Below are 120,776 nucleotides of genomic sequence, written 5' to 3' on the forward strand. Positions count from 1 at the left end.
ACAGTCTCTCAAAATTAGAGATGGGAGTATCTTCCTTATGTTCTCAGTGGAAAATAAGCATCAGTACTCTCACTAATTGTCTGTGGTCTTGCAACAGGCTCCATACATACTGGAGTGCTGTGGCAGGAGTGATAGAGCAGTTATTGGGGGCCAGATTTAAGAGGGACCCTATCTCTGTTCTCCTGGGCCTACCCAACATTATCTTCTTTGGACAAACATAAGAAAATAAATGTTATAATATTGTCACTTCTTGTGCAAGGAAATATATTCTAAAGTGTTGGACTTTTGAAACCTCTGCAGGGTCTGTCAGGTTGGCATAGGCTTATTATTGGAACATATTCCTCTGAACTTTCTTCCAAATATGGTACACCAGTAAACTGAAAGTTTTTAAAGGTTTTGGCAGCTCTTTCTGGACTATTTGGATGTAGATTTATCTACCATTTTAATCAGGGTTTTGTGTAGCTGTGATGGTCTGATCCAGTGCACGTGATGTCCTTGAAGAATTTTGAATAAAATTGTGTGTTAAATTAAGTGCTCTCAGAGGTTGGGAGTTAATGTTTTACTGTGCTGAGACATTCTATTTATTTATTTATTTATTTAATACCTTTACTGATTTGCCTATTTTGCACATGAGTATAGTTGTGTTTTGTTTGTATTTGTTTCTCTCTTTCGCTATTATATTCATATAGAGTAATGTTACTTTCCTCTTGTTGGTTTGTTAGTGTTGTAATTTTGCTGTAATTTTGTAATTTTATAAAAATTCTTCCTTTCAATCAAAACATCTATGTAAAACAATATTACAGTAGTATGAAAAATGCGAGAATTAATGAAAAGGATGGAACAAACACTTGGGATGACAATGATCTACTTGGAAATTGCATGATTTACGAATAGAAAATCAGTTTTTATGAAGCTGTGGATTTTGTTTTGAAAATGTTATGAATGAAATTGATAAAACAGAGCAGATGGAAACAATATCCTAATATTTCTTGGAGACTTTTGTCAAAATCCACCAGTGGAGATAGTTTTAGTAAAATAAAAGCATATTGAACAGGAGGCAATATATTGTGGTGCATTCAGAATTGCTTGACAGACAGAGTAGGAATAAACAGGGCTTTCTCACATTGTCAGGCTGTGACTAGTAGGGGACACAATGATTAATAATTAGACCCCATCAATTCACAACATTGATCAGTTATTTCAAGGGGAGTATCAAGCATAATATTTCAAAAGTTGTGATCGATGCAACGCAATGTGAGAATTTTTGTTGGAGAAAATTAGTAAGGCAGGATTAGGAGGATTGGGACAGGATTATTGAATTGACAAAAAAGCACAGAAGATGGAATATAACATGATTAATTGTGAAGTTATCCCTTTGGTGGCGAAAGACATGAACAGATTAGTTTTAATTGGTAAGAATTTGGTATGCCGAGAGGTATAAAGGGATGTAGTCTGTGTTAATAAGTCACTGAAGTCTAACTTGCAAACTCAGCAGAATGCTTGATTGATTAATAGAATGTTAGCCCTTGTTGCAACAGTTGTTGAGTACAAAAGTACAACATAATATTGCCATAGATAGAGACAGTCTTGTGTCCTGCTTGGTGGGGTTGATAAAGCATGGCGCTGGAAAAAGCACAACAGGTCAGGTAGTATCTAGGAGCAGCGTCAATGTTTCGGACATAACCCTTCTTAGGCACGTGGAGGGTGAAGTGGGCTGAGAAATAAATCGATGAGTGGGACTGGTTGTGGGATGGCAATAGGTGGGCAAAGTTAGGAGGTGACGATGGTCAGTGGGAAGTGTGGAGCAGGCAGAAGGGTAGATAGATGGACAGGTAAATCAGGTCAAAAGGGTGGAGCTGAGTTGCAGGGAAGGCTGTAGGATGGGGTGGGGGAGAGGAGATGTATAAACTGGTGAATTCAATGTTGAGACTGTGTGGTTGTAGGCTCCTGAGATAGAAGATAAGGTGTTCCTCCTCCAGTTGTAGGTGGCCTTGTGTAGGCGCTGGAGAAGGCTCAGAGTGGACATGTCATCGGGAGAGTGGGAGGGGGAGTTGAAGTGGATGGCCACAGGAAGGTGGGGTTGGTTGGTGGGTATGGACGAGAAATTTCCCTGGACTGTTCTATGATTTTGAGCTCAGTATACGCAATGTTGGAAGAAACCACATCAAGAGCAACATTGCAACAAACTAAATTCAAGGATATACAACTAAATCTCTGCCAGATTCGGAATTGACATTCAGGGCCTTGATTGGAGGTGGGGGGATGGGTTGGTGAGTGGTATGGGCACAGGTTTTGCATACTTTCAGTGGTAAGGAATAGTTCCAAGGTGAGAGAGTGGCTTGGTTTGGATTGTAGGCCTGACAAGGGAGTTGTGGAGGGAATGGTCCCTACGGAATACAAATAGGAATGGGGAGGGAAATACATTGTTGCTGGTGGGATTTGACAGTAGGTGCAAAACTGGCGGAGTATGATACACTGGATTGTGAAATGTGAGAACCAGGTATCAGTGCTGAGTTGGTCAGTGGAGATGGACAGGTGCAGGAAATGAAGGTAGGGGTCAGAGATGGTCCAGGAGAATTTGAGATCAGAGTGGAAAGTGAATGAACTGCTCAAGACCCTAGTGAGAGAAGAGAGACAGTCTTGTATCCTGTTTGGTGGAGTTGGTGCTGGAAAAAGCACAACAGGTCAGGCAGCATCTGAGAAACAAAAGAGTCAACATTGATATTGTCATTGATGTTGAGGAGGAAAAGGTGCGGGATGGTACCAGTGTAGCTATGGATGAGGAACTGTTCTATTACCCTACAAAGAGGCAGTCAAAGCTGAGACCTATGCAGGTTTCCATAGCCACCCCTCTGGTTTGTAGGAAGTGGGAGGATTGAAAGACAAAGTTGTTAAAGATGAGGACCAATTCTGCCAATCGAAAGAGAGTGTCATTGGATGGCTGGGTCAGCAGGAGAGCTTTTGGGCTTTTCTTGTGGGAAATGCCGGTGTCGATGGACAGGATACCCACTGTGAAGATGAGGTTTGGGGTCAGAAAATCGGAAGTCAAGGAGGAGGTGGATGGTGTGGATGATGAGTGGAATGTATGTGGTGAGATCCAAAGCAAAGTCCAGCAGGGATTTACTTGTATATCCTCAAACCTCATTTACTGCAACTACTACTCTCAAAGTAGTCTGCTCTACACCAGAGAGACCGAGCACAAACTCATGGAACAGTTTGTCTCTGGTCCTTCCTGTGGCCATCCACTTCAATTCCCCCTCCCACTCTCCTGATGACACGTCCATTTTGGGCCTCCTCCAAAACCGACACAATGCCACCCAAGCACTGGAGGACAATCACCTCACCTTTGGCCCCTGGATCCAAGAACCACATGGCCTCAACAATGAAATCACCCGTTTCCAAATCGCCCCTTCCCTACCCCATCCCAGATCCAACACTCCGAGTCGACCTGACTTACCTGTCCATTTTCCCTGTCAACTATACACTCAATACGTCTTGCCGACGTATCACCATCACCTCCAATCTTCCCCCACCAATTGCTATCCCACCTCCCTTTCCCCAGCCTCACCACCACTATTTATTTCTCTGCCTACTTCCCTCTCCGCAGTCCTGATGCTGCCTGACGTGCTTCCTGACCTGCTCTGTTTTTTTCCAGCACCACATTTTATCAACTCTGACTCTCCAGCATCTGCAGTCCTCACTTTCTCCTTGTTCCTGGATGGTGGAATTGTCTTTTGAAGAGAGATGAGAAAATTGGGTTTGTATTCTGCAGGATTTTGAATATTGTGAAATAATTCCATTTAAATGTGACAGGGTATATGCAGGAAAGTTGTTTCTTGGATAGATATCTACAAAATATAAATGGAGATGGCCCTTTTCCTGGAGATGAATAGAATTAAATTTCACTTAGATTTAAATATGATTAATAAAAATAAATTGATAATTTTCAGATTATCATTTATGTATGGGAAAATGGGGATTGGGTGTGTGAGAAGCATTGTAGTGTTCAATTAGCCCATGATAGCACTAAGTGCCTGAACACACGTAATGTGTTGAGTGACTTACTTCTGTTCCTTTTTCCCAATTTCCTCCAGAAACTTTCAGTGAACATTTATGAAATTCCATGTTTGTTTTGGTTTTGTAAACTACTTACAGCACCCATGTGGACTTTTTCAATTTGAAACAAAGCTTTAACAGATTCAGAAGAAATGTAACTTGCAGCTTATGTCACTTGCATGTGGTAGTTCCTTCTGGAATGGCTGCCTGCTTTCCAGGCCTCAGTTTTGATCCTCTTGGTCACTGCTGGGAAGGCAGTTGTCATAGGCTCCTGGCTGTAAAACGGCAAATTGATCGACAGTGTGGTCAAACAGCAAGGGATTCTGGGCACATTGGCCAAGTAAAATTCTGAAGTCACAAACATGGACAATGGACGCAGTGCAAATGCAGCAGTCAGGTGCTAATAATGTTAGCATAATATAAAAGGCAACAGTTACTCTGAACAGAATATCCCCAGCAATTTATCCACCAAACAAAGGAGGGCCCAGACAGAGAGGCACCGGGTCCTGCTGCACAACGAAACAAACAGCAGCAAGTCATCCAAATGATTAACAATGTTTCAAACTGTTAAATGAGTGTCACTGATTCGCTAGACATGGAGAATGTTTCAGAAAGCTATCCAAAAACGTATCAAAACAGAGCTTACCTGCAAACCAAGCTCTTGACACCTTCTGGAGACCTTTTGAGGAGACCAGCAAAGGCAAGAGGCCGAGACCATCTGACCATCCAGAGAGAGAGAGAGAGAGAAACAGAGAGAGAGAGAACAGCATTACAGACCCAACGACAAAGCCAGAGAGCAAGCAATTGTGTCAATCCACAAGAGACTTGTAAGCTTAAGGGGTCAAATAGACTTGTAATATTGTAAGCTTAAGGGGTCAAATAGGATTGGAATTAGAATGTTACTATTAAAGTTTATTCTAACTTGTTGCCTAATAAAGTTGGGATTGTTTATATTAGTACCAGCTTGTGTTCATAGTGATTTAGGAGAAAGTGAGGACTGCAGATGCTGGAGATCAGAGCTGAAAATGTGTTGCTGGAAAAGCGCAGCAGGTCAGGCAGCATCCAAGGAGCAGGAGAATCGATGTTTCGGGCATGGAGCCCTTCTTCGTGATTTGACCACTTCAGTGTTTTGGCCACCTCGGCAAGTTCATTCATCACATTCAGGTTGAAGTTGCCTCACTACTTTTAAGGAGGAATAACACAATACTGCAAACTCCCCAGGATTCCCAATTCCTATTCCTACAGCTTGCGACTTGACTCCCCAAGTGAGGATGATGTGACCTGACTCCTTCCTCTTTCCAGAGTCTGCTTCAATGAACATCGGTGATTACAACTTGGCTGGAGCTCGAAGTGATTGCATGGCTAAGTAGTGAACTTCAAAGGCGTGGACTTTGTTCTGGTTTGTGGAGGCATCTGGTATTCCAGGGTTGTTTATATGGCTGTTGGACTTGTACGGCGTGGAGCTCGAGGGCACTCCTTTCATTGACTGTCCAAACAGATGACATTGCTGAGTGGGTATGTGAGAAGTGATTTTGGTTTGAACTTTAAGATGTGCCTGAACCACAGAAAAGACAAAGCTTGTGTTTCCTTTAGAAACCACAGAAAAGACAAAGCTTGTGTTTCCTTTAGAACATTTTATATACTCAAAAGTAGATGTGCAAAGCTTGTGTTTCCTTTAGAACATTTTAACATTTTATATATTTAAAAGTAGAATAGTGTCTAACAATTCAAGCTGCAAAGTAAGAACAAACAGGCCCTTGATTGATGAACACAGACAGGGAAGAATGAGACCTTGGCTGATAAGACTGAGGATAGCGAAACGACTCGAGAAGACATCAGTTACAAATTAATGCAGAAAACATCTGCTGATAAGACCCTAGACAGACAAAGAAGAATAGGTCTTTGACTAATGAGACTACGGGGTGAGAAAAACAACAACTCTAGAGACTCTGAAGACATTTGTTGCGGACTTTGAGATAAGGGTGAAAATTGGAGTATCGTGACAGTTTAGGAATGTGAACCTCGTGGCTCTTTGGAGCTATAGAGGGGAGGAGCTTATACTGTATTTAAACGAGAACTTTGTAAGCCTCTGCGCGCCTTTTCTTTAAGGGTGCCCGACTCTGCAGACTTGACTTGTTAATAAAACTTTGTTTTCCTGAATTTGTCTAGAGCGATTATTGAGAAGCGATTTTCGTTTCTAACAACTTGGGGGCTCGTCATCCGGGATCAACACTCCGGCCGCAAGGGGAGTTGAGGAAGGATATCGGAGAAGGTGCACCCTGCTGAGTTCAGCAGTCCCTGATTCCTTGCTTGTCGCCCCGCGCGGCTTGAGCGAGTGATATCCGGGAGGCTCAGGAAAACAAAGGAGGGGTGTACCCGAGGCAGTGGGGACGGTTAACGATCGAGTAATTTCGGTGCACCGAACCCAGGTAAGACAAAACTTGCGGGGACCGTGTTTCCGGAGGACTGGGTACCTACGGGGTGCCTGTGGATTTTTTTTTTTCTACAGAGACGTGGGACTCAGGAATCTGGAGACCGGGGCTCGCCTGTGAGGGATTTTGCAGAGACCGTGTTTGAGGAGGAACGTGTACCTACGGGGTGCCTGTGATTTGTGTCACAGAGACGTAGGACACAGGAATCCAAAGACCGGGGGTGCCTGCAAAGGAACCTGGGCGATCACGGGACTGAAGGTCCGGGAATTGGCTACATTGTGATAGATTATCACGGGAAAAATACGAAGTCCTCGGAAATGGGAAATAAGGGATCTAAGGTGATTAAGGGAAAGGTAGGCTTAAACAGGGACAATGACACATACCCCGGGGTACCTGACGATAGTCCGTTAGGGAGAATGCTAAATAATTGGGATCAGGCTGGAAGAAAGGGAAAATCTAAAAGGAAGATGGTAAAATACTGTCAAAAGTGGTCCCAGAAACCTATTCAGGGCGACTCAGTGTGGTGGCCTAGATTCGGTACTGACGAAGACTGGGTCCGGCAAGCCCTCATTTTATATGTCAATTCAAAACCTGATGTTAATCTGGAAGAAAGTGATTATGCCCCTTGTTGGCTGCCGGTTACGATATCTTGTCAAATGCAGGTAACTAATAAAGACTCGAAAGGGCAGAAAGAATGGGACCCTTTAGATCACTTACCGCCGCCCTACGTGACCCCGTCTGCCCCACAGAATGTTCCTTCGGGTGACGACGATTCAGGGGAAGGGGAAGAAGATGGGGAGGAATCACAAACTACCTCAGGGGTACAGACCAGATCTCAAGCTGAAAAGGGTCACAGACAAAACCCTGTCTCGATTGCAAGAATGAATCCACTCCGGGAAGTGCCCATGGGGGGCGAGGAAGGAAGGACGGGATATGTGAACGTTCCCTTGACGAGTACTGAAGTACGGAATTTCAGGAGGGAGATGAAGGGTCTACTAGAGGACCCCATGGGACTTGCTGAACAATTGGATCAGTTCCTGGGTCCGAATACTTACACGTGGGAAGAGATGTGTTCCATCATGAAAACATTGTTCTCTAGCCAGGAGCGTCAGATGATACGACAAGCTGCGCTCTTGGTCTGGGAGAGAGAGGGGGGAGAAGGAGGGGAGCAGAAGTTTCCCCTCACCGACCCCGAGTGGGATAAGAACACGGAGGGAGGACGGCGCAACATGAGAGACATGCGGGAATATTGGATAAAAGGAATAAGACACGCAGCCCCAAAGGGGCACAATTTTACCAAGGCCTTTGGTAATCATCAAAATCCGGAGGAAACCCCTACGGACTTCCTAGACAGGATTAGGAAGAATGTGCAGCAGTTTGCTGGGGTGGACCCTGAGACGGACGTGGGGCAACAACTCATACGGGTAGAGTTTGTATCAAAGGCCTGGCCGGACATACGAAAGAAGTTAGAGAAAATGGATGATTGGGATAGTAAATCTTTAAGTGAATTACTACGAGAGGCGCAAAAGGTGTTTGTGAGAAGGGACGATGAGAAGCAAAGGAAGGCGACAAAGATAATGATGCAAACGGTGCAACAAATGACAGCTGGAAGAAAGGAAAAGGGAGAGCCGTGGCAGAAACAGGAAAGGGGAGAATCGTGGCAAGAGCAGAGGAAAAGAGAACCATGGCCGGAACAAAGGAAGAGTGGAGGAACACGAGACCGCGACAGGGAAACGAAGAGGACACTCAGATGTTACTATTGTAATGAAGAGGGACATTTTAAACGAGAGTGCTCCCGCTACAAGCGGGAGGTGAGGTCGTACGCCCTGATGGAGGAAGATTAGGGAGGTCAGGGGTTCCTACCCTTGGGGCAAAAGGACTATCGACAGGAACCCCTGGTAAACTTGAAAGTAGGGCCCCAAGGATCGGAGATCACATTTATGGTGGACTCGGGAGCCGAAAGATCAAGTATAATCCAAATACCCCCCGGCACCCGAGCAGGAGGAAAAGTTATGGGGGTATCTGGAATTGGAGGACAGAAATTACAAGTCCCAGTGGTAGAGGACGTGGAAATTGGATATGAAAACAGAACTACTAAACGAGACCTCCTTCTACTGCCATCGGCGGGATTTAATTTGTTAGGAAGAGACTTGCAGGTCAAACTAGGGATCGGAACGGTACCAAGTAACGAGGAAATGGTGGTAAGGTTGTTCGCCCTCACCGAAGATGATGATCAACAAATAGACCCGGAAGTTTGGTACCGAGAGGCGAACAGAGGGGGTCTAAACATCAAACCTCTCCAAATCACCATGTTACCAGGAAGAGGCCCGGTAAGAAGGAAACAATACCCGATTGCTATGGAAGGACGGGAGGGGTTACAACCTGTGATAGAAAGATTAATCACAGATGGACTACTGGAGGAATGCATGTCCCCTTTCAATACTCCAATACTCCCTGTGAGGAAGCCGGACGGGACATATAGGTTGGTGCAAGACCTGCGGGGGTTGAATGAAGTAGTTCAGGCTAGATACCCGGTGGTACCTAATCCCTACACGTTAAGGAGTAAAATTCCCCCCCGAACATGAATGGTTCAGCGTAATAGATCTGAAGGATGCTTTTTGGAGTTGCCCCCTTGACGAAGAAAGTCGGAACCTTTTTGCCTTTGAATGGGAGAATCCCTTCACAGGACGAAAGCGACAGTTAAGATGGACGGTCTTGCCGCAGGGATTCACGGAGTCACCCAATTTGTTTGGACAAATACTGGAGCAGATCTTAGAAGGATTTCAGTGTAACGCGGAGAATCAATTGCTCCAATATGTCGATGATCTCTTACTCTCAGGACCAAGAGACGAGGAGGTACGAGCAGACACCGTTGCCCTGTTGAACTTCCTGGGGAAACAGGGTCTACGCGTCTCCAGGACAAAACTCCAGTTTGTGGAGCGAGAAGTAAGATATCTGGGCCATCAAGTCAGTAAGGGGCACCGCCGTATCACGCCAGAACGAATATCAGGAATTACGGGTATGCCAATACCCAGGACGAAGAAGGAAGTCAGACAATTCCTGGGACTAGTAGGGTATTGCCGGATATGGATTGAAAGTTACACCACTTTAGTAAAATTTTTGTACGACAAACTGGGACAAGAAGGACAAAAGGTGGACTGGTCAGATGAGGAGGAGCAGCGATTTAATATTATTAAAAATAAACTGATTCGAGCTCCGGTATTGGCTTTACCCACCCTGAAGGAACCGTTCCAGTTATATGTTAATAGCACCGGCGGAATTGCCCAGGGTGTGCTCACTCAGCTGCGGGCAGGGAAACGACAGCCGGTTGCATTTTTGTCAAAAATGTTAGACCCTGTGTCACGTGGATGGCCGACCTGTATACAGGCAGTGGCAGCTACGGCAATGTTAGTAGAAGAGGCCCGAAAACTTACCTTTGGAGGAAGGATCACAGTATACTCCCCACATTCGGTTAGTGCCATACTGGCTCAGAAGGCTCACCGCTGGTTAACAGACTCTCGCATCCTAAAGTATGAGACGATTTTGATGACCGGGAACGATCTCAATTTTGCAAAAGATCTCAGTTGCAACCCAGCCCAGTTTCTGTACGGACGTCCTGCAGACGGGGAACAGGAGCATGATTGTGTGGAATTTGTGGACTTGCAGACCAAAAGCCGAGAGGACCTGCAAGAAGCCCCGCTGGGTGAGGGACAGGAACTGTATATCGACGGGTCCTCCCGGTGCATCAGTGGAGTACGATACAGTGGCTATGCTGTTATAGATGGTGCAACGAAACGGACGATTGAGTCTGGACGACTGCCCGGGAAGTGGTCAGCCCAATCCTGTGAGTTGTACGCCCTCCAGAGGGCCCTGAAGCTGTTGGAAGGGAAAGTGGGGACCATATATACTGACTCAAAGTATGCATACGGAGTCGTTCATACTTTCGGGAAAATCTGGAAAGAGCGAGGATTGATAACTTCCCGGGGAAAGGAATTAGCTCACGAACAAATGATCAGCCTAACGTTGGAAGCCCTGGCGTTACCTACGGAACTTGCAGTAGTCCATGTACCCGGTCACCAGAAGGGGTCGACACCGGAAGCGGTGGGAAACCGGCTGGCAGACGAGGAAGCCAAGCGGGCAGCGGTCGAAAAATCCATCCAATTGTTAACGTTAATACCGTTGAGGGAGGGCCTCGCTAAACAACCCGTCTTCACCCAGGGGGAGGTTGATAAAATGGATCAATTGGGTGCCCGGCTAGATACTAACGGGAAGTGGACGGTTCCTGATGGGAGACAAGTACTGAACAAACAGATCACCCGGGGTATTCTGCACCGATTACACCATCAGACCCACTGGGGGGTGCAAGCCATGTGTGACACAATCCTGAGAGACTATGTATTAGCCCAACAAGAGGTAGTCGGATGTCCCACTTGCCGGCGTATTAATCAGAAAACCATGCGTTCTATGCCAGCTGGTGGTCAGCCCCTAGCGATTAGGCCATTTCAGAGGATCCAAGTTGACTTTACAGAATTACCCCCAGTACAGAGATGGAAATATCTGCTAGTAATAGTAGACCATTTCACTCACTGGGTAGAGGCTTTCCCAACTGCCAAAGACGATGCACCAACCGTGGCCCGACTGTTGTTAGAGAACATAATCCCGAGATATGGCATAATGGAATCTATTGACTCCGATTGCGGGACGCATTTTATTTCTAAGCTACACCATTTGATCTGTAATGCCCTGGGCATCCAATGGAAATTCCACACACCCTGGCATCCTCAGAGTTCGGGTCGAGTTGAGAGAATGAATGGCACGCTCAAGACCCAATTGACTAAGCTGATGTTAGAAACTAAGTTACCTTGGCCAAAGTGCCTGCCCATTGCCCTAATGAGGATACGTACGGCACCTCGCCGAGATGTCGGGGTTTCCCCCTATGAAATGCTCTTCGGATTACCGTATTGGAGTAAGGTTGATGGATGTCCCACTCTACAAGGGGGGGATGTATTTATCCGAACCTATTTACTGGCCTTATCCCGTTCTTTTGCAGAACTCCGAAGGAAAGGTCTCCTGGCTCAGACTCCGCCGCTCGACTTCCTCCTGCATAAGGTAGAGCCCGGAGATTGGATACTTGTTAAGACCTGGAAGGCCGAAAAGCTCCAGCCGCGGTGGGAAGGACCGTTCCTGGTTCTGTTAACAACTGAGGCAGCTGTTCGAACGAAAGAAAAAGGGTGGGTCCACGCATCAAGGATAAAGGGGCCTGTTCCGCCTGAAGAAGAAAGCACCTGGACATGCGAGCAAGGGGACAAGCCGTTGTCGGTAAAACTGAAAAGACAGTAATAATGAACTCTACTTGGACTGTATTGGTGGGGATATTGATCAGTTTACTCCTGTATGTGGGGGGTGTGTGCGGGAAATTTAACCTGACAAACTGTTGTCTAGAAATTGACGATAATGGTAAAGCGGTTCTGAAAATTTCCGATGAAATCCGGAGATTGGCCCATGTGCCAGTACAATCTTGGCGTCCTCTTAGTGGCATCGGATGGTGGGATGGTCTCCTAGGTGGTAGCTGGTGGCGCACGGCGTTGCTGGTGGTTGGGGGAGGCATGATTCTTCTTCTCGTATTACCCTGCCTAACTCCCTGTATTCAGTTTTTAATTCAGAAAAATATTTCCCGACTCCAGGCAGTGGTGGTTCCACAACATGGGACGCGGGAACTTAAAGTGATGTTACTGCGAAAGACCTAGGATTTCCCGGGCCCTTGAAAAGGGGGGTTTATCTTGGTCAGGCACATCTTAAAGAAAGAAAAGGGTGGAATTGTGAGAAGTGATTTTGGTTTGAACTTTAAGATGTGCCTGAACCACAGAAAAGACAAAGCTTGTGTTTCCTTTAGAAACCACAGAAAAGACAAAGCTTGTGTTTCCTTTAGAACATTTTATATACTCAAAAGTAGATGTGCAAAGCTTGTGTTTCCTTTAGAACATTTTAACATTTTATATATTTAAAAGTAGAATAGTGTCTAACAATTCAAGCTGCAAAGTAAGAACAAACAGGCCCTTGATTGATGAACACAGACAGGGAAGAATGAGACCTTGGCTGATAAGACTGAGGATAGCGAAACGACTCGAGAAGACATCAGTTACAAATTAATGCAGAAAACATCTGCTGATAAGACCCTAGACAGACAAAGAAGAATAGGTCTTTGACTAATGAGACTACGGGGTGAGAAAAACAACAACTCTAGAGACTCTGAAGACATTTGTTGCGGACTTTGAGATAAGGGTGAAAATTGGAGTATCGTGACAGTTTAGGAATGTGAACCTCGTGGCTCTTTGGAGCTATAGAGGGGAGGAGCTTATACTGTATTTAAACGAGAACTTTGTAAGCCTCTGCGCGCCTTTTCTTTAAGGGTGCCCGACTCTGCAGACTTGACTTGTTAATAAAACTTTGTTTTCCTGAATTTGTCTAGAGCGATTATTGAGAAGCGATTTTCGTTTCTAACAGGTAGGTTCTGAAATCCCACGTGTGGCCATGCACATGAGCAGCTTACAGGGTATTCATTCCTCTATATTCCAATGATCACAGGCTCAATCACTCAACCCCTCTTTCAAGACAGTCCTTCCAAACATGGTAACAGCAAAATGAAGCTTCTCTGTACTGTCTTCAATGCCAGTAAATCTTATCTTAGATAAGGAGCCCACAACTATTCATGTAACCCAGCTGTGGTCTGGCTAGTGCATTATAATCCTTTAACAGAACTGACCTAATTTTATTTTCCATGATCTTTGAAATAAATACCAACATCTCATTTGGCTTCTCTAACACCCACTGAAATCGATGCAAGTTTTCTGTTATACATGAATGAGGACGCCTAAATCCCACTGTTCAGTAGATCTAAGGGGAGGGGATCCAGCAGAGGTTTACAAGCATGATTCAGGGATGAATGTCCTGCCATATGCGGACTCTGGGTCCTTACGCATTAATGTATAGAATGACGTGAGGGGGTCTGATTGAAACGTACATAATTCTGTGATGCCTAGATAGAGCTAACATCGAAACGATGTTTCCACCAGGAGGAGAGACTCAGACATGAGGGGTCATCCCTTCACTCAGCCTCTGAGTGAAGGGATGACCCCTCAGAACTCAGATGAGGAGGTATGCATTCAGCCAAAGGGTGGTTAATCCGTGGAACTCATTGCCACAGAATGTTGTGGAGACAAAGTCATTGAGTAATTTTAAGATAGTGATTGACAGGTTCCTGATGAGTAGGGACATCAAGTGTTATGGGGAAGGCAGGAGAGTGGAGAAGAAAGGAGAATGAATGCAGGAGTTTTTCTGGATGCGGTTAGCCTGGATTTCTGATGTGATAATCACATTACAAGTTACTGCCACCATTTTGTTGAATGCAATAGCAGTTTGCCTACGCAATGGCTGTATTGAAACTTGAATCTGAAATGAAAATAGTAGTCTTATATGCATTTTGTTGCTCATTTTGGATTGTATGACATTATTGATGTGTGAATAATCTTTTATTCCTGTACTGTCCCAATTCTTTACTTTGCTTTTTTCCCAACCTTGATTTGGCAAAACACCTTGGCCTTTATTTGCAGCTATCCTCGTTTGTTGCTGCTGAATGTTGAAATTTACCAAACTGGGAATCATCAACATGAGTTACAGCTGACCACTCTGAACAAACTCACTTCAGCATTTGGGCTACATAGTCATTTCTTGACTTTCTCTATGACTATTTAGCCAGTTAATTTCTGTTCTATTAACTAAAATAATGCACAGGTTTAACTATTGTTTTTAATCATAAGAAAGTATTTAAGTATTCAAACTATTGAATTTAGACACTGGGATGGCAGGAAGCAATTGTACAAAACATTGGTGAGGTCACTTTTGGAGGACTGTGTATGGTTTTAGTCACCCTGCTTTTGGAAGGATATGACTACAGTGGAGAAGGTTTAGAAAAGGTTCACAAGTAAGTTGCCGAGACTGCAGGTTTTGAATTATTAGCAGAGGCTGGATAGACTGGGACTTCTTTCACTGGAGCATTGGAGGTTGAGTTTCATAATATCACAAGGAGCACAGTTAAGGTGAATACCAAAAGTGTCATCCTGTGGATATGGGAGTTTAAAACTAGAAGCATATCTTTTAAGGTGAGAGGAGAAAGGTTTAAAAGGAGACTTTTCACACAGGAGGTGGTGCATATGTGCCAGTGGACTGCCAGAGTAAGTGACAGATGCAAGTACAGTTAGAACATTTAGAAGATATTTAACAGGTGCATGAAGAGAACATGTTTACATGTCCAGGGACCAAACACAGGCAAATGGGACTAGGTTAGTTTGGGAAACTTAGTTGGCATGGATGAGTTGAACCAAAGGGGCTGTTTCTGTGTTCTTCGACTTGATGATTTGCTGCCTCAATGACTCTATCATTCTTTTGATTCTTGTCATCTTTTGTTCTTAAACATAGATTCTTGTTCAGTTTTGCTGCAGCATTTTTGATTGAAAACTCTGTGCCAAGCAGACCAGTGATCAGGACACACTTCCCCAACCTTAAGTAAAATATAACATAGAAATTTGAAAAGGCTGCATGTACAGTGTACTTTATCATGCTGTCAATAAAATTACATATCATATTTGTAAGTTAGGTGTTATTCTCACTGAAGTGGACAGTGATAGGAAAGAACATTAAACCAGAAATAAATGATTTTTTAGCTCCACCAATATTCTCATGGGGAGAAATATTATGTGTGGATGCCCTGATCAATACAATGAGTTGCACATCATATCCAATACAGATAGTCAAATCAGTCTCACACCACATAAATGTTGGAAAGGCTAACGTCCTGTTTACTGTTTTAAAAGCATCATATGAGTTTCCTTCTATTCAATTTTATGACATAATATTGACCTTAGTGTGACAATATTTACATGTTAACAATAAATAATAATTTATATATTTATAACTATAAATAACAATATTCGTGGTATTCCTGATGAAGGGCTTTTGCCGGAAACGTCAATTTTACTGCTCCTCGGATGCTGTCTGAACTGCTGTGCTTTTCCAGCACCACTCCAATTGAGACTCTGGGGTTTCCAGCATCTGCAATCATTATTTTTCCCTAACAATATTCATAGACCTGTGCAAATCTAGTCGACTTTGTCAGTATTACTTTACCATGTAAGGACATTGCTTCCGCATGATGAGATTTCCAGTGAAGTGAAATTGACAGGTTTATCACAATTGTAGACATTAACACGAAAATGATGGAAACACTCACTGGGCCAGGCAGCACTTGCTCATTACCTGAGTCCAAACTGAAGAGAGCCAAATATCACAGCAGCAGCTGGTTTTCCTCCTCCCATTCCATCCTACCGAAGGTAATTCAGAGTTTCCCTGCTGAAAACCATAACAATCAAGAATCTCCATCACTATGAAGAAGGTGAGAATTTGGGAAGTTTGAATGTTCAAATGTATTGCCTACTGGGCCGTCCTCATTGCCCTTGAGAAGTTGGTGAGCTCTCTTCTTGAAACGCAGCAATGCATGTGCTGTAGGTAGACTCACAATACCCTGAGGGAGCGAATTCTTGGGTTTCCACTCAGCAACAGTGACAAGTTTCCAAGTCAGTTTGGTGAGTGATTTGGAGCTAATTTTCAGGTGGTGGTGTTCCCATGTATTTGCTGCTTTGCCATTTTAAATAGAAACAGTCGTGGGTTTGTAAGGTGCTATCCAAGGCTTTTTGGTGAATTTCTGCAGTTCAGCTTGTCAATAGTACACACTGCTGTTACTGAGCATTGGTTGTGGAGGCAGCAGGGTATTTGTTGATGTAGGCCAGTCAGGTGGCCTGCTTTGTTCTGAATAGTGTCAAGCTACTAGGGTATTGTTGGAGCTGCACCCACCCAGGCAAGTGGGGTGGATTCCATCACATTCCTAGCTTGTGCCTTGCAGATGAGTGACAAGCTTTTGGGAGTCAGGAGATGCATGACTTCACACAGTATTCTGAGACTCTGACCTGATCTGAAAGACACTCCATTTATATGGTGAGGCCATTTGCACATTTGGTTAATGGTAATCCCTGGGCTGTTGTCAGCAGGGAATTCAATAAAGGCATTGTATGTCAATGGGCAGTGGCTGGATTGACTCTCATTGGAGAAGGTCATGACTCGGCATTTGTGTGGCACAAATTTGAATTCACACCTGTCAGCCCTAGCTTCAATATTGGTCAAAGTCTTGCTGCATTTGTACATGTGATGTTTCAGAATATGCAGAGTCATGAATAGTGTTGAAGATTGCATAGTTATCCAGCAGACAAACATCTGACTTTATTACTGAGGGAAGATCACTATGAAGCAACTGAAGACATTCATGTTCACGTTCATCATCCGTGCCAGGTAACCAGTGGAACGTTTGTCTCCCTCCACACCTGATTGCCACAGACTCCAGGGTTCCTTGATACCACACTTGATGAAATGTCATGATTTGGACACCCTGATGAAGGAGCGGTGCTCCGAAAGCTAGTGTTTCCAATTAAACCTGTTGGACTATAACCTGGTGTTGTGTGTTTTATTAACTTTTATTGATGAAATGTGGCTGTGATATCAAGGACCTTCACACTCACCTCACCATGCCAGAATAAGACGAACTTCTGGTAACTTAGAGAACGTGGCATCTGTTGCAATTTCCCTTCCAATCCCTCATCACTCAGCCCCCATTAGTTCCTCAATCACACTCGGGAGAAATGATTTAGTGTCCCCCTGGAAAGACTCCCCTGAGCCCAGTCTGAGAACCACTGAGTGATTCATCTCCAACATGGTCATGTAGCGTCATCTCCCGCCTGTGGAGCAACATTACAGGCAGGAAGTTCCCCGGGTTCCTGCAGCTCACAGCTCACTCTACCCAGTCAGTCCCTCTCTACAATTGAGCTTCTCTTTGTTTCTTTTCTCCCCCTCCTTCTTTCCCCCAGTCCTACACAGCTCCTTGCTGATCTTTCAGTTCCCAGTTCCGATACAGGATTTACTCCTGGAATCTTCACCTGGATTCTCTCTCCACCTGTGACTGAGATCCCCCCCCCCCCCCCCATCAGTTTAAATTTGGCAGGAGGCAGGGGGCCGGAGTGAAATTATGGGATGGATCTGTCAGTGCCCTTGAAACCCGCAGATTGTCAGCGGGGCGGAATTTTTCCCGCCGTCAATCCCTCCCGGACAGAAGAAGGGAAAGACCCTCTCAGTGAAAGTGTGGGTGAAAGTGTGGAGATGGGACATGGTGTCCGCATTGTAAAATGACACCTGTCCACCCTCATAGTCCAGGAAAACCCCGATCTTCCGGGGATTCACACTCGGGGAGAGGGGAGTCAGTGAGGGGGAGGTGGCGGCGAAAAAACCTCTTCCGCGAATCAGCCACACAGTGTCTCCCTGATCCCAGGACTCATTCGCAGGGATCAAATCTCTCCGGGGAGTCAGGGAGCCGCTGCTCTGTGTCTCCAAGTCTCACACTGGTCCGGTCCTCAGACAAGATGAGCCGGGGATGCGCTGTGCTCGGATCCAGAGTCAGAGAGGCTGGAGCTGGGGGAGAGATCAAATAACACCGTCAGAGAGAGGGAGGGAGAGAGAGGCCAGGAAGAGTGAGGGGCGCAGGGAGTGTGGGGCTGAGTGATGAAGAGAGTGAGATGAGTGTGGAGGCGAGATAAGGTGAGCCTGAAAAGGGGGAGTTTGGAGGAGGGGAGGGTCAGGGAAAGGGGAGTGAATGGGAAGAGTGCAGTGAGTGATGAGAGTGGAGGAATGAGTAGGAAGGATGTGTAATGCGGATGGATGGGGAGGGAGGAAAGGTGAGAGAGAGAGAGAAAGGAAAGGAGATTGAAAGGTGGTATGAGAGAGAGGGCTGTGGAGAATGAAGGCGAGCCCGGCGGTGGGAGAAATGGGAGGGTTGAGCCCAAATAAATCTATTCACTCGCCTTCCCAGAGCGCAATTCGACCGCTCCCGCTCAGTTCCTCACTCTCCCCGCTCCCGCTGCTGCTGCTGCTAAATCAATCTGCCTCCCGGTTGGAATACAGACACACTCTAACCTCACACCTTTCAGGCATTGTCTGAGCTGAGATGCCTCTTTTTAAAATAAAACTTAAAGTTATATCGGAACTGTGACTTGAATCAAGTTCTCGGATTTGCATATTAATCGGCCGAAACCTGCAACCCATTTTAAGTGATTAAAGAGTTAACAGCAATCTCGGTTTGTTCAGTACATCGCAACATTTGTGTGACATTTTCTTCTTTTACAAAAAATTGTGTGTCCTGTGATCCTGCCCCACTAGCTCCCTGACGAAGGAGCAGCGAAAGCTTGTCCTTCCAGATAAACCTGTTGGACGATACCCTGGTGTTGTGTGACTGTTACCTTGGTAATTCTTCGTGTCGTGAAAGACGATACTTAAACGTAAGAGACTTACAGACCGGATCCCCGGAACTGCCTCCGTATCTGTCATCTCATTATCTCGATATCTAATACTTTGTGTTTGAGGGTGAGCGGGTGCAATCATTCACACAACCCAACTCAGTGATCTGGATCTTACACCGGGTTGCTCCAGACCGGGTTTGTAAAGGGCTTGTAATAGTGAGTTCAGTCTGCAGCAAAATTTAGGGATAACTCGCTCCCCGCCCATCTTCACCCCGCCCCCTCTCTGTCTCTCTCTCTCTGCCCCTCCCGAAGGGACAACACTCTGTGGGTCTTCACCCTCCCGTCCAGGGTTCAAGTTCAAATCCCCTGCTTAAGTTGTGTTTCTTCTTCAATATATGCATGTTTGAATATATGGAGGATCAAGTTTAAAATAACCATTATTTGTACTGAAATTCATCGGGAAATCGATCACCTGAACGTGTTTACCTGCGCAGGAACCTGGGAGCGGTTTAAATCAGGAAGCGCTAAGGTTGACCATGACTTCCAGGCGGAAACTTCTCAGACTGACCGAGGAGACAGTTTGTCCCATTTGCCTGGATTTCTTCACCGATCCGGTTACACTGGATTGTGGACACAACTTCTGCCGCTCCTGTATCACCCAGAGTTGGGAAAAGAAGGAGATAAACTCCTGCCCGGAATGTAGAGAGGTGTTTCCGGAAAGAAACCTCAGGGTAAATCGGGCCTTAGCGAATCTGGCCAAGGAGGCTCGAAAATTAAAGCTGGATCCGAAAGAGAAGGAAAGTAAACCTCACTGTGAGGTACATCAGGAAGATCTGAAACTGTTTTGTGAAACTGACAAGAAATTGATCTGTCTGATTTGTCGAGATTCCCGGGAACACAGAACTCACAACTTCCTGCCGATAAATGAGGCTGTTGAAATCCACAAGGTAAAAGAGAGAATACTTTATAATCTGCGCGTTTCATCACATATCGAACACCTGACCTAACACATCTAACTCTGCAATTTCTCTCCCCATTCTAGAATAAGCTGAAATCTTCTTTAGATTCTCTCACAGAGAAGAAATCGGTGGTTCTCCAAGCTGAACTGACCCAGAAGCGGAAGATTTCCGAAGTGAGGGTGAGCTCTCCCTGTGCTGATTTTCTGGGATCTGGGTTAGTTTTGTTCCCTTTATCGCGGGACATTAATGAGGTTTCACATTTCATTTGGTAGGAGCAGGCGAGCAGTTTGCAGACCCACATCACATCCGAGTTCACGAAAATGCACCAGATTCTCACTGAGAAAGAGCAGCGTTTACTCAGAGATCTCAGGGAAGAAGAGGAGAGGATTGTCGAACCAATGGAGAAAAACCTTCGAGAGATTCAGGAGAATTTAAATTCTATTGAGGAGGAACTCTCAAAGTTGCAGAGTCAGATGGAGCAGAATGACGAGCTGATGTTTCTGAAGGTGAGGGATTATATTCCAGGTAAGGTAATGGAACTTTCACCCAGTTACAAAAAAGTATTAATTGTTTTATTAATAAAGAAATTTACAAGAAAATATAGAATTCAATCAATTTGTGACTGGACTATTGCGATGCTGTCACTGAATTAAATTCTTCTACATTGTCTGTGGAATAGGTGGTGATCTTGACAGTTGCTTAGTTATTATCTCCATGCTCCGTGTTCCCCAAGTTTAATTATCTCTTGGAATTTCCACTGTAATCCTGTTGCAGCTCCATGTGGAGAGTGTACGGGTGTGTTTGGTACAGTGGGAGTGTGAGAGTCACTGTGTCCGTGAGCGGGACTGATGATTAGTTCCAATTTATTTTACCCTCTCCTCAATCTTCCTTCCAAAATGTATCACGTTACACTTCCGTGTTGTGACTGCACATTTCAGCAGCCTGTCTGTCTCCTCCTGAAATCTGTTACTGCCATCCTCACTGTTTGTGATTCATTTCTTTCAGGAGGAAGCTTGTCGCAAGAGAAGGTAGGACATGCTCTTTACTGAAACTGCACAATTTGCTCAACAAGTTAGTGACAGGTTATTATGGGGTTATTTCCTGGTTATTGTGACCGCTTTAAAGAGTCATTTATTGGGCGGCAATAACTCCAGTTATGGTTCACACACAAGCGTTTTTCCAAAAAAAGTTTGTTATAGATTTTATTGGATTTTATAAAACTGTTCTGCAGTATTGTAAACAATGACAAGATGCCTGTAAATGATGCGACCTGGTTCTCAGGCTGGAAGTGATCACTGTCCTGATTTGGGCTGTTTGTGTCACCCTGACCTTCCTTCTGACCGTGAGAGAGACCGTCGGCTCACGTTTCTAGTGAATGGCCATTCCTGTCCCTGCATGGCTCCTGACCAACCCCAGACGGTCAGAAGGGAGAGTTTAAAATACATTTTGTTCTCGCCTTTAAAGAGTACAAACTTGCTGTTTAACATTTTGACTGCAATACTTTTCTGTGTTTAAAGAGCACCTCGAACGTCTCGAGCTGTTTCACAGCAGCTTTCGGAAGTGAATAAAATCAAAATGACACCGATATATGAATCCAGATGATTAGTGCAGGATTTAGTGCATCTTAAAGGAGGAAAGAGGAATAGAGAAATGGAGAGGCTCTGGAGGCAATTCCAGAGCTGAGGGTCTTGGCAGTTGAAGGTCCAACCTCCAATGGGGGGAGAGACAAATCAGAGATGGTCAAGAGGCTGAAAGTAAAGGAGCAGGATTCTCAGAGGGTTGTGAGACCCATATATTGCACGGTTAGACAGGAGGCATTTAGTTGTTTTAGTTTTTTTGTGTCTGTTCCACAAGCTCTGTTTATAATACAGCAAGGGGATAGGGGAAATGTATACCATCTCCTGAGGTGTATGATGTCCCAGTAACAAATCTGTTATCGGGACACGGGCCTTTCTCTGGACCTGGGTGTTTTCCAAATGTTTTCCTTTCATTATCAAATTCTTGTTTGTTCAGTTACAAAAATAAGATGAATATTTCACTTTCTAGCCCATTCACTCAAACGTGAACAGTGCTGAAAGCTTGAATATTTAAATTATTCCATAAATATTCTAACGAAGCACCATTTCTAATGTCACCTGTTTAATGTTTACAGGATTAGTGATGAGGTGAACTCACTCTCAGCTGCTGATGGCTCTCTGTCTCTCGGACAGTTCACTGGCCCTTTACAGTACACAGTCTGGAGAGAAATGATACACACCATTCACCCAGGTAAACATGTATATTCATTTTCCTGATGATAAATCCAGTTGTGGAGGGGTTCCAAGGCATCTTCAAATCGATAGTTATAGAGTCAAAGAGATGTAGAGCACAGAAACAGACCCTTTGGTCCAGCTCGTCCACGTAGACCAGGTTATGCTAACATAATCCTATCCCATTTTCCAGCAATTGGCCCATATCCCTCTAAACCCTTCCCATTCAAATACCCTTCTAGAAGCCTTTTAAATGATGTAATTATACAATTATCCACCACTTCCTCAGTCAGCTCATTCCACACACGCACTACCCTCTGCGTGAAAAAGTTGCCTCTTGGGTCCCTTTTATGTCTTTTCCCTCTCACCCTAAACCTATGTCATCTAGTTCTGGACTCCTCATACTGGCAGAAAGACCTTGTATATTTATCCTATCCATGCACTTCACGATTTTATAAACCTCCATAAATTCACTCCTCAGCCTCCAATGCTCCAGGGAAAATAACCCCAGACTATTTAGCCTCTCCCTGCAGCTCAAGCCCTCCATCCCTGACAACATCCTTGTAAATCTTTTCTGAACCCTTTCATGTTTTACAGCATCCTTCCGATAGGAAGGAGACCAGAATTGCACACAATATTCCAAAAGTGACCTAAACAATGTCCTGTACAGCTATAATATGACCTCTGAACTCCTAAACTCAGTACTCTGACCAATAAAGGAAAGTGAACCAAATGCTTTCTTCAGTATCCTATCTACCTGCGAGTCGACTTTCAAGGAACTTTAAACCTGCATTCCAAGGTCTCTTTGTTCAGCAACACTCCCGAGGACCTTACCATTAAGAGTAAAAGTGCTGCACTAATTTGCTTTTCCTAAATGCAACACCTCACATTTCTCTAACTTAAACTTCATCTGCCACTCCTCAGCCATTGGCCTGTCTGATCAAGATCATGTTGTAATCTGAGGTAACCTTTTTCACTGTCTACTACACTCCAATTTTGGTGTCATCTGCAAACTTACTAACTCTACCTCCAATGTTCACATCCAAATCATTTATATAAATGATGAAAAGTAGTGGACCAAGCACAGATACTTGTGGCAAACCACTGGGCACCGGTCTCCAGTCTGAAAAACAATCCTCTACTGCCATCCTCTGTCCTCTACCTTCGAGCCAGTTCTATAACAAATGGGTTGTTCTCCTTGTATTCGATGAGATCTAACTTTGCTAATCAGTCTCCATGGTGAACCTTGTCGCACGCCTCAGTGAAGTCCATATAGATCACGTCCACCACTCTGCCTTCATTAATCCTCTTTGTTACTTCTTCAATAAACTCAATCAAGTTCGTGAGACATGATTTGCCATGCACAAAGCCATGCTGACTATCCCTGCTCTTAATTCCAAGAGACTCTCCCTGGAAACATTATACTTTCTGTGGTTCATTTAGATCAGTGTCTGGAGCCATCAGCTCTGTGTATCAGACTAGTGAAGGGTTCTAACCAGAGGAATAGAGCATGGAACCAGGAATTCTAAAGCAGACTGGTCTGGCTCCATCTGGAGTGACATTGGAGGAACAGTTTTTATCACAATATCAGGAAGACATGTAGACATTAAACAGCCAGTGTTAACGGGAACATGTCTACTGGGGATTGCATGAGAAACAAAAACAGAAGTTGCTTGAAAAGCAGAGATGTTGGCCAGAGAACAGGGCAGTGTGTTAAAGTGGCAGAACTTAGATGTTCTGGAAAGTGGTCACCCAGTGTATGCTTCGTTTGCTCAGTGTAGAGGAGACCACATTGCGAGCAGTGAATGAACTAGACTAGACTGTGTGAAGTGCAGGTAAAGTGCTGCTTCACCTGGGTGGTGTGTTGGGCCCTTGAATACCGAGGAGAGAGCAGGTAAATTGGCAGGTTTTGTACCTTTGGTGGGGAATGGGCTAAGGACTGTGCTGCAGGTAACTAAGAAATAAGCAAAGGATGATTACCTCATTGGGATTGTTGTACAAGCCCTCAAACAGACAGTGGGAAATTGGGAAGCAACATGGAGGGAGACATCCGATAGCTGTAAGATTAATATTGTTGTAATGGTAAGGGATTTTAACTGTCCAAACACAGAATGGAAATGCAAATGTGTTAAGGAATTGGATGGAGAGGAATCTTAGTGTGTCCAAGAAAATTTTCTTATTCAATATGTGGATGCACTTGTTTTCCCTGCAGGTCTGGAGGCTGAGGAGTGACCTTATAGAAGTTTATAAAATCATGAGAAGCATGGATGGGGTAAATAGACAAGGTGGAGGTGGGGGAGTCCAGAACTTGAGGGCATAGATTTAGGGTGAGAGGGGAAAGATTTGTAAGGGAAGTAAGGGGTAATCTTTCCACTACTGCGTGTGTGGAATTAAGTGCCAGAGGAAGTGGTGGAGGTTGATACAATTCCAACATTTAAAAGCCATTTACATGGGTATATTTGAATTAAAGCTTTAGAGCGATATGGGCCAAGTGCTGACAAATAGGACTAGATTCGTTTCGGCTATCCGGTCGGCATGAACGAGTTTGACTGAAGACTCTGTTTCTGTGCTGTACATCTCTGTGAATCTATAACTCTTTAAAGAAAGAGCAAAACATGACTTTGTCTTGGGAAGTAGGGCAGGGCTAATGAATGAGCTGTCAGCGGTGGGACACTTTGGGGCAAGTGATAATAATTCCATTAGTTTGAAAACAGTTATGGAAAATGATGGACCATAACTAAAATTGAAGGTTCTAAATTGTAGTAAAGATCCAGAATTTGATGGTATGAAGCAGAAACTTTCAAACATTGATTGCGGCAAACTGTTCACAGATAGAGGGAGATAATGGGATGTCAGAGACAGTATGTTCCAATGAGTGAGAAATGCAAAATTGGCAGGACTAGAGAAATTGAGGCTCTGGTCAAGAAAAATAGGGAGGTGTTTGCCAGCTATTGACAGCTGGAATGGAGTGAATCCCGTGAGGTGTATAAGAGCAATAGTTGTATAATTAGAAGGAAATCAGGAGGGAAAAAACAGGGGTTGAGATAGTTTTGGTGAATAGCATTCAGTGAATCCAAAGAGATTGTACCAACACTAAGGGCAAAATAATAACTCGGGAGAGAATAGGGCCCCTTACAGAACAAAGAGGATGTGTATGTATGGAACTACAGGAGATGGGTGAGATGCTAAATGAATATGTCACGTCAGTGGTTTGCTGTGTAGAAAGACCTGGAAGTTAAGGAAATAAATAGTGATGTCATGAAGAGTCCATATTACAGTAGTGGAGGTGCGGATAAGCGCCTGGAACCTGATCAGATTTATAGAGTCATAGAGATATGCAGCACAGAAAAAGACCATTTGGTCCAACTTGTCCATGCCGCCCAGGTATCCTAACTTAATGTAGTCCCATTTGCCAGCAGGTGGCCCACATACCCTTGAAATGCTATTCATATACCCATCAAGTTGCCTTTTAAATGCTGTAATTGTACCAGTCTCCACCACTTCCTCTGGCAGCTTATTCTGTACACGCACCTCCATCTGCACGAAAAAAATTGCCTGTCAAGTCCCTTTTATACCTTTGAACTTTGTAGGAAGCTCAAGATGAGATTTCAGGGCCCATTGCTGAGATATTTGCATCATCAATCAGCAAGGGTGAGATGAGGCAAGACTGGAGGATTCTTAATGTTGTGCCATTATTTAAGAAATGCGGTAAGGTAAAGCTAGGTGATTGATGACCTTGATGTCATTGGTGGGTAAGTTGTTGCAGGGGATTCTGAGGGCGTGTTACCATGTATTCGGAAAGGCAATGATAGCCTTCATGGCTTTGAGATTGGGAAAACATGACTCACTGATATGACTGAGATTTTTGAAGAGGTCACAAAGAAGATTGTCCTCGCGCTCTGTCTCTCCCCTCACTCTCATTCTCCCTTCCCCTTCCATCCCACAATGCCCATTCCTGTCAGTTCCCATTACTGTCATTCTCACCCTCAGCTTTATGCTCACTTCTGCCTCATTCTCCCTTCTTCCCCATCCTCCAACCTTACCTCTCCCCTCCACCTGGCTCTGCTACTCCATTGATGTTCCCTCTATATCAGTTCCCAGCTCTAAATCCCCATTACTCCAAATCTCACTGGTTAATAATCTCATGTTCTCCCCTACCACTCTACATCGCCCTCCCTCCTCATATTTATTCTCACTTTCCCTTCTGGATATCAATAATACAAGGCACTTCACATCAACACAATTAACAAGAAAATAAAATAAAGAATTGTGGATACTGTAAATATGAAACCAAATCAGAATCTATGATAAAAACTCAGCAGCTCTGGTCGCACCAATGGAGAGAAAGCAGAGTTAGGTTTTCTGATCCAGTGGCTCTCCTACAGAAGTGGATGATAACTGGAAAAAGGAAGTAGATTTGCTGAAAGCAGGGTGTCCAGGTGGAAGTGTGGGGGAAAGAGTTTGTCAAGAAATAAAAATAACATCAGTGGAGGCAGAGCCCAGAAGAGAGAATGACTGTTATGCCGACAAAGGGATGGATAATGGTGAGCCAGAGAGACAGAAAAGCTGATAGTGGGGACTATAAGGAGGTGAAATAGGGTTGGCTGCACTGAAAGTAGCTCATGTCATGACAGGGCCTGGGGTGTCTGCATTGGTAAAGGACATGGAAGAAGGTGTTCAGGCCCTAACATTATTGATCTCAATACTGACTCCTGAATGCTGTAGTCTCCCCATGTAGGAAATGAAATCTCAGAGAAGTGCAAAAGCAAAATGTTAATAATATCAGGGAATTCAGCTTCCCCATGATGAACTGGGACAGGCAGATTGTGATGGGCTTAGACAGCACAGAATTCTTAAAATGTCTCCCCTTGATCTTCTTAAGGCAGTGTATAGAAAATCCAATAGGAGACAGGGCAGGGCTGGAACAGCTGAGATTCACCAAGATGTTGCCTGGGCTGGAGCGTTTCACCTCTGAAGATAGACTCGATCAGCTGGGGATGTTTTCATTGAAGCAGAGAAGGCTGATGGGAGAACCTGATAAAGGGGTAGTAAGTTATGAGGATTACAGTTTGAGTAGACAGGAGGGTACATTTCCCCTCAATGGAATGGGCAATAACAAGTACATAGATTTAAGAGAAGGAGCTGGGGTTTTCAAGGGGAATTATGATAATATTTTTCCCCCAGATGGCAGTCGGCATCAGGAACTCACTGCCTGAAAGGAAACAGAAATCTTTGCAGAATTTAGAAAGTTATTCAGGTGGAGTTATAGAGTCATAAAGGATGGAAACAGACTGTTCCATCCAATGAGTCCACACTGATCAGATATCCCAAACAGACCTTGCCCCATTTGCCAGCATTTAGCCGATATCCCTCCAAACCCTTTCCTATTCATATCTCCATCGAGATGCCTTTTAAATGTTGTAATTACACCCACCTCCACCACTCCCTCTGGCAGCATATTTCATACACACATCACGCTCAGCGTGAAAAATCTACCCCTTGAGTTCTATTTAAACCTTTTCCATCTCACTTTAAACTAATTCCTTCTAGCTGTCGAGTCACCTACCCTGAGGAAAATACGTTGGCTATTCACCCTATCCATGCCTCTTGTCATATTATGAACTTCTATAAGGTCACTGCACAGCCTCCAACAGTCCAGGGAAAAATGTCCCAGCCTATTCAGCTACTCCCTATCACTTTTTTCAAGACATCAATATTTATTTCCCCAAGTTCCCTCGCTGCTGGAAAATGGAATATACATTGAGAGGCTCTTGATGACCGGCACGGTGGGCAGCACGGTGGCACAGTGGTTAGCACTGCTGCCTCACAGCGCCAGAGACCCGGGTTCAATACCCGCCTCAGGCGACTGACTGTGTGGAGTTTGCACGTTCTCCCCGTGTCTGTGTGGGTTTCCTCCAGGTGCTCCGGTTTCCTCCCACAGTCCAAAGATGTGCAGGTCAGGTGAGTTGGCCATGCTAAATTGCCCGTAGTGTTAGGTAAAGGGTAAATGTAGGGGTAAGGGTGGGTTGCGCTTCGGCGGGTCAGTGTGGACTTGTTGGGCCGAAGGGCCTGTAATGTAATCTAATCTAATCAAGGTCACAATGTGCTGAAGGACCTCATTTGATGCTGTATTACTTGCGAGCTAATGGAGATTGGTCAGCTCAGTTGGCTGGACAGCTGCTGTGTGATACAGGTAACAGTAACAGTGCAAGTTCAATTCCTACACTGTGAAGATCCTGTCTTTGTCCCTTCAATGCAGGATGGTGCCACTGACAATAAACTCAGCACCAACCTTTCACTCTCTCTCAGATCAGAGAGCACCCTCTGGGACGATGACAGCTTCATTTGATTTTTATTCTTATTACTCAAGAAGCGGTCTCTCTGGTTCTCCCTATAACTATGAGATATTTTTTTTACTGGAATGTTCAGCTTCTCTCGTCATAAAGGTTAACCTCCCATTAACCCTCTTAATCACTCATTGTTCCTGTAGACGAACGTTTTCTGACTCAAGCGCTCTAACACCCAGATCATTCCGTAAATTGTAATTCTGCAGGTTTTCTCTGTTTAAATGATGCTGATTTTAAAAATTCTTCCTTGTGAAGACTCCTGTCCCCCTCACATCACTCAGGCCTCACTCTTGCCTTCCCCACATCATCTCCTCTCCCACTTCAACCACACTCACTCCCTCCAGCAAAGCAACGCCTTTTAATAATGCCCCACCTCTTAAACTTGTCCTTCATTTACCCCTCTTTGTCACACTCCCCTCCACCACTCCATCCTACACCCCACTTCCTCCATGCTCCAATGTCAATCGCACTCCCCTTACCCCTCTCCCTCCTCACATTTTACACTCACCCTGCACCGACATCAAACACATCACTCCCCTGGTCCTCTTACCCTCATATCCACTCGTCCTCACTCTCCCCTCTCACTCCCACTTCCCCTCATTTTCTCTTCCAGCCTATTCTCCAATTACTCTCCCACCTCACTCCAACTCCCGAACACTCACGTCCTGACTCTTCACTCTCCTGTTATGGATCAGGCCAGAATCCCTCAAAACATTTCAAGAAGGTAGCCCAGACCATAACATTTCCAATTGTTTTCTACAGATGTATAGTGGATATTCCAGGAGGGATGTAGATGGCCCAACCACACACTTTTAAACAAAGCAGTATTTATTTACACATGAACTAAAGAAAACCAAATTTAGAATAATATAATTATTTAAAAAAAAAACTAGTCGACTCTCTCGCAACTGAATGACGCTGTTCCAAATATTTGCAACATCCTTTTGGCAAAAAGAGGAAACATCAAACTCAGGTTCTCCCAGGAGAGATGTCAGACAGAGAGAAGATCAGCATGGAGTTGTTTCTTTGACTAGCAGCCTCAAAAAAAAACTGCTTGCCAAATCCAGAATAAACCCAAACCAGAGTGAAGCTGAGCTGGGAGAAGTGGCCATTCCCCTTTCATTGTACAAGTGTTTTTTTTTACTTGAAAGCCTTTTAAAGCCTGAAACATTATCTGCTAACTATAATCAAATTGACCCTAAAACCCATAGAAACCAGACACATGGGAACCGATGCATTTATGGCCTCTCTGACAAAAAACCTTTAACCTTGTTAAAGGTGCAGCATCGTCACACCCCTCACTCACCCCAACACTCTCTGCCTGTCTCCACACATTTCCCTTTCACTCTCTCCTCCCCTCTCCCTGGTTCTCCTCCTCTGAGTCATCCTCCTCATTTTCATCCCCCTTCCCCATTTCCCCCTCGGCTGCCAATTTCCCTGTCTTTTTCACTTATACTCTTTGTCCCCTCCTCCAGATTCATGAACTTGCACACAGCCTGTCACTCTCTCCTCAGGTTCCTTGTCCCTATCCATCACTGCATTATATCTCCAGACAGGCCCCATTCTCCTCACCCTCCCTCCCCATCACTCTTCCATGGATCTCAGTCTCCACTCCCTACCTCTAAGCAACACTCCCTCCTGATCTCCCACCCCACTCTCTCCTGCTCTCACTGTCTCCCTTCTGCTCACTACCCACTCCCATTTCTGACACACCTATCCACACACACACACCCCCCCCACTTCCTCTCTGCCCTCCTGCTAATTCCTCATTCACTCTTCCCTCTTATTCTCTGTCCCCTCTAGCTCAGCTTCCCATCCCGGTCACTCTCCCCTCGACCTCATTCTCCTCTTGGTTTGTACCTGCCATTAACTATCCCTTAGCCCGACAGACCATGGTCTCACTGCATTCTCCACCTTCCATCCCACTCACCTTCACATTCCCCATATGCATTTCTCATATCAACCTCACTCTGATCTCACCCTCTACCTCACACTGCCCCTCACCCTTATCTCACATTCGCCCTACCCCTCCACTGCATTCCATCATAATCACTTCACCAATTCCCACACCCCTGACTCTCCCCTCCCTTTTAACCTTGCTTCCTCACACTCCCCTTCCCCTTCAGTCTCACCTCCACCTCTCTGCCCCTCTACCTCATCCTCATATTCACTCACCTCCACAACATTCCACAGACACCAACTTCTGAGACCTGACTCTCTCCTTCCTTTTAAACCTCCAACCTACATTCCCCTCATCTTTACTCTCCTCCCCCCCTCACAGACTCCACCTCATCCTTCAATTCACTCACCTCCAGAATCCCCACAAGACCTTATTTTGTTCCCCTCCAGCTTCCACATACGGACTAATTCCTCGTACTCTTAACATTCCCTCCCTCTTCTATACCCTGCCAGTCCCTGCCACTCACTCTCCTCTCCCACTCTCTCATTCCTCTCATGGTCAAAAGGAACCTGCATTTCTCCCCTCCAGCTCAGCCATCTCTTCCTTCTCATTCTCACCTCCCTTTCTCTCTTCCCCTCACTCATTGCATCTCCATCCCTCAACCTTCCCACTCACTCTCTCAATCTCCAAATCTCAAACGTCCACTTATTTTGAAGACCTCGTGTCTGCACACTCTCATTCTATCCTGTCACTCACTTTCCCTGACCCCATCCCAAACACCTTTCCCCTCACAAAACCAGTACACTCTCTCCCACATCCTTACTCAGCATCCACTCATTGCCTCCTCCATCACTTACCGCATCTCTTTACTATCCCATTTCATGCCCTAAGGTTAAAAACCTTCCCTCATTTTCTCCCATTCTCTGTGATGCTCCCCTCCTCCTTCCTTAAACCCTCGCTTACAAATGCAATCCCACTCTACCCTCCCCCAGTCTTCCCACTCCCTTGCTGCCCATCACTCCTGCCTCCCCTCACTATCCCTATTCGCACCGACTCACATTACCTCACTCTCCCCTTCCTCTTGCATTCACTCACCTTCTTCCTACTGACCCCACCTTCTTCCTACTGACCCCTCCTGCTCCAATCCCCCTTTCACCTCACCCTCATGCTTCCTTCGTTTTGTTATTGTACTCCTCCCTGTGCTCACTTCCCCATTACTTTGCCCTCCTCTCACTCTCCCTTCCTTGTTCCTACTCACTCGCTCTCCTACTCGCTCTCCTACTCACTCTCCCTCCTAATTTGTGACTTCTTTCTGGACCTAGCCATCTCCCCTTCCAGTCCATGCCCCATCCCTCTCTCTTAGTTTCTCCTCTCCCTCACACTGACTTCCCACACCCTGTCCATACCTTTCACTCTCACTAACCCCTTCACTCTCCCCCACCTCTTCTGTACCCTTCACTCTCCCCTCCCCCGCCTGGCCCCCACCATCTTACACTCCCCTTTGCTCTCCCACACCCTCTTGCTCTCCCCTCACTCTCGGTCTCATTCCCCAACCCCTGGAACTGCTTCTCCCTCCACGTCTGCCACACACTCTGCCTCTCGCTCCCCCCCACACCCTCTGCTTCAGTTTATCCTCCCCAGCTCCCTCCTGCCACTACCATCACACTTCATATCCACACAATTCCCCCTTCTTCTCCCAAATCCTCCTGACTCTCCAGATGATGCTGCATCCTCCAACCTGCTCGCTCCCTCCCCAGCTCTCATTTGACACTTTCTCATTGCTCTCACCTGAGCACTCAACCCTCCCATTACTCATCCCCTTCTGAGATCCCCCTCATTCTCCACACCTCTCTTTCTCGTACCACCCCTGCACTCTCATTTATCTCCCACCTCTCCATACTCTATCCCACATCTCCTCCCCCTCCCCCTCTCTTTCACCTTCCCCCCTCCCCCTCTCTTTAACCTTCCCCTCCCTCCTGCGATAAGGTTAGGGTTAGGGTTCTGTTCTTCATTTCCCCACTCACTCCCCTCAAGTGAGCCCTCTCATCTCCCCTCCCTCATTCCTTCCTCCCTAGCCCTCTGCCTGAACCATCCTTCCTCCTCATTCCTTCACTCTCCACACTCACTGAACTCTCCTTCACTCACTCCTCTTTCCCTGACGCTCCCCACCGTCAAACTCCCCTTTTCAGACTCACCTTATCTCGCCTCCACACCCATCCCTTCTGTCACTCAACCACTCACTACCTGCTCCCCTTACCCTCCTTCGCCTCTCTCTCCCTCCCTCTCTCTGACGGAGTTATTTGATCTCTCCCCCAGCTCCAGCATCTCTGACTCTGGATCCGAACACAGCGCATCCCCGGCTCATCCTGTCTGAGGACCGGACCAGTGTGAGACTCGGAGACACAGAGCGGACGCTCCCTGACTCCCCGGAGAGATTTGATTCCTGGCTGTGTGTCCTGGGATCAGAGGGATTCACATCAGGGAGACATTACTGGGAGGTGGAGGTGGGGGAGAAGACCTGGTGTTGTCTGGGAGTGGCCCGAGAGTCTGTGGAGAGGAAAGGGAGGATCAGACTGAGCCCCGAGATTGGATTCTGGATTGTGGGACTGTTTCCCGGTTGTGGTTATTTAGCCGCCACCTCCCCCTCTGAGACCCCCTTCTCCCGGAGTGTGAATCCCTGGAAGATCGGGGTTTTCCTGGACTATGAGACTGGACAGGTGTCATTTTACAATGTGGACACCATGTCCCATCTCCACACTTTCACCCACACTTTCACTGAGAGGGTCTTTCCCATCTTCTGTCCAGGAGGGAATATTGATGGGAAAAACTCCGCCCCGCTGACAATCCGCAGGATTAAACGGCACTGAAATCCCATAATTTCACCCCGTCCCCATGTCTCCTGCCAGCTGTAAACTGATGGGGTCGGTCTCAGTCTGGTGGAAAGAAGGATGGGGAGAGAAGAAATAAATAGAAGCTCAATTGTAGAGAGGGACTGACTGGGTAGAATGAGCTGTGAGCTGCAGGAACCCGGGGACCTTCCTGCCTGTAATGTTGCTCCACAGGCGGGAGGTGGCGCTACATTACGGTGTTGGCAATGAATCAGTCAGTGGTTCTCAGACTGGGCTCAGTGGGAGTCTTTCCGGGGGACACCAAATCGTTTCACTGCAGGGTCAGTGGTGTCTTTCCAGGGGGACTGGGCTCAATCCCAATAAAATGTCAGAATGATCTTCTTTGGATTTCCACCATGTGTCAGTAATGTGTATCCCACACGTGATTTAATAATATTGAGAACTGTCTTGTTGTGCTCAGGTCTGTAAATATTGCCCAGAATGTTACTGCTCTTTCAAAAAATTTGGAAAATTTGAAAACTTCACATTTAATGGGTGAACCGATCGTTTATGTCAAGATCAGATCATATTTAACCATGTTTGAAACCATTCAGTTGGTGCAAACTGCAATGCAGGTGGAGCCACAGTTTTCACTTATTTCTGAGTTATTGCTCTCTCATCATTATCTCCTGTGAAATAATCCTTAAGTCACCCCAACGAAAATGTTTGTTTGATAAAAGTCATTACTCTAGCACTCTGTGCATGGAACCTATTCAGATTTCTCAATGTTTATGTTTATGTAATTCGAACTAAGATTGGAGTACAGGATCAAATTTGAAAATAGCTACTTCAACCAAATCAACATCTGCGACTCACTAGAGTGAAAGCAAGGTTTCTTTAAAAACTACTTCATCAATAAATCCAAGAGAGTAAACCTGTTGTCATTTTATTTGTAAATTTCTCCAGAATATGTATCCTTCTACCTCGCATTCCAACTTCATCTGGAATGTTTTAAAATTTACTGTTTCGAGTCAATGGAGTGTTAGTTGCCCGGAAATGATCCCAAGTTTACTCTAGACATTCAGTTGTTGCTCCTTTCGGTGGGGCCTTTGTGTCAGAGATTGTTAGAGTCCTACAGCATAGACTGGCTCAAACTGGTCCATGCCAAACAAAAGGTCTATCCACACTTATCACATTTTCTGCACTTGGCCTGTAACCTTCTAAACCTTTCCGATTCATGTATTTCTCCAAATTTCTTTGAAATGTTGTTAATATACACATCTGAACCATTTCCACTGGCAGCTTATTCTGCATACAATCCACCCTCTGTGTAAAAACATTGTCCCTTTTATTCTTTCCCCTCTAACTGGAAACTGATGTCCTCTCTTCCTTGATTCTGCTACTCTGGGTAAAAGACTGAGTGCATTCACCTTGTCATTGCCTCTCATGATCTTATTCACTTCTGTAAGTATCCCCCCCCCTCAGTCTCCACTGCCCTAAAAAGTCCTCGTTTGTCCAACCTTTCCCTATAACTCAGACCCTTGAGTCCAGACAACATCCTTGTAAACTTCTTTTGCACACGTTCCCGTTTAATGCTTCCTACAGCAAGGTGACCAAAACTGAACCCAATAATCCAAGCGCAGCTTCACCATGTCCTGTACAACTGCAACATAACTTCCCAACGTCTATACTCAGTGCCCTGACTGATGAAGGCCAGTGTGCCAAATGCCTTCTTCATTGTCCTGTCTACTTGTGACTTTCAGAGAACCATGTACCTGAAGTCCCTCTGTTCCACTACACTCGTTAAGGCCCTAACATTCATCATGAAACACCTACCTTGATTTGACTTTCCAAAATGCAGGACATCAAACTTATCTATATTAAACTCTATTTGCCATTTCTTGGCCCATTTCCCCAGCTGATCAAGGTTCTGCTGCAATTTCTGACAACCTTCCTCACAGTCAACAATACCGCCGATTTTAGTGTTCCCTGAAAATTGTCATGTGGTGGGCAGTGGGAGTGTACACATGTTTCGGACAGTGAAGCTGTAAAGGCACATGGATAGAGTATTCAGCTGGTCCAAGTCCAGTCCCTTTCCCCCCCTGCCCTGCAATATTGTTTTTACAGTCAAACATCCATGTAATTTTGTAGTAACGTCAGTGGTTAAGTTTCTTAACATAAAGTGTAAATGTAAAGCCTCAGCAGTGGTGAGATTAATCTCAGTGGGAAATTTTAAGGATAATGTTCAACACAGTTAAGCAATTCTGGATAATTGAGGAAAGCCAGTGTGGGCTTATTCAAAGTAAGTGATGTTTAACTGAATTGATTGAGCTTCTGACTGAAGACACAATTAGGATTTAGAGGGAATTTGATCCTGGAATTGAAAAGGCTTTTGCGAAATTGTCAAATAAAAGATTTAGAAGTATAATTGAAGCCCGTGGAATGAAATGTAAGTGATAACACGAGGTTGAATTTGACTGGGTGGCAGTGAATGAGGATTTTTGAGATGAGGTTAATTTTACAGTAATGTTCTATGTCGGTCTGTTCCAGGAACATTGGTGTGGCAGCATCAAGTAGAGAAAACAGTTTCTCCATCACTTTGTGTTTTATTTCTGATATCCAGCATTTGTAATTCTTTATTTCTTGAACACTAGGTGTGCTACAAACTTCAGTTTTCACTGCCAGGGTGAAATTGCTGGTGAGAATCAGCAATCTGGCAGTGTGAGTGGAGAGAAAGAAGAGACAACATTTTAGGTCCAGTGACACTAATTCAGTTTTTCGAACAATTTTTATTTTTGTAGGATACCTTGTGATTGGCAGTGAAACACAAATTCTTCCAGATCATTTCAAAGGGTTGATGACTTTGGTTTCAAGTAGGCTGAGGGGATTCCATGTTATCTTCTCGAATTCCCTTCACATTGCAGGGCTGTGCCTCTGTGGTGAGAAAAGGACTGTGAAGCCTCTCTAACCCATCGCATGAATCAACACTTTTCTACACCCTCCCACTGGACAGACACAAGCAAGTCTGAACAAGAGTCATGCTGGATTTGAAACATTTCTCGCATCTCAGCTGCTGCCCGACCTGCTGGGTTTCTCCAGCATTCTCAGTGTTTGTGTGGAATTTGATGCGGCAGAGGGCTGTTAAGGCTGGCTCATTCAGCATATACAAGGCTTAGATGGACAGATTTTTCGTGAGGAAGCGAATCAAAGATTATGGAGTTAAGGCCAGAAAGTCAATTTGAGAATGATCAGATTAGCTATGATCTTATTCTCTGGCAAAGCAGAGGAGAGGTCACATCTGACACACTTCATTGAGATGTTTGTGGAAGTGACAAAGAAGTTTGATGAGTGCAATGGAAATGTGTTTTTCTGACTGGAGATCTGTGACCAGTGATGTTGTGCAGTGACCTGTGCTGAGATCCTGTACATTTATAATTTGGAAGAGAATGTCGGTGGTCTGAGCTTGCAGTGTGTGACATGATCGTGAAAACTCAGACTGACACTTGAGTGCAATACTGAGGGAGTGCTGCAGTATTGGGACTGCACTCTGATCAATGACACTTTGATCCAAACCTCATGTAGGGATGAATATAAATAAGATCTCATGGCCAATATTTATCTCTCATTCAACATTAAAATGATTTGATGACCTGTTCACATTGCTGTGTATGGGAGCTGCTCTGTACAGACTGACTGCCTTGTGTTTCACCTTCCATCATTGAATACAATTCTGAAATACTTCATGGACTGTAAGAAGCTTTGAGATGTCATTACAAGCGCTTTGCAAATACTAGTCTATTTATTTGAGATATTCAATAGGGTATTCAGAAGCTTGACACGGTCAGTATACCATGTTATCACTTGTGATGGTGATTGGGAGTTATAAATATAAGACAGTCACTAATATATCCAGATGACAGCTTTCCCTCTGCTGACCATAAGCTGCAGCAGCAGAATGAGGTCATGCACCGATCGAGTTTCCTCCAGCATTTGATTGTGGCTGATATATTTCTCAGTCCCTATTCTCCTGCCTTCTCCCTGTAACCCTGGTCCCTTTACTAATCAAGAACCTATCCATCTCTGTCTTAAACACTCTCAATGATTGGGCACCACATCATTCTGCAACAATGAGTTTGACAGATTAAACACCCTCTGGCTGAAGAAATTCCTCCTCATCTCAGTTATAGAGTCAAAGAATCATAGAGACGTTCAGCATAGTAACAGACCCTATGATCTAACTCGTCCATGTCAACTAGGTATCCGAAATTTATCTAGCCCCATTTGCCAGCATTTGGTCTGTTACCCTCTCAACCCTTTCTATTCATTGACCAATCCAAATGCCTTTTAACTTTTTAATTTTACCAGCCTCCACCACTTCCTCGGGCAGTTGATAACATTTTTTTCTGAAAACATTGCCTCTGAAGTCCTTTTTTTTAATAGATATTTTTATTGAAAGAGGTAGTTTTTTTGTAAAATTATAGAAGTACAACCACAATAAGCCCACAAAAAAACACTACTCTCTATCTAAAACAAAAAAAAACAAGAAACAACAGACACAAATCAGTGAATGTAATAAATAAATAAAACAGCTCAGCACAAGAAATATCAGTTCCCAACCTCTGAGAGCATTGAATATTAGGCATGAATTTATTTGAAATTTTTCCTTCAAGGGCATCAAGTTCACTAAATCAGATCATCGTGGCAACACAAAAGCATGAGTTAAGATGGCAGATAAATCTATATTCCAATCATCCAAAATGGGCCGCCATATCTTATACAAATGTTCAGTTTCTCGGTGTACTATATTTGTAAGAAATTCAAAATGAATATGTTTCTAATTAACCTACGCCAAACCAACAGACCTGGGGGGTTTACAGAGATCCAACAAAAAGTGAGAATATTAAGAAGTTTTTTTTCCCATGAGCGTCTGAAGAAGATAAATTAGGGAGGGCCAGGAGAAGAGAAATAGGGTCCCTCTTCACTTTGATCCCCAAGAACCTCTCTATTACTCATGCCACAACCCTCCAGTATCTGCCTGAGGCAGGACCACAGACAATGTGTGAGAGTACCGATACTTATTTTACACATTGAATGCTTCTTCCACTCCCTCTGCCTCTGGGTTACTTTTTCCATCAAGACACCTGACCACCCTCCGAAGACCCCTTCTCCTGCCTGCAACACACCCCATCCACCTGGACACCCCGTGCTGGTCTGTTACCTACCCGTGATCTCTTAATTTCAAACTGCCACTGAGACATTGACCGCCTCAACCTGTCCACTCCCAATACCCACTCCAACCTCTCACCCACGAAACGCGCAGCTGTCCACTCCCTACGCTTCAACCCCAACATCACCATCAAACCTGCAGGCAAGGAGGGCGCAGTGGTAGTTTGGCATGCTGACCTTTACACCGCTGAAGCCAGGTGCCAACTTGAAGACACCTCCTCTTACCGCCCCCTCGACCATGACTCTCCTCCCATCACCAAACCATCATCTCCGAGATCGTACACAACCTCATCACCTCAGGGGATCTCCCACCCACAGCTTCGAACCTCAGTTCAGGAAACCAACACTGCCTGGTTCTAACTCCTACCTTAAGTTCACAAACCTGACTACCCTGACCAACTCATCATCTCAGCCTGCTCCTGCCGTACCAAGCTCATCTCTATGTACCTTGATACTGTCCTATTCCCCCCAGTCGAGGAACTCCCCACATGCATTCGGGAGACCACCCACTCCCTCCATCTCCTCCAAGACTTTTGTTTCCCTGGCTCCCAATGCCTCATTTTCACCATGGACATTCAGTCACTACATGCATCCATCCATCATGACCAGGGCCTCCAAGGCCTCTGTTTCTTCCTCTCCTGGCATCCCCACCATTACCCCTCCACTGACACTCTCATTCATTTGGCTAAACTGGTCCTTACCCTCAATAATTTCTCCTCTGAATCCTCCCCTTCCTCCAGCCGAAAGGGATATCCCACATGGGCCCCAACTATGCCTGTCTCTTTATCAGTTATGTGGAACAGTCCATCTTCCACAGCTACACCGGCACCATTCCCCACCTTTTCCTCCATGACTTTGTGGACTGTATCAGCGTTATCTCGTATTCCTATGAGGAGGTTGAACAGTTTGTGAATTTCACCAAGATATTCCATCCTGACCTCAAATTCACCTGGACCATCTCAGACACCTCCACCTCCTTCCTGGACATCTCCATTTCCATCAACGGTGACGACGCAACACAGACATTTTCCACAAACCCACAGCTATCTGGACTACACCTCCTCTCACCCTGCCTCCTGTAAGAATGCTATCCCTTATTCCCAATTTCTCCACCTCTACTGCATATGATCCCAGAAGGACCAGTTCCACCACAGAACACACTAGATGGCCTCCTTCTTCAAAAACCGTAGTTTCCCCTCCCACGTCGTTGATGATTCCCTCCAGCGCATCACATCAACTTCTCGCACCTCCTCCCTTGAAGCCCACCCCTCCAAATACAACAAGGACAGACCCACCCTGGTCCTCAACTTCCACCCCACCAACCTCCAGATACATCGCATCATCCTCCGTCTTTTCCACCACCTACAAACAGACCCCACCACCAGACTTACATTTCCTTCTCCACCCCAAATGCATTCCAGAGAGACCATTCCCTCCGTGACTCTCTTCTCAGGTCCACGCCCACCACCAGCCCACGCTCCCCTCCTGGAACCCTCCCTTCCCGGCACCCTCCCCTGCTACTGCAGGAATTACAAAACCTGTGCCCACAACTCCCCCCCCCCCCGCCTCCGTCAAAGGCCCCAGAGCGACTTTCCACACTATCAGAGTTTTACCTGCACTCCTACACATGTCATTTACTGTATCTGTTGCTCCCGTTGTGGTCTCCTCTACACTGGGGAGACAGGACGCCTATTTGCAGAATGCTTCTGAGAACACTTCTGGGACACTCGCACCAACCAACCCCACTGCCCCATGGCCAAACACTTCAACTCCACCTCCGCCAAGAACATGCAGGTCTTGGGCCTCCTCCATAGCCACAACTTAACCACCTGACGCCTGGAGGAAGAAGGCCTCATCTTCCACCTTGGCACCCTCCAACCCCACGGCATCAATGTGCATTTCACCAGTTTCTTCATTTCCCCTTCTCCCACCTTCTCCCAGACCCAGCCATCCAACTCAGCACCACCCTCATGACCTGTCCTACCTGTCGATTTTGCTTCCCATCTATCTGCTCCACCTTTCTCTCTCACCTATCACTATTACTCCACCTTCATCTATCTATCGCACTCTCAGCTATCTTTCTGGCAGCCCCACCCCCCTCCCGTTTATCTCTCAACCCCCTTGGCTCACAAGCCTCATTCCTGATGAAGAGCTTTTGCATGAAACGTCGATTCCCCTGCTCCTTAGCTGCTGCCTAACCTGGTGTGCATTTCCAGCACCACACTCTCGACTGTGAAAGGGCAATGTCCACCCTCTCCTTTCTGAGATTTGAAAGCACCTTTTTTCTCTGAACTGGCAAATGGCTCCCTCTAATATTTTAGGTACACCATTTGAGGAGCCAGTTGGCTACGATTCCCTGTAACAACATTCGAACTCCAAAAAGGAAAAGTTCTATTGACCAATTGCTGAGCATAAACAAAAAAAATTAATGAAGCCTAAAAAAATACATAAACTAAAACTACTACAACAAAATACTTGTTACTACATACACAAAAAACCCAACAACTAAACCTAATATCAGACAACTAGTGAGGGGATCTATCCCTGCCCACAAGAGGGACTTAAATATCCCAAAAACACATTCATAACTCCTTCCAGCTTGAACTGCATCCCAGACTCAGGCCAAGAAAGGAAAGAAAAAAAAGCAACATGAACAAGGAAATTGAAAGTAGGCACTACACCCATCCCCATATACATTAACACCCATTGATATCAGAACAAAAAGTCGACAACACTTTCTTTAAGAAAAGGAGACAGAGAAAAGGAAAAAGAAAGACACTATTGTCCACATCCTTGAAGTCATTCAGTCTATTTTAAAGCATCCAAAAAGTTTTTTCACTTTTTATGCAGTGTCAATTGAGTGCACAGACCCATCAGAAGTGAAATGAAGCATCGCTGGATATCTCAAGGAATACAGGAAACCAAGGTCTTCTGTTGGCTTCATCAAAGGACTTCCTTTTATGAATCACAGCTGCAGAAAAGTTCTGGAAGAACATTATCCCAGAACCTTTGTGAATTAATGCCTGTGAATCCTTCCCCTTCATTCGAGAGAGTTCCATAACTTTAACTTTGTCTCTGCAACCGTGGAACCGCACCAGGACCACATGAGGGTGCTGGTCTGAACTGGGCCTATGCACTGCGACCCAATGGGCCCACTTAGCTTTCACCCGGCCTGATGCAACCTCCAAGCCAAGAAACCGCAGCAGCCAGCTGTCAAAGGAGCTCACTGGCTGATGGCCTTCCCCTCCCTTCAACACTCCCACGCTACGGAGATTGTTCCACCTCCCTCTGTTCTCTCTCACATCCTGAAGTTAATCCCTCTTGTTTTAGGACATATTCCCAGTTATCAAATTTCTCCTGGATGTCATGGAGTTGCAGCTCTGTGTCTCCAAGTCTCACGCCGATCTGGTCCTTAGACAGAATGAGCCAGGGATTTGCTGCAATCGGATCCAGAGTCAGAGAGGCTGGAGTTGGGGAGAGATCAAATAACACCATCAGAGAGAGGGACAGAGTAGGGTGGAAAAGGTCTGTGGGCAGCAAAAACTCGGAAAGTGAGGGAGAGTGGGAGCAGGTGAGTAATGGATAGAAGATGGGAATGGAGGGGAGAATGAGACGATTGGAAGGAGGGGAGTTGAAAGGTGAATGGTTGAAGAGTGAGTGAGAGAGAAGGTAGTGAGTGAGGACAGTGAAGGATGAAAGGACAGGTGGAAAAGGGGAGAGACTTAGGAGGGGGAGGCAAGAATGAAGGAATGAGATGAATGACCTCATTTCGAGGGAAGTTTTTGGGGAAGGGACGGGTGATGTGACAGCAGATGGAGGGGAAAGTGATGTGGTAAGAGGCAGAGGTGGCACAGTGGTTAGCACTGCTGCCTCACAGCGCCAGAGACCCGGGTTCAATTCCCACCTCAGGCAACTGACTGTGTGGAGTTTGCACGTTCTCCCCGTGTCTGCGTGTGTTTCCTCCGGGTACTCCGGTTTACTCCCACAGTCCAAAGCTGTGCAGGTCAGGTGAATTGGCCATGCTAAATTGCCCATAGTGTTAGGTAAGGGGTAAATGTAGGGGTATGGGTGGGTTGCGCTTTGGCGGGTCGGTGTGGACTTGTTGGGCTAAAGGGCCTGTTTCCACTATGTAATGTAAGAGAAGTGAGGGTTGGTGAAGGGGTCAGTGTGGGTGCAGCAGGGGATGAGAAGAGTGCAATGTGGAAGGGGGAAGTGACAGAGAGAGAGAGAGACAGAGTGAAGAAAGTGTGGGTGTGCTGCGTATGAAGGACCAGTTGAAGAGAACAAGAGGAGAATGAGGTAGAGAGGAAGGACTGTCACTGGGAGAGGATAATTGTGGGAAGAGTCAAGGTTAGATGGGAGAGGCCACAAGGGGCCACAAGGGGTGTGTAGGAATGGGAGTATGGTTAGGGTAGAGGGGTGAGTGTGTGCGGTCAGTGGATGGGGATATAGAGAATGGATGGGAAGGGAATTGGGAGGGCAATGGTGAAGTGAGTAGGGTAATGAATGAATGTGGGTTAAGAGAATGTAAGAAAGCAATCGGTGTGGCCAGAGGACAAGAAGAGGGTGAGCAAGAGGAGAGAAGATGGCAGAGGGGCAATGCTGAGTGAGGTGAAGGAGGGAGAGTGAGGAAGTGGTGGGAGACTGCAAGGGAGCAGAGTGAGGGGAGGGGAGGGTGATGGAAGGTAGTAGGGTTGAGGAGACTGAGTGTGTGGAAGATGGAGGGATAGAGGATGGGGAAGTATCTTCATGAGGTGGGCACAGGGAAGTGATGTTGAAGGAGTGGGAGTAGGGGAGCAGGGTGTGGGGAGTGGGGAGAGAAGATAGCGAGGAGAGGCTGGGAGACAGGAGAACGTGGGGATGGGAGAGTGGATGGTAAGTAGGGGGTTGGCTGGAAATTATTGTAAGGGCAGGAAATCAGCATTGGGGAGAAGAATGCCAGGGAGAGAAGGGCAAGGCCAGAGGAGAAGGGCAGATGGAGAAGGGGAGGGGGGAAGTTGCCCAGTGTCATGTCGACTCCAACAACTTGTAAGATAGGGGTCAAACAGTCCCATCACCTTGAAATCCACCTCAGCTTCTGTAGCAATGAGAACAGAGAGTGAATCAGATCCATCTGTCTTCGCAAAAGTCATTACTTTTGTATCATTCATAATAATAAAAACAGTAAGGGAGGGCGACAGAAAGAGTCTGAGAGAGAGAAAAACAGAGGGACAGAGAGAGAGACAGCCAGGTGATAGTGAAGTTAGAAAGTGATTGATAGTTCTCTCAGTACAACTCTGTGATAGTGGAGTACTCTCAGAGTACAAGCTCTCCACTCAGGCAGAACTCCCTCAGTAGAGATTCTGACACTGCACTCTCCCATTCTGACAGTGTGGCATTCCCTCAGTTCTCACCTTCTGGCAATATGGCACTCCCTCAGTGCTGACCTGTTGACAGCAAAGCACTTCCTTCGTCCAGAGCATCGACAGTACAGCACAGTCTCTGTACTAGCCCTTCAGAAGTGTAGTACTATCTAAGTGCTGAGCCTCCAAATAGTGCCCTGTTCCTTGCATCCTGTCCCTCTGGCAGTCTAGCATTCAACAGCTAGCCACGTTTGCTGACTCAAATCTCTGGTCCAGGAACTGCCTGGATGCGTTCAGCTCCAATAGCATTTGCGAAGCTTGAAATTATCGAGGACAAATTAGCCAACTGGATTATCACCCCCTCCATCACATTGAACTTTCACTGCCTCCACTAGCAATGCACAGTAGTCAGAATGTGTATCTTCTGCAAAGTGCAATGCAGGAACTTAACAAAGCAACTTTGGAAACTCTTTCCAAACTTTGAAACTAAAGAAACTCAGCAGGACAAGGGCAGCAGACAGGTGGGAAAACCACTACCTGCAAGTTGCCCTCCAAGCATCTGGATTTGGAAATATATCACTGTTCATTCAGTCTTCTCAGATCAAAATCCTGACAACTCCTTCCCTAATATTGCTATGGTGTCTGACATCCTGGCAGAAGGCAGCTCAATACCATCTTTTCTGGACAATTAAGAATAGCCAAGAAAACCTGCATTCATCAATGAATAAAAAAAACCTTGCTCCTCTAAGTCGGTGTGTAATGAACGACTAATTCCACCAGAGAAATGGCGAAATTGAAACAAGTTTTATTTTTGTGCAATTTCTTTCTCACCCATGGAAGTACAAATAGGAAATGGAAGCTGGAGAAGCATTCCAGAATTTCAGAAAGCCAGTGTCAGCAGATTCAGAACATGATGAGTTGCAATCACCTGAAATGGTATCCGAAGCTTAAATCACACACAAACTACAAATGAAATAATCGAAGCAAACATTCTGGCCTCAGTAAATGGAATATTCATGAATGTGTGTCCAGACATATTGACCATGTATCAATTTCTAGGAACTTACATTGTAGAATTTCCAAAAAAAGGGATAGATTCCTTATTCTACTTAAGTAACATTTTCCAAATTTGTATAAACTTACAGCAGATATTTTTTCAAGGAGTAAGAAAATTTCAAAGGATGGATCAGTAACTATGGTTAACTCAAAATGTTAGAGGTGATGTCAAACGTAAAAAGAGCATGTAATTGTGTGAAGACAGATGTCAGGTCAGAAGATTGGTCAAAACATTTTTAAAAACCAAAATATGACAAAAGGTTAAAGGGGATTGGTAAAATTACTCTGTGGGAGAAAGCTAACCAGAAATATTTTTAAAAACAGCAGGTAAGAAGTTTTATAAATATTTAGAACAGAAAAGTTAAAGTGAATGTTGGTTCTTTCGAAAGCGAGGATGAAGAATGAATAATGGAAAATAAGGAAATAACAAACAAATACAATGGATTTTTCCATTTGCCTTCACAACCTGAGATATATGTAACATTCCAGAAACAGGGAATGGAAGAAAGGGAGGAACTCAGGACACTCATGATCACTTGAGGGGCAGAGCGATGGGGAGAGAGAGAGAGAGAGAGAGAGAGAGAGAAAGAAAGAGAGAGAGAGAAGGGAGAAAAGACTGAGGCGAAGAGTAAGGGTGGGACAGAGAGATTGGGATAGATGAGTGGGTCACTTATTTCCTTTCAGGAAGGTAAACTGCCACCCTTACCTGGTCTGACTTACATATGACTCAGAACCACAGCAAGGTGGTTGAATTTTAACTGTCCTCTATAATAGTCCCACAAATCACTCAGTTCAAGGGCAATTAGGGACGGGCAATATATTTTTGCTGTGTCAATGATGCCTACAGCCCATGAAAGAATAGGAAAAAGTAAGAAGGAACCAGTCAGCACCATCAGTGATCGTTCCAATGTTGGGCCAAGTAAAAGATGAACCTGACATTGTGAGAAGCATGGACCTGACATATTGAACTGTGGGACCCAAGGTTGGTGTTTTACCCAAGTGGTAAACAGCGAAACACTCAGAACCATAGAGCGAGCTGGATTCATGAAGACAGGAGAATAAATGTCTGCAAGGCCTGCACAAATAAGTAAACATGTAGGACAAGGCAACCGATGGAAGAAATTCTGTTCTGGCTGCATTCTACTAATCAGTGGATTCCCCACAACTTCAGACTTTGGAGTCCTGGCGATTCACAACATAATCAAAGGAGGGAAACAGAGGATTTTTAATGAATTCTTCCATTGTGATTACTAATTCTGTGAAGGTGCATTTCTTGCACACCATTACTGTTATCTCAGAGCACAATATTTCAGCAAGGGCAGGCCTGTAAATGAACATGTACTTCGAGAATCCCCTCCCTACTTCCTGTGATGGAAACATAAGTCTCAGTGAACGCTCGGGACTTGACACAACAGAACCACCAACACCCAAGACAATGTTTGGAGAAAGTGAGGACCGCAGATGCTGGAGACCAGAGTCAAAACATATGGTGCTGGAAAATCACAACTGGTGAGGCAGCATCCGAGGAACAAGAGAGTCAATATTTGGAGCGTAATCACTTCATCTGAAATAAAAGGTGGGGGCGGGGGTGGTGGTGGGGGGGAAGGGGGATGAGAGATAAATAGGAGGGGGTAGGACTAGGGAGAAGGTAGCTGGGAATGATATAGATAGATAAAGGTGGAGTTCAATGGTGATAGATTGGATTGAAGAGTGGAGTGGACAGGTGCGAAGGAAGTCGGACAGGTAGGTCAGTTCAAGAGGGCTGTGCCAAGTTGGAGGGGTGGATCTGAGATAAGGTGGGAGGGAGGGGAGATGACAAAACTGGTGAAATTGACATTGATCCCAAGAGGTTGGAGGGTCCCAAGGCGGAAGATGAGGTGTTCTTCCTTCAGGGGTCTGGTGGCTAGAATTTGGCCAAGGAAGAGGTCCAGGGCTTGCATGTCATTGGCCGAGTAGGAGGGGGAGTTGAAGTGTTTGGTTACAGGGCAGTGGGGTTGCTCTCAATGTGATCTCCTCTGCACTGGGGAGCTAGGATGCCAACTTGTGGAATGTTTCAGAGTACATCCCTGCGACACGAACAATCTATCCAACACTACAGGGGCTAGGGTAGATTGTTGTGTGTGTTCCAGAGATGTTCTCTGAAATATTCCACAAGTTGGCATCCTGTCTCCCCAGTGTAGAGGAGACCACATTGACAACAACTCTTGAATCCACTTTTCAATTGTCTCTGTAGTGAGAAAAAACCATGAAACCTCTCTGACCCACCTCACAAATCAGTAATTCTATACTGTCTCACTAGACACACACAGACAGCTCCAAAGATGTTTCATATCAAACACAAAATACAAATTTGTTTCTTCTCCCCAGCTCCTGTCAGAACTGCAGAGTTTCTCCAGAATTCACTATGTTTATGTGGATTGTATTACTACAGAGGATCTGATGAGGCTGGGTCATTCAGTACATTCAAGGGTCAATGGATAGATTTTTAACACGGAGGCAAGTCAAAGACTATAGGATTGAGACCAGAAGTTGGAATTGAGGATGATCAGATCAGCCGTAATCTCATGACAGTAACCTGAAGAAGGATTACACCCAAAACATCAACTTCTTAGACTAGATTACTTACAGTGTGGAAACAGGCCCTTCGGCCCAACAAGTCCACACCAACCCGCTGAAGCGCACCCACCCAGACCCATTCCCCTACACCTAACACTACGGGCAATTTAGCATGGCCAATTCACCTAACCTGCACATTTTTCGACTGTGGGAGGAAACCGGAGAACCCAGAGGAAACCCACACAGACACGGGGAGAATGTGCAAACTTCACACAGTCAGTTGCCTGAGTCGGGAATTGAACCCGGTCTCTAGTGCTGTGAGGCAGCAGTGCTAACCACTGGGCCACCGTGCCACCCACATACCTCCTTATGTTGCCTAGCTTGCTGTGTTCTTCTTGGGTCCTGCCTGATTATTTTGGATTCCAGCATCTGCAGGCTTTTTTTTCTTGAACCAACTATGATCTCATTAAATGCAGAGCAGATTCGATGGGCTGAATGGCCAACTTCTGCTCTTGCTATGTTCTCATCTGATACCATCCTTCAAGCATGCAGTCATAAACAGCAGATGATCTTCTCATTATCTCACCATTATTTGAGAGAGCTTGCTATGTGTAAATTGGCTGCAGTGATTATAATACAACACTGACAACACTTCAAAAGGACGTAAATGGCAGCAAAGTGCTTTGACTCATCAAGTTGCCTATTAAGGTGCTTTTTCAATGCAAGTCTTTCATTTCCTTCCTCTTAAATCTCTGTCTTTATCCTCCTGTAAAGCATTACTTCAATCTTTCTCTTTCCCAAGTTCTGATCAAGGTCCTGTGGGGATTGGTATCAAATGTTTGTTTAATATTTGCTCCTGCAAGGCAATAATCTTAAAGATGCTATAGAAATGCAATTTGTAACCATGTAACCAGGTGCCAGACATCAATTTACACAATTTTTCCAACAGTGCATTATGAGGAAGTGTGGAAAGATTTTGAAGTTCGGTCTTTTCAAGGATAAAGTGATGGAGCTCGGTGACATGATTTAATATTTAAAATAGTTGACATGGGAGGAAACGATCATTTAAATAATAGGGCTTCACATTCACTACATTGTAACATTCTTGCCTCAGTTTTGAAAAGTCACTTCATTGGCTATGAAGAACTTTGGGGCATCCTGACAACAAAAAAGGTATCGTATGAATGCAAGTTTTTCTCTCTCTACTGAATGGAGAGTGTCAGCCTGGATTTTGCTCTCAAATCTCTGGAATGAGGGAGTACTGGCTGAGCTTTTGAGGTGCCATGTTTAGCTGAACACACTGTGCAAGGAATCCATGGGATGTGGAGTTTGAGGGAGGAATATTGAACTCACTGCTCAAAGTAGTGCTAGAGTTAGAAACTGCTCTCTCCATTTAAAAAAAATTGAGATCTGCTCATGAAGTCCTGGAACCGACACAACTGCCGTTCAGGAGTTGGAAAACATGCATAAACCAATTCTGTGTCTTTCTATAAGCTTGTACCCTGACCCTATATGACAGAGGAGCTGAATGACGCCATTCAACCGATCTGGACTCCTTCACCATTCGATATGTATGATATGTTTCTCAACCTAATTCTCCTCCACTTCCCGCATGCCCCGCCCTTGAACCCCATCCCGCTATTCGCAACAAGGACAGACCCCCTGGTCATCACCTTCCATTCCACCAACCTCCAGAGATGATACATCATCCTCCATCATTTCCACCAACTACAAACAGACCCCACCACCAGGAATATATTTCCCTCCCCACCCCATCTGCATTCTGCAGAGATCATTCCATCTGCGACACCCTTCTAAGTCCCCGGACCACACCAATCGACCCACACTCCCAGCACCCTTCCTTGCAATTGCAAGAAGTGAAATGCCTGTGCCCCCACCTCCCCTCTCACCACTATCCAAGACCCCAAATAATCCTTCCACATCCAAAAGAGATTTACCTGTACTTCCACACACACCATCTGCTGTGACCATTGCTCTCAGTGTGGTCTCCTCTAACTTGGGGAGACAGAATGCCAACATGTGAAACGGTTCAGAAAATATCTGTGGGACACACGCACTAAACAACCACACCACTCTATGGCCGAACACTTTAACTCACCCTCCCACTCCACCAAGGACATGCAGGTCCTGGGCCTCCTCCACTGTCAAACTCTAGCCATCAGACGCCTGGAAGAGGAACACCTCATTTTCTGCCTTGGGAACATCCAACCACATGGGATCAATGTAGATTTCACCAATTTCTTCATTTTCCCTCTCACCACCTTTTCCCAGATCTAACTTTCCAACTGAGAACCGCCCTCTTGAACTGTCCTACCTGTCCACCTTCCTTCACAACTCTCTGCTGCACCTTCCTTTCCAACCTGTCACCATCACTCCCAAACTCCATCTGCCTATCACATTCCTATCTAGATTTCCACCAGCCCCACCCATCTCCCATTTATTTCTCAGCCTCCTTGGGCCATCCCCTCATTTCCTGATGAAGGGCTTGTGCTAAAACGTTGAGTCTTTTGGTTCTCGGATGCTGCCTGACCGGCTGTGCTTTTCTAGTACCACACTTTTTGACTTTGATTGCCAGTGTCGGCAGTCCTCACTTTCTCCTATAGCCTTTGCCTAAACTCTCCATCATACATCTCTCGCAGACACCATTTCCCCCTCATTCACCCTCTATACCTTCTGAGCATTTGTCTCAACCTCACTATTGTCTCTCTACTCCACAACTGCTTTTCCTCCTAATGCTATCAATTTGCATCCTCCTGTCCTCTTCCACCTCTTCTGTCCACCTGTATCTCTTTTGTCTGACTCTGATTGTCCTATTCATCACACTCACCAGTTCCCCAAACATTGTGGGTTCTTTCCATCCATGCCCATCAGCCCAGCATCTCTCCATGTCACCTGTTATCTTTATGACCACTTACATGCTATCTCATCTTACCATAACGTTTGTGGCTCCCCCAGCCCTGCATGATTACTTTTCCCTCCTTCTACACTGTTTTCAGTGATTTCCAAGATTCCAGACAATAAAACACTGATTCCTTGTGGAGAAAGGCCGAGATATCTCCTCCACAGTGTATAAGCCCTGTTGTGACAGAAACTTTCACATACCACATAAAACTTGAAGAAGTATTTTCAAATATAATTGTTTGATACCACAAATATGAATAGCTATGTTATTTTAATTACTCGAACTCCAGCTTCTCTGACACTGGATCCGAACACAGCGAATCCTTGGTTCATTCTGTCTGAGGGCCGGAGACAAATGCAATGGCTACCTAACAACCTGGAGAGATTTGTGAACCGGCCCTTTGTCCTGGGATCAGACAGATTCATATCAGGAAGACATTACTGGCAGGTGGATGTAGGAAACAAGACTGAGTGCATTCTAGGAATGGTCTGGGAGTCTGTGCAGAGGAAAAAGAAAAAAGAAATTAGTCTGAAACCTTGACACCGGCTATTGGATTATACGGCTTGTCACTGGAAAAGGTTATTTGACCAACACTACTGTCTTCTCGACCCCTCTCATCCCAAATGTTAAACACTGGTATATTGGCATTTTGCTGGACTATTACAATTACACATGTCCCATTCCAAACTTCCACCCACAATTTCAATCCAGCATCTAAGAAAGGTGGAAAGAACTCAGCACTACTGACAATCTGTGATATTCAAGATCATTCACTGGTCCTGCATGAAATTTCACACCATCTTCGTCTCTCCTGTCAGCTATAGGCTGATGGAGATTTGTCTTCGTTAGTATGAAATAAATACTTCATCTGTTTTGTAACAAAGAAACACCGATTGACAACACACTGATCAAAGCTAATGGGAGTGTAAAGCATGAACTGCGATAGAATAAAAAACAATAAAAAAACATTGGTTGATGTAAATCAGACTGAAAAATTGAAGTTGCTGGAAAAGCTCAGCAGGTCTGGCAGCATTTGTGAAGATAAATGAAAATTAATGTTTCAGGAAAGATGTTGCCAGACCTGCTGAGTTTATCCAGCAACTTCTGTGTTTGTTGATGAAACGTTATGGGTTGTATGCAAGACCAGCTCTGAGAGGGACCTCATAAAGTTGCAGATGGTAGGAGCATAGGCACTTGTATATCATTAGTCTAATGCTTGGGCTGCTTGTTGCTATACTCTCTCCACCTGGAGCTTACATGAAACCTGTTAAATAAAATCAAAAAACAAGCTCAGGTTTGCAACTGATTGCAGACTATGAAATGTAATTGATTTTGATAAGTTGAATGACAAAATAACAGATTGACTTGGGAAAGGAATCTAAAGAGTTAAAACTTGGAAAAATTCAATTCACTGCACAGTAAGAGACAGGGGAAGATGTGGACATCAAGGCATAGGCCTCAATTTGTTGCCCATTGTGACAATATTTGGGAAGATGGAAGAAAGTACTGCTTTGACCTAGTGGGATGCTTGGCATATCAGGATATGCACAGTGTTGGCTACAAGATTTTGATGCAGTCACATTAAGGAAATGCCAATATAGTTCAAAATCAGGATGTTACTTGGTTTTGAGGGTAACTTGTAGGTTCCTTTATATCTGCTGACCATACATTTCTAGGTGCCAGAGGTCATGGATTTGGAAGATGCTATCAATTAAGATTTGCAAGGAGAACCTGCATGTATATAATGCTTTCCATGTAGTTCAGTTCATTCCATACATAGAAATCATAGAGTCATACAGAACAGAAACAGACCCTTTAATCCAATTCATCCATGCCGACCATACATCCCAGTCCAACTTAGTCCCATCTGCCAACATTTGGCTTTCAAAACACCTCCTATTCATCCAGCCATTTGGGTACTTTTAAATGTTGTAATTATACCTGCCTCCAGAATGTCCCCAGGCAGTTCATTTCAAACATGCATTGCCCTTTGTGTGTTATCCCTCAGGCCATTTTATAATCTTTCCCCTCTCACATTAAACCTCTGCTTTCTAATTTTGGCCTCCCTCACATGAGGAAGAAGTAATTGGTTAATGACTCTAACCATGCCCCTCAAGACTTTATAAACCTCTAGTTCTTCAGCTCCAGACTGAGAAACAAATCACTGATTCAAGGGGTTACGAGCATTTATGAATAATCCTCCCTACCGACCTCGGTGAGTTTCCTTTCTCACCAGAGATCAGAGGTTTCATACGAATCACCTCAGAATGAAAGGTCTTGTTTATCAACAGCATGGCTTTGGGCAGGGGAGGTCTTCCGCATAAACTTGATTTCGTTTTTGAGAAGGTGACAAAGATGATTGATGAGGGAAAAGTGTTTGATGTAATCTACATCGAAGATTTCTCCAAAGCCTTTGACAAGGTCCCTCATGGGAGACTGGTACAAACCATGGAGTCACAAGATATCAAGGGTAAACTGCCAAGATCAATACAGAATTAGCTTAGTCACAGGAGACAGACATTAGCAGCGGAAGAATGCTTTTCAGAATGGAAGGCTGTGACAAGTGTTTCCAAAGGAATCAGACCTGGGATCTCTGCTGTTTTTGGCCTACATAAATGATTTGGGGGAAATTGTGGTGAGTATAATTAGTAAGTCTGCAGATGTAACAAAGATTGGTGTAGATGCAGATAGTGATGAGGATTGTTGGAAGTTACGGCAGAATATAAATGAGTTGGAGGAATGGGCAGAAAAATGGCAGATGTAGTTTAATCTGGATAAATGTGAGGTGATACATTTTGGAAGGTCATGCACAGATAGAAACTATAGTGACAGAACCTTAGGAGGATTGATATGCAGAGGGATTTGGGTGCGTATGTCCACAGATCACTGAAGGTCGCAGCATATGTAGATAAGATAATACAAAAGGCATATGGCCTGCTTGCCTTCATTGGAAGGGCCATTGAATGTAAGGAGAGAAATGCTATCCTGCAGCTTTATAGAACTTTAATTCGGCCACACTTGGAATAATGCAGTTCTGTTCACCACATTACCAGGATGTTGCCTCGTATGAGAGATTTTAGCTAAGAAGAAAGGTTGGAGAGACTGCATTTGAGTTCGCTGAAATGCAAGACGTTGAAGTTTCAAAGATTGTGAATGGCATGGATAGAGTGGAAAGTATGAGGCGAATTTCCCAAGGTGGAGGTGTCAAATACTAGGGGGCACGGGTTCAAGGTGTGGGGGTGAATGGGGGTGCATCTAAAGAAATGTGTGAGGCACGTTTTTTTCACACAAAGAATGGTGAGTGCCTGCATCGCGCTGCCAGAGGAGGAGGTGGAAGCAGACACAACAGTCGCGTTCAAGAAACACCTGGATGAATACATGAATAGGAAGGTAGTGGAGCGATATGAATCCGGCAAGTAAAGACAGTTTTAGCATGGAAAGGCCAGAATTATCGGCGGAGGCTTGGAGTACCGAGCGACCTGTTCCTGTGCTTTATTGCTCTTTGTTCTATTACACACAACGTCTGCCCCTACCCTCCGAGCTTATGGACCATCGGGAGAAAGTGAGCACTGCAGATGTTGGAGATCAGGGTCGAACAGTGTGGTGCTGGAAAGCGCAGCCGATCAGCAGCATCCGAGGAGCAGGAGAATCGACGTTTCGGGCACAAGTCCTTCATCAGGAAAGGATGCTCCTGGATGCTGGCTCAGCGGATTTGCTTTCCCAGCACCATATTCTTCGACTGTACATGAACCATCCCCCTTTCTCTGCCAAGGTCGTGACTGTTCCCTGATGGGACGCTTCCCAGCAGGGAGGGTAAAAAAAAACACGGAAGCTACTCATTCTGCAGGCTTTGCGGCCTTCACACAGAGATTCCGCAACCACACCCTCCAAGCATCGTTTCCCAAAGGTCACGGGCGAGGGCAGTTCCGCGCAAGCGCAGTGTATCTTATAGCGCAGGCGATAGATGGGGTTCCATAGCCTGAAGTATCATGGGTAGCCTAATCGCCATGGGAATCCCTATAATAGCTGTGGTCATATTTTTATTGTGACATCGTAGAGAGAGGTGTTTTGAAATTGGTGGACAAGTGGAGTCTCACACGTAGCAACCATAGTGAAGTCTTACACATAACGGCAGTTATAGTCGGAAAAATTCCTTCAATCAAATGTTAGGTCAGTGATGCTCAAGAAGGTGGGATGCTTTCGGAAATCTTTTCTGTGAGGAACTGCCAAGATCGTAAATGTTCCAGGGTATGCATTTTACTGATGCTGATACATGAGGAAAGAGCAGGGAATATTTGAGACGCATGCCACAGCCCCTTTTTAATTCATGACAGCATGTAGTTACTAACAGCATGGCCTTTTGTTATTGTCATTCTTAATTTCTCTGAGAAGATTCCGCTAAACTCATTTCAGGTCTATTTGCTGCATTCTGTTTGGATTGTGGTATTTCCAATTTATTTGTACACCACCACAGGCAGTTAGGACTCAGCCACTTTGTTGTGACTCTGGAGAAACCTGGAGGCCAGATTAGAATTGCAGGTCTCCCTTCTGAAAGGAAAGACATCTTTTTTACTTTATTTACTTTTCAACTGTGGAGCAAAATTGGAAAAACATTTCTTTGAATTAAGGGAACTGCAGAAAGAAATTGACTACCGTTTACAAAGAAATGACTTTTGCTGAATTTGCCTGGAATTTACAAAGCAAGAGTATTGAATGGGTGCCTAATAAATGGTGTTAATGTGTGTGAATATCGAAACCAGACAATTTCTATCTGCTTGTTTGTTTTCTTTAAAATTCTTCGAAGTGATAATGGTTTGATAATGGCTAGCTTTTCCATTGACCAGGAGGAGTTGATTGAAGACAGAGCAAATGAAAAAGAGTGTTTAGATTATGGTGACCAGTTTTTCCATGTAATCAAGAAGGGAGAATCTAACTTCTGCAGGGAAAGAATCTAGAGACAGCTCTGTCTCTCTCATCTGCACCTGAAATGTACCAGTAAATCCAGCTTTTAAAAATGTATTTCGGAAGGATGTATCGCTGACTGGTCAGCATGTTACCCTTGAAGGGACTATTTAGCGATTGGCACATCTGAATGGCTTGCCTTGCTATTTCAGAGGGTGATTGAGAGTTATATGAAAATGCCTAACTGCCTGTGGTGGTGTACACCAGGTGAGGATGGCAGTTTGCTTGTTGGAAGGAGATTAGTGAATCAGATGGGATTTCCTGGAAATTGATTCATGATCGTCGATCAATACTTAATTCAATCTTTTATCTTCTTAAAAAAAAAACAAAGTCCACTGGATTTGAATGCCGGTCCACAGAACAGTAGCTAAATTTCTAGATTAATTGTCTCATGATTATTCCACTAGGCCATTACTCCACATACCTTCCATTAACCATTCTCATCAACTCATCTCCACAAAAGTACTTTTTGCATATCCCGCCTGAAGGAACATAAAGAAAACCTCCCAGAGTAGTGTAAAGATCTATTCTAAATCAGTGACTGATTATTAAATAATTGGGCAAACTGTTGTGTGACATTTTCAAAAGAAGTGTTTAAGTAAATGATAACGTGAATATAAATAATTATCTTATTTTAATTACCCCAGTTCTAGCTTGTCTGATTCTGGATCAGAATACAGTGAATTCTTGGCTCATCCTGCCTGAGGACCAGACCAGCGTGAGAGTCGGAGACAAACTGCAACAGCTATCTGACATCCCAGAGAGATTTGACAACTGGCCCTTTGTTCTGGGATCAGACGTATTCATATCAGGGAGATATTACTGGCAGGTGGATGTTGGAAACAAGACTGAGTGGATTCTGGGAGTCTGTGGTTAGGAACAGGGAAATTAGTCTGAACCTTAACACCACCTATTGTATGATGCAGCTTATCCTTCAAGAAGGTCATTTAGCCAACACCACCGTCTTCTCAACTCCTCTCACCCCAAAGGTTAAACCCCAAAATATTGGCATTTCCTGGACCATGAGAGTGGACAGCTGTCATTTTACAATGTGGACATTTTACAATGTTCAATCTCTACACTTTCAATGAGAGGATCTTTCCCTTCTTCAATCTGGCATCTAAGGAAGTTGGAAAAAATTCAGCACCACTGATTATCTGTGAGATTAACATCAGTCACGGGTCCTGCATGTAATTTCACACTACCGTCATGTCTCCTGCCAGCTGTAAACTGTTAACATGAAATGAATATTTATTCTGTGGTAGAGAAACATTGATTGAAAACACAATGAACAACGTTGTTGGGAGAGTAAAGCACGAACTGTGATCAAATAAAAATCAAAACAATTATGGATGCTGTAAATCAGTCTCAAAAATTGTAGTTGCTGGAAAATCTCAGCAGGTCTGGCAGCATATGTGAAGATAAATCAAAATTAATGCTTCACGAAAGATTCTGCCCGACCTGCTGAGTTTTGTTTTCAGCAAATTCTGTGTTTGTGAAACATGTTGAGTTCTGTGCAAAGCCAGCTCTCAGAGGGCCCGCAAAAGGTTGCAAGTAATGGGAGCATATGTAATTGAGTGTCAATGGTCTAATGCTTCAGCTGCTTGTTTTTATACCTTCTCCACCTGCAGCATACGTGAAACCTGATCGATAAAATCAAGGCACAAACCCAAAGTTGCAACTTATTTCAGACTAGGAGAGGTAATTGATTTTGATAAGCCAACAGATAAAATAACAGATGAACGTGAGGAAGGAATGTACATAGTTACAACTTGGACAAATTCACATCAATGCACAGGGGAAGAGATGGACATAATGGGCTTGGCCTGCATTTGTTGTTTATTCTCACAACCTTTGCGAAGATGGAAGAAAGTAACTTTTTGAGTGGTGCAATCCTTGGCATGTAGCGATATGCACAGATTTTCATGCATCCATATTGAGGAAATGCCAAAATAGTTCAAAATCAGGATGTTACCTGATTTTGAGGGTAACTTGTAGGTTCCTTTACATCTGCTGCCCAAACATTTCTCGTTGGAAGAGGTCATGGATTTGGAAGGTGCTATCAATTAAGATTCGCAAGGAGAACCTACAGTAATATAATGCTTTCCATGTAGATCAGATCATTCTGCACATGGAAATCATATAGGTATACAGTGCAGAAACAGACCCTTTAATCCAATTCATCCATACCAACCATACATCACATTCTGACCTAATCCCACCTGTCAACGTTTAGTCCTCAAAACACTACCTATTCATCCAGCCATTTGGTCACTTTTAAATGTTGTAATTATACCTGCCTCCAGAACTACCCTAGGCAGTTCGTTTCAAACATGCATTGCCCTTTGTGTGTTATCCCTCAGGCCATCTTATAATCTTTCCCCTCTCACCATAAACCTCTGCTTTTGAATTTTGGCCTGCCCCACATGAGGAAGAAGCGATTGGTTAATGACACTATCCATGCCCCTCATGACTTTATAAACCCCTAATTCTCCAGGTCCAGACTGAGAACCAAATCGTTGATTCAAGGGGACATGGACATGTATGAATAATCCTCCAGGCCATCCTCTCCGGGTTCCCAACCTCACCAGAGATCTGGGGCTTCACTGGATTTCCCCAGAGTGAAATGTCTTGTTTATAGGCAGCATGGTTTTGTGCAGGGGAGGTCTTGCCTCAGTAACCTGATTGCATTTTTTGTGCAGGTGACAAAGATGATTTATGAGGGAAAAGTGGTTGATGTTATGGACATCACAGACTTCTGCAAAGCCTTTGACAAGGGCCCCCCATGACGCACTGGTGCGAAAGGTGAAGTCACATGATATCAGAGGTGAACTGCCAAGGTCGATACAGAATTGGTTTAGTCACAGGAGACAAAGGGTAGCAGTGGAAGGATGCTGTTCAGAATGGAATGTTGTGACACGTGTTCCACAGGGATTAGCACTGTGACCTCTGCTGTTTGTAGCTTACACAAATGATTTGCTGGAAAAAGTGGCTAGTATAATTAATAAGTTTGCTGATGTAAAAAAAGATTGGGGCAGCTGCAGATAGTGAGGAGATTTTCAGAAGATAGAGCAGAATATAGATCAGATGGAGTCATGGGCAGAAAAAAATGCAGATGTAGTTTAATCTGGACAAATGTGAGGTGATGCATTTTTGAAGAAAAATACAGGTAGAAACTTTGGTGACAGAACCTTAGGAGGATTGATATGCAGAGGGATTTAGGTGTGTAGGTCCACAAATCACAGAAGGTAGAAAAAAGGCTTATGTCATGCTTGGCTTCATTGGAAGGGGCATTAAGTGTAAGGATAGAAACGTTATGCTGCAGTTCCATAGAACGTTAGTTACTCCACCCTTGGAATATTGCAGTTCTGGGTCTCACTACCAGAAGGATATCAATGCTTTGGTCAAGATACAGGAAAGGGTATTTCCCAGGATGTTTGCTGGTATGAGAGCTATTAATGAAGAAGGAAGGTTGGATAGACTGTGTTTGAGTTCACTGAAATGCAAGAGGTTGAAGTGTGACATGAGAGAATTTAAGATTGTGAATGGCATGGATAGAGTGAAAAGTATGAGGCATTTTTCCCAGGGTGTAGGGGGCAATTATTAGGGGACACAGGTTCAAGGTGCTGGTGGGATGGGGTGGAGGATGTAAAAGAGATGTGTGAGGCAGGTTTTTCACACAAAGTTGAGTGAGTCCCTGCAAGGCGCTGCCAGAAGAGATGGTGGAAGCAGACACAAAAGCAGAATTCAAGAAACACCTGAACAAATACTTGAATAGGAAGGGAATAGAGGGATATGGATCCTGCAAGTGAAGACAGTTTGGAAGGGCCAAATGTATCTGTGCAGGTTTGGAGGGCCTGTTCTTGTGCTGTATTGTTCTTTGTTCTATTACACTCAACGTCCACCCCACCTCGGCCCCCAGCTCGGGTAAATGAATAATCTCCCTTTCTCTGCCCCATGATGGTGGCTGTTCCTTGATGGCACACGTCCTGGAAGGGAGGGTTTTAAAAAAAGACTGCAAATGTAAGCTACTCCTTTTGCAGGCTTTGTGGCCTCCACACTGAGTTTCAGAAACCACCAACTCCAGCTATCACTTAAATCCTGCAAATCCAACCAAGAGAGGGCCTGGGAGAAGGCAGCTCCACGCAAGTGTACGTTATCTTACAGCGCAGGAGATAGAGGGTCCACAGAACATTAGCTGAATTTCTGGATTAATACTCTAGCAATTATACCTCTGGGCCATTATGCCTCATTCCTTATATTAGACATTCTCATCTTCCCATTTCCACAAACTTTTTTTTAAATTTCCCGACTGAAGGAACAAAAAGAAAACCTTCCAGAGCAGGGTAAGGACCTATTCTAAATCAATGACTGAAGATTGAATAATTCAGCAAACTGTTGTATTTTCAGCCAATAACTGTGAAAGGATCAAGAGGAACTGGAAGACATAGAAATAAAATAGCCAATCGAAGCCAATCTTGACACTATTAAACAGTATCATCACTGTTTTCATTCCTAAAATCCATATCTTTAACTATATCTATCTGTGTACTTTTCTGCAAACTTAAGGAGAGACAGAGTCATAAGGTTTTATGTAAAGGGAATTCATCTGTAATATTTTATTTTTCTTTTTGTTAAAATGTACAAGCCTGCAAGTATGTCTGGAAAAAAAAAAGAATTGTGGTTGCTGGAAATCAGAAACAAAAGCAGGAATTGCTGGGAAAAACTCAGCAGGTCTGGCAGCATCTGTGGAGAGAAATCAATCTTAATACTTATGGCCAGCTGACTTTTCTTCGAATGTGAATGTTTCGGAGGAACTGTCACTGGACTTGAAACATTAACAGTGTGTCCGCAGTGTGTTTTAACAATTTACACAGCAACAACCTGACAACTAGGTAATTGTCATGATAACGGAGGCATACATGTTGTCAGAATCAAGAACACTGGTCATCAGCACCTCATCAAGGGCAACCTGGAACAGACAGTAACTGATTGCCAGACAGTGATACCTATGTACCATGTCCCATGAATGATTTTTTAAAAAAAGAGGGGAATGAGAACATGGTCATACTAATCTGAATTGTGTCAGTGCTTTGCTTTCATCAATGTAAAAGTGTAGATATGGCTTTTATTTAACATGTCATCCAATATATTTTCGGTGTTGCACGAAGTTATCATCCAAAACCCACACAACAGGCCTTGTCAACACATAGTCTGCTCTTACCCAACCCATTCTTAGCTTTTAACAGTCCCCATTATTCATCATCATTTTTGAATTTGTTCTCACATTGAGGAATCATTGAAATTACTATTCAATGATATCAACAAGTTTCATACCACCATCAGACTTACCATGGACTACTCTTTAGAATCAGTTTCATTCTTGGACACATGCAGATCCATCCAGGATGAGCACCTCAGTACCTCACTTTACTGCAAGCCTATGGATAACCTCATGAAGCTGCATTTCTCTAGTTTTCAACCTAAACAAGTTAAAGGAGCCATCCTACAGACATGCTCAGCATATAATAGGATTTGTTCAGTTGATGAAGCATGTAATGTAAAGATGCTAAAGGCTGCCTTCTTAAGAATGGGATACAATGCCCAACTCATTGATCACCAGTTCCATCAAAGCACAGTGAAAAACAGCAATGGCCTCCTCAGAAGACATACACAGGACACAGCCAATTAGTAATTTCTGTCATCTAGTACTTCTCTGGAGCAGAAGAATTACGTCATATTCCTTGCAGCCTTCAAAATGTCAACAACCATACTGCCAAGTTCATCCCAACTCACTTTCAAACAACCACCAAACCTTAAACAGACCATTGTTCAAAGCAAACTACATAGGACAGCATCAACAACAGCACCACACAACCCTGCCATGGTAACCTTTGCAAGACATGCCATATCATTGACATGAATACTACTATAACACATGGGAACACCACTGACCATGTACATGGGAGATATTCATGTGACTCGGCCAACATTGTCTACCTCATACTCTGCAGCAAAGGATGCCCTGAGGCATGCTATGTTTGCGAGATCATGCAGACACTATGACAATGAATGGATGGACGCCACACAATAATCGCCAGACAGGAATGTTCCTTCCTAATCGGGAAACACTTCAGTGGTCAAGGATGGTCCGCCACCAATCTTCAGTTAAGCATCCTCCAAGGTGGCCTTCAAGATACATAACAATGCAGAATTGCCAAACAGAAACTAACAGTCAAGTTCTCTACCCATGAAGACAGCTTCAACCATGATCTTGGGTTTATGTTGCACTACATGTAACCTCACCTTACTGTTCTTCACTTGTAAAATCTTCCTTACTGTCCTCTTTGACACCATCACCTCGATAACTTATTATGGTCCTTCTCCCTTAATTACTTTGCAGGTTAATTACTTGTTACTTTGATTGGACCCTCAGCATGTGACTCTTAAACCTATCATATTATTCCAGCCATTTGGTTTGTTGCCAGCACCACCTTATTATTAACTTTTTTGCAATTGTGTGTCAACTATTTATGCCATCTTTTGAGCTCTCTGCTTATAAATTCCATGTTTGTGTGCCTTTCGTCACTTCATCTGATGAAAGAGTAGTGGTCCAAAAGCTTGTGATTTTAAATAAAACTGTTGGGCAATAACCGAGCATCGTGTGCCGAGAGATCCAAGTGGCTCGGGAGAATAAGGAGTTGAAGGAACATAGACCATAGAACATTACATCGCAGTACAGGCTTTTCAGCCGTCGATGTTGTGCCAACCTGTGGAACCAATCTGAAGCCTATCTATCCCATACTATATCATTTCATCCATATTTTATCCAATGACCATTTGAATGCTTTGAAAGTTAGTGAGTCTACTACTGTTGCAGGCAGTGCATTCCACATCCCTACTACTCTCTGAGTAAAGAAACTACCTCTGTCATCTGTCCTACATCTGTGACCCCTCAGTTTAAAGCTATGTCCCCTCATGCTAGCCATCGCTATCCAAGGAAAAAGGCTCTCACTCTCCACCCTACCCACCCCTCTGATTATCTTATATGTCTCAATTCAGTCACCTCTCAACCTTCTTCTCTCCAAGAAAAACAGCCTCAAATCCCTCAGCCTTTCCTCATAAGACTTTTCCTCCATACCAGGCAGCATCCCAGTAAATCTCCTCTGAACTTTTTCTGATGCTTCCACAGCCTTCCGATGATGCAGTGACCAGAAATGTAGGCAATACTCCAAGTGCGGCCACACCAGACTTTTGTGCAGCTGCAGCATCACCTCATGGCTCCAAACCTCAATCCAGTTAGCCCAGTATTCTTTATTTTTGTTGGTCCTTCCAAAGTGAATCACTTCACACTTTTCTGTAAAAATATTCACTTGCCACCTCTCAGCCCATTTCTGCAGCTTATCCATATCCTCTGCAACCTGCAACATCCTTCAGCTTATCCACAACTCCACTGACCTGAGTGTCATCTGCAAATTTCCTAACTCATCCTTCTATGCCCTCATCCAGTTCATTTATAAAAATGACAAACAGCAATGGCCCCAAAATAGATCATTGTGGTAAATCACTAATAATTGAACTCCAGGATGGACATTTCCCATAAATCAAGACCCTCTGTCTTCTTTCAGCCAGCCAATTTCTGATTCAAACTGCTAAATCACCCTCAATCCCTTATCTCCACATTTTGTGCAATAGCCTACCATGGGGAACTTTATTAAACACCTTACTGAAATCTATACACACCACATCAAACACTTTGGCCACCATCTCAAAAACTCAATAAGGTTTGGGAGACAGGACCTACCCTTCACAAAACTGTGTTGACTATCCCCAATCAACTTATTCCTCTCTACATTATCATGAATCTTACCTCTTATAACCTTTTCTAACACTTTATTCACAACCGAAGTAAGGCTCACTGGTCTATAATTACCAGAGTTGTCTCTTCTCCCCTGCTTGAACAAGGCAACAATATTTGCTATCCTCCAGTCCTCTCGCACTAGAAAATGATGACATAAAGATCAAAGCTAAAGCCTGTGCAATCTCCTCCCTGGCTTCCCAGATAATCCGAGGTTAAATTCCTTGCGACCCAGGGGATATCCCTATTTTCACACTTTCCAGAATTTCTAACACTCCTCATTATGAACCTCAATCCAATCTAGACTGATAGCCTGTATCTCAGTATTCTCCTTGGCAGGATTGTCATTTTCTAATGTGAATACTGATGAAAAATATTCATTTAGCACTTCCCCTATCTCCTCAGACTCCACGCACAACTTCCTACTACTATCCTTGATTGTCACTGAAAATGTGTTGCTGGAAAAGCGCAGCAGGCCAGGCAGCATCCAGGGAACAGGAGAATCGACGTTTCGGGCATAAGCCCTTCTTCAGGAATTCCTGAAGAAGGGCTTATGCCCGAAACGTCGATTCGCCTGTTCCCTGGATGCTGCCTGGCCTGCTGCGCTTTTCCAGCAACACTTTTTCAGCTCTGATCTCCAGCATCTGCAGACCTCAATTTATCCTTGATTGTCCCCAATCTTTCTCTAGTCATTTTTTTATTCCTGATGTACCGATAGAAAGCTTCAGGGTTTTCCTTTATCCTGTCTGTCAATGACTTCTCATGTCCCCTCCTGGCTCTTTTTAATTCTCTCTTTAGCTCTTTCCCGGTTAACTTGAAACTCAAGCACCCTAACTCAGCCTTCAAGTCTCATCATCTGAGGAAATAAATAAGAACATGGTATGGGAGAAACTAATGGTACTGAAAGTTAATAAGAAACTGATTGTCTACTTCATCGTGCATTCAACCACATCCTAACATAAGCCTTTTTCTTCCTCATGACAAGAGATTCAACTTCTTTAGTAAACAGTGGCTCCCACACTTGACCACTTCCTCCATGCCTGATAGGTACAGACTTATCAAGGACATGCAGTAGCTATTTTTTGAATAAGCTCCACATTTCAATTGTTCCCATCTCCTGCAGTTTCCATCACCATCTTATGCTTCCTATATCTTGCTGAATCACATCATAATTGCCTTTCCCCCAGTAATAACTCTTGCCCTGTGCTATATACCTATCCCTTTCCATCACTAATGTAAACATAACCAAATTGTGGTTACTATCAACAAAGTACTCAGCATCTCCAAATCTAACACCTGGCCAGGTTCAGTAGCAAATCTAATGTGACTTCATCCCTTGTTGGCTTGTCTATACACTGTGTCAGGAAACCATCTGTACACATTGGGCAAAAACTGACCCATCTCATGTACTGAACTACAGAATTTCCAGTCAATATTTGGAAGGTTAAAGTCCCCCATAACAACTATCCTATTACTCTCGCTACTATGCAGAATTATCGTTGCTATCCTTTCCTCTACATCTCTGGAACTATTTGGAGGTCTATAGAAAACCACCAACAGGATGATCTCTCTTTTCCTGCTTCTAACTTCAGTCCATACGACCTCAGTAGACGAGTCCTCATCAAACGTCCTTTCTGCCACTGTAATACTGGCCTTGACTAACAAGACCACACTTCCCCCTCTATTACCATCTTCGCTATTCTTACTGAAACATGAAAATCCCAGAACCTGAAACAACCATTCCTGTCCCTGCTCTATCCATGTGTTTGAAATGGTCACAACGTCGAATACCCCTCCCCTTAAGGATCCTGAAAACATGATCCAAGACATCATGAACCCTGGCACCTGGGAGACAACACATCAACCGTAAGTCTCTCTTGTTCCAACAGAACCTCCTAATCTCTCCCCCTAACTATGGAGTCCCTCAGGAGTAACGCTCTGCTCATTCTCCCCCTTTCCTTCTGAGCAACAGGGACAGACTCTGTGCCAGAGACCTGTACCCCATGGCTCACCCCTGGTAAGTTGTCCCTCCAACAATATCAAAATGGTATACTTGTTATTGAGGGGAAAGGCCACAGGGGTTCCCTGCACTGCTGACCAGTTCCCTTTCCATATACTGACTGTAACCCATTTGTCTTTTTCTTGCACCTGAGGAAATAAATAAGAACATGGTATGGGAGAAACTAATGGTACTGAAAGTTAATAAGAAACTGATTGTCTACTCCATCGTGCATTCAACCAGATCAAATGTAATCCATGCACTAGCAATTATTTTCCAATATTCTATCAGTTCTGGAATGGTACCCTTGAACTGGAAGGCTGCAAATTTGTCACAACTATTTAAAAAGGGAACATACAAAAAATTCTTAATTAAAGATCTGTTAAACATATTCTGGGGCTCCAATATGGTGGCAATCTGAGGGGTCTGCTTTGCTGAGTTCTGCACCTCAGTTCGTGCAAAGTAGCACTCTCACCTCCCCACTTAAATAATTTCTTTGATAATTCAGTCTTTAAAGAGCTTTTCAACTTATAGAACTTGTATAAATTATTTTATGAAGTCTGCTTTATTAAAGAAACATGTCAGAAGGTAAAGGCTTCAGCATGTCCCAACACACAGGACACTCACCTGAGAAGTCGGACATGTCTGCACCTGCAGCTCCCTCTACCAGCCCACCGGAGTTGTTCATTCACCAGGCCCTGGCTACGGAGTTTGTGAAGCTGTGAGAGATGATCAAGTTGTCGATTAAAGAGAGGTTCCGCACCAGACTGGACCCAGTCATGGCCATGCTCCACAAATATGAGGAGCAGCTGTAGGGCCCAGGATGCAGAACAGAGACAGTTGAAAGGGGGACCACAGCTTCAGAAACCAAGACTGATTCTTTAAAGGAAAGAATCTGAGTACTGGAGAGGCAGGAGCTTCCAGGAGTAAGTCGATGACCTCAAGAACAAAGGTAGGCAGAACAATGTTCACGTTGTGGAGCTGCTGCGGAGAGTAGATGACCAGCCGGCGAGCTTCTTCAAAAGCTGGCTGCCTCAATTTCTAGGTCTGGAGGCTACGTTGGACGAGGTTAAACTTGAAAGGGCCCATTGAGTCGCAATGCGCAGGCCCGGCTTGGACCAATGCCCTCGCATGGTCCTCGTGCAACTCCACAGCTATAAGGACAAAGGTAAAGTTATGGAGGTATCCAGAACCAAGGGAAAAAGTCCACAGGCCTTAACTTACCAAGGTTTCAGAAATTCTCTTCAGCTGTAATTCATAAAAGGGAGACTTGATGAAGCCAACAGAGACCTTGGTATCCAATATTCTCTAAGGTACCCAGTGGTATTTCATGTTATGTATGATGGGTCTATGCATTTGTTTGACTCTTCAGAAAAATGAAAACATTTTTTGGACTCTTTATAATAGGCCAGATAACCTAAAGGATGTGGGCCATAGTGTTTCTTTTTCCTTGTCCTCTCTCCCTTTATTTAAGAAGATGCTGCTGATTTTTTTTTCCTGATATTAACGAGTGAATATGTAAATTCAGGAATGGGTTTAGTGTTGACTTTTAGTTTCCTTGTTAAGATTTTTGAAACTCTTTTTCCATCTCTTTTTTTTGGCCTGAGTCTGTGATGCTGTTCAAGCTGGAAGCAAGTATGAAGGGGTTTTTGGGATATGTCAGTGCCCCCTGTGGGCAGGTGGTAGACCCCCTTGTTTAATGTTTTGTGTTAGGATTAGTCTGTTGGTTTTTAGTGCAAGTGGTTATTACGATGTCAGATGTAATAGTTTCAGCTTATGTACTTTTTAGGTTTTGTGAATCTTTTTTTGTCTATGCTCAGCAGTTGACAAGTTGAATTCTTCCTTTTTGGAGATTAACTGATGTTTTTGAGCGTCATGGCTAATTGGGTCCTCAAGTGGATTGTTAAAGGGATCCATTCGCCATTTAAAAGGAAAGAGGTGCTTTCTAGTCTTAGAAAGGAGCGGAGGATAGTGCCCTTTTGCAGGCGACTCATCTCAATCATAAAAAACATTTGAAATTGCAACAGAATGGGTTTGATCAGGGGTACTTCTCTCCCTTCAATACTAGGAGCAGGGAAGAGACCATACTCATGGGGAAGAATCTTCCATTTAAGTTGCTGGAACAGATTAAAGATGAGTATGGGCAGATTATCATTCTTCAGTACATGGAGCAGAGTATGGTATTTTGAAGGTTTATTGGCCCCCAGCACAACATCTTAAATGTTTGTTACATGCACTCTCCGAATTGATGGCTCATGTATCATGGCAGATTGTTATTAGAGGAGACTTTAATTGCCTCATGAATCCCACGGTGGATAGTATGCCTAAATGACAAGAAACACATGTTTCACAATCTAAACAACGAGTGGATTTAAGTGCGGCGTTGGGATTGATGGATGTCTGGAGGCATCTCCACCTCATTCTTTTCTAATCCACAAGAGTGTCATACAAGGATTGATCTTTTCCAAATCCCTACATTATCCCTGGATTCAGTAACATCCTATATAATTGGAAATATTACTATTTCGTATCATGCTGCAGTATATTTAGAGATTAAAGTTTTAAGGACAATGTTGTGGGCTCTCAGCACTGATGTATGGATCCCTTTATTCTGAGGCACAGTAAGTTAATTGAAAATTTCCTGAATGAATTTAAGGTATTCTTATCCATTAATTCGGATTTGGCCAGTAACCCGTCTATTCTTTGGGAGACAGCTAAGTTTACTGCCAGGAGGATAATCATGTTTTATTCTGCCAGTCAGAAGCAACAGAAGGGGAAGCAACAACGCCTACTCAAGATGTGGTGAAAGACTGCTGAAAGAGCGCATTCTGATAAGCCATCAGTGGTTAAGTTGCAGCGGGTTATGGCTCTGAGGTCCACCTTGAATTCCGTGCTTGCACAGACAGCAAAGACTGTTTGAAAATGGTGACAAACCGGGCGGGAATCTAGCATATCTTGCCAGGAGAAAGAATAGCCCCCAATCCATTACCTCAATGAGGAATGGGACTGGGATGGTCACTTGCGACTCTAAAAAGATCAATGCAGCATTTCAGAAATTCTATTTTGAACTAAAACAGTCTGAGTATGTGAGGGTGGATGGGCTAAGATGAAATCTTTCTTTAAGAACTTGGATCTTCCAGGTGTAACTTCTGAACAGGCGTCTTTCCTTGATGCTCCTTTAAAAATACAAGACATACAAGGAGGCTGTGAAATCGATGCAGAGTGGGAAAGCGCCTGGCCCTGATGGTTTTAAAGAATTTATAAGTATACTGTCGGGACGAATGTTCGACATGTATAATTATGCATATAGCCACAAGCATCATCCCTGGGTGAGACTAACATCTCTCTCATTCATAAGGAAGGGGAGATTCCAGAGGAATGTGCCCCTTGTAGGCCCATCACACTTCTGAATTCTGATCTTAAAGTTCTGTCTGAGGGTCTTGCGTTAAGATTGCAAAATGTGCTGCCTTCATTGTTAAGGATGACCAGACTGCTTCTATAAAAGGCCATAGATCCTCTAATAATGTCAGGAGGTTGCTGAACATGATTCAGGTTTGTCAGCAGCAGTCAGGTCAGGGATAAGTGGTCTCCTGAGATGCAGAGAAGGCACTTGGTCAGGTCACGTGGCCATATCTTTTTTTATAACCTTCAGCGATCTGGTTAAGGGGAGATTTTTATTAGATGGTGAAGGTCCTTTATTCTGATCCTCTGGAGGCAGTTCTCACAAATGGTGTGAGATCTAGTCATTTTAATATCTGTAGGGGCAGTAGGCAAGGTTGTCCCCTCTCGCCATTACTTTTCACATTGGTGATTAAGCAGCTGGCAGAGATGGTCCGTAGGGATCCTAAACTCGCCGCTCCAAAAGTAGGATCCAAATCGCATAAGATCTCATTATGTACAGATGATGTTCTTGTTTTTCTGTCGAATCCAGTGGTCTCTGTATCCCATCTCATAGAATATGTCAACTCATTTGGTTCCTTTGCAGGTTATAAGATTAATTTGTCTAAATTGGAGGCTATGCCTCCCCCATTTTGCTATATCCTATACAAATGCTTCCCTTCATATTTCCGAGGCAAACATTTCAAAGACTTAATGGATGGTTAAGCTCCTTCATTTGGTGCTGCAGGTGACCGCTTATCAAGCTGTCTGAATTACAGTTGCCTCATGGGTTGGGGGGAGTGGATTTCCCGGACATTAAAAGATAACAATTAAGTTCCCTTCTTTTATTGTAACCCAGCGTCAATATGGCTAGACATTGAGGCCTCCCAGACAAAATACCCTCTTATTAGCATGCTGTTCTGAGGCAAAATGAACACAATAATGGAATGTTGCAGTAACCCAAGAATTACCAATACTATTAAGGCATGGAGGGCGATGTGGCAGAGGGATGTGGCCAAACGTCCTTTCTTACCCCTATAGCTCATATTCTGGGTTTTCAGTCGGGGCTAATGGACATTGTATTTCAGCTTTGGGCAGCTGGGGGAACCTTCTGTTTGGGTAATTTAATTGAAGGTGAATTAATGATGTCTTTACACCAAATAATCCATAAATATGTTCGAACTAGTAAAGACCATTTTTGCTTTTTTTGGGTCAAGGATTTTATTCAAAAAGCGATCATGCTTTTGACCGAGTCTAACAGATCTGTTACGGAGAAGAGAATACTTCGTGCTAAAAGTATTCTCTCTGTTAGTATTCTTTATCATATGTTAGGGGGTGATCTTTCAGAAGATGTTGAGTGGCTTTGTGGGTTCCTGGAGAGAGAACCATGGATTGAGATCTCTGGAGGCATGGGGGGACATTTGCGAGAATGCAAGGAAGCTTTCTATCTGAATAGGGTCCATGCCAAGCAGCTGAAGATTTTGTATAGAGTCCATCTGGCCCCAGACCATCTCTCAAAATTTAAGGTGGGAGTATCTTCATTATGTCCTATGTGTAAAATAAGTATCAGTACACTCGCTTATTGTCTGCGGTCTTGCTGCAGGCTCCGTCCGTGTTGGAGTGCTGTGGCAGGGGTAATAGAGAGAGTCTTGGAGGCAAAGGTTAAGCTGGATGCTATTTCTCTTCTCCTGGATGTACCCAATATTATCTTCTCTGGAGGCTCATGGGAAAAAAAAACTATTAATAATCTCACTTTTTGTGCAAGGAAAAATATGCTAAGGTTTGTGCAAAGATTTGTAGCTTGGGTGCTTGTTTTTTGTGGTTCTGTTCGCCGAGCTGGAAATTTGTGTTGCAGACGTTTTGTCCCCTTTCTAGGTGACATCCTCAGTGCTTGGGAGCCTCCTGTGAAGCGCTTCTGTGTTGTTTCCTCTGGAATTTAGAGTGATTTGTATCTGCCGCTTCCAGTTGTCAGTTCCAGCTGTCCGCTGCAGTGGCCGGTGTATTGGGTCCAGGTTGATGTGTTTGTTGATAGAATCTCTGGATGAGTGCCATGTCTCTAGGAATTTCCTGGCTGTTCTCTGTTTGGCTTGTCCTATAATAGTAGTGTTGTCCAAGTCGAACTCATGTTGCTTGTCATTGGCGTGTGTGGCTACTAAGGATAGCTGGTTGTGTCGTTTCGTGGGTAGTTGGTGTTCATGGACACGGATCGTTAGCTGTCTTCCTGTTTGTCCTATGTAGTGTTTTGTGCAGTACTTGCATGGGATTTTGGTTTTGCTCATGCTGGGTATTGGGTCCTTTGTCCTGGTGAGTTGTTGCCTGAGGGTGGCTGTTGGTTTGTGTGCTGTTATGAGTCCTAGTGGTCATAGTAGTCTGGCTGTCAGTTCAGAAATGTTCTTGATGTATGGTAACGTGGCTAGTCCTTTGGGTTGTGGCATGTCCTCATTCCGTTGTCTTTCCCTTAGGCATCTGAAATTGTGGGGGTATCTGTTTTTGGCGAATGCATTGTAGAAGTGTTCTTCTTCCTCTTTTTGCAGTTCTGGTGTGCTGCAGTGTGTCGTGGCCCTTTTGAACAGTGTCTTGATGCAACTTCTTTTGTGTGTGTTTGGGTGGTTGCTTTCATAGTTCAGGACTTGGTCTGTGTGTGTGGCTTTCCTGTATACCTTTGTGGTGAATTCTCCGTTCAGTGTTCTCTGTACCATCATGTTGAGGAATGGGAGTTGGTTGTCCTTTTCTTCCTCCCTAGTAAATCTGATTCCTGTGAGTGTGGCGTTGATGATCTGATGTGTGTTTTGTATTGCTGTTTTTAATTATTACAAATGTGTCATTTACATATCTGACCCAGAGTTTGGGCTGAATTTGGGTAAGACTGTTTGTTCTAATCTTTGCATTGCAGCTTCTGCATGGGTGTGCCGTTGATTTGTTCATATATTTGGTTGTTGAATGCGAAGTGTGTTGTGAGGCACAGGTCCAGTAGTTTGAGTATGCAGTTTTTGTTGATAGGTTCCCCGTCTTGTTGTCTGTTCTGTATGTCCAGCAGGTTGGCTATTGTTTCTCTGGCTAGGGTTTTGTCGAGAGGTGAACAGTGCCATTACATCGAATGAGACCATAGTTTCTTCCTTGTCTATGTGTATATTTCTGATGTTGTCCAAGAATTCCTGTGTTGACTGTATAGAGTGTCTGGATCCACTGATCAGGTGTTTCAGTTTCTATTGCAGTTCTTTCGCCAGTTTGTGTGATGGTGTCCCTGGTAGTGATACGATGGGTCTGAGTGGGATGTCTGGTTTGTGCACTTTAGGTAGTCCATAGAATCTGGGGGTGGTGTTGCTTTCAGGTTTCATTCTCTGTAGGTCAAATCTGGTTATCTGTCCGTTTTTTTGCAGATTCCTCAGTGTGTTGTTTATCCTATTGGTGAACTGTGGGGTGGGGTCAAACTCCCTCTTAGTAGGAGTTGGTATCTGCAAGTAGTTGTTGCACTTTCTGGATGTACTCTGCTTTGTCCAGGATGACCATCATTCTGCCTTTGTCTGCTGATAGTATGATTATGTTCTTATCATTTCTTAGTGTTTTTAGTGCTTCCCTCTCCTTGGTGTTGAGGTTGTGTGTTTGTCTTTTCCTTGTTATCAGGGTACGATATTTTGTCTCACTGTTTGTTGTGTCTCTTCTGTCAGGGACAACACTACTATTATAGGACAAGCCAAACAGAGAACAGCCAGGGAATTCCAAGAGGCATGGCACTCATCCACAGATTCTATCAACAAACACATCGACCTGGATCCAATACACCGGCCACTGCAGTGAACAGCTGGAACTGACAACCGGAAGCGGCAGAGACAAACCACTATAAATGCCGGAGAACAACACAGAAGCGCTTCACAGGAGGCTCCCAAGCACTGAGGATGTCACCTAGAAAGGGGATGAAACGTCTGCAACACAAATTTCCAGCTCGACGAACAGAGCCACAACGAAAATATGCTAATATGTTGGGTTTCTGAAACCCCTCCCGGTCTATCGGGTTGGCATAGGCTTGTGATGGAACATGTTCCTCTGGACCTTCTAACGAATATGGTACACCAGAAAACTGAAATTTTTCAGAGATTATGGCAGCTTTTTCTGAACTATTTGGATGTAGATTTATCTGCCATTTTAACTCGGGTTTTTGTGTAGCCATGACAGTCTGATGTGGTGTACTTGATGTCCTCAAAGGAAGAATTTTGAATAAATTTGTGTTTAATAGTTAGTGCTCTCGGAGGTCAGGAGCTAATGTTTCATTGTGCTCAGCAGTTTTATTTATTTATTCCATTTACTTATTTGTCTATTTTGCACGAGGAAAGTTACATTTTGTTTGTGTTTTTGTTTTTTTTTTCTATTTCGCTGTTATATACATATCGGATAATTTTTTTCTTGTTGGTTTGTTGGTGTTATAATCTTTTTGTAATTTTGTCATTTTATTTTAAAAATCTTTCTTTCAATAAAAACATCTATATAAAAAATTCCAGTAGTATGGAAAATGCTAGAATCAATGAAAAGGATGGAATAGACATTTGGATGATAATGATCCACTTGGAAATAGCATGATTTATGAATGGAAAATCAGGTTTTATGAAGATGTGGATTTTGTTTTGAAAATGTTATGAATGAAATTGATCAAATGAAGCAGATGGAAACAATTTCCTAATATTTCCAGGAGGCTTTTGTCAAAATCCACCAGCAGAGACTATTTTAATAAAACCAAAGCATATTTAATAGGAGGTTTTATACTGAGGTGCATTCAGAATTGCTTGACAGACAGAAAACAGAGTAGGAATAAACAGGGCATTCTCACATTGTCAGGCTGTGACTAGTGGGGTTCACAAAGATTAGTAATTGGACCCTGGCAGTTCACAACATTGGTCAGTTATTTCAACGTGAGTATCAAACATAATATTTTAAAAATTGTAACCAATGCAAAGCAATGTGAGAATTTCTGTTAAGAGGAAGGTGTAAGGCAGGCTGAGGAGGATTGGGATAGGCTTACTGAATTGACAAAAAAGCACAGAAGTTGGAATATAAAATGATAGATTGTGAAATCATCCCTTTGGTGGGGAAAGACATAGATTGTTTTAAATGGTAAGCACTTGGAATGTCGAAATGCATTAAGGGATGTAGTCTGTATCAATAAGTCACAAAAGTCTAACTTGCAGGCTCAGCAGAATGCTCAAAGGATTAATAGAATATTAGCCCTTGTTGCAAGAGACGTTGAGTACAAAAGTACACCGTAATATTGCCAAAGATAGAGACAGTCTTGTAGCCTTGTTGGTGGGATTGATAAAGCATAGTGCTGGAAAAAGCACAACAGCTCAGGCAGCATTTGAGTAGCAAGACATTCAACATTTTGGGCATTTTCCTTCCTCAGGCATTACGGGCGGAAGGGGCATGAGAAATAAATGGGGTAGTAGGACTGGGGAAAGGTAGGTGGGATGGTGATAGGTGGACAAAGTTAGGAAGTGATGGTGATAGGTCAGTAAGAAGTGTGGAGCAGACAGGTGGGAAGAAAATGGACGGGTAAATCAGTTCAAAAGGGTGGAGCTGAGGCAGGGTAGGATTTGGAATCGGGTGGGGAAGGGGAGATGTGTAAACTAGGAATTCAATGTTGAGACTGTGTGGTTGTAGGCTCCTGAGGAGGAAGATGAGGTGTTCTTCCTCCAGTTGCGGGTGGCCTTGTGTAGGCGGTGGAGGAGGCTCAGAATAGACATGTCATTGGGGGAGTGGGAGGGGGAGTTGAAGTGGATGGCCACAGGAAGGTGGGGTTGGTTGGTGTGTAAGGGCCTGAAATTTTCCTGAACCGTTCTGTGAGTTCGTCTTGGTTCAGCAGCGTGGAGGTGACCACATCAAGAGCAACATTGCAGTAAATGAGATTCAAGGTTATACAACTAAATCTCTGCCAGATTTGAAATGATCCTTCGAGGCCTTGAATGGATGTGAGGTGGGTAAAGTGGGGGTTGTGGGGTTGGAATGGGTGGTTGGGGGAGGTGTTGGCACAGGGTTTGCACTCTTTTGGTGGCAAGGGAAGTGCCAATTATGGAGTGGGGTCTGATTGGGAGTGTGGACCTAACAAGGGAGTCGTGAAGGGAACAATCCCTACAGAATACAGATAGGAGTGGGGAGGGAAATATATTTTTGATGTGGGATACAACAGTAGGTGGCAAAACTGGCGGAATATGATACACTGTATTGGCAACTGTTGGAGTGGCATGTGAGAACCAAGGGGAATCTATCCTTGTTGGGATTGAGGGGGCGATTGGAGTATCGAGGGCGGTGGTGCAGGAAATAGAGGAGAAACAATTGAGGTCACTGTTGATCACAGGGGAAGGGAAATTATGGTCCTTGGCGTAGGAGGACATCTGGGATGTCCTGGAGTGGAATTGCTCATCCTGAGAGCAGATACAGCAGAGGAAGAGCAATGGGGAGTAGGGGATCATGTTTTTGCAGTTGGGTGGGGCGTTGGGAGGAAGTATAGTCAAGGTAGCAGTGGGAGTTGGTGAGTTTGAAGTATGTATCAGTGTTGAGTCAGTTGCCAGAGACAGAGAGGTGCAGGAAGGGGAGGGAGGCACGAGAGCTGATCTTGGTGAATTTAAGGTCAGGGTGGCAGCTGTTGGTGTGGTGAACGAACCGTTCAAGTTCCTCATGGGAGCATAACGTGGCATCATACTGTCATCATTGTAGCGGAGGAAACTGTGGGGGATGGTGTCAGTGTAGCTATGGAAGAGGGACTGTTCTATGTATCCTACGAAGAGGCACACATAGCTAAGACCCATGCGGCTTCTCATAGCCCCCTCTCTGGTTTGTAGGAAGTGGGAAGATTGAAAGAAGAAGTTGTAAAGATGAGGACCAGTGCTGCCAATCGAATGGGAGTGTCATTGGAGGGGTACTGGGATATTCGATGGGGGAGGAAGAAAAGGAGGGATTTTAGGCTTTCCTCATTGGAGATGCAGATGTAGATGGACTGGATGCCCACAGTGAAGATGAGGTGTTGGTGATCAGGGAATCGGAAGTCAAGGTGGATAGTATGGGTGATGCCTTCAACGTATGTGGTGAGTGCCGAGACAAATTCTGGCAGGAATTTACTTTTGTGTCCTCAAACCTCATTTACTGCAACCGTTGCTCTTGATGTGGTCTACTCTACATGCGAGAGAGTGAGGACAAACTCTTGGAATGGTTTGTCTCTGGTCCTTACACACCAACCAACTCCATCTTCCTTTGGCCATCCACTTCAACCCCCCCTCACACTCTCCCGATGATATGTCCATTCTGGGCCTCCTCCACCGCCTACACAATGCCACCCGAAGACTAGGGGAGGAACACCTCATCTTCAGCCCCTGGACCCGAAAACCACATGACCTCAACATTGAATTCACCAGTTTCTAAATCACTCCTCCCCCTTCCCAATCCAACACTCCAATTCAGCTCCACCTTCATGTACTGACCTATCTGCCCATCATCCTTGCCAACTATCTGCTCTACACTTCCCACCGACCTATCATTACCATGTCCTAACTTTGCCCACCAATCACCAACCTCCCTGTCCCCAGGTGGACCACACGCAATTTATTTCTCAGCGCCCTTCCCCTCGCCAGTCCTGTCGAAGGGTTATAACTGAAAAGTTGACTCTCTTGCTCCTTCAATGCTGCCTGACATGTTGTGCTTTTTCCAGCACCATACTTTATCAACTCTGACTCTCCGGCATCTGCAGTCCTCACTTTCTCCTAGTTCCTGGATTGTGGAATTGTCTTTTGAAGAGAGACGAGAAAACAGGGTTTGTATTCTGCAGGATTTTGAATACTGAGAAATAATTTCATTGAAATTTATTATGTCCTTACAGCCATGACAGGGTTATGCAGAAAGGTGTTTCTTGGCTAGATGCCTGTGGAATATAGGTAAAGTACTCCTGCCAACTTCATCTGCAGGAAATGCAGTCAGATCCTGCTCCTCACAGAACGAGTTAGGGAACTGGAACAGGAGTTGGATGAACTGAGGATTATTCGAGAGGCTGAGAGGGTGATAGATAGAAGCTACAGGGACAGAGAACAGAGGTAGCTGGGTAACAGTTAGATGTGGGAAGGGGAGGAAGCAGGCAGTGCAGGGATCCTCTGTGGTCGTTCCCCTCAACAATAAGTATACCGCGTTGGATATTGTTGGGGGGGACGGCCTAGCAGGGGTAAGCTGCAGTGACCGGGTCTCTGGCACAAGGTCCGGCTCTGAGGCTCAGAAGGGAAAGGGGGAGAGGAGGAGAGCGCTAGTTATAGGAGACTCTTTAGTTAGAGGGATGGATAGGTGGTTCTGTGGACATGGGCGAGACTCTCGGATGGTTTGTTGCCTCCCGGGTGCCAGCGTCCGAGACGTCTCGGACCGTGTCTTCAGAATCCTTAAGGGGGAAGGTGTGCAGCCAGAAGTCATGGTGCACGTTGGCACCAACGACATAGGTAGGAAGAGGGGTGGGGAGGTCATTCAGGAGCTCAGGGAGTTAGGCTGGAAGCTAAAAGTGAGGACGGACAGAGTCGCCATCTCTGGGCTGTTGCCGGTGCCAGGTGACAGTGAGGCAAGGAATAGGGAGAGAGTGCAGTTGAACAAGTGGCTGCAAGGATGGTGTAGGAGGGAGGGCTTCAGGTATTTGGACAATTGGACTGCATTCTGGGGAAGGTGGGACCTGTACAAGCAGGACGGGTTGCACTTGAACCAGAAGGGCACCAATATCCTGGGGGGTAGGTTTGCTAGCACTCTTCGGGGGGGTTTAAACTAATTTGGCAGGGGGATGGGATCCGGACTTGTAGTCCAGCAAGTAGGCTAGCTGTTTGTCAGGATGTCCAAGAATGTAGGGAGGCTGTGGAGAAGGTAGCACTGACAGGGAGTACTTGCGGACATAGAGATGGGCTCAAGTGTGTATAATTCAATGCAAGGAGTATCAGAAATAAGGTGGGTGAACCGAAGGCGTGGATCGGTTCCTGGGACTACGATATTGTGGCCATCACGGAAACGTGGATAGAAGAGGGACAGGAATGGTTGTTGGAGGTTCCTGGTTACAGATGTTTCAGTAAGATTAGGGAGGGTGGTAAAAAAGGAGGGGGGGGTGGCGTTGCTAATTAAAATTGGTATAACGGCTGCAGAAAGGCAGTTCGAGGGGGATCTGCCTTTGGAGGTAGTATGGGCTGAAGTCAGAAATAGGAAAGGTGCAGTCACCTTGTTGGGTGTTTACTATAGGCCCCCCAATAGCAGCAGAGATGTGGAGAAACAGATTGGAAACAGATTTTGGAAAGGTGCAGAAGCCACAGGATAGTAGTCATGGGTGATTTCAACTTCCCAAACATTGATTGGAAGCTCTTTAGTTCAAGTAGATTGGATGGGGCGGTGTTTGTGCAGTGTGTACAGGAAGCTTTTCTAACTCAGTATGTAGATTGCCCGACCAGAGGGGAGGCCATATTGGATTTGGTACTTGGTAACGAACCGGGACAAGTGATGGGCTTGTCAGTGGGTGAACATTTTGGTGATGGTGACCACAATTCTGTGACTTTCACCTTGGTTATGGAGAGAGATAGGTGCGTGCAACAGTGTAGGGTTTACAATTGGGGGAAGGGTAAATACGATGCTGTAAGACAGGATCTGAGGAGCATAAGTTGGGAGCATAGGCTGTCAGGGAAGGATGTCGTGGAAATGTGGAACTTTTTCAAGGAACAGATACGACGTGTCCTTGATATGTATGTACCTGTCAGGCAGGAAAGAAATGGTCGTGTGAGGGAACCTTGATTGACGAGGGAGGTTGAATGTCTTGTAAAGAGGAAGAAGGGGGCTTACATAAGGTTGAGGAAACAAGGTTCAGACAGAGCATTGGAGGGATACACGATTGCCAGAAGGGAGCTGAAGAAAGGGATTAGGAGAGCTAAGAGAGGGCATGAAAAATCTTTGGCAGATAGGATCAAGGATAACCCCAAGGCATTTTATGCGTATGTGAGAAACATGAGAATGACGAGAACGAGGGTAGGTCCGATCAAGGACAGTAGTGGGAAACTGTGTATTGAGTCGGAAGAGATAAGTGAGGTCTTGAATGAGTACTTTTCTTCAGTATTTACAAACAAGAGGGACTGTATTGTTGAAGAGGAGAGTATGAAATGGACTGGTAAGCTAGAGGAGATACTTATTAGGAAGGAAGATGTGTTGGACATTTTGAATAACTTGAGGATAGACAAGTCCCCCGGGCCTGACGGGATATATCCTAGGATTATGTGGGAAGCAAGAGTCGAAATTGCAGAGCCGTTGGCATTGATCTTTTCATCTTCACTGTCAACAGGGCAGGTACCAGGGGACTGGAAAGTGGCGAATGTTGTGCACCTGTTCAATAAAGGGAATAGGGATAACCCTGGGAATTACAGGCCAGTTAGTCTTACTTCAATGATAGGCAAAGTAATGGAAAGGGTACTGAGGGATAGGATTTATGAGTATCTGGAAAGATATTGCTTAATTAGGGACAGCCAGCACGGATTTGTGAAGGGTAGGTCTTGCCTTACAAGTCTTTGAGGAGGTGACCAAGCATGTGGATGAGGGTAGAGCAGTGGATGTAGTCTTCATGGATTTTAGTAAGGCATTTGATAAGGTTCCCCATGGTAGGCTTATGCGGAAAGTCAGGAGGCATGGGATAGAGGGAAATTTGGCCAGTTGGATAGAAAACTGGCTAACCGGTCGAAGTCAGAGAGTGGTGGTAGATGGTAAATATTCAGCCTGGATCCCAGTTACAAGTGGAGTTCCGCAGGGATCAGTTCAGGGTCCTCTGCAGTTTGTAATTTTTATTAATGACTTGGAAGAGGGAGTCAAAGGGTGGGTCAATAAATTTGCAGATGATACCCGAAGATTGGTGGAGTTGTGGATAGTGAGGAGGGCTGTTGTTGGCTGCAAAGGGACTTAGATATGATGCAGAGCTGGGCTGAGGAGTGGCAGATGGAGTTCAACCCTGCCAAGTGTGAGGTTGTCCATTTTGGAAGGACAAATAAGAATGCGGAATAAGGGTTAACGGTAGGGTTCTTAGTAAGGTGGAGGAGCAGAGGAATCTTGGGGTCTATGTTCATAGGTCTTTGAAAGTTGCCACTCAGGTGGATAGAGCTTGTAAGAAGGCCTATGGTGCATTAGCATTGATTAGCAGAGGGATTGAATTCAAGAGTCATGAAGTGATGTTACAGCTGTACAGGACTTTGGTTAGGCCACATTTGGAATACTGTGTGCAGTTCTAGTCGCCTCACTTTAGGAAAGATGTGGAAGCTTTGGAGAGGGTGCAGAGAAGATTTACCAGGATGTTGCCTGGAATGGAGAGGAAGTCGTACGAGGATAGGTTGAGAGTTCTCGGCCTTTTCTCGTTGGAACGGCGAAGGATGAGGGGTGGCTTGATAGAGGTGTATAAGATGATCAGGGGAATAGATAGAGTAGACAATCAGAAACATTTTCCCCGGGTACAACAGAGTGTTACAAGGGGACATAAATTTAAGGTGAAGGGTGGAAGGTATAGGGGGGATGTCAGGGGTAGGTTCTTTACCCAGAGAGTGGTGGGGGCATGGAATGCGCTGCCTGTGGGAGTGGCAGAGTCAGAATCATTGGCGAACTTTAAGTGGCACTTGGATAGGTACATGGATGGGTGCTTAAGTTAGGACAAATGTTCAGCACAACATCGTGGGCCGAAGGTTCTGTTCTGTGCTGTATTGTTCTATGTTCTATGTTCTCGTGTTACTTCTGCAATCATAATTACTTATGCAAGGTAAATGAACTCACACTAGTGTATAATTGTTTCACCAAGAGCTGAGTCAACAAGAATGAAAACTATGTGAAGGAAATACATAATTGTTTTTGTATTAGCTCAAATGTGCATGCAAGAATGAAATGTGCCTGCAAACAATGATAGATGTTACAGACAAATAGATAAGATGCTGTGAGGGGAGGGGGTTAAGCTAGATATGCCTGTACAAACAGTAGTTATAAGCATCTATTTCCCGCTTCTGCAAAAACAAGAACAAACCACAATCAAGAGGTCATGAGGTCATAATAAGTAAGGGAAACGGATGGTAGTGAAGGAGGGTATACCTAACAATGGACCACAGAGGGAGGTGGTCAAATGGCCTTGTGAGGCCAGAAATAAGCGTTTTGTCACAGACAGGGCCAGATAAGACAAGAGACAAACAAGAGTAATGGGCGCCGGTCTTAGAGAAGTGGGAGATGTAAACAGGGGAGGAGCAATGGGAGGAGGGAAGGGAAACAAATTATATAAATATTGTGTACTAGTTGAATTCAGTGTTTGTTCGTGTGTGTGAGAGACTGCCTTTGTACACAGTAGACACCACACCCCTCTTGCAAGAGCGAAATAAATAACACTACTGATTCAGATCTTATCTCGGACTGAAATTATTGAAGTGAGTGAGCTTCGTTTCTCACATGCCTATAAAAATATAAAGGGAGATGGCACTTGTTTTCTGAAGATTAAGAGAATTATTTTTTTACTGAGAAAGTTTTGAACCTTGGGAATTGTGTACCACATAGGACTGTGGAACTTCAATACTTGTGTATGATTAATGTAGAAATTGATAATTTTCAGGTTATCATTCAAGTATTGGATAATGTGGATTGGGTGTGTAAAAAGCATTGTAATGTTCGATCAGCCCATGATAGAATTGAGTGACCAAACAGACTTAATGTGTTGAGTGACTTACGTCTGTTCCTATCTCCCTACTTCCTCCAGAAACTTTCAGTGAGCATTTATGAAATTCCATATTTGCTTTGGTTTTGCAAACTACTTACATCATCCATATGGACTTTTTCAATTTGAAACAAAACTTTAACAGATGAAAATGAAATTTAACTTGCGGCTCATGTTATGTGGTGGTTCCTTCTCGAATGGCTGCCTGCTTTCCAGGCCTCAGTTTTGATCCCCTTGGCACTGCTGGGAAGACAGTTTTGATAAGTTCTTGGCTGTTAAAATACAGGTTAAACGATAGTGTGATCAGACAGCAAGGGATGCTGGGTACATTGGCCAAGTAAAATTCCAGTCACAAATATGGACAACAAAACACAATGCAAAACCAGCAGCCAGAGATACTTATAATGTTAACATAATATCAAAGGCAACAGTTATCCTGGACAGAATATCCCTAACAACTAATTCACCAAACAAAGGAGGTCGCAGACAGAACGGCACCGGGTCCTGCTGCACAAAGAAACAAACAGCAGCGAGCCATCCAAATGATTAACGATGTTTCAAACTGTTAAATAAGTGTCACAAATTGGCCAGAACTGTAGAAAGTTTCAGGAAAGTTTCCAAAAACATATTTTGAAAATGGGCCGAGATTAGTTTGGGAAACTTCGTTGACATGGATGAGTTGAACCAAAGGGGCTGTTTCTGTGTTCTTCACCTCGATGATTTGCTGCCTCAACGACTCTATCATTCTTTTGATTCTTGTCATCTTTTGTTCTTAAACGTAGATTCTTGCTCAGTTTTGCTTCAGCATTTTTGATTGAAGACTCTGTGCCAAGCAGACCAGTGATCAGGATACACTTCCCCAACCTCAAGTACAATATAACACAGAAATTTGAAAAGGCTGTATGTACAGTGTACTTTATCATGCTATCAACAAAATGACATCATATTTGTAAGTCAGGGGTTCTTTTCACTAATGTGGACAGTGATGAGAAAGAACATTAAACCAGAAATAAATGATTTTTTTAACTCAACCAATATTCTGCAGAACAAATATTTTCATGGTGTGGATGCCCTGATCAATACAATGAGTTGCACATTATATCCAATACAGATAGTCCAATCAGTCTTCGCTGCATCTCACACCACATAAATGTTGGAAAGGTTGAAGTCCGGTTTACTGTTTTAAAAGCATCATATGTGTTTCCTTCTTTTCAATTTTATGACATAATACCTACTTTAATATGACAATATTTAATGATTTATATATTACTAACTATAAATAATAATATTCATAGACCTGTGCAAATCCAGTCCACTTTGTCAGCGTTACTTTACCATGAAAGGACATTGCTGCAGCATGATGAGATTTCCAGTGAAGTGAAATTGACAGGTTTATCACAGTTGCAGACATTAACCTAAAAATGATGGAAACACTCATTGGGCCAGGCAGCATGAAAATGGCACTTGCTCATTATCTGAGTCGAAACTGAAGAGAGCCAAATATCACAGCAGCAACTGGTTTGCCACCTCCCATTCCCTCCTACGAAGGTCATTCAGAGTCTCATGCTGAAAACCATACCACTAAGAATCCCCATCACTATGAAGAAGGTGAGAATTGGGAAGTTTGATGGTGGAAATGTTCACAGATGTTCATTCTTTTACTTGCTCAAAGGACAGATGAGTTGCCTTCTGGGCCATCCCTAGTTGCCCTTGAGAAGTTGGTGAGCTCTCTTCTTGAACCGCTACAGTCCATGTGCTGTAGGTAGACTCACAACACCCTGAGGGAGGGAATTCTTGGGTTTCCACTCAGCAACAGTGACAAGTTTCCAAGTCAGGTTGGTGAGCGATTTGGAGCTAATTTTCAGGTGGTGGTGTTCCCATGTATCTGCTGCTTTGTCGTTCTAGATAGAAGCAATCGTGTGTTTGCAAGGTGGTGTACAAGGCTGTTTGGTGAATTTCTGCAGTTCAGTTTGTCAATAGTACACACTGCTGTTACTGAGCATTGGTTGTGGAGGTAGCAGGGTATTTGTTGATGTAGGACAGTCAGATGGCCTGCTTTGTTTTGGATAGTGTCAAGCTACTGGGGTATTGTTGGAGCTGCACCCACACCGGCAAGTGAGGTGGATCCATCACACTCCTGGCTTGTGCCTTGCAGATGAGTGACAAGTTTTTAGGAATCGGGAGGTGCATGACTTCACAGTATTCTGAGCCACTGACCTGATCTGAAAGCCACTGTATTTATATGGTGAGGCCTGTTGCACTTCAGGTTAATAGTAATCCCTGCGCTGTTTTCAGCAGGGAATTCAATGAAGGCATTGTATGTCAATGGACAGTGGCTGGACTGACTCTCATTGGAGAAGGTCATGACTCGGTATTTGTATGGCACAAATTTGAATTCACACTTGTCAGCTTTAGCTTCGATATTGGTCAAAGTCTTGTTGCACTTGTACATGTGAATTTTCAGAATATGTGGAGTCATGAATAGTGTTGAAGATTGCACAGTCATCGAACATACCAACTTCTGACCTAATTACTGAGGGAAGGTCACTATGAAGCAACTGAAGACGTTCATGTTCTTCTTCCCATGTGCCAGGCAAACAGTGGAAAGTTTGACTCCCTCCACGCCCACTTGCCACAGACTCCAGATTTGCTCGGTTTCCTTGATACCACACTCGATGAAACGTCATGATTTGGACACTGATGAAGGAGCGGACACTCCAAAAGCTAGTGTTTCCAATTAAACCTGTTGGACTATAACCTGGTGTTGTGAAATTTTTAACTTTCATCGATGAAATGTGGCTGTAATGCCAAGGGCTTTCACACTCACCTCACCACGCTAGAGTAAGACAAACTTCTGGTAATTTACAGAGTGTGGCATCTGTTGCAATTTCCCTTCCAATCCCTCACCACCCAGCCCCCATTAGTTCCTCAATCGCACTCTGGAGAAATGATTTGCTGGGCCCCTGGAACAACTCCCCTGAGCTTCTATTTGTTTCTTCTCTCCCCCTCCTTCTTTCCCCTAGCCCTACACAGCTCCTTGCTGATCTTTCAGTTCCCAGTTCCGATACAGGGTTTATTCCCGGAATGTTAACCTGGCTTCTCTCTCCGCCTGTGACTGAGACCTGTCAGTTTACAGCTGGCAGGAGGCAGGGGGACAGGGAGAAATTATGAGATGGATCTGTCAGTGCCCTTTAATCCCTCAGATTGTCAGCGGGGCGGAATTTTTCACATCGTCATTCCCTCCCGAACAGACCATGGGAATGACCCTCTCAGTGAAAGTGTGGGTGAAAGTGTGGAGATGGGACATGGTGTCTGTATTGTAAAATGACACCTGTCCACCCTCACAGTCCAGGAAAACTCCGATCTTCCAGGGATTCACACTCGGGGAGAGGAGGGTCCGTGAGGGGGAGGTGGCGGTGAAATAACCTCTTCCGCGAATCAGCCACACAATGTCTCTTGTGAATCCCTCTGATCCCAGGACTCATTCCCAGAGATCAAATCTCTCCGGGGGGTCAGGGGGCAGCTGCTCTGTGTCTCCGAGTCTCACACTGGTCCGGTCCTCAGACAGGATGAGCCGGGAATATGCTGTGTTCGGATCCAGAGTCAGAGAGGCTGGAGCTGGGGAAGAGATCAAACAACACCATCAGAGAGAGGGGCCAGAGACAATGAGGGGAGCAGGGAGTGAGCAATGAAGGGAGCGGGATGAGGCGAGATAAGGTGAATCTGAAAAGGGGGAATTTGAAGGAGGGGATAGTCAGGGATAGGGAGTGAGTGAGGGAAAGTGCAGTGTGTGATGAGAGTGGAGGGATGAGGAAGGATGGGTAAGGCGGAGGAATGGGGAGGGAGGAAAGGTGAGAGAGAGAGAGAAAGGAAAGGAGATTGAAAGATGGTATGAGAGAGCGGTGGGGTGGGGGGTGGGGGGGCGGAGAATGAAGGCGAGCCCAGAGTGGGGTGGAGAATGGGAGGGTTGAGCCCAAATAATTCAGTTCCCTCACCTTCCCAGAGCGCAATTCGACCGCTCCCACCCAGCTCCTCACTCTCCCCGCTCCCACTGCTGCTGCTGCAAAATCAATCTGCCTCCTGGTTGGAATACAGACACACTCTAACCTCACACCTTTCAGGCATTGTCTGAGCTGAGATGCTGCTTTATTTTAATAATAAAACCGAAAGTTATCTCGGGACTGTGACTTGAATCAAGTTCTGGCATTTACGTATTAATCAATCGAAACCTGCCACCCATTTTAAGTGATGATAGATTTAACAGCAATCTAGGTTTGTTCAATATATCGCAACATTTGTGTGATATTTACATCTTTTACAAAAAAAATTGCGTTCGTGATCCTGCCTCACTAGCTCCTGACGAAGGAGCAGCGAAAGCTTGTCCTTCCAGATAAACCTGTTGGACTATACCCTGGTGTTGTGTGATTTTAACTTGATAAATCTTAGTGACGTGAAAGACGATATTTAAATATGAGTCTTACAGACCGGATCCCCAGAAAGACTGCCTCTGTATCTGTCATCTCATTTTCTCGATATCTAATACATTGTGTTTGAGGGTGAGCGGGTGCAGTCATTCACACAACCCAGATCAGTGATCTGAAACTTACACCAGGTTGCGCCAGAGGGTTTGTCGTGGGCAGTGAGTTCAGCAAAATTCAGGGAAAATTCGCTCCCCGCCCATCTTCACCCCCGCCCCCTCTCTGTCTATCTCTCTCTGCCCCTCCTGGGTCTTCACCCTCCCGACTCCCTCTCCCTGTTCGAGTTGCGTTTTTTTCTTCAATATATGAATGTTTCGTTTCATCTCTGTCAGAATATCGGGAGAATAAAGTGGAAAGTAATAATTGTTTGCAGTGAAATTCATCGGGAAATCGATGACCTGAACGTGTTTACCTGAGGAGGAACAGTGAGACTGGGAACAGTTTGAATCAGGAAGTGCTGAGATTGATCATGGCTTCCAGACAGCAGCTCCTGAGACTGACCGAGGAGCCAGTTTGTCCCATTTGTCTCGACTTCTTCACCGACCCGGTAATACTGGATTGTGGGCACAACTTCTGCCGCTCCTGTATCACCCAGAGTTGGGAAAAGAAGGAGATAAACTCCTGCCCGGAATGTAGAGAGGAATTTCCGGAAAGAAACCTCAGGGTAAATCGGGCCTTAGAGAATCTGGCCGAGGAGGGCTCGAAAATTAAAGCTGGATCCGAAAGAGAAGGAAAGTAAACCTCACTGTGAGGTACATCAGGAAGATCTGAAGCTGTTTTGTGAAACTGACAAGAAATTGATCTGCCTGATTTGTAGAGATTCGCGGGAACACAGAGAGCATTGCTTCCTGCCGACCGATGAGGCTGTTGAAATCTACAAGGTAAAAGAGAGAATATTTTATAAACTGCGCGTTTCATCACATATCCCTGATCCCACACCAGACTTAACACATCTAACTTTTCAATTTCTTTTTCAATCACAGGATAAACTGAAATCTACCTTAGATTCTCTCACAGAGAAGAAATCGGCGGTTCTACAAACGGAACTGACCCAGAAACGGAAGATTTCCGAAGTGAGGGTGAGCTCTCCCTGTGCTGATTCTCTGGGATCTGGGTTAGTTTTGTTCCCTTTATCGCGGGACATTAATGAGGTTTCACATTTCATTTGGTAGGAACAGGCGAGCAGTCTGCAGACCCACATCACATCCGAGTTCACTAAAATGCACCAGATTCTCACTGAGAAAGAGCAGCGTTTACTCAGAGATCTCAGGGAAGAAGAGGAGAGGATTGTAGAACCAATGGAGAAAAATCTTCGAGAGATTCAGGAGAATTTAAATTCTATTGAGGATGAACTCTCAAAGTTGCAGAAACAGACGGAGCAAAAAGACAAGCTGATGTTTCTGAAGGTAAAGGATTATATTGCAGGTTATTTAAGACAGATTCCGGACATGATGACAACTGTAAAAATAATATGGAATGTCGTGTAAAAAAGTGAACTGACCTTGTGACTGTCCGGACGGTTCTGCTGTTAAAGTTAAAAATCACACAACACCAGGTTATAGTCCAACAGGTTAACTTGGCAGCACACTGGCTTTCTGCTGTTGGCACTGAAGAAGGGTCAATGCTCCCGAAACGTTCACTCTGATTTCTTTCCACAGATTCTTCCAAACCTGCTGAGATTTTCCAGTAATTTCCTCTTTTTGTAACCGCTGCCACCTTCTCTGCAGATTCTCGGGAACGCCGACATTCTCCCGAGAATGGGTTGGATGTTTTTATTTGTTTTGTTATTATCTCCGTGTTCCCCAATTTTAATTACCTCCTGGAACTCCCATTGTAATCCAGTTCCATGTGGAGAGTCTGTGGGTGTGTCTGGTATAATGGGAGTATGAGAGTCACTGTGTCTGTGAGCGGGACTGATAGTCAGTTCCAGATTCTGAGCTGGAGGTGCTGGAAGAGCACAGCAGTTCAGGCAGCATTCGAGGAGCAGTAAAATCGACGTTTCTGGCAAAAGCCCTTCATCAGGAATACAGGCAGAGAGCCTGAAGGGTGGAGAGATAAATGAGAGGAGGGTGGGGCTGGGGAGAAAGTAGCATAGAGTACAATATGAGTGGGGGAGGGGATGAAGGTGATAGGTCGGGGGAGGAGGGTGGAGTGGATAGGTGGAAAAGAAGATAGGCAGGTAGGACAAGTGCTGAGCTGGAAGTTTGGAACTAGGGTGAGGTGGGGGAAGGGGAAATGAGGAAACTGTTGAAGTCCACATTGATGCCCTGGGGTTGAAGTGTTCCGAGGCGGAAGATTCTTCCTCCAGGCATCTGGTGGTGAGGGAGCAGCGGTGAAGGAGGCCCAGGACCTCCATGTCCTCGGCAGAGTGGGAGGCAGAGTTGAAATGTTGGGCCACAGGGCGGTGTGGTTGATTGGTGCGGGTGTCCCAGAGATGTTCCTTAAAGCGCTCTGCTAGGAGGCATCCAGTCTCCCAAATGTAGAGGAGACCGCATCGGGAGCAACAGATACAATAAATGACATTAATGGATGTGCAGATAAAACTTTGATGGAACTGGAAGGCTCCTTTAGGGCCTTGGATGGAGGTGAGGGAGGAGGTGTGGGTGCAGGTTTTGCAATTCCTGCGGTGGCAGGGGAAGGTGCCAGGATGGGAGGGTGTGTTGAAGGCGGGCATGGACCTGACCAGGTAGTCACGGAGGTAATGGTCTTTGCAGAAGGCGGAAAGGGGTGGGGAGCAAAATATATTCCTGGTAGTGGGGTCTGTTTGGAGGTGGCGGAAATATCGGCAGATGATTTGGTTTATGCGAACGTCAGTAGTGTGGAAGGTGAGCACCAGGGACGTTCTGTCCTTGTCACAGTTGGAGGGGTGGGGTCTCAGGGCGGAGGTGCGGGATGTGAACGAGATGCATTGGAGGGCATCTTTAACCACATGTGAAGTGAAATTACGGTCTCTAAAGAAGGAGGCCATCTGATGTGTTCTGTGGTGGAACTGGTCCTCCTGGGAGCAGATATGGTGGAGGCGAAGGAATTGGGAATACGGGATGGCATTTTTGCACGAGGTAGGGTGGGAAGAGGTGTAATCCAGGTAGCTGTGGGAGTCAGGTTTGTAAAAAATGTCGGTATCAAGTCGGTCATCATTACTGGAGATGTAGAGGTCCAGGAAGGGGAAGGAGGTGTCAGAAATGGTCCAGGTAAATTTAAGGTTAGGGTGGAATGTATTGGTGAAGTTGATAAATTGCTCAACCTCCTCGTGAGAGCACGAGGTGGCGCCAATGCAGTCACAATGTAACAGAGGAAGAGATGGGGAGTGGTGCCGGTGTAATTACGGAAGATCGACTGTTCTACATAGGCAACAAAGAGACAGGCATAGCTGGGGCCCATATGGTTGCCCATAGCTACCCCTTTGGTCTGGAGGAAGTGGGAGGATTGAAAGGAGAAATTGTTAAGGGTGAGGACCAGTTCGGCCAAACGAATGAGAGTGTCAGTGGAAGGGTACTGTTGGGGACTTCGGGAGAGGAAGGAACAGGGGGCTTGGAGGCCCTGGTCATGGCGAATGGAGGTATAGATATGGATATCCATGGTGAAGATGAGGAATTGGGGGCTGGGGAAATAGAAATCTTGGAGCAGGTGGAGGGCGTGGGTGGTGTCTCGAACGTATGTGGGGAGTTCCTGGACCAGGAGGGATAAGACAGTGTCGAGGTAGGTAGAAATGAGTTCAGTGGGGCAGAAGCATGCTGAGACAATGGGTCGGCCAGGGTGGTCAGGCTTGTGGATCTTGGGAAGGAGATAAACCAGGCAGTGCGGGTTTCCCGGACTATGAGGTTGGAAGCTGTGGGTGAGAGATCTCCAGAGTGACGAGGTTCTGCATGGTCTAGGAGATGATGGTTTGGTGATGCGGGATGGATTCATGGTCGAGGGAGTGGTAGGAAGAGATGTCCTCGAGTTGGCATTTGGCTTGAGCGGTGTAGAGGTCAGTGCGCCAGACTACCATTGTGCCCCCTTTATCTGCTGGCTTGATGGTGACGTTGGGATTGGAGCAGAGGAATTGGAGGGCTGGGCGTTGTAAGGGTGAGAAGTTGGAGTGGGGGTAGATAGGTTGAGGCAGTTAATGTCCCGGCGGCAGTTGGAAATGAAGAGGTCGGGGCTGGTAACAGACCAGCGCGGGGTGTCCAGGTGGATGCAGTGTCTTGAAGGTGAGTGAAGGGGTCCTCGGAAGGTAGGCGGGAGTCCTGATTGTGAAAGTAAGGTCAAAGGCGGAGGCGGCGGAAGAAGTGTTCGATGTCACGGCATGTATTAAATTCATTGATGCGTAGACGGTGGGGATGAAGGTGAGTCCTTCGCTGAGGACTGATCATTCGTCCTCAGTGAGGCAAAGGTCTGGAGGGATGGTGAAAACCCGGCAGGGCTGGGAGCTGGGATCTGGTGTATGTGTGGGGCTGGGAGTGGGGGTGGAGCCTGTAACTGGAGTGGGTGTAGTGTTGGGGGAATGGGGGTGGAGTCATGAGCAGGGGTGGTGTTCCCCTCAGGGTTCTGGGGGGGGCGGGGATGGTGACAGTGGGATCTGTGGGGGGGGGGGGTGTCAGCAGAATGCAGGTGAGTGGCGTTGGTGGGGGCGGAAGTGGTGGCAAACATGGCAGTGGGGGGGGGCAGCGGAAGTCACTGAGCGTGTGACATCAGCGATGATGTGAGGGGTGGAAGTGATTTCACAGGAATTGTGAGGGGCGGAAGTGGCTGTGGGAGCGGCCATGATGGGGGCAGACATGACATCATCAATCAGCGGAGGGGGGCAGCTGCACCAGCTGCATAGCTAATGACATCCGAGCAGTTCCAGAGGCCGGCGGAATCTACTGGAATGTTTGAGGAGCGCTGGTTATGGAGGTGGGTAGATAATAGTTTGTTGTACTTACAGCTTTTGATGTTTGAGATGGAGTTGAAATATTGTTGAGATTATGAATTCGCCTGAGGATGTAGTACAGAGTGGGTCCTTTGTAATTCTGAGAGAGTGTGACCCTCAGCTGAGGCAGGGCTGACTGTAGAGAGTTAGGTGCTGGCACATTGTTGCAAGCGTGGAGCAGAGGATCTTGAAGGAGAACCGTTGCTGCTGTTTTTCATTTGCTCCCGATGCGGTCTCCTTTACATTGGGGAGACTGGATGCCTCCAAGCAGATCGCTTTAGGGAACATCTCTGGGACACCGCACCAATCAACCACACCGCCCTGTGGCCCAACATTTCAACTCTCCCTCCCACTCTGCCGATGACATAAAAGTCCTGGGCCTCCTTCACCGCCGCTCCCTCACCACCAGACGCCTGGAGGAAGAACGCCTCATCTTCCGCCTCGGAACACTTCAACCCCAGGGCATCAATGTGAACTTCAAAAGTTTCCTCATTTCCCCTTCCCCCACCTCACCCTAGTTCCAAACTTCCAGCTCAGCACTGTCCCCATGATTTGTCCTACCTGCCTATCTTCTTTTCCACCTATCCACTCCACCCTCCTCCCCCGACCTATCACCTTCATCCCCTCCCCCACTCAACTATTGTACTCTATGCTACTTTCTCCCCACCCCCACCCTCCTCTCACTTATCTCTCCACCCTTCAGGCTCTCTGCCTGTATTCCTGATGAAGGGCTTTTGCCTGAAACGTCGATTTTACTGCTCCTCGAATGCTGCCTGAACTACTGTGCTCTTCCAGCACCACTAATCCAGAATCTGGTTTCCAGATTCTGCAGTCATTGTTTTTACCACCTTGATGGTTAATTCCAGTTTATTTTACCCTCTCCTCAATCTTCCTTCCAAAATGTATCAATTTACACTTCCATGTTGCGTCTGCTCATTTCAGCAGCCTGTCAGTCTCCTCCTGAAATCTGTCACTGCCATCCTCACTGTTTGTGATTCATTTCTTTCAGGAGGAAGCTTGTCGGGAGATAAGGTAGGACATGCTCTTTCCTGAAACTCTGCACAGTTTGCTCAGTAACTCAGGGACGGGTTATTATGGGGTTATTTCCTGGTTATTGTCACTGCTTCAAAGTGTGATTCATCAGATCACAGTAACTCCGGTTATGATTCACACATGACTGTTTTTATAAGAAGAAGATTGTTACAGGTTTTAAACAGTATTAGATTTTGTAAAACTGTTCTACAATATTGTAAACAATGACAAGATGCCTGTAAATACAGCCTGGTTCTCAGGCTGGAAGTGATCACTGCCCCGATTTGGGCTGTTCGCCTGAATGTGACCTTCCCCCTGACCCTGTGAGAGACACACTGCCCATGTTTCCAGGGAATAGCCATCCCTGTCCCTGCATGGCTCCTGACCAACTTGAGACAGTCAGAGTCTAAAGGGCGAATCATTTGTGTTTCACCTTTTACAATACTAACTCTCACCGTAGCCTTTATAAAAGGTACCATAAATGCAAAAATAAAAATGATCTTTATTTAGTACAATCTAATGTTCTGAGGTATTTTTCAGGAGAGTTGGAAAGTGTAGAAAAGTGTCACTGAACTAGTAATCGAGATGAATGCTATGGGTTTTAGCGGATCGTAAAGGAGAAAAGAGGAATAGAGAGATGGAGAGTCTGGGGGGGGAATGGAATTCCAGAGCTGAGGATCTCAGCAGCTAAAGGGCCAACCTCCAATGGGGGGTGAGACTAAAATCAGGGATGGTCAGAAGGCCAGAAGTCGAGGAGTAGGACTCTCTGAGTGTTGTAGAAAACATGTATTACACAGATGACGTGGGGCTTTTAGATGTTTCAGGATTTTTGCCTCTGTTCCACAAGCTCTGTTTAGAATACAGCAAGGGGATGGGGAAATGTATATCATCTCCATGGTGTGTGATGTCTCAGTTACTATTCTGTTGTCAGGACATGGGCCTTTCTCTGGACCTGGGCATTTCCAATCCTTGCCCGTGCATTGTCAAATTCTTGTTGGATCAGTTACAAAAATAAGAGGAAAACTTCACCTTCTAACCCAGGGACTCAAACATGGAAAATTCAGAAAGCTTGAATATTTAAATGTTTTCATAAATGTTTGAAGAAAGCAGAGGTTATCGTGTCATCTGTTTAATGTTTACAGGATTAGTGATGAGGAGATGACACTCTCAGCTGCTGATGGCTCTCTGTCTCTCGGACAGTTCACCGGCCCTTTACAGTACACTGTCTGGAGAGAAATGATACACACCATTCACCCAGGTAAACATGTGTATTCATTTTCCTAATGATAGATCCAGATGTGCAGGGTCTCTAAGGCCCCAGTTTACATCTTCACATCATTAGTTGTTAATTCTGGGAGACTCTCCCTGGAATCATTATACTTTCTGTGGGTCCATTTGGGTAAGTGTCTGAAGCCATCAGCTCTGTGTGTCAGAGCAGTGAAGGGTTCTGTCTAACCAGAGGAATCGAGCATGGAGACAGGATTTTGAGAGGAGACTGGGCTGGCTGAATCGGGAGTGACATTGGAGAACAGTTTTTATCATAATATCAGGAAGGCATGTAGACATTAAAGAGCCAGTGTTAAAAGACACATATCTCATGGGGGTTGTGAGAGAAACAAAAACAGAAATTGCTTGAAAAGCTCAGCAGGTCTGTGGAGAGAAATCAGAGTTAACCTTTCAGATTGAGTGACCTTTCCTCAAAACTGATAGTAGCTGGGAAAAGTCAGTTTATATGCAGAAGGTACAGTGGGGAGGAGGTAAGGAGAAATGGTAGGTTGGGATAGACCCCAAAGAGAGAGAAGAACAGTTAGAAAGACAAAAGAGTAGATAATGATTAGGTTAGGAGAGTGAATACCTGGTGATGGAGACTGTTAATGCCTAATAATAGGTAGAGTGTAATGGCAGTGATATGTGGGGTAGTGGTCTAGTTCATGGTAGAGCTCTGGGCCTAGAATTATTGGACTCGAAATTGAGTCCAAAGAATTGCAGGGTCCGGATGTGGAAAATGAGGTGTTGTTATTCCAGCCTGCACTGACCTTCAGTGGAGCTCTCCAGCAAGCCTTCGACAGAGAACAGGAAGGTGTGTTAAAGTGGTAGGCAACTGGAAGCTCAGGGTCCTTTTTTTTAGGCAGAACACAGAATACTTGTTTCCCCAATACAGAGGAGACCACATTGTGAGCAGTTCATTAAGGACACGACATTGTGAAAGTGCTACTCACCTTGTGGGTGTGTTGGATCCTGGATACTGAGGAGGGAGAAGGTAAATGAGCAGGTGTTGTACCTTTGGAAGTTGCTGAGGATATTGCTGTGGGGCTGTGCGTGGGTGTTGGGTGTGAAGGAAGAGTGCACCAGGGTGATTGGAAGGGAACGGTCCCTGTGAAAGGCTGACAAGGGAGCAGAGGGAAATATGTGCCTGATGGTGACATCTTATTTGCAGGTGGCAGAAATGCTGTCTGATGCTCTTCTGGTTGTGCAAGGCGTTCCACAATGGGAGACTGATTAGCAAGGTTAGATCTCATGGAATACAGGGAGAACTAGCCATTTGGATAGAGAACTAGCTCAAAGGTAGAAGACAGAGGGTGGTGGTGGATGGTTGTTTTTTAGACTGGAGGCCTGTAACCAGTGGAGTGCCACAAGGATTGGTGCTGGGTCCTCTACGTTTTGGTATTTACATAAATGATTTGGATGCGAGCTCAAGAGGTACAGTTAGTAAGTTTGCAGATTACACCAAAATTGGAGTGGAGTGGACAGCGAAGACGGTTACCTCAGATTACAACAGAATCTGGACCAGATCAGCCAATGGGCTGAGAAGTGGCAATTGGAGTTTAATTCAGATAAATGCGAAGTGCTGCATTTTGGGAAAGCAAATCATCGCAGGACTTATACACTGAATGGTAAGGTCTTAGGGAGTGTTCTGAACAAAGAGATCTTGGGATGCAGGTTCATAGCTCCATGAAAATGGAGTCACAGATAGATAGGATAGTGAAGAAGGTGTTCGGTATGCTTTCCTTTATTGGTCAGAGTATTGAATACAGGAGTTGGGAGGTCACGTTGCGGCTGTACAGGACATTGATTAGGCCATTGTTTAGGACATTGAAATATTACGGGCAGTTCTAGTCTCCCTCCTATTGGAAAGATGTTGTGAAACTTGAAAGAGTTCAGAAAAGATTTACAAGGATGTTGCCAGGGTTGGAGGATTTGAGCTATAGGGAGGGGCCGAACAGGCTGGGGATGTTTTCCCCAGAGCATCGGAGGCTGAGGGGTGACCTTATAGAGGTTTACAAAATTACGAGGGGCATGGATAGGGTAAATCGGCAAAGTCTTTTCCCTGGGGTTGGGGAGTCCAGAGCTAGAGGGCATAGGTTTAGGGTGAGAGGGGAAAGATATAAAAGAGACTTAAGGGGCAACGTTTTCACGCAGAGGGTGGTACGTGTATGGAATGAGCTGCCAGAGGAAGTGGTGGAGGCTGGTACAATTGCAACATTTAAGAGGCTTGTGAATGGGTATATGAATAGGAAGGGTTTGGAGGGATATGGGCTGGGTGCTGGCAGGTGGGACTAGATTGGGTTGGGATATCTGGTCGGCATGGACAGGTTGGACCGAAGGGTCTGTTTCCATGCTGTACATCCTATGACTCTAAGTGCAGATAAGGCATTGCTTCACCTGGAGGTCTGTTTGGGCCCTTGAATACTGAGGAGGGAGGAAAGAAACAGACAGGTGTTCCACTTTCAGGAGTCTCAGGGAAAGGTGCAATGAGGCTGAGGGGGGCTGTTGGGAGTGAGGGAAGAATAGACCAGGGTGTCCATGGAGGGAACAGGGAGGGGAGAGGAATATGTGTCTGGTAGTGGCAGAAATTATGGTTGATAATCTTCTGGATGTTGGTGCTGGTAGGATTGTTGATAAGGACAAGGGGAATCTTATCAGTGTTGCAGGAGGGAAGAGAAGGGGTGAGAGTTAAAATGCCAGAGATCGGTTGGACTCAGTTGAGGGCCCTGTCAACAACAGTGCTGGGGAATCCATGGTTCATGAAGCGAGATTGCATATCCACGGGAAAGATGATGCAGCTGTAGCCATAAGCTGGAAGTTTTGGAATGGGCATAAAGTGTCAGAGGAATGGTATTTGTAAGTGAGCAGAGACTGGAGCAGGGGAGACAAGACTGCGTCATGGTAGGAAATGATGAGGTCTGTGAGGCAGGAACAGGCAGAAAGAATGGGTCTGCCCAGGTAATTCTGTTTTGTGTATTTTGGGAAAGAGGTAGAAGCGAGTTGTGTGGGATTGGGGGAAAATCAGCTGAGGTAGTTGGAGTGGGGGCAGATCCCCAGATGAAATGAGGTTGGTGACCGTGGTTCACACAATGGCCTGATGTTCCATCATGGGGTCACAGGCTAGAAGCAGATAGGAGGAGGTATCTGAGAGGTATCTCAGTTTCTGCAACGCAGTAGTCAGTTTGCTGACTATTATAGCCCCACCCTGATCAGCAGGTTTAATAACAAATTCAGGATTGGATCTGAAGGCATTGAGCATGGTGCTGCTTCCCTCTTCCATTCGGAATTAAAAAGGTTTATCGATTTTCTTTCCAACTTCCATCTCACTCTCAGCTTCACCCGGTCTCTCTCCGAATCCACCCTTCCCTTCCTCAACATCTCTGTTTCTATTTCTGGGGATAGATTGGCCACTAATATCCACAGTAAACCCACTGACTCCCACAATTACCTGGCCTTTATATTCTCACACACTGCTCCCTGTAAAGTCTCCATTCCATTCTCCTAGTTATTCTGTCTCCATCGTATTCGTTCCGATGATGTTTGACAAGGGATCCTCTGAAATGTCCACCTTTTTCCTCAACCAAGGATTCCTCTGGGCCCTCAAATGGGACCAACCTATCTCTCGCACTTCAGCCCTCACCCCCTCTCTTCCCTTTTGCAACAGTGATAGGGTTCCCCTTGTCCTTACCTACTATCCCAACAGCATCCATCTCCAGAGGATTATCAGCTGCCATTTCCGCCATTTCCAGCGAGATGTCACCACCAGACACCACACACCTCACCTCCCACAGGAACCATTCTCTTTGGGACACTGTTTACTTCCAACACCCCCTCACAATGTCATAGCACCTTCCCCTGCAACTGCTGAAGGTGTAACATCTGTCCATTTACTTCCTCCCTTCTCAGTATCCAAGGGTCCAAACACACCTTCACCTGCCTGCACTTCTCACAATCTCGTCTACTGCATTCACTTCTCACAGTGCAGCCTCCTCTCTATTGGGGATATGAAGGGTTGACTTCAGAACACTTGCATTCTATTTGCCAAAAAAGACCCTGAAATTCCAGATGCCTTTTAATACACTACCCTGTAACCTGGCCAACACCTCTGCCTCAGGCTTATTGCAGTGCTCCAATGCAGCTCAGTGCAATCTAGAAGAACAGCACCTCACTTTCAGCTTGGGGATCCTGCAGCCTTCCAGACCCAATATCAAATTGATTATCTTTGGGGTCTGAGCTCTCCCATGTCCTTACTCCAACCCACACAACCAGGTCTTGTTATCACAGAGTCTGCTGTTACATACAAACCATTTTTAGCCATGAACAGTTTCCATTAACAGCTATTCACCCCTCTAGCCAGATTGTCTATTCACCCCACTCCTTTGTCGAACTGCTCTTCTCTCTCTTTGGGCTCAATCCCCATCTATCATTTACTCTTCATCCCTTCTCCCCCCACCATATCCCTTCTGTATATAAACTGACATTTCCTAGCTACCACCAGTTCTGAGGAAGCGTCATCACTCCGAAATGTTAACTGATTTCTCTGCACAGATGCTGGCAGACCTGTTGAACCTGATAAATATCTATAAGTGTAACATAGTCAAATATTAAACAAAGCAGATATTTATAAACTTCCATAAGGGGAGGGTGAAAAGCCAGCTTGCAGCTAGTGAGATTGTTGGAATCACATTAATCCTTCCAGTGTGGAAGCAGGCCATTCAACCCATCGACTCCATACTGACCCTCTGAAAAGCATCCCACCAGGACCTAACGCCTTCGCATACTCTTTTAACTCCATCTTTCCCATGTCTAATCCACCAAGCCTGCACTTCCCTGGACACAATGGACAAAAGCTGCACACTGTTGGACTGTGGGAGGAAACCAATGCAGACACGGGAGAATGTACAAACTTCATACAGTTACCTGAGACTGGAATTGAACCCAGCTCCCTGGTGCTGTGAGGCAGCAGTTCTAATCACGAAGCGACTGTTCCAATATTTTCAGTAATCCTATTGATCAAGCAGTAAACCCAATGGCTACTCCATGAAGTTTTGGATTCCAGTTCAATCTGAAGTTTCTTATTCAATGTAATGTTCTTGGTCAGTTTTCCAAGGGTTCAGAATGTGAGAAGGCACAGGATGGTCCTGCAGGAGGGAGCAGGTACCTGGAAAACTGCTATCACTTCCAGGTGAGGGAAGGATGTAATTTGGAATGTTGGGAATATGGGAGCAAATGAGCAATGAGTAGCCACCCGAGCTACAAATCTTCACGTGAACCTCGAAAGCAATCTAACATTTTGAGTCTAAATGACTCTTCATAAGTGCTTAACTTCCCTAGTTAACCATCGCTGGCTTATCCCCTTCCTAGAAATCTTTTTTCTCACTGAAGTATATCTTTGCTGTGAGTCATGTACTGTTCTTTTAAACGTCTGCCATTGATTCTCAAATTTCTTTGCTGCTAAATACCTTTCCTACTCCACTCCAGCAAGCTCAGCCCCCATTCCTTTGCAATTACCCTTGTTTAAGCTTAGCACAGTTATTTCCCAGCCAAGATCCTCCCTTTCAAACTGAATGCTACACTCCTCCATGTTATGGTCAGCGTTGACTCTGACATCATTTATTAAACCTGCCTCATTACACATCACCAGATTCAAAATAGCCAAATATATGGTTGGATTCACAATATTATAATTCCAGGAAACTATGTGCTCATGGCTCCCTCTGCTCATCTCACTGTTTAAATTAAAACATGTTGATAAAAGTCACCCCTGTTTAATGTTACTTGCACTTTTTATCTCCTGATTATTCTCTGCCCTGTTTGGGGTCTTACAGACCATTTCTGCCAATCTTCTTACTTTATTTCTTACTTTCACTCATGTGGAGTCTATATTTTTCTGATTTCAGATTATTTCTTGCTGTTGTATTTACTTCATCCCAAATCAACAATGCTATCCCATCACGCTTTCCTTTCTCCTTATCCTTTTGAAATTTACATATTTGCTCGATGAAGTATCCCCTCTTGTTTTTTGAACGTTACAAAGAGAATTGATGAGGGCAAAGCAGTGAATATGATCTAAATGAACTTCAGTAAGGCATTTGACAAGGTTCCTCATGATAAACTGGTTATCAAGGTTAGATCTCATGAAATACTGGGAGAATTAGCCATTTGGATACATAATTGGCTTGAAGGTAGAAGACAGAGAGTGGTGGTGGAGGGTTTCTTGTCAGACTGGAGGCCTGTGACTAGTGATGTCCCACAAGGATCGGGGCTGTGTCCACTACTTGTCATCACTTATAAAAATGATTTGAATCTAAACATAGGAGGGACAATTAGCAAGTTTGCAGATGACACAACAGGATCATGATCAGATGGGACCAATGGGCCGAGGAGTATCAGATAGACTTTAATTTAGATAAATGTAAAGTGCTGCACTTTGGAAAGGCAAATCTGAGCAGGATTTACACACTTAATGGTCAGGTCCTGGGGAGTGTTTCTGAACCAAGAGACGTTGGAGTGCAGGTTCATATTTCCTTGAAAGTGAAGTCGCAGGTAGATAGGATAGTGAAGAAGACATTTGGTATGCTTTCCTTTCTTGGTCAGAGCATCGAATATAGGAATTGGGAAGTCATATTGCAATTGTACAGGACATTGATTAGACCAGTTTTGGAATACTGTGTGCAGTTCTGGTCTCCCTCCTATTGGAAGGCTATTGTGAAACTTGAAAGAGTTCAGAAAGGATTGACCATGGTGTTGCCGGGGTTTGAGGATTTGAGCTATAGGGAGAGGCTGAATAGGCTGGGACTGTTTTCCCTGTAGCGTCAGAGGCTGAGGAGTCACCTTATAGAGGTTTACAAAATTATGAGGGGCATGGATAGGATAAATCGGCAAAGTCTTTTCCCTGGGGTCGGGGAGTCGAGAGGAGAGGGCATAGGTTTAGGGTGAGAGGGAAAACAGTTAAAATGGACCTGAGGAGAAACATTTTCATGCAAACGATGGTCCATCTCTGGAATTAGCTGCCAGAGGAAGTGGTGGAGGTTGTCACAATGACAACAATAAAAATGCATCTGGATGGTTATATGAAGAGGATGGATTCAAGAAGGATATGGGTCAAGTGCTGGCAAATGGGAGTAGATTAGATTATGATATCTGGTCAGCACAGACGAGTCAGACTGAAGTGTCTATTTCTGTGCTGTACATCTCTCTGACTCTAAATGAGAGAATCAATCTGTGAACAGTGATGTCACAGAAACAGCATTGTGATGATGTAAAGTCATCAGTTTTGACAATTTCAGTTGTGGTGGAAAAGTTCAGTGACACCGAGGAAACTAATACATTGCTTTGTTCCTAATAGTGATGCAGGAGATTACAAAGAGGTCCTCAATGGTAGTAATATCTAGATTACTCCCAGTACCATATGCTGGTGAGAGTAGGAGTAGTAGGACAATGTGTGGCTAAGGAGCTGAAGTAAGGAGCAAGAATTCACATTTTTGGACCGCTGGGACCTTTGTTGGAATAGACGTGACCTGTAGAAGACAAATGGTTTGCACCTGCATTCCTGCATTGGAGGGGGATCAATATTCTGGCAGGAAGATTTGCTCGTGTGACTTGGGAGACTTTAAACTAATAAGCGGGGAGGGACTTTATTGATGGGACTCAAAGAGATCGTGAGATAAGAAATAAGGTGCAGTAGATAAAGGGAGCAAGTTAAGTACTCAAGGTAGGCATGAGCACAGCAGAGAATGAGGTAAGACTGAGCAATTCAACTGCATTTATTTAATGCAAGAGGCCTGACAGATAAGGCCGATTAACCTCCACCACTTCCTCTGATAGACCATTCCATATATGCACCACCCTTTGCATGAACAAGTTACCCCTCAGGTTCTTCTTAAATATTTCCTAACTCACCTTAAATCAGAGCCCTCCAGTTCTGGAGTCACCTACCCTGGGGAAAATACATTAGCTATTCACCCATTCCATGCCCTTCACGGTTTTATAAATCTCTAAAAGGTCACCTCTCAGCCTGCAATGCTACAGGGAAAAAAGCCCTAGCCTATTCAGCCATTCCTTATATCACAAACCCTCCAGTCCCAGTAACAGCGCTGCAAATGCCCTCCACACTCTCAGGCCTCACAACATACTTACCAGAATCACGCTCCAGTGTGCTGCACAGCCACAACATGACATCGCAACTCCAATACTCAACGCTCCGACCAATGAAGGCAAGCGTGCCATACTCTCTCTTCACCACCGTGTCTCCCTGCAACTCCACTCCAAAGAACCATGTACCTGCACCCCCAGGCCTCCCATTCAATAACACCCCCCAGGCCTACACCATCAACTGTACTACGCTGGCCTGGTTTGTTCGAACAAAATGTAACATCCATCAAAGTTTTACCTGCACATCCACCAATATCATTTATTGTAACTGTTGCTCCCGATTCGGTCTCCTCTACACTGGGGAGTCTGGACACATCATAGCAGAGCGCTTTAGGGAACATTTCTGGGACACCTGCACCAATCAACCCCACCGCCCTGTTTCCCAACATTTCAACTCCCCCTCCCACTCTGCCGAGGACATGCAGGTCCTGGGCCTCCGCCACTGCCGCTCCCTCACCACCCGACAGCTAGAGGAAGAATGCCTCATCTTCTGCCTCGGAACACTTCAAGCCCATGGCACGGCCACCCCCACAGCCATTTCCTCCCCTCACAATTCCTCATGCACAACACATGACATCACTTCATCGCTGATGTCACACGCTGAGTGACTTCCACAGCCCCACTGCCATGTTCACCACCACTTCCGCTCCCACCAACGCCACTCACCTGCATTCTGCTGACACGCCCCCCACAGATCCCACTGTCACCATCCCTGCCCACTAGAACCCTGAGGGGAACACCACCCCTGCTCATGACTCCACCCCCATTCCCCCTAACACTACACCCACTCCAATTACAGGCTCTGCCCCCACTACCAGCTCCACACCTTCACCAGGTCCTAGCTTCCAGCCCTGCCGAGTTTTCACCATTCCCCCAATCTCTACCTCATCTGAGGATAAACGATCAGTCCTCAGCAAAGGCCTCACCTTTATCCCCCTCCATCCACACATCAATGAATTTAATACACGCCGTGATATCGAACACTTCTTCCACCGCCTCCGTCTCCGAGCTTACTTTCACATTCAGGATTCCTGCCCACCTTCCGAGGACTCCTTCGCCCGCCTCTAGCACACTACATCCACCTGGACACCCCGCGCTGGCCTATGACCCGCCCTCAACCTCTTCATTTCCAATTGCCGCCGAGACATTAACCGCCTCAACCTATCTACCCCTCCCCACTCCAACCTCTCACCCTCAATCCAATATCCAATCCCCCTACACCTCCATCCGCCATGACCTCCAAGCCCTCTGGTTCTTCCTCTCCCAACGTTCCCAACAGTGCCCTTCCACCGACACTCTCATTCGTTTGGTTGAACTGGTCCTCACCCTCCTCCAAATCCTCCCACTTCCTCCAGACCAAAGGGGTTGCCATGGGCACCCGTATGGGCCCCAGCTATGCCTGTCTCTTTGTTGGCTACATAGAAAAGTCCACCTTCTGTAGTTTCACCGGCACTACTCCCCACCTCTTCCTCCACTACATTGATGACTGCATTGGCGCCACCTCATGCTCCCGTGAGGAGGTTGAGCAATTCATCAACTTTACCAACACATTCCACCCCGACTTTAAATTCATCTGGACCATTTCTGATACCTGCCTTCCCTTCCTGGATCTCTCCATTTCCATTAATGATGACTGACTTGACACCGACATTTGTTACAAACACACCGACTCTCACAGCTACCTGGATTACATGTCTTCCCACTCTACCTCCTGCAAAAATGCTATCCCATATTCCCAATTTATCCACCTCCGCATTATCTGCTCTCAGGAGGACCAGTTCCACCACAGAACACATCAGATGGTCTCCCTTCTTTAGAGACCACAATTTCCCTTCACATGTGGTTAAAGATGCCCTCCAATGCATCTCCTCAACATCCTGCCCCTCCACCCTCAAAAAACCCCACCCCTCCAACTGTAACAAGGACAGAACGCCCCTGGTGCTCATCTTCCACCCTACCAACCTTCGCAAAAACCACATCATCCAACGACATTTCCGCCACCTCCAAATGGACCCCACCGCCAGGGTTTTATTTCCCTCCCCACCCATTTCTGCTTTCAACAAAGACTGTTCCCTCTGTGACTACCTGGTCAGGTCCACGCCCCCAACAACCCACCCTTCCTTCCTGGCACCCTCCCCTGCCACTGCAGGAATTGCAAAACCTCCTACCTCACCTCCATCCAAGGCCCCATAGGAACCTTCCACATCCATCAAAGGTCTACCTGAATATCCACCAACATCATTTATTGTACCCGTTGCTCCCGATGTGGTATCCTCCACACTGGGGAGACTGGACGCCTCCTAGCAGAGCACTTTAGGGAACATCTCCAGGACACTAGCACCAATCAACGCAATCGACCTGTGACCCAACATTTCAACTCCCCCTCCCACTCTGCTGAGGACATACAGGTCCTGGGCCTCCTCCGCCGCCGCTCCCTCACCACCCGACGCCTGGAGGAAGAATGCCTCATCTTCTGCGTCGGAACACTCCAAGCACATGGCATCAATGTGGATTTCACCAGTTTCCTCATTTCCCCTTCTCCCACCTCACCCCAGCTCCAACCTTCCAACTTAGCACTGTCCCCATGACCTGTCCTACCTGCCTATCTTCCTTTCCACCTATCCACTCCACCCTCCTCTCTGACATATCACCTTCATCCCCATCCCCATTCACCATTGTACTCTATGCTACTTTCTCCCCACCCCCATCCCCCTCTCATTTATCTCTTCACTCTGCAGGCACCCTGCCTCTATTCCTGATGAAGGGCTTTTGCCCGAAACGTCGATTTTCCTGCTCCTCGGATGCTGCTTGCTCTGCTGTGCTTTTCCAGCACCACTCTAATCTAGACTCTGGTTTCCAGCATCTGCAGTCATTGTTTTTGCGCGACCATCTTCCTTGTGAAGACTCCCTTTCCCCTTTGAGCTAAAGGGGACAGTGAACCTGTAGTTCTCCCCTCCAGCTCAGCCATCCCTTCCTCCTCACTCTCAACACCCTTTCTCTCTTCCCCTCACTCACTGCATCTCCAACCCTCAACCCTCCCGCTCACTCTCCCGATCTCCAAACCTCTAATGTCCACTTATTTTGCAGACCTCCTGTTGTCACCCTCCCATTCTATACTGTCACTCACTCTCTCCTACACCATCCCAAACAGTCACCCCCCCTCAAAAAACCTCCATACCCTCTCCCATATCCTTATTCAGCTTCCAATCATTCCCTCCTCCATCACTTACTCCATGTCTTCACTCTTTCATTCCCTCTCCTGAGATTAAAAACCTTCCCTCATTTCCTCCCATTCTCCATGATGCTCCCCTTCCCCTTCCATAATCCCTCACCTACAAATGCAACCCCACTCTACCCTCCCTCAGTCTCCCCACTGCCTTGCTGCCCATTTCTCCTGCCTCCCCTCACTGTCCCCCTTCCCACCCATTCACATCACTTCGTTCTCCTCTTTCCCTTGCATTCACCCACCTTCCACTTCTATCCCCACCTGCCCCAATCTTCTTTTCCAATCCTCCATGTGCTCCCTTCCTCGTGTTATCACACTCCTCATGCTCACTTTCCCAGCATTCTCCCCTCCTCTCATTCTTCCCTTTCTCTCACTTTCCCTTCTCCATTTTGTCACCTACACTCTCCTACTCACCCTCTCCTCTTAACTTATCGTTTCCTCCTGGACCCAGCCATCTCCCCTTCCAGTCCATGCCCCATCCCTCTCTCTCTCATTCTGTCCTCTCCCTCACGTTGCCTTCCCCCACTCTGTCCATACCGTTCACTCTGACTAACACCTTCAATCTCCCCCACCTCTCCCGTACCCCTCACTCTGCTCATCACTCTCCCCTCCCCCTCCTGGCCCCCACCATCTGACACTCTTCTATGCTGTCCAATACCCCCTTGCTCTCCCCTCACTCTCCTTCCCCACCCCTGAGTGCTTCATCTCCCTCGACCTCTGCCACACTCTCTGCCCCTCGCTTTCCCCTCACCTTCTGTTTCAGTTTACCCTCTCCACTACACTCCCCCTTACCACTACCATCACACTTTCCCCATTTCTCCCCACTCCTCCTGACTCCCCAGATGATCCTGTCCCGAGAGATACCCCTTCCCATTGCTCTCACCTGGGCACTCAACCCTCCCATTGCTCATTCCCCCTCTGAGCTCCCCCTCATTCTCTACACCTCTCTCTCTCAAACCACCTCTTCACTCTCCTCTCCTCTCACTCCCACATCTTCTCACTTTCCATACTCTATCCCACATCTCCTCGCTCTCCCCTATTTTTAACCTTGCCCTCCATCCTGCGATAGGGTCAGGTTTAGGGTTCTGTTCTTCCTGTGTACTTCATTTCCCCACCTACTCTCCTCCAAATGAGCCCTCTCACCTCCCCTCCCTTACTCGTCCCTCCCCAGCCCTCTGCCTCACCCATCCTTCCTCCTCATTCCTCCACTCTCATCACTCACTGCATTCTCCCTCACTCACTCCTCTTTCCCTGTCCCTCTCCTCCATCAACTCACCTTTTCCAGACTCGCTCCATCTCTCTTTTACTCCCACACCCTCTATCGCTTCGCCCCTCACTACCTGCTCTCTCTCTCTGACGGTGTTATTTGATCTCTCCCCCAGCTCCAGCCTCTCTGACTCTGGATCCGAACACAGCGCATCCCCGGCTCATCCTGTCTGAGGACCGGACCAGTGTGAGACTCGGAGACACAGAGCAGCCGCTCCCTGACTCCCCGGAGAGATTTGATTCCTGGGCCTGTGTCCTGGGATCAGAGGGATTCACATCAGGGAGACATTACTGGGAGGTGGAGGTGGGGGAGGAGACCTGGTGGGGTCTGGGAGTGGCCCGAGAGTCTGTGATGAGGAAAGGGAGGATCAGCCCGAGCCCAGAGACCGGATTCTGGGAATCCCCGGAAGATCGGGGTTTTCCTGGACTATGAGGGTGGACAGGTATCATTTTACAATGCGGACACCATGTCCCATCTCCACACTTTCACCCACACTTTCACTGAGAAGCTCTTTCCCGTCTTCAGTCCGGGAGGGAATGACGGCGGGAAAAACTCCGCCCCGCTGACAATCTGCGGGATTAAAGGGCACTGACAGATCCATCCCATAATTTCACCCCGTCCCCCTGCCTCCTGCCAGCTGTAAACTGATGGGTCGGTCTCAGTCTGGGGGAAAGAAGGAGGGGGAGAGAGAAACAAATAGAAGCTCAATTGTAGGGAGGGACTGACTGGGTCGAGTGAGCCTGACTGGGTAGAGTGAGCCTGACTGGGTAGAGTGAGCTGAGAGCTGCAGGAACCCGGGGACCTTCCTGTCTGTAATGTTGCTCCACAGGCGGGAGGTGGCGCTACATGACGGTGTTGGAGATGAATCAGTCAGTGGGTCTCAGACTGGGCTCAGGGGAGTCTTTCCAGGGGGAGACCAAATCATTTCACTGCCGTTCAGTGGAGTTTTTCCAGGGGGACTGGGCTCAATCAAAATAAAAATGTCCGATTGATCTTCTTTAGACTTCCGCCATGTGTCAATAATGTATACCCCATACATAGAACATAGAATAGTACAGCACAGAACAGGCCCTTCAGCCCACGATGTTGTGCCGACCATTGATCCTTATGTGAGGCAAACCTAATGTACGAACCCTCAAATTTCTGTGACCATATGCATGTCCAGCAGTCTCTTAAATATCCTCAATGACCTCGCTTCCATAACTGCTGCTGGCAACGCATTCTCACAACACTCTGCGTAAAGAACCCGCCTCTGACATCCCCTCTATACTTTCCACCAAACAGCTTAAAACTATGACCCCTCGTATTAACAATTTCTGCCCTTGAAAAAAAGTCTCTGGCTATCAACTCTATCTATGCCTCTCATTATCTTGTACACTTCAATTAGGTACCCTCTCTTCCTTCTTTTTTCCAATGAAAAATGTCCGAGCCCAGTCAACCTCTCTTCGTAAGATAACCCCTCCATTCCAGGCAGCATCCTGGTAAACCTCCTCTGAACCCTCTCCAAAGCATCCACATCTTTCCTATAATAGGGCAACCAGAACTGGACACACTATTCCAAGTATGGTCTGACCAAAGTTTTATACAGCTGCAACAAGATCTCATGGCTCTTAAACTCAATCCCCCTGTTAATGAAAGCCAAAACACCACATGCTTTCTGAACAACAACATGATGTCATAACATTGAGAAACTGGTCTTGTTTTGCTCAGGTTTGTAACTATTGCCCAGAATGTTACTGCTTTTTCATAAAATTGGAAAATTTGAAAACCTCAGATTTGAAAGTGATGGGTGAACTGATCATTTATGTCATGATCATATAATATTTAACCATGTTTGAAACCATTCAGTTGATTGAGCTTTTGACTGAAGACACAATTAGGATTCAGAGGGAAATTGATCCTGAACTTGGAAAATGCTTTTGAGAAATTGTCACCTGAAAGGGTTAGAATTAAAATTGAAGCCCATGGAATGAAATGCCAGTGATAATGCCAGGGCGGCATGGTGGCTCAGTGGTCAGCAGTGCTGCCTCACAGCACCAGGGATCCCGGTTCATTTCCAACCTTGGGCGACAGCCTGTGTGGAATTTACATACTCTCGCCGTGGATTTCCTCTGGGTATTCCGGTTTCCTCCAACAATCCAAAGATGTCCATTTAGGTGAATTGGCCATGCTGAGTTGCCCATAGCATTAGGTGCGTTAGTTAGGGGTAGATATAGGGGAATGGGTCTGGGTGGGTTACTCTTTGGAGGGTCGGTGTGGACTTGTTGGGCCAAAGGGCCTGTTTCGATACTGTAGGGAAACTAATCTCATCATAACATGAAGATGAATTTGACAGGGTGACAGTGAATGAGGACTTTTGTGATGAGCTTTACAGCAATGTTCTGTGTTGGCCTGTTCCAGGCACAGGTGTGGCAGCATTTGTGCAGAGAAAATATTTTCTCAATCAATTTCTATTTTGTTTCAGATTTCCAGCATTTGCAATTCTTTGTTTGTTGAACACTAGGTGTGTTACAAACTTCAATTTTCACTGCCAAGGAGTGCTACAAAAACAGAAATTGCTGGTGAGAATCAGCAATCTGGCAACGTGAGTGGAGGGAAAGAAGAGACAATATTTAGGTCTAGTGACACTGCTCCAGGTTCTCGAGCATTTTTTTATTTTTGTAGGAAACCTTGTGATTGGCAGTGAAATGTAGATTCTTCCAGTTAATTTCAAAGGGTTGATGAATTAGGTTTCAAGTAGGCTGAGGCATTAACTTCCCCACTGCTGACCAAGGACTCTTGAATTCCCTTTTACATTGCAGGGCTATGTCTCTGTGGTGAGAAAGGGACTCTGAAGCCTGTCTAACCCATCACATAAATCAACACATTTCTACACCCTCCCACTGGACAGACACAAGCAGATCTGAACAAGAGTCACACTGGATTTGAAACATTTCTCACACCTCAGCTGCTGCCAGACCTGCTGAGTTTCTCCAGCATTCTCTGTGCTTGTGTGGAATTTGAAGCTGCAGAGGGCTGTTGAGGCTGGGTCATTCAGGATATACAAGGTTCAGATGGACAGATTTTTAACAAGGAAGGAAATCAAAAGTTATGGAGTTCAGGCCGGAAAGTCGATTTGAGAATGATCAGATTAGCTATAATCTTATTCAATGGCAAAGCAGAGGAGAGGTCACATCTGACAAATCTCAATGAGTTTTTTGAGGAAGTGACAAAGAAGATTGATGAGTGCGATGGAAGTGTGTTTTTCTGACTGGAGATTTGTGACCAGCGGTGTTGTGCAGTGATCTGTGTTAGAACATAGAACATAGAACAATACAGCACAGTACAGGCCCTTCGGCCCACGATGTTGTGCCGAACATTTGTCCTAGCTTAAGCACCCATCCATCTACCTATCCAATTGCCGCTTAAAGGTCGCCAATGATTCTGACTCTGCCACTCCCACAGGCAGTGCATTCCATGCCCCCACTACTCTCTGGGTAACGAACCTACCCCTGACGGCTTAAACCTTCCACCCTTCACCTTAAATTTATGTTCCCTTGTAACACTCTGTTGTACCCGGGGAAAAAGTTTCTGACTGTCTACTCTATCTATTCCTCTGGTCATCTTATAAACCTCTATCAAGTCACCCCTCATCCTTCGCCATTCCAATGAGAAAAGGCCTAGCACTCTCAACCTATCCTCGTACGACCTATTCTCCATTCCAGGCAACATCCTGGTAAATCTTCTCTGCACCCTCTCCAAAGCTTCCATATCTTTCCTAAAGTGAGGCGACCAGAACTGCACACAGTGCTCCAAATGTGGCCTAACCAAGGCCTTGTACAGCTGCAACATCACCTCACGACTCTTGAATTCAATCCCTCTGCTAATGAACGTTAATACACCATAAGCCTTCTTACAAGCTCTATCCACCTGAGTGGTAACTTTCAAAGATCTATGAACATAGACCCCAAGATCCCTCTGCTCCTACCACCTTAATAAGAACCCTACTGTTAACCCTGTATTCCACATTCTTATTTGTCCTTCCAAAATAGACAATCTCACACTTGATAGGGTTGAACTCCATCTGCCACTCCTCAGCACAGCTCTGCATCATATCTAAGTCCCTTTCCAGCCGACAACAGCCCTCCTCACTATCCACAACTCCACCAATCTTTGTATCATCTGTAAATTTACTGACCCACCCTTCGACTCCCTCTTCCAAGTCATTAATAAAAATTACAAACAGCAGAGGATCCAGAACTGATCCCTGTGGAACTCCACTTGTAACTGTGCTCCAGGCTGAATATTTGCCATCTACCACCACTCTCTGACTTCGACTGGTTAGCCAGTTTTCTATCCAACTGGCCAAATTTCCCTCTATCCCATGCCCCCGGACTTTCCGCATAAGCCTACAATGGGGAACCTCATCAAATGCCTTACTAAAATCCATGTACACTACATCCACTGCTCTACCCTCATCCACATGCTTGGTCACCTCCTCAAAAGCATTCAATAAGACTTGTAAGGCAAGACCTACCCCTCACAAATCCGTGCTGGCTGTCCTTAATCAAGCAGTGTCTTTCCAGATACTCATAAATCCTATCCCTCAGTACCCTTTCCATTACTTTGCCTGCCACTGAAGTAAGACTAACTGGCCTGTACTTCCCGGGGTTCTCCCTATTCCCTTTTTTGAACAGGGGCACAACATTCGCACTCTCCAGTCCTCTGGTACCACCCCCGTTGACAGTGATGACAAAAAGGTCATTGCCAACGGTTCTGCAATTTCCTATCTTGCTTCCCACATAATCCTAGGATATATCCCATCGGGCCCGGGGGACTTGTCTATCCTCAAGTTGTTCAAAATGTCCAACACATCTTCCTTCCTAACAAGTATCTCTTCTAGCTTACCAGTCCGTTTCACACTCTCCTCTTCAACAATACGGTCCCTCTCATTTGTAAATACTGAAGAAAAGTACTCATTCAAGACCTCTCCTATCTCTTCCGACTCAATACACAGTTTCCCACTACTGTCCTTGATCGGACCTACCCGCGTTCTCGTCACTCTCATGTTTCTCACATACGTATAAAATGCCTTGGGGTTATCTTTGATCCTATCCGTCAAAGATTTTTCATGCCCTCTCTTAGCTCTCCTAATCCCTTTCTTCAGCTCCCTTCTGGCTATCCTGTATCCCTCCAATGCTCTGTCTGAACCTTGTTTCCTCAACCTTATGTAAGCCTCCTTCTTCCTCTTTACAAGACATTCAACCTCCCTCGTCAACCAAGTTTCCCTCACACAACCATGTCTTTCCTGCCTGACAGGTACATACATATCAAGGACACATCGTATCTGTTCCTTGAAAAAGTTCCACATTTCCACGACATCCTTCCCTGACAGCCTTTGCTCCCAACTTATGCTCCTCAGATCCTGTCCTTCAGCATCGTATTTACAAATTACAGCATCATATTTACGGTGTTGAGACACCGTACAATAATAATTTGGAGAGAAATGTGAATGTCTGAGCTTGCAGTGTGTGACATGATGATAAAAACTCAGACTGACACTTGAGTTCAGTCCTGGGGGAGTGCTGCAGTATTGGGACTGCACTCCATTCAATGACATTTTGATTCAAACCTCATGTAGGGGTGAATATAAAAAAGGTCCCATGGCCAATGTTTATCCCCCATACAACACCAAATCGATTAGATGATGTGTTCACATTGCTGTTTACGGGAGCCTGCTCTGTACAGACTGGCTGCTTTATGTTCCATTTTGCAACATTAAATACAATATTGAAATACTTCGTAGACTGTAAGAAGCTTTAAGATGTCATTACAAGTGCTTTGCAAATTCCGGTCTTTTTATTTGAGGCATTCAATAGGTTATTCAGGAGCTTGACAGGGTCCCTAATACATTCAATCACTTGTGACAGTGACTCACGGTTATAAATATAAGACAGTCACTAATATATCCAGTTGCAGGCTTCCCCTCAGTTGACTAAAAGATGCAGCAGCAGAATGAAGTCAAAGAAATGTGATGTGTTGCATCTCTGAAAACCACCCCGGGTCTCCTCCACCATTTAATCGTGGCTGATATATTTCTCAGTCCCCATTCTCCTGCTTTCTCTTTGTAACCCTGGTCCCTTTACTAATCAAGAAGCTATCCATCTCTGTCTTAAACACACTCAATGACTTGGTCTCCACATCATTCTGTAACAATGAGTTCTACAGATTAAACACCCTCTGGTTGAAGAAATTCCTCCTCATTTCAGTTATAGAATCAAAGAATCATAGAGACGTTTAGCATAGAAACAGACCCTATGATCTAACTTGTCCATGAAAATCAGAAATCCTGAATTAATCTAGTCCCATTTGTCAGCATTTGGCTGTTAGCCTCTCAACCCTTTCTACTCATATACCTATCCAAATGCCTTTTAACTTTGTAATTTTACCAGCCTCCACCACTAGCTATGGCAGTTTCTTTGAAAACATTGCCCCTTCAGTCCTTTTTCTTTTATATTTTTCCATATATTTTTATTGAAAGAAGTAGATTTTTTTGTAAAATTACAAAAGTACAACCACAATAAACCAACAAAAATCACTACTATCTCTGTCTATATATATATATATATATATCAAAAAAAAGAAGAAACAACAATGCAAACAAAACACAACTATACTCAGGTGCAAACTGAAGAAATCAGTGAATGCAATAAATAAATAAATAAAACAGCTTAGCACAAGGAAACATTCACTCTCAACCTCCGAGAGCATTGAGTATTACACATGAATTTATTTGAAATTCTTCCTTCAAGGGCATCAAGTTCACTAAATCAGATTGTCATGGCAACGCAAAAGCCCTAGTTAAGATGGCAGATAAATCCACATCCAGGTAATCCAAAAGGGTGGCCATATCTTGCACAAATTTTCAGTTTTTCGGCCTATCATATTCGTAAGAAAGTCCAAAGGAATATGTTCCATAATTAGCCTTCACTAAACTAACAGAGACTCTGGGGGTTTTCAGAGGTCCAACACATCACAATTCTTTTCCTCACACGAAAAGTGAGAATATTAAGATTTTTTTTCCATAATCGTCTAAAGAAAAAAATTAAGGAGGGCCACGAGAAGAAAGACTTCGATTCCCAAGAACCTCTCTATTACTCCTGCCACAGCACTCCAATATCTGCCTGATGCAAGACCACTGACAATGAGTGAGAATCCCGATACTTACTTTACATTTAGGTCAAAGGGCAGATATTCCCACCTTAAATTTTGTGAGATGCTCTGAGGCCAAATGGGCCCTGTGCAGAATCTTTACCTGCTATGGCAAGGGTCCTGTCACAGATTGAAACCTTTCTCGCATTTGCACAAATGTCCTCCCATGTCTCCATATACATCTCAACCCTGAGCTCTCTCTCCCAGAACCCACAAAGCCGCTCAACGTCTTCTGAAAGATTACTTCTGAATATATGATAAACAGTACTAACAGAGAAGTCAATTATAGCATAAAGTGCCCTCTCCTCTGTGACAGATCTGTAGGAGTCCGTCGAAAGCATAGTCCTTTTTTGAATATAATCCCTGACCTGAATAAAACAAAAAAGTTCACTGCCAGCCAAACCATACTGAGGGGTGATTTGGTCCAAGGACATCATTATTTCACCTTCACATAAAACACCCAGACAGGAGATTCCACTAGCTACCCAAAGCTTAAACATGGGGTCCATTATCCCCAGCTGAAAACCTGTCATACCAGCTATAAAGGTAAGAAAAGACCTTTTGAATATATTACCCTCATTCTGCCGAGTTGCCCTCCATGCTTTGACAGTATTAATAATTGTAGGATTATGACAATGTTCCAGAACTTTCTTCAATTTATCTAAAAACAACAGGCTAATGAGGGGGCATTTTGCCTGGGAGGCCGCAATATCTAGCCATACCTCTGCCGGATCCTCACAAGCCCCATCACTAACAAAAGATAATAGAGAACTTTGTTGATATCTTTTTTATCAGGAGGTCCGCTTTCCCCAACCCATGGGGCAAGCAGACTTTAGCCATCTTAATGAGTGGCCGCCTCCGGTGCCAGATAAAGGAACTAAACCAACCATTACGCTTCTGGAATGTTTGCCTAGGAAGAACCAAGGGGAGCATTCGTTCAGGACATAGCAAATGGGGAAGGACATTCATTTTAATGACAGCCACTCAGCCTAGCCAGGATATTGGAAGCACCTCACATGGGGAAAGATCTTACTTAATCCTGTGAAGCAAATGGGCAAAATTGCTCTTAAGCAACTGACCAAAAACAAGATGCCAAAACAAAGAAATCCACCATGACCATTTAAAGGGGAACCGTGATTCACCCTGTACATCAGATATTCTTGTCAAACCCCCACCACCGCCACATCCCCCCCCCCCCCAACATTGGCATAGCCTCCGGTTTTGAGAAATTAATCTTATAACCTGAGAAGGAGCCAAATGAATTGATACATTGTATCTAATGGGGTACTGAGACCACTGGATTCAACAAAAAGACAAGAATATCATCCGCGTATAACGTGATATTTTGCGATTTTGATCCTACTTCCAGGGCAGCTATATGAGGATCCCTGCAGATAGCCTCTACCAGCGGATCAATCATCAACATAAAAAGTAGTGATGAGAGAGGACAGCCTTGCCGACTGTCCCTACAGATATTAAAATTACTAGTTCTCACACAATTGGTGAGAACCACTGTCAGAGGATCACTGTAGAGGACCCTTACCCACTTAATAAAAGCCTCCCCAACACCAGATCGTTCAAGGGTATAAAAAAGATATGGCCACTCGACCCAATCAAATGCCTTTTCTTCATCCAAGGTGATCACCAATCCCTGAACCGACTGTTGCTGACACACTTGAATCATATTCAGTGATCTCGGGATAATATTGGAGGATCCATGGGCTTTTATAAAACCAGTCTGGTCGTCTCTAACAATGGAATGCAGCACATTTCCAATCTTAATGCAAGATCCTTGGACAAGATTTTAAAATCAGCATTTAAATATGAGATGGACCTATAGGATGCACATTCCTCTGGGGTCTTCCCTTTCTTAAGGCTAAGAGAAATATTAGTCTCTCTTGAGGATGGCGGGAGGCAATTGTGGCTGTCCAAGTAATAATATATGTCTATCATTTATTTCTAATTTCTTTGTAAAACTTGGTAGGAAGATCATTAGGGCCAGGCACCTTCCCACTCTGCATCTGCTTCACAGCCTCCTGCATCTTTTGATCTGTTAAAGGGGCATTGAGGAAAGATGCCTGTTCGGAAGTAATGCCTGGAAGGTTCTTAAGGAAGGACTCCATCTTAGCCCTCACAACGTTCAGACTGGTATAGTTCAAAATAAAATTTCCAAAATGCAGCATTGATCTTTTTAGAATCGCAAGTAACCATTCCAGTCCCGTCCCTAATTGAGGTAATCGTTTAGGGGGCATTACTCCTCCTGGCAAGAAATGCGAGGCACTTGCCCGGCTTGTCATCATGCTCTGACAGTCTTTGTTTTGTAAAAGAAAGTTCCTTCCTTTCTGTCTGCGTGAGCGTGGAGTTCAAGGTGGACTGAAGAACTGTAACCCACTGCAGCTTAGCCACTGAGGGCCAATCAAAATATACCTTCCCTGCTGTCTTTAGTTGTGCCTGAAGCAGGCATTGCTGCTGCCCCTTCTGCCATTTCTGACTGGCAGAATAAAAAATAATTATCCCCTGGCATATGTCTTAGCAGTCTCCCAAAGAATAAAGGAGTTACTGGCCATATCTGAATTCATTAAATAATTATTTGATGAACTTACTGTCCTTAAAAATGAAGAGGTCCATTTGCCATTGTCAAGAGCCTGTGACATTGCCCTGAACCTCAATCTCTATAGATATTGCAGCAGAGTCAGAAATAGTAATATTTCCAATTGTACAAGATATTACCGAATCAAAGGGTAACGTAGAAGTTACGAAAAGATCAATCCTAATACGACATTTGTGCAGATTAGAAAAAAACATAATGTCCCTCGTCACATGATGGAGATGCCTCTAGACAAGAATGTGTTGAGGGGCCTTTTGGCATTGTATCACTTCAAAGTTTGGGTGAAGATTTGTAGCTCGGGTGCTCGTTGTTGTGGTTCTGTTCGCCGAGCTGGAAATTTTTGTTGCAAACGTTTCGGCCCCTGTCTAGGTGACATCCTCAGTGCTTGGGAGCATCCTGTGAAGCGCTTCTGTGGTGTTTCCTCCGGCATTTATAGTGGCCTGTCCCTGCCGCTTCCGGTTGTCAGTTTCAGCTGTCCGCTGCAGTGGCCGGTATATATAGTGTTTTGTGCAGTCCTTGCATGGGATTTTGTACACTCATGAGCAAAACTAATGTAGTGTACAAAATCCCATGCAAGGACTGCACAAAACACGAGATAGGACAAACAGGAAGACAGCTAACGATCCGCATCCATGAACATCAACTAGCCACAAAACGACACGACCAGCTACCCTTAGTAGCCACACACGCAGACGACAAGCAACATGAATTCGACTGGGACAACACTACCATTATAGGGCAAGCCAAACAAAGAACAGCCAGGGAATTCCTAGAAGCATGGCACTCATCCACAAACTCCATCAACAAACACATCGATCTGGACCCAATATACCGGCCACTGCAGCGGACAGCTGAAACTGACAACCGGAAGCGGCAGGGACAGGCCACTATAAATGCCGGAGGAAACACCACAGAAGCGCTTCACAGGAGGCTCCCAAGCACTGAGGATGTCACCTCGACAGGGGACAAAACGTTTGCAACAAAAATTTCCAGCTCGGCAAACAGAACCACAACATTCTATCACTTCATTGACGATGAAATATTTTGGGGCATCCTGACATCAAGAAAGGTATTGTATGAATGCAGGTTTTTCTCTGTACTGTATGGAGATTGTTAACCTGGATTTTGCTCTAAAATCTCTGGAATGAGGGAGCTCCTGGCTGAGCTTCTGAGGAACTATGTTTAGCTGAACACACTGTGCAAGGAATCCATGGGATCTGGAGTTTGGGGGAAGAACCTTCAACTTGCTGCTCGACATGGTGCTTGAGGGTAGAAACTGCTCTCTATCTTTAAACAACATTGGGATTTGCCCATGAAGTGCTGGAACCGACACAACCACCTTTCAGGAGTTGGAAAACAGTTGGAAAACCAATTCTGTGTCTTTCCATTAGCATGAATCCTGACCTGAAATGATATAGGCCATTTGACCCATCTGGACTGCTTCACTATTCAACCATGTGTGATCTGTTTCTCAACCCAATTCCCCTCCACTTCCCACACCCCCAGCCCTTGAACAAGGATAGAACCCACCCCTGGTCCTCGCCTTCCACCCCACCAACCTCTGGAGACAATGTATCATCCTCCCCGATTTCAACCACCTAGAAAACAGATCACACGACCAGGAATATAGTTCCCTCCCCATCCCTACCTGTATTCTGCAGAGATCATTCCCTCCATTGTTAAGTCCACAGCCCCCGACAACCCATCCTCAACTCAGGGACACGCACTAAACAACCCCACCACCCTGTGGCCAAACACTTTAACTCATCCTCACACTCCACCAAGAACATGCAGGTCCTGGGCGTCCTCCACTGCCAAATTCTAACCACCCGATCCCTGGAGGAAGAACGTCTTACCTTCTGTTAGGGAGTTTCCAACCACATGGAATCAATGTAGATTTCACCAGTTTCTTTCTTCCTCTCTCACCACCTTTTCCCAGATCCAACCCTCTAACTGAGCACCACCTTCTTGAACTGTCCTACCTGCCCATCTACCTTCACAACCTTCCTTTCCAACCTGTCACCATAATTCCACAACCTCCATCTACCTATCACATTTCTATCTAGCTTCCAAGTAGCCCCAACCATCTCCCATTAATCTTTCAGCCCCCTTGTACCAGCCCCTCATTTCCTGATGAAGGGCTTTTGCTCAAAACATCTACTCTCCTGGTCCTCAGATGCTGCCTGACCTGCTGTGCTTTTCTAGCACCACACGTTTTGACTCTGATCCACAGCGCTTGCAGTCCTCACTTTCTCCTATAAATTGCCTTTGCCTAAACTCTCCACCATTATGTCTCTTCCAGACGCCATTTTCACTCATTAGCCCTCCATACCTTCTGTACATTTATCTCATCAGTTGTCTCACCTTCACAGTTGTCTCTCTACTCCACAACTGCTTTTTGTCCTAATGCTATCAATTTGCATCCTCCTGTCCACTTCCACCTCTTCTATCCACCTGTATCTCTTTTGTCTGAGCTCTGATTGTCCTATTCAACACACTCTCCAGTTCCCCAAACATTATGGGTTCTCTCCGTCGTTGCCTCTCAGCCCGGTATCTCTTTATATCACCTGTTATCTTTATGACCACTTACATACTATATCATCTTGCCACAATGATTGTGTCTCCCCAGCCCCACATGATGGCTTTCCCCTCCTTCCTACACTGTTTTTGGTGATTTCCAAGATTCCAGACAATAAAACCCTGATTCAGTGTGGCGATAGGCTGAGATATCTCCTCCACAGGGTATAAGCCCTGTTGTGGCAGCAAATCTCACACACCACCCAAAACATGGAGAGACATTGTCAAATATAATTGTTTAAGTAAATGATAGCACAAATTTACATAGCTATGTTACTTAAATTTCTCCAGCTCCAGTTTCTCTGATACTGGATCCAATACAGCGAATCCTTGGTTCATCCTGTCTGAGGGCTGGAGTAGTGTAAGACTTGGAGACAAATGCAACGGCTACCTAACAACCTGGAAAGATTTGTGAGCTGACCCTTTGTCCTGGGATCAATAGACAATAGACAATACATGCAGGAGTAGGCCATTCTGCCCTTCGAGCCAGCACCACCATTCATAATGATCATTGCTGATCATCCTCAATCAGTATCCTGTTCCTGCCTTATCCCCATAACCCTTGATTCCAATATCCTTAAGAGCTCTATCCAACTCTTCCTTGAAAGTCTCCAGCGACTTGGCCTCCACAGCCTTCTGGGGCAGAGCATTCCATATACCTACCACTCTCTGGGTGAAGAAGTTTCTCCTCAACTCTGTTCTAAGTGGCCTACCCCTTATTTTTAAACTGTGTCCTCTGGTTCAGGACTCACCCATCAGCAGAAACATGCTTCCTGCCTCCAGAGTGTCCAATCCTTTAATAATCTTATACATCTCAATAGATCCGCTCTCAGCCTTCTAAACTCAAGCGTATACAAGCCCAGTCACTCCAATCTTTCAGCATAAGATAGTCTCACCATTCCGGGAATTGACCTCGTGAACCTACACTGCACTCCCTCAATAGCCAGAATGTCTTTCCTCAAATTTGGAGACCAAAACTGTGCACAATATTCCAAGTGCGGTCTCACCAGGGCGCTGTACAGCTGCAGAAGGACCTCTTTGCTTCTATACTCAATCCCTCTTGTTATGAAGGCCAGCATGCTATTAGCTTTCTTCACTGCCTGCTGTACCTGCATGCTTTCTTTCATTGAATGATGTACAAGAACACCTAGATCTTGTTGTACTGCCCCTTTACCTAACTTGACTCCATTTAGGTAGTAATCTGCCTTCCTGTTCTTGCCACCAAAGTAGATAACCACACATTTATCCACATTAAACTGCATCTGCCATGCATTCGTCCACTCACCTAGCCTGTCCGGGTCAACCTGTATTCTCCTAACATCCTCCTCACATTTAACCCTGCCACCCAGCTTTGTGTCATCAGCGAATTTGTTAATATTACTTTTAATACCTTCATCAATATCATTAATGTACATTGTAAAAAGCTGCAGTCCCAGCACTGATCCCTGCGGCACACCACTGGTCACCGGCTGCCATTCCAAAAGGGAGCTGTTTTTCACTACAGCCAAAGAATTTTCAATCCTTGTCAGTATTTTGCCCCTAATACCATGTGCCCTAATTTTGCTCAAAACCTCCTATGTAGGACTTTATCAAAGGCTTTCTGAAAGTGTAGGTATACTACTTCCACTGGATCTCCCTTGTCCATCTTCAGAGTTACATCCTCAAAAAATTCCAGCAGATTAGTCAAGCATGATTTCCCCTTCATAAATCCATGCTGACTCTGACCTATCCTGTTACAGCTATCCAGATGTGTCGTAATTTCGTCATTTATAATTGACTCCAGCATTTTTCCCACCACTGAGGTCAGACTAACTGGTCTATAATTCTCTGTTTTCTCTCTCCCTCCTTCCTTAAAAAGTTGGACAACATTAGCCACCCTCCAATCCACAGGAACTGATCCTGAATCGATAGAATATTGGAAAATGATCACCAATGCATCCATGATTTCTAGAGCCACCTCCTTCAGTACACTGGGATGCAGACCATCAGGTCCCGGGGACTTTTCAGCCTTCAGACCTAACAGTCTGTCCAACACCATTTCCTGCTTAATATAAATTCCCTTCAGTTCAGGTCCTTCAGCCACTATTACATCTGGGAGATTGCTCGCATTTTCCCCAGTGAAGACAGATCTAAAGTACCGATTCAACTCTTTTGCCATTTCTTTATTCCCCATAATAAATTCACCTGTTTCTGTCTTCAAGGGCCCAAGTTTAGTCTAAACTTTTTTTTTCAAATACCTAAAAAAGCCTTTACTATCCTCCTTTATATTTTTGGCAGTTTACCTTCGTACCTTATTATTTCTTTGCATATTTCCTTTTTAGTTATCCTCTGTTGTTCTTTAAAAGCTTCCCAGTCCTCTGATTTCCCACTCATCTTTGCTATGTTATACTTTTTCCCTTTTGTCTTTATATGGTCCTTAACTTCCCTCGTCAGCCACGGCCACCCCTTAGGATCTTTCTTCCTTTTTGGAATGAACTGATCCTGCATCTTCTACATTATACCCAGCAACACCTGCCATTGTTGTTCCACTGCCATCCCTGCTAGGGTATTGCACCATTGAACTTTGGCCAGTTCCTCCCTCAGAGCTCCATAGTTCCCCTTATTCAACTGAAATATTGTCACTTCCGATTCTACCCTCTCCCTTTCAAACTGCAGATTAAAGCTTATTGTATTGTGATCACTGCCTCCTAATGGCTCCTTTACTTCGAGGTCCCTGATCAAATCCAGTTCATTGCACAACACCAGATCCAGAACTGCTTTCTCCCTGCTAGGCTTCAGCACAAGCTATTCTTAGAATCCATCTCGGAGGAACTCCACAAATTCCCTTTCTTGGGGTCCAGTACCATCCTGATTCTCCCAGTCTATCTGCATGTTGAAATCCCCCATAACAACTGTAGTAATATCTTTGCGATAGGCC

The 120,776-nt window shown here is 45.1% G+C and overlaps 1 pseudogene; it reads left to right on the forward strand.

The window, feature by feature from the left end:
* The first annotated feature begins 19,070 nt into the window (after nt 1-19,070).
* Nucleotides 19,071-106,075, forward strand: LOC122545890 (E3 ubiquitin-protein ligase TRIM69-like; annotated as a pseudogene).
* The last annotated feature ends 14,701 nt before the right edge of the window (nt 106,076-120,776 follow it).

The sequence above is a fragment of the Chiloscyllium plagiosum genome, unplaced genomic scaffold (genome assembly GCF_037043375.1).
Source record: "Chiloscyllium plagiosum isolate Xiang-an unplaced genomic scaffold, Cpla_swu_hap1 HiC_scaffold_35, whole genome shotgun sequence".
Lineage (NCBI taxonomy): Eukaryota > Metazoa > Chordata > Chondrichthyes > Orectolobiformes > Hemiscylliidae > Chiloscyllium > Chiloscyllium plagiosum.